Genomic DNA, 125,338 nt, shown 5'->3' with positions numbered 1-125,338 from the left:
CTGGTTCTCGTATGTACTCGTACTAAAGTTTACTCTCACACAGAAAAGCGGCTTGATGCAGTGAAAAGTGTACTTGCTGCCCTCGATGTGATCGCTTAAAAAATCCCACTTTTATTTCTGGAAAATGCTGAAGAAGAGTTACATACCCCAAGCGTATGTTTTTTTTTTAAACATTTCTGTACCGGTGCATGCGGAGCTAGTTTATGGAGGGGAATATTGGACAAAAATGTGATTGGATCGTACCGTGTTGCTTTGTATTCGGTGATGCTATGGATCTACCAGTACGGTACTATGTCGTACCCGGTAGGATGTTATATCGAAACAGCGATGGTATTATATCGTACCCAGTAATACAATTAATCCTTCGACATGCTATTATATCGTACCCGATGATGATATGTCGTACCCAGTGATGCTATATCGTACCCTTATGTCGTACGCGGTGATGCAATGTCGTACTCGGTGATGCAATGTCGTACCCGGTGATGCAATGTCGTACGCGGTGATGCAATGTCGTACGCGGTGATGCAATGTCGTACCCGGTGATGCAATGTCGCATCCAGTAGTGATGCCCCATCGTAGATGCCGGCAAACATTACGGGTTTATTTTGCTTAGAAAGATCACGTGATATTTTCGTAGGCGGCCATTTTTTTTTTTTTTTAATTTTGGCGAGAAGTCGGTAAAACAAGCAAATTTTGATTTATCACCAAAATATCATATGGAAGGTCAACATCAGTCACCCTTTCAGCTGCTTAGCGTAAACATCAGAGCAGTGTTGAGTGATGTTATAAATCAGTTAGAAAGTGCAGAGTACAGTGGAACCTCGATTTAACGAAGTCGCTGGGGACCGGCCAAATTGGTTCATTAAATCGAGGGTTCGTTATATCGAAAACCTCGACATAACGAACTTGAGGGGAAACCACCAAAATGTTCGTTATATCGAGGTCATAGTTAATGATTGATTTTCAAAACAGGTGACTACTGTCACGCAATTCAATGCAATTTTCGTCACCCAGAAGTGCTGCGTTTTGAGATGCAATTCATTAAGCATGGTGGCTTTCAGTAGCAAATATTATGTGTTATGTTCATGTTATGTTCAATTTAAATTATTTCTTTGTGAAGTTTAATGCTCGGTCCCACTAGCACTTGTGCTGATAAACAGTCTGCCGAGGGTAAATAAAAGTTATTTATTTATTATTTTTTATTTTTTATTATATTTACACTTTTGAGCAGACGCACAGCTTTTGTTTCCAAAAAAAAAAACGACACTTCTTGAGAGTGTTGATCTGTTCAGCGTTATCTTCTGTCGCGTGTTGACATTGTAATTCGTTATATATATCGAGGTAGATTTTACGTTTGGGCTTCCGGATTATGTTCGTTATATCGAAGAATTCGTTTACTTATATCAAAGTTCGTTATATCGAGGTTCTATTCCATTCATTTTACTGTAACTTTGGCCGGGACATAGAATATCGTTCGTTATATCGAGGACTTCGTTAAAAAGAGGTTCGTTAAATCGAGGTTCCACTGGTGAGCAACAACATCATCTGTTTGCAAGATACAAGATTGACTGGGTTTGTGCTCTGCTGTTGAGGGTAGGGGGAACTTTAGAAGACTCAGTTCTAAGGAATTTGCTTGAAGGCAACAGATTCATTACCGAATCAGTGCTCGATGTACGCACTCACTACAAAGCTACTGAGACATTACAGTACACACATTTCTCCTTGTGTCACCCACCATGAGTAAAAAGAGGTTTCATCGAAGGAGAGGCCCTCAGACTTCTCCGGACAAGCTCAACAAAACCAACATTTGAAGAAAAAATCAAATATTTCGAATCACGACTTATCGAGAGGGGCTATCCAAAAAATCTAGTGCAGAGAACTCTCTCAGAAGTGATTTTTGAGAATAGAAAATAGGCCCTTCAACTGAAAACCTCGCACAAACAAGAGAATCTTGCCTTTTGTCACGCAATACCACCCATCAGTTACTAACTTGAAACAAATACTAATGTAATGGAAAACTGGCATTTAATAGAACGACAACCATTGCTCAGAGAAATTTACAAGGAACCTCCTCTAATTTCATACAAAAGAGGCAGGTCTCTCAAGGATATACTAGTGAGAGCAAAACTCACTGAAAACTCTAAAAACGGCTAAAACACGCACGTGAGAGTCGCGCAGCCTGTCACTATTTATCAGATTTATAAAATATTGTTCATGCTCGCCGATGGTGGATCCAGTCACCGAGTTTTCTAGTTCCTGTAATGCATTCCTGGCATTTCGCAAAATTTCCATCGTTCTGGAGAGAACATTTTTCTCAGAAGGTTGCTCCGACATTTTTCAAAAGCTCTGACAAAGCTAGCTATGGAGGAGCAGACGACGCGAAGAGCAAGTCATATCACGTGATGTCAACTTCCCGCCTTTTCTCGTAAACAAAACCCCGCTGACAATGCTGTTCGCCGGCATCCGGACGTTTTACGATATGGCATCACCGGGTACGACATTGCATCACCGAGTACGACATTGCATCACCGCGTACGACATAAGGGTACGATATAGCATCACTGGGTACGACATATCATCATCGGGTACGATATAATAGCATGTCGAAGGATTAATTGTATTACTGGGTACGATATAATACCATCGCTGTTTCGATATAACATCCTACCGGGTACGACATAGTACCGTACTGGTAGATCCATAGCATCACCGAATACAAAGCAATGCGGTACGATCCAATCACATTTTTGTCCAATATTCCCCTCCATACTAGTTTTGCTTGTTGGATTCTCTTGTTGTTGGAGAAAGACAGCCACCTTATTATATATTATACAGTAATGAACAACAAACAGCACCAGACAAAACTGAGTTCCATTTGCAGTCGCAAATATTTAACCTCGTTGTACTGCACAAAACAAAACTTCCCGGCGAAAACTAAAGTACTGTTTAATAGTCTTTATTTGAATGCTCGCACTTCAGGATTTCATCCTTTAAAGCTAGAACCACCTTGTACAGCATTGTAATCGCGACCACCGAAAAGTACTGCTCTATTGCTTTTATTTGAATGAATGGTGACACTACAGGATCAAAGGTTAGCATCAACAAACGGTAGCACGGGGAACTACAAGTTATTAGCTTACGTTTAAATCAAGAGTTGATGACACTTGGTTTAAATCATTATAAGTCATAATACTTATTGGTTCAAGCTACCGAGGCCAATTCCGAGTTGCTTTGAACCTCATTATGAAAGCGATGCTTCGTGCATAGTAATTATTTTCAAATGAAAAGCTTTACGCTTAGCCTCGCTTTCGTAATGAGATTCAAAGCAACACGGAAATAACCTATCATGTTTTTGTTTCGGGAGCGACTATAACTGTAAGTCGGCATACACTACTACAGTGAAATACTAGCCTGCGAATACAGTCGCCCCTCATCTAACGCTGGCCCCTCTTTCCTCTACGCCATCCCCGTGGTGACGCAGATTGACCCCCCGACCCCCCTCCTCCTGGGATATTAGAGTTGTAATCAGACCGCCCTGGTGTTTTCTACTGAACAAAATTATTTTTAAAAATACTGACGTAATTTAAAAATTGTCCTTCGCGAAATACCCTTACAGTTAGATTTAATGACGTACTCAGTTTGGAAATTAAACAATACTAACAACAAGACACGGCTCTAGGGAGGAGCACTCGGCTGAGTCCGTGGGGGTATAACACACAAAAAAATATTAGATCCTAGAAAAATTCTTGAGAACAAAAAAATAGAGAGCAAGAATCATGAACAATTTGTTTCTGAGATAGGTTCTTACGACGTTTTTTCGAGTACGATGTGAAGAATACTGTATACAGCTATTTCAATTAACGTTGTCGGTTCAAAGCATAAAGCTAAAAGACAAGACCGAAAGTTTACGTGGGATTTTTATGAATAAATTCATCAAAATCAGTCATGCCTGGAGAAAACAATAGGTTGTAATTAGCAGTACAATGACCTGCACGTGCAGGGATGATTTTGATGAAATTATTCATAAAAAATAATCCCACAAAACATTGCGGTCTTGTCTTTTAGCTTTTTTAATCCGACAACGTTTATTAAAATAGCTGTATACGAAGATTGTATTTGTTATGACTGGAAATCACTATCAATGACTGATGGAAATCAACAGTGCAATGTAAATATCACGTGACCCAGGTCGCCGGAGGTCGCCTTTTCCCGCCAAAAGTTCAGCAGCGCTTTGTTTGGAGAGATCAACGTTGTTTGTCTGCTATTGTGTTTTTATTGCAAGCGTTTGAAAAGAATTTCACGCTGTTTGCGTTTCTAAACCCAAAAATGGTGAAAAATACTTTCTAGAAAACAAGGTAAGACGAGGTACGGGCATCTTTAACGTTGAAAACCTCGGATTTCGCAACGCCGAGACGCAAGAAGGTGAAAAGACAATCAGTCGATTCATGATCACAAGAGAAGATTTGTTGTAGTTTGTCGAAGGTGAGAAATGTTTGAACTTTTTTAGTTTATGTCAAATGAGGCAAAAGGGTTGTTTAATCCGCTGCAATGTTTTAAATGACTGTGTAATGTAAGCTGTTAAAACACGAGAATGGCCGCCATTCATGCCAACAGTAACATCGACTTGAGCAACGCAACTTGAAGTCTTAGTTTAAACTGACGTGTACATTTTTTTAGCCATTTGCAGGTTACATTAATTTTAGCATTTGAAAAGAATAAACTAAAGTGGTTCTTTCGCTGATATTGAATGCGGGTCAGCACCCGGCCCCCCTCGGGGCATTTTTCCTACTTTTATAAAATTTAACAGTGGCAAACACGTGTTGAAATGTCACTTGATTTGTTGCAGTGCACAATGCAACTTAACTTTCGCCAGAATTTATTCTACACCAATAAACTTACTGATCCTTGAAAACTTGGTTTGACAATTAGATTTGTTTTTTATTTTAATAAATTAATTTTTTTTATGTAATCAACACAGCGCTGTGAAAAGAAAGGAATTAATGATATAGCTGAGAGGTTTTGGAGTTGCAGTAGTCTCTGTAGTGGCTACTGGCTGGAGCACTTACGGATGGTTGGTTGTTTTGACACTAGTCTCTGCATTGTCTGAAGAAACTTATATTTCCGTATTTGTCACTCTCCACCCGGCCTTCAAATTCTGTAACACCACCACTTAGAGAAACATTAGAAAATTTGCAATTGACTAGCATCTTACTGATCCAGGGGAAGTTCCTAAAAATAATTACTTCCTTTAACAAGATGTTACGCTATATTTCAGGGTAAACTCCTTCCATTCACACCTTTATTGGTGTGAAATGCAAATTAAGACACATTCAGTTGTGGCATGTTGTTGACTCAAGTTCTCTAAACAACAAATGTGCCTCAAAAAAAAAAAAAAAAAAACACAACGTCAGAGCAATATAAAAAATTGCTTCTAATTTGGTTAACTGGGTTTATGACAAAAACTATGCCAATTTTATCAGTAAGGGTTGTAGAAAAAGACGTATGTTATTTGTCAGTTGTTTACGCTCTGATGGCTGAAGGTAAGAAATGGCCAGGCCAGGCCCTTTATACCAGAATTTCCTGTTTAAGGATTGAAAATGTGGGTCAATATTATTGCTGTCTGTGGAGGAACATTTTTACCCTGTGAGGTTTTCAGAATTCAGCTGGTATATAAAATACAAAAATTCATTTGTTTCATAATATTGTTATTGTTTATTCATACTATTATAAGGATTACAGTATGTTATATTGAAAAAGGTAAGTCCCACTTTGTGGACAACCATTTACTGCAACTGGTTTCCAGAAACAATAATTATAATTTCATGAATTGCTGTTGAAAACAGACTGTATTAATTGCTTCCATGGACCAAAGGACCTTGTCTTTCTAGCCAGTGATATAAGAACTTTGATCTCTCTTCCCTTGTATGTTTTAAAAATCTATCTCTACCAAATATTAACTGATTTTAATTTTTTCATTGTAAACCTTGTTTCCTTGTAAATGGTTACTCTTTTCCAAGTACATCGTAATGTTAGCTGTCTTTTTGCAATAATAATGTAAGTTATAATAATATTAATAATATACATACAAAAATGTGTGCAATCTGATTGATGGAGAGCATCTCAATTTATCCTGAATGTAGTGCAGAAAATGTGAAATTGAGTGCAGAAAGTTGAAATTAGTGCAACAAAGGTGAAATTGAAATGGTTGACAGGTATGCAAATTTGCAAATTGGCTGTCTTGAAACAAAATGGCAAACAGGTTTGAAGAGAGTAACAGCATTTTATTTTTTTTTTAATAATTAAAATTTTGTTAGCCTTTTAAAATTTTACCTGTGCTCATTTATTCCAAATTGCACTTGGAATCATGTGATCAGCTGTACTTATTATATCTTGCAAATTCTGTACCAAGGAAGCCTAATATTGTAAGTGCAGGACCTAATCTGAGTTTTTCATCTGGGCAAGAAAATATGTAAAAAATTAAAACTGATCTAAGATTTCTCTTTTTTACAAATATTGTTTTTGTGAACAAAAAGATAAGAATAATTTATTATTTTTTCAAAACAAAACAAACAATAACAACAACAACATCAAAAACTGACTATGTTGTTTGAATGCTGCATTCATTAAACAGGAGCCTGACTTTAACTTTGACCTCTAACGCCTTTAATGTGGTTTAGTGTACTGGAATGAATACATGTAGGTGATCTAAACTCTTACATCATTTTACGTGCTATTTTATGGGACTGGTTTGTTGGTCAAACTAACATGTGACTCTACATGTACATGTACAATGACAGGAGCTTATGACAATGACAGCCATGCAAAAGGTTGTTTATGCAAGCTGACTTATCATACCTCTCTTTCTTTTGCAACTGGAAGGTTTAAAGACAAAATTGTCTTTGGCCCTTGGAACTTTACATGGTTGCTGTGGAATGTACTCCCCCCCCCCCAAAAAAAAAAAAAAAAAAAAAAAAACCCAACCCCTTTGAATGGGATGTTTTGTTGTGGTACCCACACATTATTATTATCTTGGGTGGAGAGAGAATGTGTAGTTCAGCTTCCTGTCTAAGAAAACAACACAAGAGCCCACTTAAACAGAAGAAAAAAATTTCCCTTTGAATTTTTCGTTGTCAGGTTTGAGACCTATCAAATTGTGAAATTTCACTTCCAGTTGAGGTACAATACTGTGCAAGATGGGAGACTGGGGATAGCATAGCTATGTTGTCAATACAGGATCACTAGTTTCTTGATTTCTCTGTTCCTCAGTTCATGGAGATTTGATCAAGCAAATAAAACAAAACAAATTCTTTCATATGCACTTTAAATGAAAAGTTAATATTTTTATTTAACTTAATTTTATGGAATTATATCTTGTAGGAGGGAAAAGCACCAACTGCCAGGCTTGACAAGCATGGAGTTAATAAATCACGGTGATGTTACTGATAAGGACCTTGTGAATCAGTATGGGGGTGTAGCTTATGACCATGAGAGCTTGCCAAAGGTTGTGGCTGTACACACTTGGACAACTGAAACACCAAATTCAACTGTTAAACAAGGAGAGACTCCAAACCTTTCATCATTGGATCAGTCCCCTTCAAAGATATGTTACTCTATGAAGATTGGGATCAGAAGCAGTTTAAAAAGATATACACATTATAAAGATAACTCAGGTGTCAAAAGTGCAAAAGTGAGTAACTGATTGACATTGTTTTTGACATTTAGCTGGTAAACATTTTTAAAACCCTTAGGTCTGATAGAAAAAAGTATGTGTTCATGATGGGTTTGTCATTAACCGTAGTCACAATTTTCTTGGTTGCCTAAAAGGGTATTCAAAGGCTGAGCATAGTGAATCAGTTTTCATCTTTACCTTTTTTTTCTTTGAAATCGCTAATAGAGTGTTTTCAGGGCTTTTATATGAAAGGACTGTAAAAAGCATTGAGATTTGTTATGATGTAAAATGCCTCTTTTAAGAACCTATTTGTTATTATTATTATTATAATTATTATTATTATTATTATTATTGTTATTATTATTATTATTATTATTATTATTATTATTATTATTATTATTATTAATGTTTGCTAACATTTAGACATGGGCTTACCTATCTTTCAGCTCAAATGGTACTGTTACACTGTATGTTAGGACAAATCAAGAGGATAATTTTGAGGGATTCATATCAGATCTTATTTGATTTTCTTTGTTGCCAGTTTGCAAACAGGGTCACTCATTCATCTTTTGGTTTGGAAAAACCCAGTCAAAGTGATTTTCAGGAAAGCAACGCAGTAAAAGCAAGTTCTGTTGCTAATAGTTTGCTGAAAACTTTGTTGCAAGAAGACAGCAATAAACCAGCATCAGATGACAAGGAATGCCATACAGTGCATAATAACACTTTCTGTGGAAAGGAACTGGGAAATATGTCTCAGATAAGAAGTAATCTGTTCCTGATGAAGAACACTAACAACAAAGTTAATTATCACAAGACTTCAGAGGCTTTTGAAGACCGTTTGCCTGTTGACTGCAAACTGACATCCCCTTGTGGTTTTAATTTACCTGGTTATAACTTGTCAGAGGCCAACATGAGTGCAAATAGGAACTTGGAAATCTTTGACTGGTCTACCGTTGGTGTTGTGGCAGATGCAAACAACCATCGGGACTCCTCAGATACGAGTGACAGTACTCACAAGGTACCAACTTCAGATTCAAATTTTCTTAATTCACCTGAGCAGTGTAAAAGAGGTGACCTACAATCACCCAACACGCTGCATGTCAAGCCTCGGAAACGACCACGGAAGTCAACTCCTAGGAAGATTGATCCAGTGTGGCAAAATTCATGTTCTGGTTCCCACAGCACTGACAGTGAGGGAACGGCAAGTGCTGACGAGGTTCCTTCTGAATCACCCAGAAAGCTTGCAATATGCCATGAATCACCCAACGATTCTGTTCCAGTGAGTTCTTTCCGCTACAGATTTAGCCCAAGATCCGATGAAGAGTCTTCCGGTGGGACCAAAGTACTCTTTAAGAGGACTGCAGGTAATGTTTTATTTATTGCTCCATACTGATTGACAGCTTAAAGTATCAAGTTTATCATGTCAGAATAAGGGATGTGAAAAATACATGTAGGTTTTGTCATCAAAATGCATTACAAAAATTGGTAGTCTTGGACAAAAGCCAAATTCTAGACTCCACCCCCCCCCCTCCCCCTCAGAAACTACTATGTGACTGCATGGTTTGAAAGATCCGCTATCACTAAAAATTAAAATTGAACTTAAAAATTAAGTACGAAAATAGCGACGAAAATCTGAAAGAGGAGAGAACTTAATTTCAATTGGTTGGAAATTATGTGTACATGTACATTTAGCTTGCTTACGTAAGGATAATTTAAGCCATGACGCTTGAGTTTCTAGATCTCAGGGCCCAGTTTGATTCGAGTTTAATTACTAGTCAATAAAGACTCTTCCACTAAGCTCTTGTCCCTTTGTTTTGACGTTGACTTTTAAGAACATTTTAACGAGCGAGATGAAAACCTGGGTTAACTTTTGATCGTGGATTAACGTTAATTGGCTTTTGAACAACAGGCCCCAGGGCGCTGAAAAGTGCTAACAGTTTCTGGCAAAAACTTCGTTATTTATGAGTAATGTTTTAACGTAGTTGATAATATTGGTTTGTTTTGTTTTTCAATTAAGGCGTCTGGTCAGTATCCCCATTAGATTCATACTCAGTGGAAAACAATGAGCTCCAAGCAATGTGGGACTCGAACAAAGAACTTACACAGAGCCAGAATGCCTCAGATGCTATTCAACCGCTTTTTGGATCTGATTGCAGTTCACAAGGCAGGAACATTTGCGTTTTCACGGATCGACATATAGCACCTCTTGCGTCTTGTGATTCCTTACACCACCAAAATGTAGAACCCTGCTATTCCCCTGCGTTAGATCGAGAAGCACGCATCAAGGAGCTGCTCAGCAAACAGGAAAAGCTCTTGGGAGAAATGCGCCAAAAAAAGAGCGCCAACTAAAATTTTCTCTGATGCATACTCTGTTAGTTGTAGCTGAAGTGACAATAATAATTATTGCTGATTTTATTAGTGGTTACCAACGTCAAGTTCTGCAGAAGCCAAAGCGTCGATAACTAAATTTTCAACACAGCATTGAACAGTATGGATGAAACGAACTTGAGTCTTTTTCAGACTATTATCTCGAGGCCATGCAGCATTTTTAAAACGTTATTTTATTGGAGCCAAAGTATACAAGGAATGACTTAATTCCGGAGAGATGAACCAGTAGCCTTTTCTGAAACGTAACAGATCGCGTGACGTTGAGAGAAGCATGCAAGAACTCCGGCCAACAGTGATCCGTTGCGAGATACATCGGTAGCAGCACATGTTCTGCCAGAGATACCAAGGTATGCCTAGGTGGGGAGACATCCTAGGTGAGTTTCTGTAAAACGTTTCTTAATGCAAGTTGCTTTAACTGCACAGCAGAGATTGTAGAAAAGATTACGTACATGTATCTTCATTTTAACATAAATGTTTACGCAGATTTTTTTAACCACTAGTTTAGCAATGAGTCTTTTTCATCAGCCGGCTGAAATATGTTCGTATTCTGTTATTACTTTGACAACCCATGCGCCGTTAATACATCTTGAAGGACAAGTGACGTTTCGTTGCTGCGAGAAGAAACAGCCATGAAGCGCAAATAATATCGGGCGATTCAGCGTACTGATAACGAATATGTCAGTGCTCCCCTTGAAAAAATCTTTCTGACTTCTGCTTCGGGATTTTTTAAACGGCTGTATTTCGTAAGCCTGTATTGGCATTGTATATTATGTCGCTTTACAGTTGCTTCAATTAAGGGGCTACACTGACTTACATGTGAATCTAAGTTGCGTGCGTTTCAAAGTTTTTTCGAACTCTCTCAAGTTCTCTTTTAAAATGCCACTTCAAGATAGCATCAAGAGGATACGGCATGTTATACAGCAACAGCTGATAGCAAAGTTTCTGACGAAGACTGTTGGCTCAGGTAATCCTCACAGTGGGGTCATTGACAGATGTGAAGACAATCCAAGTTCAAGACTGTTCACAGTCCCCTATTTTTCCGTGGGATTTTCGAGACTCGTACGCTTCGATCAAACTCCCGCCATCTTGGTTTATAACGGCAAAGGCAACCTGCGGAGAGTGTCTAAACTACCGAGAGGAGTGGTTCTCGCTCCTCCTTCCCCACTCGACGTACTGACTAGGGCCCCCCTCGGTAGTTCAGACACTCTCCCCAGGTTGCGTTCGCCTTTACAAACCAAGATAGCGGGAGTTCGACCGAAGTGCACGAGTCTCGAAAATCCCACGGAAAACTAGGGGACTGTGAACAGTCTATCCAAGTTCATGTTCCTACCAAGTTCCACAGTTACATGTACGTTAAAAAACGCCTTTTCATTTACCGGCTAGCGTGGATGTGTCGCATTGGTTTTTAGGCTGCAAAATAGATTATTTCATTTTGACCTCATATGGCTGCTCCTGTACTGCGCGGTCAAGCTTACTGAACGATTTTTAAATTTAAAAATGTTAAATTTTAAGAGCCTTTCCTATCATATGTCATCAGTGGATTTATTAGGAGCTGTTTCACCAACGATGTATTCAGTTTTACTAATCTACCCAACAGTTGTAATTCACTGTGGTTTATGTTGAACAGAGCAAATAAACCGTGTTTTGTTTTGTTACTGAAGGAGTAGGACTCGACTATTATTATAAAAAAATCCCGGCTTCAGGGAGTATACAGATTCGTGATGGGATTTGGGTCACATGGGATGGATTCACTGAGGAAAGCCGAGGAGCTTTCCTAAAGAGATCTATTTTTTAAAGATATATTTTTTTTAATCTGAGTTGAAGGCAAAAGCAGTGTGCTAGTAAATAAGTCTTATTTATATGCCGTGGTTAACTGTATTATCACGTTTTCCAATGGCTTAACTGATGTCAGATTTCAATAAATAGGTTATTTTATTGTTTAAAATCTCTGACAATTTCCTAAAATAAGTAGTGTTTTAATTACCATGAAATGTATCGTTCCCTAGTTAAGCGTTTTGCTCTAAATTTTACATTTTGGATATTCGCTAAAGATTTAGTAGTTTTGTAAATAAGTGTGAATTGGGTCATGTTTGGCAAGGTAATGAAAGGAAGATGATAAAACCCCGTCAGTGTTTACAGCCCGTAAATATTCCCCCCTGATAAGACTGGCTTGATTTCATATATATTTAGCAGACTAAATTCCAGGAATCGTTAAACCCAAACTTATACTAAAAAGCTTACAACCACATGTACTTTTAGTTTAACTACGAAAACGTTCATTAATTTCCAAGCCATAAACTTTGGACAAAGAACTTTCGGATGATTTCTTGACACATTTCGGAGGGGTTTTTTTTTTTCGGTTTTTTAAACACTCTGAGAGGATACAACGTAAATAGTAAATACAGTCGAAGCTCTCGTAAGAGACCACCTCGGGAATTGGAAAAAGTGGTCGTAACTAGAGCTGGCTGCTTACGAGAATGCACTCTCGTGAGCTGAGCAAAAGCTGAAACAAAAGAAACTGGTCACTTACCAGAGCATTTTAGCATAAAACTTTCTACTTTGGTCTCAGGGTAACACTCTTGATCTAGCCACCGTAAATCATCTTGAATTTTAGATTCGAGATGTTTATCTACGAACATTATTAGGCAGTGCTATACTACAGTAAATGTGATCACAAAGTGTATACTTTTATTTAAAAAGTTGCCGTAATACATTTCAGAATCTTTGAGTGGTCGCTTACGAGAGCTTAAAAACAAAAGACCAATTGGTAATTCCCAAAAGTGCTCGCGGTCGCAGTCGCTTATGAAAGCGGTCGCCGGCTTACGAAAGCTTTTGGAGTTTAAGAGACAATTTAAACAGGGTTTCACAATGGTGGTCGTAACTAGAGCTGGTCGCTTACGAGAGTGGTCGCAAGGAGAGCTTCGACCGTAGTGTATCAAAAGTAAATGCTACTCCTCTTTTCGTTATTAATCCAACAAATTTCAAAACTCGCAGCACTAATACGATAATTAGATGTCTCAATTTGTTATGCAGGCGAACGGTGTCAAACTGTTGAGCATTTTCGTGAGCCCCACCACTAAAATTCTTAAAAATACCAGTTTTATTTACACATTTATCCGATAAAATTGTACATACTCTATTTACAGGGTCTGAAATTAACTTTTCAAGGGCGTTGCCCATTGGGCAACAACATTGTCTCTTTTCGACTCTTTTCATATCTAGACGTCCAAGATGAAATCTATTCTGTCACCCGAAAACAACAAATGTAATATGCCATCACTTCGTATATTATTGGCAAATGCTTATGGCCGGCTTGGAGGTAGTAAGATTATATGACACTTTGACCATGCACGGTCAGCCGGTTTGGAATTTTCGAAGCCGTGTTTCTCAAGCATGTGGCTCTGTTCGAGTTTTCTTTTTTCGATTTCTGTGACTGTTTTGATGCGTCTTTTCTTTTACACCATGTATTAGTGAAATAGGGAAATAAAGTAAAGCTGTTTTGTGCCTCGCTGAATCTTCCATTTGACAATTACAGGGAGTTGAAAACTAGAGTTTAGATGTTATTGCTCAGCAATAACATGAACATAAGATGGCTGAAAAAACGTTGGGAAAGCGATTATTATGAAACAAATGAACGGTTGTTTTTTAAATTGCGCCATTTCTCATGCAGACGTTTCGAGCTGAGATTACTTAACTTTTTGGGTCTTTTAACATCATATCTCGAAGAAGTTGGCCTTTTAAAATATGGTGGGTCAATGGGCAACAATCTGGCCGTCAGAGTAAAATTCTGATCGTTTCTGACGACTGGACGACCGTAAATTTCAGACCCTGCATAATGGAGGATGCCGGCTCGGACGGTAAAATGTGCCGACTATGTTTTTGTTTGGACGGAAAATTGTCAGACATTTTTTTCGTCCGAACTTTTTTTTTTTACGTACATAAATATTTCCTATGATTGGAATTAGTATAATGTATAGTATAATATATAATATTCGGCCTTATGCGCCTACTGGCGCGGGAAGATTTGATGAACTTAACTAGCTGAGTGGCTCCTAGGTCGATGTTAATTTAAAAGTAATGAAAGTATTTTACAGCTGGTTTGAGAAAGTGGTCTTCAGTAAAGGCGTTCCCAAGTTGGCTAAAAAACGCTTACGAGGACTCGCAGCAGTACCACATGCACTCGTGATTCCTCTACAGTTTATCTCAATCTAATCTATTTGTGTCCCTGTAATGTCCGTGTTTCCATATAGTGACAGAAACGCAGCTTTCGACCAGTAAGAGCGCGCGTTTTTACTTACGCGAAAAAACAACAACATGATATCGAACGCAAGGCTCCTGGTACACAGTTATTAGATAAAACGGAAAATGTTCTGTATCCCGTGCAAAGACCTTCCGTCGCGTTGTTCGGTAAAACATCACATGGTCAGCCTTCATTGACTCGCCCGGCACTCTGTTTACTTCTACGGTTCATCTCTAACCACTGCAAATGTCAAAAATATCCCTTTTCAAGTCAAAGCAACAGACTTACGTAATCAACAATTCACATCCTATCACTCGGTCTCACTACAAGGGTCGCAATTACTACTCATTCCTAGTAGAACCTGCACGGCTAACAAAATACAGTTTAGACAGTCATTGTCTATGGGGTAGAACGCTCCCCGCGAGGAGTTCACGGTTCCTCTATTTTAATCTTCCTCTTGATAAAGTCAACTTCACTCTCTATGGCATTCAGTTCCCTTAGTTGTGTGATGAGTTCCTTCTTGACCCAGAGGAGAGTCGCCTTTTTATGGGGGATCACTTCTCTTTGAATTCTCTCATCGACAACCTGAATTTTGTCGCGTAACTTCAAAAGGGCCTCGTCGTTTCGACTTTGGTGCGTTTCCTCAGCGCTAGTACTTAGTTCGTTTGTTGGCAGAAGATCGTTAAATGACCATATCTGTTTTGCAAGGGCTGGGGCTTGTGCACATCCCCATTTCGGAGTATTTTTATTTTGAGTATGATCTTGTTTCTCGCACGAGCCTTTCACCAAAGCTGATTCTGTTTTAGTCACTTGTGCGACTGGTTGATGAAGAGCTGGATGGGTGCAAGTTTGTATGGACTGAACTTGGAACCTTTCTGGCGAATTTTCGAAGTTTTGTTCTAACAATTGTTCATCTTCTTCGCCTGATGAGAAACCATTCAACAAATTATCACCCCGTATCTTTTCAGCTGAGTTCAGCTCTCTGTCTGCGTGCATATCGTTTGTACGGGTATTTTCCTCATTATCTTGCAGTAATGTTTGCACGGCCACGATTCTTGGAAGACAGCTGTGATCGAAAGAGTATGCGCCGTGGTCGCCATCTTCAATGTAATGTTCTTGATACACTGTATTTGCAGTAATGTTATTTTGAGAAGAACGTGATAGTAGGGGACTCTTGTTAACTTCGTTGAGTGTAATAAGGCGGGAGGTTCCCTCATTGCTTGTTTCCTGACTAGAAGGTGATGATGAATAAATAGATTGTCCTGAGTGGGTCACCCTGTCATCAATGTATTCATCGGTTATCTTTTCAATTCTGTTAGACGTGGCTTTCTGTTGAGCGGACACGTCCTTACGGTATAAAACATGATCCGTTATCTGTTCTTTTCGCACGGCCGTTCCAAAACCTTTTTGAACCAGCGGATGGGTTGGTTCGGGAGATCTTGGCTGATTCCTTCCCCTTTGTCTCCACTGTTTCTTGTAATCTTCATTGTTATTCCTCAGGGCTTGGTAACGTTGTGCCTGGACGCGAATTTCAAGTGCGTCATCAATGCTTGCTTTTTCAGACAAAGGCTGTCTTACTTCCGTCGTTGTGAGGCGAGGCAGCCTTGGAATTGCTTGACAAGGTGCTCTTCTGGAATGCTGAATAACTCTTTCATCAAGTGTACCATGGTGCGCTGAACGCCTCACTTCAAGGGGCGGAGGAAAGTGGATTGAACTCGAGTTTTGTTGGCTGGGTTGTTTTCTTGTGGGCTGGCTTTCTTGGCTATAGAGTGCCTTGTGATACACTGGATGACCCGCTAACCGTGACCGCTTTGAGTGAAGGTGGTCACAGTGGCAAATGAGTGTGTAATAGCTTAGAACGTTTCCTTGACAACCTCCATCATACGAACACACACATAGATGACCGTAATTGGATTGCCTAGTCCAGTACTCATTCACGACTTCAGTCGGTGGCAAGACTTGTTGGCCTGGACACGGCAAAGTATTTCCCGGCGGAATGCATGTGTGTGCGTAGTAGCGGTTGTAAACTGGAAGCAAGCGCAGGTCTTGTGATGTTCGTTTGATCAGTTGTGGTGCACATGGGTCGCTAAATGGCGATGATTTACAGGCCAGACCCACTGTAGAAGGTTGTGAAGGGAGGCACACCGTCCCACTGAGGGCTGAAGGCTTCAGATCTAAGTAATAGCAAAAGTATAAACCGGCGATGCGTTACTGAGAATGGATACGTCATAAAGTACATTTACCGTAAACCTTGCAGGGACACACTTTCCGGGTTTATTCAACAGATTAGCTTCTGAGGGCACATTGGGCCACCTTTGGAGATTTTACTGAGGGACGTTTTCACGAAACGGACCCAATTTATTTCAGTTTCTAATACAGAGCATGGGTTTTGTGGTCTAAAACTGACTGTAATAGTATTATACTATTTCTTATGATTTTGCGTGACTAATGCTGAAGGATTCTTTACAAGACTTTCTTCGTGTTAAGGTAGGCACGTAGAGGTGACTTGTCCCTGGGACAAGTTCCCTGCAGTATAAACATGCAGAATCTTGTCCCATGTACACCAAGGGACAAGCATGGTAATTCCGGGGGACTTGCCCCTTCAATTTAAACCCAATTCGAGCGGGGACAAGTGGCACTGCGAAAAGGTTTTTTTGAAGAAAATGGGTAGTTAACACGATTGGACACCATCGTGTGTGCCGATTTTTATTCAACTGAAAAGTTGGGGTTTAAAGTCGGCATACTCGAGGGGACAGGGCCACGGCACTCGTTGTAGAGACTAGCCGATTCGTGTGAACTGTCGATTTTCGTTAAAAAAAAAAGGAAAAAAAAAAATAGCCAGGGAGGTCTTGATTCCAAAAAATCAAAACCTAGTTTAATGGCCCTAGTTCCCACGAGTCTCCTGTAGCTCAGCGGTAGAGCATCCGAACTAGTAATCGGAAGGTCTCAGGTTCGACTCCTGATAGAAGCATTCCGAGTATGCCTGTGTCACCACTGAATAATACATCATTCTCAAAATCAAACTGGTTTGAATTAAAGGGACAAGTCTCCGGGACTTTCCCCTCAAGATTATTTTTGCTCCTTCCTGTGAACAGTCCGTGGGACTAGTACCTGCAAGGTACTCTTCCTCAGACCGTGCCAACGCCCGCATAGTGGAGAGTTTGATAAAAATTTATGGGAAAGGTCTTTTGAGATGGTGGTGGTTTCTGTGATATATAGAGGGATATATTTAGAGGCAAAGTTGGAAGATGAAACTCATTCTTTCACTTATGGCATAAAGGTTTTAACGGAGAAAAACTATTGGTAGACACATAAAGGGTGCATGAAGTGTGAGACCAGTAACATACCACGATTCTGCCGGGTATCTGTCGTAGGTGAAGAAATGTCGTTCAATGGCGACGACTCGCATGCTAGGCCTACTGTGGAGTATTTAGAAGAAAGGCGCATCGCTACTCGTGGTTTTTGTCCTGCAATTAAGAAAAACAAAGGAATAAAGAAAAGAATAAAACAACAACAACAAATAAATGGCTTGTCCCGCAAGTAGTTACAAAACTAATCGAAGCGGGACAAGACGAATACACGAACACGTGAGAAAAGTAACAGGAACTTACAAATACAGACATGCAAAAACTCTGCGTAGTAACAGATTTAAAGTATTTTTAAACTAGTTCACAGAATAAAAGTAATAATAGTAAATGGAACAATTATTTAGTTAGTCCTACATTTTTAATTATCATATAGGGATTTCAATGAAAGTCATCTTCTTTTTCCAGGACATCAAAAAGCAATTGGCGAAGTACCATTTTGAGTGTTTCCTTCGGCAGGTCTGTTATATGAAATGGTATCTCATTCCACAGCTTAACACCAAGTCGAGAAAAAGAAAGCTACTGTATTTCTAATCTAGAGCTTTTAACGTAAAACGTTCTGGAGGTGGATGAGCGTGTATAATATAAACGAATAAATACAAAGATCAAAGATAACACATTAAAGTTTTACACGGAGCAGTAGCTGGACGTCTTGTTGAGGCAAAAATCAAATTCGCAACAGCAATCATCGCTGGGAAACTCCGGCTACATCGTTGAGTGAGATGTGAGTGCTTGCCTTTGCTTTTTTTTTTACAAGAGAATCCGAATGTGCGTAAAATTTGACATGTTTACTTCAGAATTGATAAGTTAAACTACTGGAGCTATCTCTAGCAAGTGATTTTTCGTCGGATGTGTTCAAACTTGAGATGCGAACGTATTGATATATAGTGCACTGATAATCCCATGTTTGGGTAAAAAGCCAGTCCCGATTAGCTCAGAAGCTCGACAACTGGAAATACAATGTGACAAAACGTAGAACTTTTTGCCTATGAGTCGCTTAGAATACGGTTGAATGTTCACAGGGTCAATGAAACAGTCGAGTTTAATTTCAAAGTTTCTCACATCCAGATAAATAACCGTTAGGGTTTTGCAGAAAATGTTATTTTTCTATTCTGCTATTGCGTTTTATGCCTTGATAAGTTCACACGCAGCCACGTTCTTTTTGCACATTACATGGAACTCGCAAGGTGAAAATTCGACAACATTCAGCACGAATGTGAAAGCTACAGTCAAACCTCCGCTGACGGACACCTCCCGTAGGCGGGCGTCTCTCGAAAGCGGACACTTGGTCATGTTCTCAGCTACATACAAACACTACATTTTCAACCTCTCATAAGCAGACACCTCTCTTAAGCGGACACTTGGTCATGTTCTCAGCTACATACAAACACTACATTTTTAACCTCCTATAAGCGGACACCTCTCTTAAGCGGACACTTGGTCATGTTCTCAGCTACATACAAACACTACATTTTTAACCTCTCATAAGCGGACACCTCTCTTAAGCGGACACTTGGTCATGTTCTCAGCTACATACAAACACTACATTTTCAACCTCTCATAAGCGGACACCTCTCTTAAGCGGACACTTGGTCATGTTCTCAGCTACATACAAACACTACATTTTCAACATCTCATAAGCAGACACCTCTCTTAAGCGGACAGTTTTTCTGGTGCCAACGGTGTCCGCTTACGGGTGTATATACAGTATTTACTAATTTTTTTTCGCCGCCGTTACTTCTTCCTAACCAGCGATCAAACATGTTTTTTTCCCTTGTATTTTCAAATCCTTAATCTGTAGATTTCCTGTTGTTCTCGTAGTCAGTAGAGCCCTCATCATGTAAAAGCTGCTCAGTGCTCTTGTTAAATTAGCTCGAAACAGGACGCGCTCTTCAGCAACTTTATCGCATTCAATCACTGATTTTTCCCATAATTATGCCATTCCACAAAGGTGTCAACTCATTTCTTCTTTTACCCTCAGCGAATTTCAGTTGTGCTGGCTCCGAAAAGACTGAAAAGTAGCTTTTAGTATTGTTGCAAAATGTGCGCAAATTTTCTCATCCTTTAGCATTTAAGCGCCAAACTTCTTAATTGCGTACCAAACTTGTTAACTGGGCAAAATGAGTACGGACCCATTTGAAAAAAGATTTCGTGCAGTTTTGGGGTTCAAGTCAGTATAGACAACAGTGTTAGTGATTTTGAGGCGTTGTAGTCATGGTATTAGTAATTTTGAAAATGACTCATGAAAACGTTTAAGTGATAACCTTTTCCTCATAACCAGAACCTGTCTCCTGGTTTTGACATGCAAGTTCAATTTAGTGTGACAAGGTAGATCCTCCCAAACTATAATTTGAACAGATAGTTATGCCTATCACGTTTTGCGACTTTGCAACTGGAAATTCACCTGTAAGTTTTCTTCCATTACATCAAACCTAAGATCCCTGTAAGGTTACTTATAATACTTGTAGTAAGTGGACACTGGCTAACGTTTCTTGAAGGAGTTGATGTTGCGTGTCTAGAGAATAAAGATAAAAGGAACAGCTGTATTGGTCACGAAGGAAAATTGCTTTGAAATATTTGCTTACAATTAGCTACACAAAACGACATAAAATTGGGACTTTCTTGAAAAAAGTTTAGTTTACCTAATTTGTGTTTGAAAATACAATGGGTGGTTCGCAAGTGCATCCTTCAACAGAATGAAGTTTTGCTATCGTCACAGTCCGAAACATAGTTTACATAATTCCTGTTTAAAATGACAATGGTAGGCAGAAGTTCCTCGTCGTAAAAACAATGCAAGGGTGTTTCTATAACACGTTTCACTACTATACAGCCTATTTAAGCTCACAGCAAAGCATACCCTATAACGAGGCATAAGCGATGTCTTCGAGTCCGTCCCAACACTCAGATCACGAGAGTTACAGAATCCCTGTGAGTGCAGTGTACCAGGGAAACTATCGAGCATCACAATAACTTCAAGTCCAATCGCTCGTACTCATTCCCCCGCCGTTTTAGAGGACGCACATGAGTAGTCAATACAATAATAATACAATACAATACAATACAATACAATACAATACAATACAATAATATTATAATTATAACACAATAATAAGTCATACTGTATCTACGGTTAATCTTTCAAAGAGCCACACAAATAGCGCGTAGCAAATAGGGCGAAGTTAAACGTAGGAATGTCACGGGTTTCGGTCATATAATTATAACAGTGGAATTACTAATGCTCAGGTACTCCATGTCTCTTTCTTTTTATCGTAACGTCGGTGGGTCAGAAGACAGAACTCATTACCAACTAGCAAATAAATAGCAAGGTTTTGGGATCTAATTAAACCGCGTTACGCGTCCTTTTTGCATTCGCTTTTAAGGTGGAACACAGGTTTTTAGTGCGCGTTCTGTGGTGAAAACTGATGATGCGTGTCAGCGCGCGCTCAATAACTGAGAAAAACATAGCGCCGGCGAATAAAGTGATATTTTTCTTCCTAAAATCAAATGAATTTTAACAGAGAAAACCTCAAACAATTAGGATTATAACATAGCGCGCGTGCTTCCCTATCTAATTCCTATTGGCGTCATCATGGTACATTTCTCGACAAACGCACGGCCGTGCTCCCAAAAGATGACGTGCAAATCAGACAAACGCGGGTTTCCGTTGCTTACCTGTACCGTAACGTAAACATCGCGATGAAAGTTTAAAAGTCAAGGTAAATGAGATGTAGATACCATTAAAACGCGTGGTTACCGTCGCGGGAGACGATGTTATCGCCGATACTGTCAGCGTCTTAAAATGACGTCCATTGCCATTACCTTATAGTTTTCAATTTAAATCTTGTAATGTGAAATTGGACTTTGGTAGGTACGAAAGTCCAGTTCAACAATGACTGTCTTCAAATCGAAACATTCAAGAATTTTGAGAAATTTGTGACAAACTTCATCAAACATATCAGGGGCACCCAACGACAGTTTTCTCTCAGATCCTTTGAAACACTGCTTTAAGCTATCTGGAGAGCCTCTAGAGCTCGGTAGGTTCATTTCAGGTCACGCTGTAATATTTTTATCTGTTCAGTCATTGTAGGGGAACTTCAATCTTTTCGAAATTACTAGGGCATTTTTGTCCCTTTCCCGAAAAACTTAGGTCTTATTTCCTTTCCGAAAATCTTAGCTGACCTTTTTTCGGTACCCGAAACGACATTTTTATCAATTCAAAAACACTAGGCCTTAAAATTTCCATATCACGAAAGTTCGTGGTGAAAATTACCCTCAGAAAATTGTAGGGGATTAAGGGACTTCCGAGCAGATAATTTACCGAAACGATCCGTTGGGTGCCCCTGACATATGTTTGGACGAGTGTTTCTTTTTAATCAGTTCGTAGTCAATGTAAAGACTAATGTAAACGTACTAACTAATCGGATCGATTTGGCCCAATATGACAAAGACGGACAAATATCGGTCCGAGTTTCAAAAATCTGTGACAGTGTTACAAATTTTTTAATTCTGGCGGATTTTCATCCCGCGCTACAGCAGTAGAAAAAAAGATCGGCCGACAAATTGTAGCCGTGTAAATTGGTTCATCCGATTGAACCCTGGCCGATAAGTCGAGACGTGTAAATTGGCCTTGACACGACCGATAATCCTTTGGCTAAATTTGTTAGTCAGTGAATGTGGGCATCAAAACGAAGTTGCTGGCTGCTTATGCGGGGTTATTTCCTCCAACATCTAAATTGCCTATAACCTGAACTCGCTCAAAAGTCTTCATATCATGCTCTCGACAATATCACCATAAACAGTCAGTAGCTAGGGCTTTTAGAATTCCTGACTGATTTCAATTGCTGAATTCTCACGTTCATGTTTCTACTCTCCGAAAGACGAGTATCCTCCTAGTGACAGTAGAACGTGCACAGGATCACAACTAACCTGACAAATGATGCACTATGTGAGTTAAAACGTGACGCTTGGATATCGGTTGCTGTTCGCATATGAAGTACGTTCTTAGCAACTCATGGAACCATCGATGGAGACAATAAAGAGGTTGCATGACTGAATCCTCATTAGTAAAGTGGACTGAATAATTGAAATTCACTTGACCTGACAAACGTTTGGATATGGAATTGTACATGAAGAGAAATTTTTTTTGGGCTCTCTGATATGATAGCAATGTCTTGTACGCAATTAGTAATAATCATAATTCAATTTTCAGGATATGCGAGACAGTACCTTATCAGATGGTTTTTAGTCCCGGATTTGAGGGGGGGGGGGGGGTGATACTCCCCTATATAAGCCTTATCGGTATGTGCAGCGCTAAAGGGTATAGTTTTTGAGCCATTTTGGTCAGAAATATAGTAAAGATTTTAACCATTTTGGTTTGAAAGTCTGAAAAAGGGTATGGATTCTAGAGAGCCGGTCTGAACTGAAAATAGTTACCAATGTTAGGGTCCTGGTCTCAAAAAGGGTACCTGAAAATCACATATTTTAGTTTGACATAGGGTTAGGGTTTGGAGAACTGAGCCGCACACTCCTGCCAAAAATTCCGAGGAGTAATCCACACCCCTTCCCCCCCGGGAGGGGTCTTAGCTCCATCATATCTGTACTAATATCAACTTCTTCGTTTTTGAATGCTTCTTGAAAGGGAAAAAAATTCACGTTAGGGAATATGATCGGCTTTTTTTATCATTGTGCTTCTCATTCAAATGAGTCATAATGCTGCGGTTTAAGAAAGCACACAATTCTGTCGCTAGGCAATTGACAGTTTTTCTCAAAATAGAAAACCCGTAGTCATTCTATAGAAAAACCACATCCTCACAAATTGTTCCATGATCGAAACCACGTAACTTGACGACTTTTTCAGTAATATAAATGTTTGGTAACGTTAGCCAATCATTTACATGTTTTTTCTCATAAGAGAAACCAAATCATGATTGTAAAAATTCTATAATTGAAATCACGTTAGTTGAGTTAAGAATTTTTTCTTCAAAATGTCCTGCGTGCAGAAAAATGCTACAGCTTTCTAACAAGAAATGACAATGTTTTGGATGAAAAATGATCTGACTCCGATATTATTTGGTTACGAGCTACCGTAAGGGCTAGTTCACACGCGCACCGCAAGCGTAAGAACGAGCACAAGCTATGCTCGCAAACAAACAGAATCGCAGGAAAGTGGAAATTTTTCCATTTTTTTTTGCGTCGACGATTGTTATTGCGTCCATATTTGCGTTAGTTCGCTCGTCTTTGTTTACAGCCATAATAAGTTTAATGTCATCATATCTAAAAGGATGTAACTCTCTAAACGCATTTTATGTCCGCCATATCTCAGTTATCTACCTAATGAAAGACCACGTGTTAATATGTCTAAAATTTACAACTGTGCCTTTTTTTAAAATTTTATTGTCGTGATTCTCAAAAGACGAGGTAAAATTATTTCCTTACTCTGTAACAGTTTTTCTAACTCTGCCTGTCTTAAAAACTGGTTCTGTAGCTCAGTGCAATCATATATCATAACGTGTTTGGACGTAATACCAATATTCTGGTGCTAGCCTACAATCAAGTTAAGCGGTTGATCCTGTGCATAAAAGAGCGATAACATTTAACTCTGGCGACATCAATTACGAATTTTTTCCGGAAAATGTTCTGCATGTAAAGACAAGTGCACGACAATGATAAAATAGTCGAGAAATGGCATGCGTTCACGTAAGTTGTGTGATACAACTTGGTATTTTACGAATTGGGAGTTGATGTTCAGTTTTATTTCGCGAGCTTATAGGCATCTAAAAAACATGATTATTTAAATACAAACCACTTTTACAGTCAAGGTCACGCTCAACTGATAACACTAAGCAAAATGACAATCAAACTGTTGAAATAATGCCCTAAACGAAGACGTGTTAGGTAAAAATAAACAGCGATGCCACGCACCAAAATGTCCAACGAGAGTTTCAGTTATCATCCAAATTGAGTTTTTCTCATGAGTGGCGATGGAAACTACGAGGGAGAACTGAAACAGGATGAATGCGCACGCGCTTTAGCAAAACGGTCTTTTACTGCATAATTAACCGCTAAACCTATTTCCACTGTACAATTTACTAACTACGAATATCGTAGCGTATCTGACTCGTTTCAAAGAAAACTATGAGGGAGAACTGACGTTTGCAAACCGGTTTTTTATTGTACAAATACCGCCAAACCGGTTTTTACTGTACAGGTTCCTGTTTTTGAAAGCTCGATTAAATGAATCCTGGACGAACGTGAACTTTGATTCGAGTTTAATTACTAATCAATAAAGTTTATTCAAAAATATTTTTGTTCCTCCTTAGGCTTTTCTTTGTTAGCCTTAAAAACCATTTTAACGAGAAAGTCTTAAAGTACTAAACCCAGATAGCTTGAGCTAATTCAGGTATACGCAGGAACGTCTTATAGTCTGCGTAGGTGGCCAGGAGCCTGCAACGATGTAACTGCAGGAAGGGAGGCCGTCTTGAACGCCTGTAAAGTGCATGTGGTATTCATCACCATATCGCTAGGCATTAGGTTCCATCTCCTTATGGGTCTTGGGAAAAAGGACGTGCCATAGGCGTTAACGTTGGACGGGCGAGATGAAACTTCGGTAACTTTAATTGTGGATTAACGATTGTCGAACAACCGGCCGGGCCCAGAAAGCTGACTGTACGAATATCACGAGATTTATTCGTACTTGTTTCGCGAGTTATTCGAACAGTACTAAGTGGAGTTGGATAATAAAAGTATTGAGTGTTTTGGTGTGTGGTATCGCTGTATATTTTTACGAATTGTGCCCTGTTTTGACGAGCCCACAGTTTTACTCCTTTAAACACTGAATACTGGCAATCACAAAATCAGCTTCTGTTGTGACATTAAGTACGTGCTGATTGATCACTTCGTGCGTTGCACTCGGCTTCTCGGAGAGAAAATGTGGACACAAACCTTTTTTTACAAGTTTTTACTGACATGGTCTAAGATGGCATTGTCGTAACACGCATCCACTTAATCAAGGCTTCCCACCCCTCTCCCTCCCCCACAACTTCCCTCACTACACAGGCTATCAATATGATAGTCGCTATTGTAGGCGTAAAAGAAAACAAATTCCTTTGAAATCTGTATAAACGCCACTGTGATCAACGAAATAACTAAGTTGGAAATTTTAGGGTACAAATTTGAATGAAAGTAAATGGCCCCAACAGAAATCAATAATGGAATAAAAGTAGAGTTTACTCGTTAGAAGATGTGTTTAAATCGGGAGCTAAACTGTAGTTACCTTAGTGGTTCATTTGGTTGATTTTAGGTGAAATCCTGTTGCATGTCGCTCGTAACTGCAAGGAGGCAATTACAATCGCAGCCTGTCCGGAACGGAAAGGGTCCTTTCTTGATTCGTAAAGGTTCTGAACGTCGTGTGGCATTTGTTATTGCCGTACGTTTGCCGGGTGGCAGAAACGGCGTTTCCTCGACGCTAATTTTACTAATGGATTAATTGAAAGAAGATCGAAGAGCCATGGAGCGGAATATCCTTGCATATTTTAGGTCTAGCACCCAGTTCGGTTGTTTTAATTTCTTTGAAATCGTTTCTGAATTCTGCAGGATGATTGGCAAACGATGAGATGAAGCTCCTGTATATAACTTATGATGAAGAACCTGCTTAGTCAGTTTGGTTTATTGTCGCTTGTCGGTTTTAGAACTTTTCGTCTGCACATAATTAACAGATCATTCAGAGTCTTTTGTTTCTGCACACCTGCTTCCCCTGCCTTGTCCTTTTGTTTTAATAGAGCCATTGTTTGTTGTTTTTATATTCTGTTTGTTTCTGTTCAGCTGTTAAACCGGTAGTTTGGCTTTTTGGGTTGAATGCTCTTTTCCTCCAATTAAAAAAGTCATATCCTTCGTCTGTTCTGGAGTATTAAGTTCAAAATAAGACAACAATCAGCTTACAAAGCCACCTTCATTAAGTATTGCTGGATAGCTTCTATTCAAATTTAAGCAGCACTCGAAGACCGTCAACGGAACAGAGAAATAATAGCACGGCTCCGATAAAAGATTGGAGCGTCTCTGATCATTTTGACATCCAGTTAGTTACTTTTTGAGTAAAATTGAAACTTTCTGTATTAACCTCCTCTTATTTCTTTTTCGACGTAACGCTTACCCTTAACTAATTGGAATTGCAATTAGAAAGAAGTTTGTAGTTATTGCCAGGGGACTTGTTACCTGCCCCTTCAAACTGATTAAACGAGAATGCAAGGCCTAACACGATCACATGCTTGTATTTCTAGTGTTAAATCTGAGGGAAAGCACTTTCGCAATTTCGAACTGGTCCTTTATGGGTAAACTTTGAACCTCCTACTAAATGAACTTCGCTTTTTGACCTTTTTTTATCGTGTTCACTAATAAGAATCGCAAGTAGAAATAAGTATATTGGTGTTGCCAGGGAACTCGTTATTGACCCCCTTTTGTTGGTAAAGCGAGAATGCCAGACCCAAAATGATCGTATGCATTAGTTACCCTTGTGGAACCCCAAGAGAAAGAACGTTGTATCGTTATCTTCTTTCTTCCGTCTGGTGTCAGTAGGCTGTTCAGCCCCGTGGTGTCCCTGCGGCTCTCATCTCAGAGAGACCTGTCCGGCGAGGTTAAACCTACGGGAGCCAAGACTCCCACGTGCACCGATACAGCTCCAAGGCTCATCGAGACACACAAGCGGTAAGGTAACAACTCCAGGGATAAGGGACTCTGTTGTACTTATAAATTAATTAATGACAAGACTTGTGGAGCCCAATTCGGACTGTTGAACAAATTAAGGAAATTCTGTTTTTGTTAATTTTGAGTATGATTTCAAACCGACTGAATTGAATAACACGAAGGCCTGTTGCCATACAGTTAATGAAAAAGAAAAATTAGAGTTAATGAAATTACAGGAAGCTTGGAAGAAAAAAGCAGCAATGGCTAATTGCCTAAAACGTTTTGGTGAATAAAAAGACCATAGTGATTTTTTATCACTGGCAAAAAAGCTCATTCTCTTACTCAAGAGCAAAAGTAAAAGTCCTTTTTTTTTTTTTAAGAAGCTCTAAAAAAATTAAGTGCAACTTACCTATTACTGCTCAAACTGAATCCGTGGTACTTACAACCAATCAGATTCGAGAATTTATCTGGATTAAATACCCTGGAATAATTACCATGCATCCATTGACAGGGTGTCGTCGCGGCTTAAATTACAGGCTGATCGCTCAAGTTTTATTGACTTATGTAGGTTGACTACTGGCACAAGGTAACGAAAAGGTTCGTTCAAAATATGCGCACAAGTGCTTTTATTCATTTGCATGCAATACCCTTATCTGATACAGTTGAAACTCTTGACATTTCCCTCTAATTAGCAAATAGCACGCCTTTTGTCTTAGCTCAACTGTTTATCTTGTATTGCTTTTTAAATCCAATTCATTTGCCTTTTGTCTTCCTGCAGCTGTTTGTGCGAGTTTGCCGTATCAATGATCGTGCCCATTACATCCACGGGAAAAGTTGCTAATTCCTTCGAATTGTCTCGAATGGTGAGTCCAAAGCTTTTTTATTTATTTAGGTCATAGTATGGAGATTTCATCCAAAGAATTGAATTGGTTTAAGTTTAGATGAAACTAAACCAGATGCTACAGGTCTTGAAAATTGACTACATTTATACATACGCCAGCGTGTGTTAAAGCACGGTGGTGTTCCCGCACTGATTTGCGTGTCGAATTTTCCACTAACCTAAAGCATGGCGCTTTCAGTGCTCAACGTAATTTACCCGTTTTATTAGGCACAAGCCTAATTGGAAGGGCATGAACGGGTCTTGGGTTCCCATCAGAGGTGCCCACCCAATGAACCATCAAAGGCCAGAGCATAAACACTGGGCCGGACTACATTCGCTACTTTTTTTGAGCAGTTATGTGAGTTCTTCAATGTCCTCTACTAAATTAGTATGTGTTGGGGACATGGCCAACGACTTAACGTTACCGCCATCCTTCCGTCCGCCCGTCCGCCCGTCCGCCCGTCCGCCCGTCCGCCCGTCCGCCCGTCCTCATTTGTTGCATTTTGTCTTTTAAATGGGTACTAACGAAGCCTCGAGCAGTTCCTGAGAAAATGCTATAGGAAAGGTTAACTTAATCCCACAGCTGACGAGCATTTCACCCGGAAAGGGGCTTGGGGGTAGTAATAACACTTGCTGTCTGTTCGTGCTATTGGAAACACCAGTTTGTAAACACAGGTACTCTTTTGATAATGCGTTCGTTTTGTCGTGAATCATTCCTTTACGAATAAAAAAAAAAAGTGTGGGTGTACTTTGCTTTTATTAATGATGAAAGAAAAAGGCACATCCGAACAAGATATCAACCTCTTTCGGCCTACATAATAACTTAATGTGTGTCTACCTGGAATAATTTATTGCCTTTCTAGATAGTCCTGAGTTAGGTTCTCGTCATGTTTCTCAGTTTTCAGCTACAGTTTGTGGTCGAAGGTATCACACACCACTGCTAGTCTAAATTACTGTTTGACTATGTCAAACCTATTCAATGGTAAACATTTTTTCTTTGTTTTTCCTTTTAACCCCATTTCCATTCAGTTTCAATTAAACATCCTTCTCGTCTTTTGTTTCATTGGAGTTGTTTGTATATCTAATTGCGACCCCGTACCTCGAAAAATATCCACACTGGCTGACCGAATGACATATCGCCGAACAATGGTTTGTCTAATATTCTATGGACAAACGATGACACCATAGAAACAGGTACATTTCACGCTGGAATGCCAAATGTTATCCAAGCGGAACATCAAAGGCTGTCCAAAGTAGACTTATAGCGATCAGTATTTTAAATTATTTTCCACAGGAAGTGGTGTTATTGAAAAGATCTAGATTGAATCTAGAATCTGGAAGTTTCCAGGTAACAAAACAATAGCAAACGTTGAGATCTTTTACAGCACGAACTCACGCAGTTGAAGATCAATAGAGGGATTTAATGTGTCGTACGTATACATATTATTTAATTTCAATTTTAATATTTTTCATTATGTCAATCAAAAACGTCAGTCCGGTCAGGCTAATTATATAAGTTCACAAAAAAGTTTTATTCCATTTTGAGTTTTTCTCGCGGTTTCACTGTTTACAATAAAAGGAGAAAGTTAAACTTTAGGACCTCAGAATTCAATGCCAGCTGTACAATGGTTGCTTATATTTTAACAGTCAGCCGATGAAGAAATATTTTAACCTCATTTGTGAAAGTTTGGCTAATACAGGCTTATCATTCACCGCCAAAATGATATCTTTGTTCTGTCAACTGTCGAATCCAAACCGTCATTAGGGCCGTCTAATTGGTCAGGGTGGCGTGTACTGTTTATGAGATGATATATAGACAGCCAACGAGGCGGTACGTTGTATATAACCATCCCACATCCAACAAGTGCGAGTGGAATAATTGTATTATTAGGAAAAAAAAAAAACAAACAAAAAAAACAAAACAAAAAAGAAACAACATGCACACTTACAAAAACGACCAGAAGACGATTCAATGACCGCTATTTCTCGGGTATGCTATAATTGCTGCTATCCCGTGGCAGCTGAACCAATCAAAACTCTGAAAATGCATTGTAAATGATAGTAAATAAATATCGAGCAAGCGGAGAAGCTTGGGAATTTTCCAGTGTCTGACCACGGTCATGGTAACTGAAGAAAACCATCGTGTGAAGAACACAAACCTCGGCTGCGCTCGCGAAATTATTTCACTTGTGTCACAAAGGTTCAGTCCATAGAAAGGAGTTTCGTGTGCTCTAATCAGCGAAAGGAGAAATGAGAAGTGGAATTAAAAGCCTTACCGTTCCTCATAAAGGCAAGTATTCGTTTGAATTTTGTTGTTAAGCCGCATAGTTAAGCATGGCCATTCTTTGAGAAAGTGGGTTGTTGGTCATTGTGACCATTTGAAAAATAAAACAGACGGAGTCAGAAAGCTAACAGGCATTAGTGTACATATTGCCTTGATAATCATGCCTGAAGCCCGCAGATTAGAGTCATTAATTCAGCGATGTTGACTTTAGGGTATAATTTCAGTACAAGTTTGAACTGAATTGGTGAGCAACATGAAAGATTAAGTGAACAGCCTCATTGGGCTTTTACTACTCATGCGGCATACTCTTCGTATTGTTTTGTTCTGGTTGTACTCGGTTTTATGTCGTCTAGTTATTGCTTTCAAACAGTTAAACGGACCCGTGTTCAACATATTCCTATTTACATATTGTATCGTCCCGGTGCTAAGTAAGTGAGTAAGATCCTTTATTTAAACACGATGAGAATAAAAACATTACATGCTTGAGGGGTCGTGTGTAACTATTACCTTTGTATTACCTGTAGCTAACTTACGTTTCGTCCGGAATGTCAAGAAAAAAACGTCAAAACGAGCAATCGCCCAAAAATTCTGCCTTCGAAGTTTAAAATCCGAAAATACTGTAAGTCCGAAATTTTTCGCAGTTACAGTATGTTGTACAAGGCCACACACTAAGAAAAATAGACATCTCGCCCCCCCCCCCCCCCCCCTCCCCCTGTGAGATGAGAACTCAGAACCAGTCCTCTGCGGGCGTCGACGAAATTCAAGCGACGACACTAAATTAAAGATGCCAGTGGCCCCTTGCTCGAAACTCACGTTAACGTAGCTCGCTTATGTCCCAAATTAACATTCCTGGAGTTTCTTCATTGAGTCACCTAACTTAGGTCTTTTGTCAGTTTATACCGTTAACGCAACGTGGAATCGTTGTAGTTTGTCTGCTTGTTATTGCATTGTCCATCGTTAGATTTTTGGTGGACTTTTTTTTATCTCAAATTAAACCATCCGAGTGGTTTTGCGTTGTTTTTCTGTGATATTAGTTTCAGTCGATTTTAGTTCACAATTACCTCATTTAACCGATAGTGCATCGATAGTGCATCCACATGCATTTTTTTAAATTTATTTTGGTTTTATCCAGTTCCGGCTTTCCAGAATTAATCAATATTTGATGAAGCGTGTTGATCTAGGAACTAAAGCTCCGCACTTTCAAAATGAACGACATTCGTTAATTCGATAGAGTCCTGGTCTTCCGGCTTCTCGTTGTTTCTTTGGAAATTTATAGAAAACTTCGCTTCAGTGGGGTGTAAAAATGTATCAACAGCAGCGTTTGTTAACAATAAACCGTTAGGGAAACCTGCAAAACTGCGGAGGGTTATTCTGAGAAAGATAAGGAGGAAGAAACTCATAGCTAACTAGAGGTTGGGCTCTTGAATCTTCGACGCAATATAGATATCCCTTTACTATATAGTGACTGTGTTTTTCTCGTAATTATATTTTTGGTGGTAAGTTTGTCAAAATTATTCGAAAATTGTGAATATACAGCCTTTACCTTGGCAAGATGCTGATATGACATCAAGAGGAACATTTCTAGTGAACGGAATAAGCCCTTTAAATTACTTTCAGCGATATTTGAATAACACAAAGACAGAGACAAATTAAAAAAAAAAAAGATTGGTCTAAGTTTTTCAACTTGCCAACCTTCCCCATCCTGACCAAGCCGTAAGATTCAGTGCACTAGTACAGGAACCTTTCAAGAACATTTGACTATTGCTTATGGGTTTCAATTGATGTGTAAGTGTGGTTTGATTTTTCAAAGTGCTAGAAATAGCTGCATATTTAGTCCGTTTTAGACGAGTAATATGAGCATTCGTAAATATAACTCCTATCCAAAATTTAGGAGTGCGTACTTAAAGGTCTTGTGCAGATATCGATTAGCAAAAGTAAGCCAACCAGTCATCAGAATGTGTCTTATAATTTGCCGTGTTCCATAAATAACACTTATAAAAATTGTAGAGACACAGTTCGCCATTTTCCATAAAAACCACGTGGGTATTCACTCTTCCCTGTTGAAGTATGATCTTATTCTATATAAAGTCTGTTTAATAATCCAATTTCGGCAGAGAGTTAAAAATTTGCTTTTCCAGTCTAAAGCACTGATAATCAACGCTGTCTTTAAATAGAAAAAAGCATTTTAACACTTTCAGTACTTTGACAATTTGATGATTAAATTTTGCTTGGCAATAATGGAAAAAGTAATATTTCTTGTTAAGGCATCAAATTAAGGCCAAGTCTTCGAGGCGGAAATCATTCGAGTCCACTAACTTTTCGGTGTTTTTCTGTCATTATTCTATGATGATGTTACTAATAAATAGTTAGGGGTAACATTTTACGTAGATGATTACAACGAAACACACAAGTGTGGACAAAACCGCAATGAAAATTTTGATTACCTTATTACATGAATTGTTCGCGACACTTTCATTTTGAAAAACTGCCTGCAGGCACTTAAAATCCAAACAAAGAAGGCTTCAAAAATAAAGATTTATTTTTGAATTTTGAATATTTCAAGCCCTCTTTCTTCATCTTTATTTTCAATTATTTCCTGCAACAGTTCCTTTCTAAAGTTCTCTTTAATGTGAATAAGTAAATCACCATACTTTGTTATTCAATAAACAGTCATTTTATCGTGCTAGAGTTATGGGTTCGTTCCATTTATTTGCTATTCTGCTGTTCTACTGATTTAAAGCAGTTCTTTGAATGGTCCGGGATCAGTTGAGCCAATATTCACGTTTAAAACAACGGCGGTTTTACGAAGTGCGTATTAAGCCAAGAAACTATTCCCCATTTTTAAACAGAATCGATCGCGAAATTCAGTCCTCAGATCGCACTTCTTACAAAAGCTTTGAACAAATTGGCAACTTTTTCTAATGTCGAGAAATACGCCCACTCGAAAATCGCAAAAATAACGTCGCGAAATATCCATGCAATAAGATACCTAAAGAAGACTTAGAGACATTGTACGTAATCATCATTTGGATATAACATGGCGTTTAAGTCCCGGTTCAGAAACCGTACATCTCATGCGCTGAACCGAGTGGTATGGCATTCGTTTTAAATATATTAGTGCGGCGACGGAATCAATTTAGATACGCAAAATCTCAAGGAACGGTAGAGCTTGACCGGTCCAGTCAAACATGAAATCTGAGCGCACAAAAAAGATTCGACGAATTAGTTTCGACAGAAAGTACGCCGTTTGAATCAGTCGTCGCTCGAATGTCGCACTAGAGTCGAACTTGACTGAACCAGCTTGCCGTATCACAGTCAAAAGGGAGTTTAAGAAAACACGACGCCAACGAAAACGTCGGTTGAAAATATAAGTTCGCGTTACTTGTACTACTTCGCGATTTTTCCAATTCGTTCAACGTGGCCGAACTATCCAGTAACAAAACAGGTGGGAACGGCGTTCAAGTTGACACATGCTCACGTTCTCCACAAAACCTTGAATTTGGTCATTTCACGCTTTTGTTTGGCCTCGTACGGTGAAGAAATGTACCTAAATTTAACGCACGTAGGGGGCCCTTGTTTTCTCTCATTAACTCTCATTGTTTTGTGTCTTTCTCGTTGCCATCGTCGTAGTAGCTTCTTAGACTCCCTGAACTTTGGTATAGTACGGCCATGAGATATACAGCGTCCGATATATCAGCCTCCGGTAACAGAGATGTCAACGTGCAATTATCAACCTGTGATCAAGCGCTAACTTGAAGTTCAGATCCAAAAGCAAAGTTTTTTTTTCTTCTGTGTAAAATTTTCGCATTCATTTCAGTAATTCAACACTTTTCGTTACCAAATTGGTCATTAAAGAGTTTAATTTTCTTGATATAAAAGGGTCTAGTCTTCTAGCACAAGGCCTAATCGAAGGTGATTAAAAGGATATTAGGGTCGTTTATACGTTTTTAAGACTTACCTTTGACGCCTTCAGCATAAGATCAGACGTTCGAAATCAATGTGATGTCAGTGCGCACGCTACGTCGCTTTCCTATCCATAAAATAATCTATTAGACGTGACTTTTTAATAGCAAAGACCTCCCTGACGTCAATGAAGCCTATTGGCTGTTGAAACAATGGTGTCTTCGGCACCGTGCACACTAATCCGGACACATTTGAAAACGCGTCTTTAATTCCGGTTTGTCCTTGTGTCCACACTAAAACGGCATTTTCGGCCACCGAAAACGGATCTCAAAGCGGATAAATTTGAAAACGCATGCCAGGTGTTTAAGTGTGGACGGCGAAAGTGGGGCTTTTTGAAAACGCAGACGTCGCAACGGTAACGAACGCATGCTCCACCGTGTTTTTAGCGTTGCCGGGCTGATGAGCGTTTTAGTGTGGACGGAAAACATTTATCCGGATTAGTATGGACGGGGCCTTTAAATTTAGACTGGAACACCCAGCGAGAATGTTTAAGAAAAGTACTTTAATTTCCAAGATCATTTTCGGGAGTTTAAAAGGGATATTTGTGTACGTTAAATCAGTTTGATCTGTTCGGTTCTTAGCAGAATTTTCAGGTTTCTATTCAACGTATTTACGAGCAAATGGCTTCACGAAACCTCATACTAGCTTGCCATATTTCGCTCCCTTAACGACATGTTCCGTCTCTTCGAAAGCCCGTAAGTTTCCCGTGTAACTTAAGTCTTAGGGACAAACATCAAAGAAAATGGCAGTTTTTCCTCACATCTGTTTCCGAATTTTTGAGACGAGTTTTAATTTAAGCGTTCCGAACAGATATTCGCCGAGCTGGTCGACCGTCGTGTGCCCCTGTTTATATTTTCTTCCGGTGGTTTGGTTTGCACATTTGAATAACATTGAATGTTTGTTAAAAGATACCTTCTCTGGGTGTTCCCTGTTATGATTCCGATTATGAACTTAATATAAATATAAATTGCTGTTTCTATTTGATATGCCGACATCACACTCAGCATGTACTATACGAGTACAATATGCGATATGCGTATGCGTAGCACGTATTGTTTTGAACAAGTTTAACAATAAAGAAAAACAATAACTGCACCGCACGTGCAAAAACGACGAATGTACGTGTACATATACCCTAAAACAGAACGCGTCTCTCTCTCGTTCTTCATATTAACAATTGATTTTTTTCATCGTGATCAGAAATTTGTCGGTTTTAGTCGGCGGTCTAGTTTTGTCGGGTCGTTCTATCCCGATATAGTTCATAGGCCAGTCGTAGTTCGATGTTCCGCGTACAAGAACAAAAGAATGTAGGATATTGATTGAGAAGTGATGTTGATTAATTGAACTCGATTCCTAATGGCTAATCTTCGTGAGTGCTTCCATGGCATTTGAAGTGACCTCTTCAAAGAATTTGTGACCACAGGCCAGTATTGCATCATCTATAAAGGACGCTTATCCCACCATAAGTAGATCACATGCTACCGTAAGCACCGTAGAATACACATAACAACATTCACCGCGTATTACCATAAATCAAAGTGCCAACCTTCACTCTTTTTACTGATCGTTGTTGTCAGTCATGGCATCCTAGATGAATACTACACCTACGCATGTTCAGTAAGTATATTCTTTATTTCTCAGTGAGCTTTTTCTAAACATATTTACAAGCAACGAATACATGATAACAGCTAAGTCGCGTGTATTGACAACCCAGCACCGACTACAATGTCTACTGGCTTACGTGTTGTCTTTGTAGTGATAATATTAATAACAATAACAATTGCAACAAAGTGCTAATATTCGCCAACACCCCCTAATTATGGCATTTACTCTCAACTAAACTTTATTTAACTTCCCTAAACAAAATATTTTGAGAGTATTTTAAGGGTAGAATCGGATGGATTTATAAATAGCCCAATGTTTCCCTTGGCATAATTGAAAGATGAAAAGAGACGAAAGGATCAGCGGGGGGGGGGGGGGGGGGAGGGGGAGGGGGTGAAGTACGAGCATTTGAACATTTCATTTGAAGTTTCTGGTTAGTTAGAGATTTTGCGGTGATCGGGTTTGTTTTTCAGTATTTTGCAGAAGGAAACTTACCAGCCTTTCTAATTAGTACTTCCAATCGAGTGTAAATGGGTGGGAAAAGATCAGTTGATTGTTCACAATTATGGATCCTTGATTATCGCTGCGGTAACATTGTCTCAGAGATGCTGATACCATCATCACGTTTACACTACTGACCAATGCAGCATGTTTAATCCGTTGGCGAAACTAGATGATAGGCGTGATACAAGCTATTACAAACTTAAATTGCCATTTGACAAATGAAGTACCGCGAAAATTTGCATGTCTGACTTGAGCCTTGCCGGAGTAGAATTTTCCCATTGTTCGACCGCCAAGCTAGTTTTAATTTATAAAACTTGAAAACATTTCTGCTTGACCTTTTAAAATTAGCTTTCTCTCTGCATCAACTTTTCATTTAATCATTCACGCGAAGCTTTGATCTTTATTGAGCTTAAGTCTTGTTTCCATAATTATGATCGCTAACAATTACTAGAAAGAAAAGTATTCAGTGAAATTGTCGTTATGGCGATCGTTTGGAAACATGACACGCAGCGCGTTGTCGAATACACCGTGTGATCGCTTAAATTTTGTCGGAGGGTAACGCGGACAGCGATCGTCAGAAGGCCATCTCGGTTGGCGATCATCCGTTTATTCTACTGACTTAATAATTGCGGGTGCTTATATCGTGCAGTGATAATTTTTTTTGAAGCGCTAATAACCAGACGTGATAATATCGTGAGCATGTTTCGGTATGGTTTCAGTTCGCTAATTTTACTTACTGATATGAGAGTACAGTTTTTGGATCATGAAGGTCAAGTGAAAGCTAGTTTTTATTTAGCTAAGAAAAAAAAAGGAATTTCCAGGCGCGTGAAGGCAGGCCCATGACATATCGTAGCTTTTTATAGTTACAGAAAGCTTTTTTGTGTTGCGAAATGGATGCAAAACTAAGGCACTAAATCCATTCAAACCTCGCTCCCAGGGCTCTCTCAAAGGAGTGTTCTCTTTCTTCGAGAGAACCCTTCGCGATGATGGGCGATACAGTAAGTCAGTAAATCTAACCCTCAGTCAACTGTACTTTATCTTACACAGCGCTAGTGTTTGATCATAGTAAGCTATTTTAAAAAAAAACTCGAGAAAAAAAAAACGATATTGGTCCCTTAATGGGCAGTATCATGGGAGATCGATGGGAGATATCATGATTTTTGGCCAAAATTCACTAAATGAAAACTTTGAACACTGTGTTAATTAATTTCTCGATCGCTAATTTAAAGAAATATTAATAGTGATTCCAAGACGAAAGGTTGAACCAAAATATAGTACAACCAGCGATTTTTATTGCGAAATTTGAAAACTTCCGCCAGACGTTTTCAAATTTGAACCCCTCTCTATCTTGGTCATCTGCCGGCGAAAATATCCGTGGATAGTTTTGCATTCTGATAGTCTTTAAATGGACTTTTGTCATTATATCTTGGCTGCTATCGACCGAATAGCGTCTTTCCGATTTTCGATGTGTTACTAAAAATAGCGTGATACTGTCCTTTTAAAATTTTAATGGTTCAGATAGTTTGTTAGTGCATTTCCATTCACCCTTCGTTTCTATAAATAGTAACCGCGGATTGCCCTCGACAACTGCGTGTGCGAATTACCCGTGCTATTGACCAAGTGTGAGGTCAATATTGATATTGACCAAGTCCTGTTTTTGCGTTCGTCTCAGTACATCAAAAAGAAAAAACAAAAAAAACAAAAAAAAAACCAGCCTAATATCCAGCCAAAGCTTGTATGGTAAAGGATTTAGTGTATGGCTTTACTGTTTGTAATGGTAATAGGACTGATTACAAGCTGCTTGTAATCGGATAGGTCAAATTGGACAGTTTTGGAGCTGCAACAGCCAAATTAAGCACTAAACCAGGGCTGTAAGAACCAGTCAGATTAGAGTGTTTTGTTATTGACACAATTAAAGAGGCACTGTCACGGTGATTTTGCTGTATTTTGATCAAAACTGTACATATATGACAACGAAACTGTTTTGTAACATGAAATTGCTCTTACAACACAGGGAAGAAAATATTAAGGTTTTTCTTCTACGAAGAACAACCATAATAAATTTTTAGCGACTTCTCTAAAATACACAGGAAGAGCTTGAAAAAATTGGCCAATTTTTTCAAGTTGCAAACCATTTCCATCCTAGCCATCCGTAGCCAAACATAGTTAATACCAGTTTCTGTGTACTAGTAGGGTTATTGTTAACAAAACTAAACCATTGTCTTAACGATTCCATTGAAACAAATACGTTTTTTGGCTATTCAAAGTGACACTAAAAAAAAACTGACACTGCCCCTTCAAGGATAAAAATACTAACAAAAGAGAGATGAAACTGTTCTACACAGACAGAAAATCGTTATAAGTGTAAAAGTTATTTTCAGTGGAGTTTGATGAGCTTGTAACCATGGAAAACTAACATCCTAAATTAACTTAGGACGCAAACAATTCGTAAGTAACCTAATCACAAGCCAGCAAACTTGCCATCGCGCGGTGGCGTAAATAATGAACATTGTACAAAGTTATTAATAACTAGCTAGCCTCAAATCTGGAATGCTTGCATGAAACAGTGTACTTTGAACACAATACAAGTCTAAGTCGAAAAATAGACCAGGAAATTTTTAATGCCGGGCGAGTCGACTATGACAAGGTGTTGGTGTTTACAACAAGCAAGGCTGTATTACTCAAACTAAAACGTGAAGTTGCTTCAGTGAGCTTCAGAAAAACTTTTTACTGAACTCCACTGTCCAGTTAACTCATCACAATCGGCCGGGATTTACAACGATCAAAGCGGGCGAACTAATTAATTTATTACTCAATTTGACCCACAAATTAACAGGTACAAGGCTAGAAAGCTCAACAACATTAAGCTTTGATACAAAATCTGAAAATTACGAGTGAACTCACCGATTTGGCGCGGCATTCAGTGTCAGTAGTAAAAACAAGACTTTGCACAAAGGGGCACAACGATGAGTTCAAGTCCGTTTCCTTTTATTTAGGTATGTATCAAAGGTCTTTGGAACATTTTTGCTGGTTTTCCTCCGAAAACAGCTAAATTCGATTTATTTATTTATTTCTTTATTAAGTATTTTAATAAGCGGTTTGCACTAAAGGTGACCTTAATGTATACCTTTGTCTGGAAAATGTCAGAAACTTCGAATACTGTGTTCTTAGAGCAAACTTTGGTTGTCAATTCTCTTATTTCGCGCTTCGTAACCTGTTTTGTTTTCGTTATTTCTTTCTTCTGTTTAAAATACCATAACACATTCCTCTTACTCTCATCTGTAAGCTTTAGAAAGCTTAGCTGTTCCGGCATTGTGCGATGTAATATATGCGAATGCCACTCATACACGGTTAATAGCTCTTGCCACAAGGTTACTAATTTTAGCAACAAATTATTCGCGAACTTTCACTGAAGATTGGAGACAACTAATTTAAACGAATTAATTTCTTTTCTTTATTGTTTCCGAAGCTTCAAGATTGATTACTTTTTAGAACATGAAGCGCTAAATTTGTTAGATAATCGTGGTTGTCATGATCACCAGCACGGTTTAACATATGTCACCTCAGACAGCGTTCCCCTTTGATATATATTTTTTCAACTGTTTTTACTATACAGTCGGCATGAAGAACTGTTTACACGGCTAACAAATGTGTTATTCCTAATCTCATGAAAGAGATTATTAAGGGCATTTTGATTATTGAACGTTTCGGTAATTCCCAGGTATTCTAATTGGTTGGCTGCTTGTTGGCTCCCGGTTACTGATATTGTAATGGTAATATTCAAGTAAAACGAATACTGATGCCACGTTTGTTTAAGAACGATGAAGAGTGTAAACTTGTTAAACCTCAGAGCAACAACTGCTTTTCACAAAGAATGTTCGGTTTAAGGAGAAGAGAAATCACCGGGGCATTGTGATTGATTAACAAGTGGCGTAAACAGTAGGTGGTTGACTTAAATTGTTATTAATAATTTGTTTTTGTATAGACGTTGCATTGTAATGATAATTTTGGAACAAAACTTATATTTAGCAATATTCAGCTATGCTGAATACTTTAAGACACCTAATAACTTGTTATATGCGGAAAGGAAACGCATGTTGTTTGAAGGAAAGTTTTAAAGGAGCAATGCGTACCTGGTAAGTGAGTTCATAAAACTGCCGGTAAATGTCTATTAGAACAAGCAATTACTATGAAAGCTTTCTCTGAATTAACACAAACTGAAGCCTGGCGGCAAATGAGCAAAGATTCTTATCAATCGCAGATTGCATTAGGATAAGACGTTTGTTTATTACTTTTTAACAGATCCAAGACTGTATTATATATCATCAGGGATTCGATTAACTTCAATTTGTCTTCCCGCCTTGTTACTCGGACGTGCATGAAACAGTGCACGAAGTTATATGTTTTAATAGCGCAAGTAGTAGAAAATATAAAAAACGCACGGGCGTCAAAAAGTCGGCCCTCATAGTAGTTAGAAGTTAACATGTGACTTGCGTTGGTGTTCCAAAAAAAAAAAAAAAAAAACCCACATCAACTATGACTTAAATGCATGAAAATTTAAGATCCTCAGCTTGTCTAATATGGGTCAGATTAGTCCCTCAGTTCACTTTTATAGCGTGGATCGATCGCCGAAACGATGTAAAGTGAGCGAACGAAGCAAGTCAAGTGTAAACTGCCCCCGGGCGCGAAAACTAGAATTGAGGCGAGTGATAGTGTCACCAACAATTTTCGTTCCTGCAGTGTGAAATATATAATGAGAAATAATAAGGCACACTCGTTTTATTCTTTGTAGTCGTGCATTGCTTTTGTTTGTTTGTTTGTTTTGGCCGGGCACCTTGCTGGTTTTCTTTCCCTAAGAACTTAAAAAATCTGGAACACGCCTTGAGAATTTACCAACCGACCACCTCCATCGTCCAATTGCAAGCGAAACAACTACAACGAGAAAGGAGGGGGGATTGGAAATCTAGCAAGATTAATCCAAAGTGTGGTTGCGCTTTAAATTCGTCTTGTTTTCATTCCTCTATTGAACACTTTTAATTTGAACCAAAGAGCTCCTACACCAACGAAACGATTTAGAACCTGCTTCAGTGCAGCATAAAAAAAAAAAAAAAAAAACAGCTATCACTACGTCAGACAGCATAACGAACCGCGCCATTCATTTGATTAGGGATCAAAAGTACAGAAATCACATTTTATGATGCAAGGGGCGGACTCTATGTATAAAGCGTAGTCAACGCTTGGCAATGCTCCGTTTGCTTTAGTAGTGACACGTCTGTATCTACTCTCTTCTAATTAATTATATTGCAAAGTTTGACGATTAGTTCCGCAATATAAACTGTCAGTGCCGTAGGGCGTTCAGTGACAAACAGCTTTGTTCCTCGATCTCTTTCTGACTTTTTATGACGTATAAAATTAGCGTCCAAAGGAACGCTAATTGTATATCAGAAGAAAGCCAGTAAGGTTAAATCTGTATGCCTTTCACCCGCCAAACACTGGCGATTTATAAAGAATGTATTGTAAAGAATGCTTGCACAAGTTCTGAACAGGACAAGTGTACAAGGAATCGTCATATGGTAAGCGAGATATATGCTAAACGTGTGCAGCAATTATAACATTGCTATGGAAATCATATTGAGTCTATACAAGGCAGCATAAAGGTTTAGCAACTGAGTCAGGGCTTAAAGAATTTTCGCCTGTGCATCCTGGCCATTATAATCGTGACATTTTCCGCCTAGAGCCGGCGATTAATTTAGTTTAGCTTGTGCACGGTTGTCTTAGTAGGAATATTAAGGGCGAACTGAAGAAGACTGAAGAACTTTAAGGTGGTCAACCCTCCTCTCCTTTCATTCTCCGAGTTTCTTTTCTGTTCAAAGCTTGGTTGCTAGTGTTTAATTTGATCGTACGACTTCAGACAATCCGATAAATGATGCTATTAAGCGTAGCAGTCCGGTTGGCGCTTTTCAGGAAGTTTAACTTAAAACTTCCGTTGGTAAATATCTTCGAGATCAAGTCAAAGAACTGCGACAGTCAGTTGATCTCCCAAATGAAAAGCTTGAAGCGAGTTAACGAAAAGTTAAATAAAGCACTGAGGTTAGTTTTAATATTTAGAGTCCGTGGATGAAATCTTCAGTTGATGTGTTTTAAATTAGTCAAATTAAAACTTACTTTCTTTTAGTTCTCTTTATTATGCTGTACAAGGTTTTCCCAACTTTTGAGTCCGTGGAAAAAAGTATGATCTGTGATTTGAAAGATTATGGACGGACGTACAGTATTGTCATAGAACTGCTTGATTCTCGATAACGTGCAAAAAGGAAATGCGACTCCGTTATAAACACTTAGTGGTTAGAGTATCTCTTGTAACAGATAGTAAAACAGTGCCAAAGTTCAACATACCAGTACAGCCAATATCACTCATAGAAGTTTCCGGCTTCAAATCAAATCTAAATAAATTTGCCATTAAACTGGTACCGTTTGAAGCGCTTTTTTCGCGTTAATTGTTTACGCTATAAAGAGAAAACATTTACAATATAATACTATAACCATGTATTACTCTAGCCAAATAAGCATGTTCAGGTTTTTAGCTGGCCGCTACGCCCAGTATCAAGGGGCACTACACTTTTAATATTCGCTAATGATTTATTTTTACCGGGTAACTGCGCTGTTCTACGGTCGTGTAATTTCACGTGAGTAAATAAAATCAGAAGCCGTGTGAAATACTTGTGTCAAATGAAAAGTCGAACCGTGCTTAACTTTGGGTTTTGCGTATACATTTCCGAGTCCGTCATTTTAACACCCAAATTCACTTAGTGCTGTTCGAATAACGCGCACTAAACGAGTACGAATACGCCGCTGCGATATTCTTACAGTTAGTCAGTTATTTGTGCAGTAGAAAACCGGTTTGGGTGGTTATTTGAACAACAAGAAACTTGTTTTCTAAAGCACGCGCTCACCTTTAGTTTTTAGTCGTGCTTTTCTTTGCCACTTAACAGAAAAGCTTAATCTGGATAATAAATCTGATAAATCTGTTATTAGATTTTGTTGGCGTGTAGACCGCTATATATTTGTACAAGTTGAGCTGTATTATGACGAGCCGCAGGGCGAGTAAAAATGCAAACAACGAGGAAAAATATACAACGATAGTACACATCAGAACATCTAACTTTTAAAAAACGTAAGTAATACACGGTGAAAGTGAACCAAAAACTGAAAGGTAAGCGATACGAATATTGTGGCTGCTAGCTTGTGTATTTGTAAGTTAGCGCGCAAATTTCAAGTATCGATCGTGTTAAAACTCACTTCCGTATCCAATTTGCACAGTCCATGCAGTTCCTTTTTCTGCGTTTCTTTTCCCGGACAGGAAAGAAATAGGAGACTTTGGCACGCTCTTGAAGTCTATGGGACTAAAACAAAATTAACGTGATGGCCTTGTCGTGTGAGCTCATTCCTCAGTAACCCGTTCGTAGTTTTGTGTTGCCCCCAAAGGTATGATTGTCACAATCGGCTGAGATATGAAAGTGCCCACATCTATAGTACTTAACATAAACACTGTATGAAATTATCGGTATACGGTCCCTTACTCAGCTCGCACACAGTCAGTGCACAGGAAAATATAAGGATGTGACATGATGTATAAGGTCCGTATAATGATCAGTAAGCGTCAGGGTGTGCCAAGAAAATATACGGATCTTATACAGTTGTACCAGGATTCCGTATACATGAGTGATAAGGAATCAAACGTATGCTGGTCATTATACAGTCCTTATACACCGGTGTCCTTGAATTGTATACGTACTCTTATGTTATATTAATTTCATGCAGTTAAATCTGAAGTAGAACTGGAGGCTTTGCTCAAAGAAACTTGATGAGTTTGCGGTGCGCCCCCAAACGGACAGCCGATGCTGAGAGGACTGGGTTCAAGATATTTCTGGTTTTTTCTTTATTTTCAACATGATGCACAAAATTTTTCTTCAAATTGCATTTCCCTCGCCTTGGCATAGTAAGACGCCAAAGCCGCAGATAATTGTAGTCTAATGATGTATCAAGGAAGACGGACACATTTCGACTATTCGAAAATGATGAACTTCCGCACGCGTTGGTTTGATTTGAAATTGAGAACCATACCAATCAGTGATTAACGTTCTTACTAGCGACTTATAAGAGCTAAAGAATGCTTAGGCCCGGTTCGAACTTCGTACTATCGCCGTATCGAACTCAACTGAAGTAAGCTCGACAGTTGATTCAAAAGTCATACTTAATATCATCGTGCAAGACCAAAATTACTCTGTTATTGTGCTAATGAATACATTTTCATAATGTATGCAATAGATTCGGCTCGCTGAGTCATTTAGCACGACGTTAACGCTATTTACTTGGTACGGCAGTTGATTCAGATCACGTGCTTGCGTCGAACGTAAAGTTGTGCTAATTCGGATCGCTTGAAACATAACAGGTTCACAATCCCAACTGGCAGGAGGCAAACCAGCGGGCCATAAACAAGCGTGTCCAAGGACGGGGCTTGAATCCGGGACCTCCAAATTTCAAGTCCAGCGCCCTAAACCGCTGGACCACTCCGGTTTCTTATAATTGTGCTTATCCCGGTTTGAACGTGCGACGCAACGACGCAAGTACAAGCACAAGAAAAGGGAACCACATCTTTGTTATTTTAAAGCTCTATACCAAATGTCTGTCAAATACATTGTGATGTAGAATGCTGTAAAAAGAAACTAGCCTTCCATCAAAAGGTCTTCATCAAAAAATTGATCATAACATTCGCTCCCGAAAAATCTCCTGCATGAAAATTCACTTAGAATTGTAGCCCGCGAGGGATACATTTGAATTTGGTTAAGGTCGCGTAATCAATAGCTAGCCAATAACCGTCAGAATTACACATGGGTAAATCACAGCTGTGTAACAATAAGTAATAATTATACTTCAGTAGAAAGCACAAATTATCATGAAAATGTTATCATGCGAGGTTTGTACCTCTCCCAACCTTTCAAGAGTAGTACCACAATTTATGAAAACAAAAACGAAAAGTTTTTAATTTCTTTTGAAATATAAGCTATCAAAATAATTTCTAGTTATGGTAAACGGATTTCAAACAACCAGAGAGCGCACACTATCCTGTGTATTTTAGGCACGAAGGTTTCTAAACGGTTTTAGTGGCCTCAAGTTAATACTGATAGATTTAAAGAAAAGCTTTTTTTAATAGATTAGTCTTTAGGTATAATTTAGTGATTAAGTAAACTTTATTTTTGCCACACTACTTGTGTTTTATTGTTCATTTCCTCTATCATAAACTTGTAAATTTGATATGTAATTTATCAAATGTTAATAAAGAGAGTATTTCTTTATTTATTTTATTTAAAAATAAAAATCTCTTTATTTATTTAGCATGAACCCAATTAATTGATCGTGTCTTGCGCGCGGTTCTGATTTCCTACTAAAACTCCCGCGATAACATTTGATAGTTTCGTTTTTTTCCGCCTAGTTGTAAGAAATAACCACTTGTTTGTCCGTGAATAGTGTCAGATATTTACTTCCACTTCGGTGATTGATTGGTTATATTTTTACAGGTGATTTCTTCAACATGAATGCCCCAATGCTCATGTGGAATCAATGCCAAAACCATCATTGCCAACCTCCGCCTGTTTTACAGACAAACACCAGTGGACAAGGCCCAACAATCTGGAGACAACAATCTTTCTCGGAAGGTACGATGAGTCGAATTTTGTACGACCCTCATGCAGTCATTTAAAATCTAAGAGGGGAATATGGGTGACCTTGTATTACAAAGAAAGAGATTTAAAAACCATTAAATGTTAATTAAAACTAGAAGTAATCGAAGATTAGTTAGGTCCGCTCGATTCTCTGAATGACTACTGACATAGCCATGACATAGGTCTGACTACGAGATTTCATTAAATATCGGCAAAGTTTCAATTATATTTAGTGGTGTTCAAACGCACCAAAACAGATTCATTGTGAGATGGAGTGTTCCACACAATGGTTGAATTGATCATCAACAAAGAGAAACAAAAGGCACTTTCTCTCATGATGTGTTCCTACTTTTAACTATATTTAGTACATACATTTTTTTTATAAGAACATTTTTTTATAACAACGTTGAGGCCCAAAATTAGACGTTCTTATAAAAAAAAAGAAAAGAAAAAAAGTGTGCCACACAAGTGAATAGTGCTTTACTCGAGCTCTGTTTTTAGCAAAGTACTATTCACCTCCGAGCCAGCCGAGCAGCCCAAAGAGAAACAAAATGGCTTCCCGTTTCGCTTTCGCTTCGGTTAAGTAATTTTTGGTCCTCTAGTTATTCAGTTTGTGTGTTATATACTAAAACAATTATTCACCTCAGTGTCGGTGAAAGTGGTGGATATTTACCGAGCCGCGAACACCACTATTCACCTCCACCTCGGTAAATAATTGTTAACCATTACTAAGATGTCGATAACCGCTCTTGTTAATGGCCTGTAAATTATATTGCTGCTTTGTGATAGTGCTTATGTTAACACGTTGAAAAAATGAGAAACGAAGTTACTCGCTGCTCAATTTATTGTCTTATACGCGAAAGCATATTGGCGCCTTGATAACCGTTTGTTTATTAGTGACAATGGATTTGTTAATCAAATTTTAATTTTCAACTCCTCGCTTTTTTGTTTATAAATAGGCTAAGATTCGTGGAACCTCGCACTACTAACCTCATTGACGCGGTGTTGAATTGCTTTAAATGTCGGAGAGAAAATACTGTTTAATGCTGAAAACCGTCAAATTTTAGCATTCAAACATTTTTTTCTTTATTTTAACAGTCCCCAAATATCAATGACAGTAAACATACTTTGGAAATTGATTCCGACTTCTTACCCCCACGACCACGGAATCCTCGCACCCCATAGTATATTGACCTACATTTTTATTGCGTGATATTCTGATTTGGACGTTAGCGCGGTGGTGTGAATGTGTCGGTCGTTTGTCGGATGATCACTGGGCTGGATGTGAGACATATGTCTTCATCGAAACAAGTTGTTTCGGGAATCCTGCCGAATGGTGTGGACTAGCCACTCGTCTGCAAGCGGGGGAGCGGGGAGGGGGGAGAGTTTAGCATTAAGCCTGACTATGATCGTGAACGATTGTGGACGGTCCCAAAATCAGCTGCCGCTGTCGCAGTCGCACAGGAAAGAGACATGCTGTATTTCTTATGATCGTTCACCAGAAATTGTTTGCATTTTAAGCGATCGGTTACGATCGTATCATGATAGGAAAACGTACGATCGCAACTAATGCCATAAGAGTTCACATTTGGCGAATTCCGCTGTCGAAGAAGTAGAGGTCACTTTCTTTTACGATCATATGAAAACTGGTTTTTTGAGATTGAACGAGTTAACAATTTCTGCCAATCTGCGCTCGTCTGTGCTCGATTACTCCTTGTTGCTTCCTGTTACGGAAACTGGGGTTAGACGGTGTGTAGATTAGCTGTGACTCGCTTGGTGGGGAGCGACGTTTATTTTGATATTGCACGGGGGTCTTGGTTTGTTCTGTTTAAGACGCGTTCAATATTCTTCAAAAGATATTCTATAAGCCCTATGGTTTCTCCTAAGACTTCCTCACCACTTTCTCTGTAATCTTTTTTTTTCGTTCGTATTTAACTTTGGTTTTGAAACGTGTGAAGTGAAATAAAAAAAAAATAAAATAAAAACCTAGCAAGTTACCCTATAACTGAAACACCCAAAATAAAACAGGACAAAACAAAAAGAAAACAAAAGCACAACAAAGACAAATTAAATAACAATAAATCAGTTACGCTGTTGCTCTCTCAGTAGTTTTCCCTCAAGGGTTTCATCGGCGGACTCTAAGATTAATGCCTCCTAATGTTGCAAAGAAAATAACCACCTTTAATTCTTTAAAATCCAAGAGTGGCAAAATTCTGGCAACTCATAAAAAAAAGGAAAAATACAAAACATAGAGTAATTAACATCGTGAAAAACAAACAGCCTTTACTTTAAGTCATGGGTCGGTGGATATGATTTGAATAGGCGCACATAAGATTTTCACCTACATACTGAGAAAGTTAGAACCATCTTTTTACAGCATAGTATACAACGCCGCGGGAAAATACTGCTCAGGTGTTTTTTTTTTTTTTAGTGCATGCTCGCCTTACCGTTTCAAAAGATAAAAATCATTCCATACAGCATAAATTAATAATCATTACGACAGATAAGTTCTGACTCTACATTTGAGTGGCAACCGTTCACGATTTCATGTACAGCCTCAATATTTAGACCACAGTTTATTGTACCCAAGGAAAATTCGAGGCTTAAACCTCAGAAATTAATTTTAAAAAGTGAGCGAACGTGGGTAGATTGGCAGCTGATAAAATTTTATTATAATGAACATTTTATGGAGCTTTGGCCAGCTGCGGTTTTTGACGGCTACCTATCCATTACTAATGAGCCAAAAACGTGACTAATTTATGTTTCTGTGGGTGGTTCAGCGTTGGAAATGGGAAAAAACTTTTGTGATGTGTAACCATGGACTTAAAAAGTAAAACAACGTATTACGAATATAGGGACTCGAACACTATTCAATTAACAGGTGTTAACGGAGAATATTTTAAGGTCAGTTTAACGTTCGTAATGCAGTATTATAGATATCCACCTGTTATGCAATAATATTGATATTTCCATCTGTTATGTTAAATGCGGCCTTTTTTCCTAGTATGTTTATAGACATTGGGGTTTTTTTTTTAATATAGATGTATCATTGATAATAAAATGGTGCAATGCTCACTTCTCTTTTTGCTGTATGTAGTGTTGAACAATTTTGAAATAATTTACATAAAAAATTACTTTGGAAGCCGCAATTACCGTTTTGTTAACCTTCATTTCACCCCGCGCCTAAAAAAGAAAAAAATGGAAACGCATGGAACATGAAGCGATGATTTGACAAGTTGAATTAATTTTCAAAGCAGTTCTTCTGAAGTTAAGTCAATACAAAGACGGAGCACTGTAATGATAGAGATATTTTGGTGACTGCTTTTATCTTGGTGTTTTTGGGAAGAGGCCGAGACTTTGCTTTTTAGGTCAAATCGGAAATCAAAGCTGAATGGCGGAAATTTTCTAGCCGAGGAAGTACAAAAGGTTCTACCGATAAAAGCAAACCTTCTCTGGTTCGCTGGCTCCAAATGTTTTTCGGGTGCGGTGTTTTAGACGTAGACCCAAGTTATGCTTCGATTTCAGTGATAGGTCCAATGTAATTAGCCTTGATAAAAGAGTCAAAAGACATTGTAAATTTTCGAATTCTCTGTAAACACATTGTAATTCACTTTTAGGTGCGACTATGTGATCATGATATTTAATAAACCATCATTTATTTATTTAAAAAAAATTATATCCCCCAAGACTAGGAAAATTGGCCACTAATCCGCTCAATAATTAAAGCAAAAACACTTTACTTTGAGGGATGACTACTTGAAAGTCGAACAGTATGCACTGAGGTTCGATTGTGTGGCTCGTAAATAAATGTTGCATTTCGGTCACTCGATACGATTCAAGTTTAACTTGGTGATAACAGTCAAATCTGCAGTTTCTTCTACCTTAGGCTATGCGCCTTTCAAAGTTAAGTGTGTTACGAGTTGTTTATGTAGTTATTTAAAATGATTTCCTTTGATTTCCGTCTGTCAATGTTTTTAGGGCTCAAATTACATTCGACGCGACTCAAACGCGACGTAAAAGTATCAGCGACATCCAACGAGAACGTTTAAGCGAATTACTTAAAACGCAGGCGCCTGGACTTTGTTCTCAGATGGTTTTGTGTCCTTTTAAAGGCATATTTTGTAAGTTAATACAGTTGATTGTTTGGATGCTGCTTTAGCTTAAAATTTAAGTTGCTGAGCTGTTCATTCTAGCTGACCGTTTTTCACATTTTTGACGACATTTTTGCCCCTTCGAAAACAAAGGGAAATAATTTTATTGTTACGAAATTTGGAGCTGATATTTTACCGTAGAAAACTTTAGATTTTCTTTACAAGGATCAAGGCCTTCTGGACAGATATCGCGGCACCGAAGTGAACCGTTGTGAATCCCTGAAGTTTGGTCTTAACTCGCCTGGGATTGCATGACATTATTAGCAGTCTCCATGGCTCCAGTTATAAACACCGAGATTTCGAGACTCGCATAAATTTGCCAGTCCGTGTCATTTCATGTGGTGGTTCAGTCGCACTTCTTTGACATTTGTTCACAAGAAATAAATAGAGAACTAGGGAACATTCTTGAACATTCTAGATTTATGAGAAAGAAGGTAATCCATCAACTCTTTACTTATGTAAAGGAAAACTTTACATGTATGTAGGGTATTTATCTACCTGCCGGATAATACGATCATTATTGACCTGTCAAAAGGAATCTTCCTAGGTGTATCGTCCTTGCCGCCAATTCTTGATTGCTTAGCACGTTTACAAGGTATACGGATAGGAAATCACCATAGGCCTATGAGAATGGTAACAGCTGCGACTCAGTAATTGGAGCTATAATTATTTGTTCAGCTGTGATTTGGTTCAAGTTCAAATTTACAGCGGCACGAACAAAAACTTCGAGATAATGGAACATAAATACATTTTTTGAGGTTGTTACGGACCGTTGGAGGTTTATTGAGCTAGCGACAACATGATGCAAGAAAGAAACAGTAATGGACTAAGAGCATCGCTAAACCAGAGTTCAGTAGGATTCACATCCCCTTGGATACCCGGTAAATAGTTTTTTTAGCGTTGTTTTGTATATCATATTTTTAACAGTCGCAAATAGTCGTTCGCTTTCACAGCATAGAATTACACTCACAGTCAACCACGCAGTTATAAATTCACACCCTATTTTCGACTTTCTATCTGACAAGGAAATTCGGAAAAACTCAAGCGATTCTGGAACAGAATCACAGTGCGAATTAAAAGAAAAAGAAAAAAACGCTGAACACCAATTTATTCTTTTGCATATCAATTTTCATAGCTATCCATCGAAGAAGACCACAAACTTGGGAATGAAGTCGTTCGCGTAAAGTCTTTACCACATATTTTTTCAGATTTGGGAGACACCGAATTCGTTTCATTTCGCCTGAGGCTAAGACTGCAACGCTAGCCAAGTCTAAAAACTTTTCACATGGCGACTGTGCTTTGTATTAGATAATTGTTGGGAGGTTGTACAACGGTAGAACCTCTAACTGTGTCATGTTGCGTGGGAGTTCGCCAAATCACTGTGACTAATAGCAAAGTGATGTTGAAGTTGTAAGTTGTAAGTTGTGTTTAGCAGTGCTTCATTTGAGGGCGTCACGTGTTAAAGTGATCCCTTTATTTCACTCCTAACAGTGTTTCAATAGTCAAATATTCACTGTTGAAAACCTCGAAAAACAAACCACGCTATAGAGAAGGACTGGTCAACATTTTACTTCAATGATTACAATTTTTGATTTCGTTCACGGACTACAAAGGTAAAAACACCGTGTATAACTTTAAACAATACCAAAGAAAATTACCGCTCAATAACTTTTGTTTTACTCCTCACAGCTTAGGATTTCATTTACTGACGCAAAAATATCAACTAACAAATGCAGGAGAAGTAATGGGTTAAACATAAACTTAAAACGTTCAAACTTAATGTTGCTAGAAATTAACTTTAGATGCTCTTATTTCAAAAAGCTACTTCAAGAGAAAAGTGGTTTGTCAAGGGGAATATTATTTTAAAGCAGGCTATTCTTAGAGTAAAAAGAAACGTACGTCATCCCATTATTTTGATGAATTTAAATGTCTTGTTTGCATGATAATTGATTTTTCAAGTGGAAATTGCTTTTACATCACGGAAAGCTAAATCGGAAATTCTGTTCACGTTATGTTTTTTATTCAAGACCTGTAAAGAATGGTTTGTTTAACAATCGTCAGTAGTAATAAGTGTGAGTCATGGACAAACTCAGTCTCTATGGAGAGTCCAAAGTGATTGGGCTTTGATAAAAAAAAATAAAAAATACAAAACAAAAATAAGATTTAAGCTAATTATACTATCCAACTAATTTTTTTTAATCATTAACAATATAACGACCTAATTTGTTAAAATTAGGACACATAGCAATGATTCAAACCACAAGATCCCAGCACAAGGGACCTTACTGTCTGTTTTGGTTTCTTTTTTTACACAATTTTATCATAAACCAAATTATTTTCATATTATTTTCTGGGCCTGAACGCGTGGAAATCAAGTTGCGTGGTAGTGACTCAGGAAGTAATGTGATGCAAAACGGAACGTAGATGTAAACGTTTTGTCTCTCTGCTGTTCAGCCTTTTCGGGTGTTTTTTTCGAAAGGTCTGAGCCTTATTTAAAAAACAAATTGACCATAATTACATGGTGTTGTGCAGCCAAATGATTTTCTTGAACAGAAATAATGTGTCAACCTTCTTTGTGTATCAAGATAAACAAAAATGTGAGGCTTAATAGGTTTTTCTTCTTATTTGTTTAGATTGTGGGTGGAATAATTCCCTTTGCCCCGGCACCAGAATTTATACCACAACTTTCTGTGATAGTCGTCACTAAAACAGGACACGATTTCAGGTTGAGGGGACACACACGGTTCATAATGCGCACACTAGACGCTTGTGAAGTGTTAAATTGTAGCAATCGTAGCAATTTCAGCGACAACAGCAACAATATCGTGATATAGTGATTGTATCGATCGCAAGAATATCGTAGAAACTGAGCTTTAGGAGTTTAGTAGGATGTGTGCTCATGTAGGCCATTTTGACGTTGTTCCCCGCGGAGTCAGTTTGATAAGCACCGGATACACTCAAGATAGGTTTGTGCTTGCTCATCCAAACCTTAAATATTCAAAATCAAATTCAACGTTAAATTCCGAAAATGAGCTCTTTCGTGTTTAATATCTGCATCTTTTTTATCTTTTCCGATTTTCCAACGCCTGTCGAGTTTGCACAAAAAGAGGAGCATTTGGAAACCATTGACATTTCAGGCTTCTGCAGCAATGTAGCTTCCCATTTGTGGAAGCATTATTTAATAAACACGCTCTAGCTACTTTGTTAAGCATAAATTCCTCGAACAGATAATTATCCGTTCCAAAATTTAACATCACATTACTGTAATTCACAGGTGGAAAGCAGCCTGTTCCAGGAATGTATTGTTCACCGTATGCAGCCGCACCTACTGTGGGGCAAGCCACATACAATTCATCGCCACATGAAAATGTCAAATCGGCGTTCAGCATTCCTCCTGCGCATTCATCTACGTCGTATTTACCGTCTGTGTATCCAAATACGGGAATACCTGGCACCCCTCATCATCCAAATGTCCACGGTACTTTACAAAACCGTAACTGGCCTGTCCTACGCCCAACGTATATGCCGATGGAAGCAAAAGACACTGTTCATTTTCAGCAGAGGTTTCATTACAATTTTTCGACTTGCCCCATGACCTTTTATGATAGCTGTACCCAAATCTGCCATTCTGTTGATCATTACCCTTACCCAAAGAGGCCACGAATCGACGGAGGCAAATTAAAGACGATGACAAAGAATTCTCGAGAGAAGGCAGCGTCAAAGGTCTCACAGAAAAAACGAACAGCACGACGCAAACCATTGGCTTCACCACCTCCGCTTATTCGAAAATGCGAGGTAAACAGTGGAAACGACGATAAAAAGCACAAAACACCTCATTTGGAAGACCCGGCTGAAACGAAATTTTGCACAACGGATAAAAGTCTTAAGAAATATTCCGACACGACTAGAGAGATTTCTAAGTCGGACGAAGGGCTGACGAACGTTTTCGTAGCCGAATCTTCCATCAGACGTGAAGAATTTCCGATGAGTGGCTTTCAAAGTGAACCAAGTGCTGAGGTTGGTACTTATAGGAAAGTAAAGGGTCGGCAGAAGAAGAACACTCCCAGTGAGTATGCTAAGCGTGACACTTCACCTCTGAATAATAATCAGAATGACGAATCAACCTCAAGTGACGGCGGGCATAAAGGTTGTGAAGATGACTATACTTGGTTTCAACAACCCAACAAGCCGGATGTTGAGATGGAATGCAGTACCAGATCAACTCACCACTGGACGCCTTTGGAAGAAACCAGATATCGCATGGCCATGAACGAAGACTCGCATCAAAAGCGTCGATTGTCATTCTCTGCAAAACTACAACACGACAGTGCAATGGTACGGAATGATAATTGTTGTGATGGTGATGTATCTCAAGGCGGTCCAAATTCGCCTCAAGGCAAGAAACGCCAGACTATGACCCTGACTCGGCAACAAACTCTTAACACCTCACCAAAAGATTGCAGAGAAAAAGGTGGCGTTTCCTCGGACAACAAGACAGCAATCAATGATGACAATGCGAAGTACCCAGCAATGTCATCCTTGGAACAAGGAGAATGGCACACTGAATTATTCGAACGCCAGCCGCACAGGCAGCTTAAGCATTCTTCATCTATGCCGAATGATGTGATTCACCCTCAGTTACTGTACTATCCTCCATCAAAAACAAACGCTCACAGGGGTAGGTCAAAATCATGCGACGATACTCGAAATCTCACTTTAAAGTCACATGCTTCAACTGATAAGTTTCACAAGCCAGAAGGTTCCTCCTACAAAACTCAACTGATGCAAAGTGAAAAGCCTCGTGAACAAGGCTTCAAGAACAAATTCGCAGAGTATAATGCTGTTCCGAATTGCAGCCCCACAAAGAGGCGGTATCAGCAGAGTGATTTTGTAGTTTGTGATGGAGATCAAACCAGCAACAACGTCCAAACGAATGGAAATGAAATGTCCTCTGTTTCCTCTTATGGCGTCAGTAGTAAAAGCGCTACACAAGCGGATGTAAGGGCATCTTACCAATCCATGCCAAATGATAGCACGAAGTCAAACTTAAACAGATTACCTTATGAACGTCATGTAAGGGAACAAACCATTGAAATGGATCAAACACGAACCACCATGACCTTTGCAAGACCAACCTCCTTACAAAAGTCAAATGTGAGCAGTGGAAGTAAACGCGGTAGTGGTATGCCTTCCAACCGACAAAATCAGCTCTTGTCAAGACAGCAGTCATGTGATAGAATTCATACGCCTAGGTATTCAGATCCAAGTCAAAATACTACATCGAGTTTTAATAATGACTTATCTCGTGAGCAATGTAGGAAATCGTCACCGGTAGCCAACCCCGACAATCCAAACATCAAGACGCTACGTCAGGATCAAAATGGAAAGAGTTCCCTGACGGCGCGCAAAGATTCCTTTAACAGCAGTGGTGTTATCAGTCTAAATGAATTCGAGTATGATGCTGTTCCGAATTGCAGCCCCACAAAGAGGCGGTATCAGCAGAGTGATTTTGTAGTTTGTGATGGAGATCAAACCAGCCACAACGTCCAAAAAAATGGAGATGGAATGTCCACTGTTTCCTCTCATGGCGTCAGTAGTAAAAGCGCTACACAAGTGGATGTAAGGGCATCTTTCCAATCCATGCCAAATGATAGCACGAAGTCAAACTTAAACAAATTACCTTGTGAACGGCATGTAAGTGAACAAACCATTGAAATGGATCAAACACGAACCACCATGACCTTTGCAAGACCAACCTCCCTACAAAGGTCAAATCTGAGCAGTGGAAGTGGAAAACACGGTAGTGGTATGCCTTCCAACCGACAAAATCAGCTCTTGTTAAGACAGCAGTCATGTGATAGAATTCATACGCCTAGGTATTCAGATCCAAGTCAAAATGCTACATCGAGTTTTAATAATGACGTATCTCGTGAGCAATGTAGGAAATCGTCGCCGGTAGCCAACCCCGTCAATCCAAAAGTCAAGATGCTGCGTCAGGATCAAAATGGAAAGAGTTCCCTGACGGCGCGCGAGGATTCCGTTAACAGCAGTGGTGTTATCAGTCTAAATGAACTCCAGAAACGCAGAGTTAAGTTATCTGAGGACCAAAACAGGTCCAACGATCGCCCCAGGTTTGATTTCAACGATGAAAAGGACGTCTCTCTTGATCCCATTGATGTCGTAAGGGTTAAATTTCAAGAGGAGCTGAAAAGGCCATCTACCCACTATCACTCCAAGTTAACTGACACCGAAAGGTTTGAAGGTCATCAAATCCCAATAGACCTACCATGCGACGAACACCACAGACAGCAAAAGAGGCGATTTTCAACTAGTGAAACGACCGTAGTCCAATGTCCACATAACCAAGAACCAATGGGCGAACTAATGAGGTACCAAGGACAGGAGGATCACTCCTCTAATCGCAAATTGCCCACACCCAATTGTGAAAATAACACGTCGCCTATTCATACCATAGAACCACGCGTTACCTCTGGAGACTGCGACCAAGCGATAGACACATTGCAAGTTCAGCAAATTTGTTCTGACTCACGTAATCTACCACCCCTTCCCTCTGGAAGTGATTGGGACAATATAGACTCTGGATGCGGTGGTTATGCCATCGATCACAATGCTCTGCCCAGAATTGTGGCTGTACATTCCATTGTGACAGAAGATGAGGCCCTGAAGGAAAGTAACCTCTTCTCGGCCACTGATAAGAAGTACTGGAGTGACCTGCTGCAAAAGCTGACTGTGAACGTTAATGAAGATAGTAATTTTCAGCCAGGCAAACCACGCAAGATCGTTAAAGCAAGCCATACAAACAACCTTGTTAATCGGTCGCAAGTGGATACGGTTAAAGATGTTCAAGATGTCACGTATCGTGCAGAGAAGGATTATAGTTCACAGCAGGAAAGTTTAAACGCAGCCAACTTATATAGCAATGTTAAAAAATGGACGCTATTGAAGTATCTTTCTTCGCCGTCAAAAGAATTAACTATCGAAGTAAAGGGCCCAATGGAGTGTGTCGAGGTTGACGAAGCTGAGAGGAAACAGCAGTCACCGCGGAGAAAACTTACTGTGTCAGAACTGAGCAAAAAAATTTTATATACTCGCGAAAGGATAAAGAAAGAGGCAATCCCTTGGAAAAAGAAACTTCTCTTCAGTCTGGAAGCTACATTCATTAGACGACTAAGGAAAACAGAAAAGGAAACTGGAGAAAAGGCTGACATTGTCATTGACGAAGATAAGGAAAAGGAAGAATCAAAAGAAGAGAATGCAGAGAAAGTCAAGTGTAACAAACCAGGACGAAAGAAGAAGATCGTGAGAAAGGGCGTCAAATCGCGAGCAGCCATAATGACAAAAGAATGCGCTTAATCGGACTTGTGTTCACACAAGAACTGAATACGTTTCGTTCAGCGTTAGTGCTTCTGTTGATATAAGAAACGAATATGTCAGATCGGATGTTTTCCCTTTCTGACCAAAGCCTTTGTAGATAACTGGTTTGGTTTCAGTGTTGCGCCATTTCAGGATTGTACATAAACAGGAACCTGATTGAACAGTGAAATGGTGGTGTTCTTCAGTATTCGACATATTGATCGCGGTTGCTTAACAAAGAAAAAAAACTCTGCAAGTCCACTTCAATTAATGGCTTGTTCTGTGCTTGTTCAAGCTTTATTTACCATTTTGTTATGGAGAACCTGGGCTGTCTGTTTTATGGTCATTGATTATAAATGACACAAACGTAGATAGCAGGTGCGCATGGCAAAGATTTATTTAAGCGAAAAAAAAATTAAGGGGCTAGGTGCACTTTAAGGCAATGTTTATAGTTACGTGATTCATGAAGAGAAAACAAAGGAAATCACTACCGTGAAAGAGGTTTCGAAATGTGATCTTTATTGTCATAAAATCTGGTGAACTTTTGCTGGAAATTCTTCATGAATTGTTATTGTTTTAGAAGTTTAAAAAATTGTTTAAGAAGCTAAAAAATTCGGCTGCGCCTCGTTCTTTCAACCCCCTTCTCGCTGTTTGGAAATTAGTTGAAACCTTCTACCTTATATTAACTAGAACTGGCAAAGTTTCCAGACAAACAGTGGTGTTGCGTTGGTGGGGAAGTGAAAACGAATGCTTGGTTTTATCAACTGAGCTGATAAGCTAATTTGGCCACAGTAATGAAATAGAGAATCTAGCGTTTCTGGCGTTAATCTTTCTGCAGCGCGTATCGCCCTGACGAAGTGCTGTCGCTCAAAGTGTAAGCTTTTGTATCTGGTTGCGGTGGCCCATTAACTTCATCAACTTAGTTCCTTTTTGTCATTTTTTGGAAAATGCTAGCAAAAAAGAATTCATATTAATTTTTAACTGTACGTAAACATATTTACCCCACGATAATATGAACACCGAATATGTTTCTCACATTTACAAGTCGTTCATTCACTAAATGCTTTCGTGACTCGTACGACCTTCTGAGAAGGTGGTGAAACAAAATCAGACAGTCATTGTCAAAATACTGATAGCTGAAAGTAAACAAAAGAAAATACTTTTTTTAATTTTTATAACTAGATAATAAGAATAACAAGGTTGCCACTGTCAGGGAAAAGTCGCGGTAAAAACGTACTTTTTCAAGGCCTGTGAAAAGTTGGGGAATTTTGTATCAACTCAGATAATTCTGCATTTAGGTCAGAGTTTCCTTGTTGATAAAGGTACATATAATGTCGTTTCACAAAATATTTATGAAGGAATAGACCCTTCTCCAAAATGGCGGGAACAGATTTGAGTGCGTTAAAATTAAACTCAATGAAAAAGTGATACCAGCACTGGAAAGAGCACCTTTACTTTAGTAACCTTCTAAAGTTTCAGCATATTAGGTGTTATATCAGCTTAGGAAATGTAAGATGAAATTTGAACTTATTTGAATTTTCGTCCGCCATTTTGGAGAGGGGTCTATTGATTTCTGCGGCTTCATCGGCAGCTTTACTGCCAAAGGATGTGTCTTGAATTTTGTCAGTGAAAAGTCAGGAATTCTTTTTTATCCTGATGAATGGCAACCCAGAATATAGCTTTGTTAGTTAAAAGTGTAACTGATGATTCTGAATAAAAAGGACTGGTTTAATAATATGTAATTTTTGATTCTAAGTTTTTGATCACTTATTCGATAGGTAAAGGGGCTACTTGCCATTTGCACCCCTTTCTTTCAACGTGAAGGTATAAATCTGCGTGTGCCCATCCCAAAAGCAAGCTAAACTTAGGGCCTGTTTACAAGGAAGGTGGGTAACCCTAGTGCTAGGGTTACCCTAGCTAGAGTATTAAAGATAGCCCGGGTTTACAAGCAAAATTTCATAGGTTAGGCTTAACCTGTCACTCGAATCAACTATACTAAAGAGCGCAGGAAAATTGAAGTCAAAATGGCGGACAAGAAGAAATGTTTGTCGGCACCTGTCGGCAGTTGATTCTCCTGTCTGTCCTTATAGACAGTTCACCAGAAACATTTTCGGTTTCTGTGAGTGAAGGAAGGTAAATTGTGAGAAAAATTGCAAGAAAAATGGCCCATTTTATAGCTATGCGCCTAGCGAGGCTGCGGTTGACTTTGTATGACGTCATCGTATCATTTCGCGGACCTCAAAGGATAAACTGTACAAATTTTATCGTCATGGCCTCAAAGCTTTTCAAGTTATCGACGTAGGGTTCGCCAAGAGCACCCCTCACCCTCAAAAATGAAGTCAGGGCTCCACATGAAATTGCCTTCAAAAACTGTTTTTATGCTTACTTCAGAATCGATAACTTAAACAACTGGGCTTTACCACTGCAAGTGTTTATTTTCCCCGCGATATCAGGGGCTTTAAGAAACCACTACGCAATCTTGTAATCATGTCAACTGTGTTCCCGCACTAGGACACAGATGTGGCCATTAACTGCATTTTTTGAACAATCAGTGCATGATGTCAGACAGTATGTCAGGGCGTATAGAGGAGCAGATGTCGTGAGCGACCACAACTTAATGATTGCCAAGATACTGTTAAAGCTTAGCAGAACAGACAAAAAGGGTGCACGCAGTTAGGAGGTATGACACCAGCAAGCTGAATATGCCTGAATCAAGGGAAACATTTCGGGTAGAGTTAAAGGGGAAGTCTCATGGGGTTTTTGACCTGTTTGGTTAAAAATGCATGGTGAAATAAGACCTTCACATAGCTACAAAACAATTTTAGAACAACAAAAGGAAAGAGATCAACTCAATTCTTGAAAAGAACAACTCGTGATCTGTTCTCGCGCATTTTGAAAACAAAAATGCGAGAACCTGAGAAACGTTAGCCTAACATTTTTTAAGTTTCAAACCATTCCAACCTACTCTGTCTCTAGCCAGAGGCACTAAACGACAGTTTAATTGCACTGGGGTGATAATTTATAACAAAACTAGACAACTATTTTATGTTTCTGTTGACGGACAAACATTTTTGGGTTTTGAAATGACATCAAATTCGCGTGGTACTCGAGCAGGTTCAGCTGCCTAGCAAAGACGAAGGAAGCGTAGTACACGAAAATGAGATAGAGAAAAAATGGAAGCGGATCAAAGATGCCGTGAAACAGTCAAGGGTGTGCTAGACTACAGAACAAAGAAAAGTAAGAAATGGATCAGCTCTGACAGCTTGAAAGCAATTGAAGCTGACAGGAGACAGCTCAAACGGTAAGTAGTATTAGTGGTGCAGGGTCGGAGAAACTTAGAACAAGGATGCAAGAGGATTACAGGAAAAAAGATCTAGTAGTCAACAGAAGCCAGAGAAAGGACAAAAGAAAATGGGCTTATGGTAGAGCTCAAGAAACGGAAAATGCTGCGAAGCTCGGACACATGAAGGGGGTCTATGCTGCCACAAGGAGGTTATGTTGTGAGTCACCAAAGAGAATTGTTATGGTGAGAAAGATGGACGGAATTGTCTTGGTAAAAAAAGAGGAAATGCGACAAAGGTGGAAAGTACACTAGTGCACAAGTGCAAGTGGCTGGAATACTCTGCTAAACGACGATGATAGAGGAAATAACTTCAGGCCCCATCTCACTAAGAGTCAGATCAGGAGATTAGGAGTGCTATCATTAGGCGTAAGCATGGTGAAAGGTAATGCACCTGGAGTACACAAAGTAACAACAGAGCTCCTCAAAGCTAACGTATCAACAACAGTTAATATACTTCATAAGCTTTTCTGTACAAGATGGTAAAGTGAGACTGTTCCTGCGGCCTGGAGTAAAAGTCTGATTATCGGGCTGGCATAGAAAGAGGATTTCACCAAGTGCGGGAACTGGAGGGGGATTTTCCTGTTGTCTGTTGTTGCAAAAGTGAAGGGCAGGGTGTTGATCAGGAGAAAGTCAGATGGTGTTGACGTAAGGTTAAGGAAGGACATGCAGGTTTTCGGAAAGGAGCACGATAAAGCAGATCTTTGTACTTAGGAACATTGTGGAACAAGATCTTGAATGGTTTTCCAGGCTTGTTTATATGTATCGTTGACCTCGACAGTGTTCACAGGGAAACCCTATGGAAGATCGTGGAGAGCTATGGGATCCCAAGAAGATCAAGGCATATATGGTGGTAACCAATGCCCTGTGTAACAAGTTTTCTGCAGTTTGCACTACAATGTGAGTATCAAGTTGCAGAAAAATTGCTTTGTGAAGCAGCGTACGCGCCTTTAAAAGTTGTTTCTTTTCTGCCCCGCTTTACTCGATATCTTTATTCGACGTTAAAACCACCTGAAATGTGTGTTTACCAAGGCTTTTCTCTTATGCAAATATTGTATTTATTGGTTCAAAAAGCTTTTAGCCGAAAAGTTAGTTTTCTTTGTCTTGCTGCCCATCTGTATATACCATTGGGATTTTTTAATAACCTTCGCTATCAGGAAACTGTACCGGGCGGAGTGACCGTTAATTAAAACATGCATAAATGTATAAAGACAAGGTATAACATACTATGTATACTATGTGATATGTATGTACGTCTGACCAATTTCCTGTTTTAGTGATTTTAAGATTGAAAAGTAAACACGTCAAGGCCTTTTGGACTGTCTGAAAGAGCGATGAAAATTATATATGTGCTTGGTGATGGTTGATTCTTGGACTAATAATGCCGTCTGAAAGCATTCTCGATAAAACAAGCCTTTCTTGTGTATTTTAGCAGTTTGTCCTTATAAACTGAGGGTATATGTAATGTTTCATCACTGACATTTTCAAATATAAAGACATCTCAACCGTATTAACACACCGACCAACCTTTTTATGCATTTTGTTCATCTCTCATCTAAGTGTCACCAAGACTGATATGTCAAAGCAAATACAATATGAACCTTAGAGGCAGTTTATTTGTAAAACCACGATTTTTAATTGTCACGTTGGAAAAAAATATACATCGCATTAAGTTTCATTTGAAGTTATAAGGTTTGGCTCTTGAAGGATAAATCTCAAAATACTTTGGAGAATTAGATCCTTTTCTCTAGAGAAGCATCTTGAACACTTCTAAGTGTTTTTAATATGTGGTCTTTTACGCAAATTTAACGGTTCAAGATTTCAGCCGGAATTCGGGGACAATTTAATACGTGTAATAGACTTATTTACTTTCATCGGACGGACCAAAACATACGCTCATTGCAGATCTTGTACAAAACAACCAAAGAAGTGAACTCTTTGACACCAGCTTTCCAATGGATCAGTTCCGTTCTTTTGAACTAGACAAAGATTCAAATCCCACAAACGGAACTCTTCAGCCAGAAACGTCCTCGGAAAAGGTAACGATTCTGTGGTTTTGGATTACCTCTGGGGTGATAGAACTTCTGATCCTTTTAGCTAACGGACTCCTTGCGTTTGTCATCATCAAATCACCCAGCCTCCATCACTCGGCCAACTGGTTTATCCTGTCGCTTGCGGTGTCTAACGTCTTGTCAGGAGTTTATGTTATCCCGTCTTGCATGATTTGCAACCTTTGGCTATCCTGTGACGACAACGTTCGCTTAATTCTCTCGGATCTCGTCATATACGCCTCCATCTCTAACGTTTGTGTGATGAGCCTTGATCGCTTGGCTGCAGTAGAATTTCCAATGAAATATCACCTCATGGTCGTCCCAAGAGTTAAACTATGGATTATTTTAGCCTGGGTAGTTCCAGCTATCATTTCAGCAGTCCCTTTCTGCTGGATGTTTGCCGAAGCTAGCTCCGCCATAGTGGAAATAAACAAAGTATTTCGCGCCGTACAACTTGTTGTCTTTGAGCTCGTTCCTTGCGCAATAATGGTACTTGTTCATGGTCGTATTTTTTTCATACGCCGAAGGCACTCCAGACAAATTCAACTCCAAAGGACTCATCTCAACCTGATGACACAGGCTTCAAACGACAGCGGCCATCGCTCAAACTTAAGAGCGGAGAAATCCTTGGGAGTTATTGGCACCTTGGTATTTTTCTTTGTGTTTTGCTGGGTTTTCTCCATAGTGCTGACTTCTTGCAAGCATTTCAAAATGTGCTCAGTTTCCCAAGAAGCTCTGCTCGCTACGTCTTTACTGACTTTTGTAAATCCCGCTGTTAACCCAGTTATATGTTTATTTTTGAAGAAGGATATCCGAAATAAGCTACTGAAGTTGTTTTGATGACTTTTGGCATCATCTATAGAATAATTTCTTCTGGACTGGTTCTATTTTTGACTCTGTGGATTTAAATTTTTCAATGTGACCATTCATATGAAAGTTGAAAGATAATTAGCATTGCTTCCTGATGGTCCTGTTTATTACATGCTGATTCTAACTTGAATGAATGAATGAATGAACGAACGAACGAACGAACGAGCGAGCGAACGAACGAACGAACGAACGAACGAACGAACGAACGAATGAATGAATAAATGAATGAATGAATAAATGAAATATGTAGCAGAGGGTAAGCCCTCAGCTAATAGGGGACACCTAACTAAGCGTAACTGAGAATCTAAAACTGTACAATGTATAAAAATGATAAAAGATTAAAAAAAATATACATATAAACAAGTCTATTCAAAGTACATCAAAATAGTGACAAAAGATCGAGGACAAATATTTTTTCGGCGAAAATAGTATTGTAAACAAGAAGTCTAGGAATTGCATAGATAGCAGCCAGTGCAACCATCTTTTAAGAGGCTTTATGAATCACAATTTCGTATTTGCGATTTAAAGGTATTAAGATTGCTTTCAAGTCTCTTCTTACTGGATAAGTTACCCCACTTGAGATTCTGAACCAGGTGATATCCTCAAGTGGAACCATTCACATGAAAGCAATCGAGTAGACTCTTCTAACTTTTGAGTCTGTGAGTGAAATCGCAAAGTTTCAGCTGACGTTAAATTTGGAATTTACATTAAAGTGATCAGTGAAAATGGCCATTTACTGAGGTCGGGTGTCATCCGGGAGAACTTTTTCCCTTGGTTCACTTGTAAATAAAAGTATAATTACAGCAATAATACTGTTAGACTTTCTCAAAGTCCGTTTTTCGTGGGAGTCGAGTCCCTTGTCGGTCAATCTTTCGGCGCATAAGAAGACGACTTGAGTCAAGTCTATGATATTGTAAACCTAATAAAATCGACGCTAAATTGAAACTGGTGATGACAACGTTTTTTTAAAAACTGCATCCGGTGTGTGATGTATGAACAAATGTTAAGACCAAAAGACCATTGTCAGTGTTTTTTTTTTCTTTTCAGTTAAGACGCAACTGGCCTAGTTTCACTACCATTCAAGTAACTTAGCCATCTTTTATCTGTGAAGTCACTGTATCTTTCCAACACAGGAACAAATAGTGTATGTTCGTTTGTTTTTCCGATTGTACGTACCTTTGATTTATTAAATTTAATTTAGTTTGATCGTAATAAATCATGTTAATATCATGATACCCATGTCTCTGAACTTCCTGCTATGGGACTAAGTCAGGATGACTGTTGCGCAGTATTCGGCGCTGTACACATAAATGTAAATAATACATGTGGAAATAAAAAAATAAAAAATAAAAAAACAAAGAAATCTATGAAGTCACTGTTTTGAATATGAGTACTATTATTTTATTTGATTAGCAAAAAAATTAACTTTGAATTATGTCGAGTCTCGGGAAGGCATAATTTTACATGCTGTAGCTTCTTGCTTTACCCCCGAGGCTCCCGAATAAGCCTATTCACGTTGCGAAATTGACCGCAGTATAGAATTGCGGAAACATGTTATGAATTACATAAACTTTCGACCTTTACGCAAATTTACAGACGAATTAAATTAATAATGCGATAAAGTTGAAATTGTTGAAAATAGTCGATAAAAGTGGAATAACGATAATAGCGATTGAATTCCTTTCTAAGTTTTACCTTATATATTTTTAACAAATAGTAATAAGGACATGTAAAATAAACGTGACCTTTATTTGCTTCGAAAAAAACTGAGATTCTTTTAATTTATTATATTTTAAACAGGGATACTCAACGCGAACATTAAAGCAAAATACTTGTGAAAATTAATACTGTTTGATTTGTTCGAATGCTTTAGCTGAAAGTTTAAATTGCAGAAATCTAAGGGAACGACATATCATTTCCCGAATTTACCAGCTGTTGTTTGTTTTACGAAAATACTACCTGAGCTTTTTTCCCCTTTTTACCGACATATTTGCCCCTTCGAAAACGAAAGGAATTAGTTTTCCAGCTAGTGTTACGAAATTTGAAGCTGAAAATTTTCCGAAGAAAACTTTAGAACACTTTCTTTACAACTAATTCCGAAATAAACCATTCGGTGGCCCTGTCTAAACTGATGCTACCGTGAATATGCCTAGTACTCTACTGCACCATTTTTCTTCTCAGACGCACGGGCTCTGGGAACGAGCGCACGTGTCAAATGCGCGCGCATGTTTCTATTGTGTTGTGTGCTCGTGCGTCATACGTTTCAGATGTTAACGGTAAATTTGTAACGGATCGCGAAATGAAAAGAGCTTGTTTGTTTATTCCGTTAAAATCAAGCGAAGTGGATATAATACATTGAAGAAGGAGAATTCCAGTGAAGGTGAGTTTATTTTATCACAAAACTATTTTTTTTCAACAGATCATTGGTGGTAAAACTTGAACAGTATTTGGGGTAATGTCGAACGGCTGTAAAATGTCTCTTCGTGGAATTAACTGTTACATACCAAAAAGTTACAAAATGATTGGTGTTTTTTTTATTTCAGTGTTATATTTGTTATCACCGGTGTAGACAAAAAACCTTGGATTTTCGCGCTTATAAAAGAAAATTCATGAGGACTTTTTCTTTAGCTAGTCTTGTCGAAAGGTAATTTTTTATCAACCCTTTTGAAGGTGGCCCACACTTTTAGTGGTGGAAAATGGTTCTTTTGAAAAATTCATATATTGCGCGAGGATTAGTCGCCTCCGTTCGTTCGCTAGTTTAATTTTCATCCGCCATGCCAGTTTCCACATGATAGAATGTATATTTCATAATTTTATGTCATAACATCTTGACAGTTTCACATGAATTTTTCTCATGCAATTTTTCAGCAAAGCAAATTAAAAACTATACTTTTCCTTTCATTTTGGTTCTATTTCTCATCAGATTAATTCAATAATTATTTTCTATACTGTTTCATTTTCGCTCTTTTTAGAGCGCGTTTTCAAATTTTCGTGGGTTTCCTTTGGATTACAAAATTTTAATTATAAAACGCAAACAGTTTGTACTTAGACTGACGTAAATGCACAAGCCATTATCTTTCCTTCCTACAAACTTATGATATATCAGCGGCTATTATTCAACGCTTCTGATGTGTAAAACGTTTTCTGATCTACCTTTCTGTGATCGTGAAGAAGCTTTCCACTGATAATTTAACCTTTCAAGCTGTTTTTAGAAAGAAATGAAACTATATGAATAGAGGTTGTCTGGGTAAGCCGTCTGCCTTACAATTGCAACTCAGACAGTTATTAATTTATTCACTCAAAGTTAAGTTCTCGAGACAGCGGTCGCTTTGCATTTTAAATGAAATATACTGAAAGTCAAAATGGCTGTGGTCTCGTTAAAACGTTCCGAAATTGCTCTTTACATCAAATTATGTTATTGTCTCGATGATGTGGAGTGTTGTTCTCGGAAGGGTTCAAACATTAGAATTTCATGAAAACTCCATTGCAGGCTAATGTATTAAATGAATCGCAGCTTATTTTGCTAATACATGAACAAGAAGCTTGTGTTGCTCGCTTAGTAGATGGAGACTGCTCGAAACTTTACTTGATATTCTTAAACCGAAATGAAATTTGTCACAACTAATCTCCATTTTGTAATTTAAGTGGAAAATGTCGTCATTCAATGCCCAAATAGTATCAAAATTCATACTTTACAGTTTGGTACTTTATTCATTGGTTTCCTCGCATCTAATACCGTACGGCTACGCGGAGACGTTGACTTTCTCGCTCGGCCAATGTGGAAGCGCGCTAACACAGTCAGACTTTCGATCACACCACACACTTGTGCACAAACTTGATCTCTACCGTTTTGTTGTTTTGTTGTTAAAAACATTTGTTTCACACATTCTTCGCACCACTTACTATTAAAAAAAAAAAAAAAACAAAATGCTTTGGGAATCAACGACGCTTTGGTTAGCTCTATTGCGCCCTATGATTGGTTGGCAATTCTTCAGCCACTGAGAACCAATGACTTGCTCGCTGGCGTTTTCCCACGCTTTTCGCCGCTTATATGTATTTGCTTCGTGTTCTAGGCCCAGTTGTTCAAAGCCTGATTAAACTAATCCTGGATTAACGTGAACTTTAATTCGAGTTTAATTACTAATCAATAATGATTCTTTCAAAAGAGTTTTGGCCCTCAGTTTTGTCTTAGACGAGCAGGATAAAACCCTCGATTAATTTTTAATCGTAGATTTGCGTTTATCGGCTTTCGAACAACCCGGCCCTGATTGGTCCATTGTGTTGTTTGCGTCTGTTGTGATTGGCGAGAGGAATTACTTTGGTTGTGGTTGATGTTGAAAACCGCTCTTGTAATATCCCTACCCCAAGTCATTTTATGCGGAGTATAAATGCTTTTTTAAAGTGTTTGTTTGAATTATGCAGACACTTTTGGCGCGCACGAAAGGTATAACACCTTTGATGGACGTTGAAGGACTGTCAAAGGTGATGCAAATGTGCTACTGTGGAACAAAGACGTACCCGTGTCAAAAGTCGCTAGGGGCGTTTGTATCACGCACCTTTCAGTCATGCCTTTGATAAGAAACAAAGGTGATCAAAACCAAATTTTCGTGCAATGTTTCTATATACAGTCAGCCCCATTCACACCAACAAAACATGTTTAATTAAACCAGGTTTAACAAAATGAAAATTGGTAACAGAAAGCTGAACCATTGGTTTTGACATAGGATTCAAGTAAACTTTAACTTATGCTTTCATTTGTGTAGTCGACAAAAATCCGAAAGCAGCTTTTATGAAGGAAACAATTTTAAACTGTGTTTAACTAATCAGCTTTAAACGTGTTTAAGCCTTGGTGTGAATGGGGCATAAGTCAGAAAGGAGTAAACTCTAGAGAAGAAACTACAATTATGGGAAAAATATTATTGTGTCGCGACGAAAAATTTAAACTAGTGCGATGTGAGGATTCCCTAGGGTATCTATCATTGTTGTTCGGTCTCTTGTCTGATTATTCGTGTCACATAAAAACGTTCATGCTTTTCTGATTTCTATAAAGAGAGGATTTTCTTTTTCTAGGGATTTTGGCTATAGATGGCGTCAGCATCTTCTTTGGCGGATGAAACACTGAAGGAGATACCCACTGTTTTTAATATCTCAACTGGCGCAAACCAGCTAACCTTGCCATTAAGCGGCTCTCAACGTGCAACCAGAGGTAGGTGGTATAAGACTGAACCTGAGAGTACGTCTTTGTTGCACTAAATTTTTACGATATGCATGTGCTACTGACCTAAATTAAACCTACCGCCAACTTTTGCCGTTAGTCTTTCCTTAGGTATGACGTAGAAAGGTCGCATGCGAAAAAGTTGTATTGTCTAAGTCGACCATTAGAGAACTTTGGTTAGTCCGACTTATCTCAAAAAGACTACATGGTTTTCTAATTTCTACCAAGACTTCCCAAGCCACGAACGGAATTGGGAAGACATACTACATACTTTAGAGCTTTGAACGATTGGGCCTTCCTGCCTAACGAATTAAAAAGACCTATGCCTAACGCGATTTTTAAAAGGAATCTCAATAAATTTTTATGTGACTTGTTTTAGGTTAGTTTATATATATATTTATAGTAGATCCTAATTTTTATTGTTACCTATTTTTATATCTTATCTTAGGGGATATTTTGTTACTTGCTTCTCTTTTTTTATTTCAGAGGACCCCCTGAAAACCAGTTTATCATCATCATCATCATCATCATCATCATCATCATCATCATCATCATCATCATCATCATCATCACCAGAGCCCAGTTGTTCAAAGACCGATTAAGCTAATCCTGGGTTAACGTGAACTTTGATTCGAGTATATTTACTTATCCATAAGGATTCGTCCAAAAGATTTTTGTCCCTAAGTTTTACCTTAGATTTTTATATGCCATTAGCTTAAAAGGAGCCTTTAAAATCATTTTTAATGAGCGAGACGAAAACCTCGGTTAACTTTTAATCGTTGATTAGCGTTAATCGGCTTTCGAACAACCCAGCCCAGGTCATTGATATTATTTTACATCTCTCTCCTCAGTGTTTCCTATCATCCCAAGTGCCCTTGGGGAACCTAGCCTTCAACCCACTACGTTGGTGTTTCCTTCAGGAGTAGCGTTCGATTACAAAAATTATCCAAAACTTGTCTCTGTTTGCTGGCCAGTGACTTTTGATCAGAGGGGCAACGCCGTGTTAGCAAATAATGTACCTAGCAATGGACTATCGCAGGGAATTGGCAACGGAACGAATTCCGCTACTAACCAAGAACTCCAAGATATTGACTCCGTTTTCAGATGGGATCACCCTCCGAAAGAAGATAAAGACCTTGTAACTGGTACACCAAAGATTAAAGCGCCCATATGTGCTAGTGGCCAGACGGAGACATTGGCGAAAAGCGCTAACGGCTGCGTGGCAAATTCAACTGTGCTGCAACAGATGCCATCCTTGGTTCAGCCATGCGCATGCCCCATTCACGAACCTAGCATGTTTAAACGACCCAAACTACAGGAAACTGAAGTCGGTGGTCGTGTTTTGCTTAACTACGATAGTAAAAATGGACATTTAGATGAAAATATTAATGCGACTTCTTTAAGAATTCTGGATCAGAATACGAATCTGAGGGCACAACCAATTCATGGGTCACTTGGCTTGCTTCATGACCAGGGGAATGAAAAACACTCGGCGTCGGGTCAAGTTCTGAACAACGGAAGTATTAAAAATACTTACAGAGAACAGGCAACAATTCGTCAAATTGTGGGAAAAGTACCAACAAGAATCAATACTTTTTATGTTTCATTCTGTATGCCTGAGGAAACAAAGCAGACGACTCAGTTGGAAGGAGGCGACATCTCCTGTTTTGTCAACCAACAGAAGGAAAATTTAGTCGCTAGCTCCAGTAATGTTCCTAACAACCAACCCAGTGGACAATGCTCTGAGGGTGAAAACACTCATGGTACATCTGATAACATTACAGCAGGACCACCAAGAAAAAATATTTTATCAAGCTCAACTGGTGTTGAACTGGAACAACAAGATAACCCGGTGAGATTTTATGTTTACTACGAGTTAATTGCCCGATAATTTTCTTTAAATTAAAATAATTCTTGTTTTTGAACTACCCTGTTCATGTACCTACGCGATGAAATATTTTTACGCCTTCTTGAGGGTGGCGGTCAATTGATGTGTTTAAGGATGATGCTTCCTAATACAGAGGTATTTTTGCACAGTTTATTATTATGTGCGACTGAAAAGTAGTTCTTAACAAGGGCTATTGGAATCCAAGAAGAAGATTGGGGATAGCCACGAATTTTTCTAAGATAATTAGGCTTCAATTTGGAAAAAACATTCCATGCATTGTAATGTAGTTTAAGTCGTTTCAGAATAATTGTTACTTCAGTAATTATCTCTGAAAAATGCATGGCTATCCCCAATTTTCTTTTTGGATTTCAACTGGATCGTTGCTAAGATCTTCCCTTCCTGCAGAGTCTAAACCGTGCGCGCGCGTGCACAAAAAAAATACTTTGAATAGGTAGGCACCATCCTTAAGAAATCAGAGCTTCTAGGACCATCCCGAGATGCGCAGAACGTATGCTCAGTATGCAGTAGTAAAAGGAGGTACCCAAAGGGGCACTCTCATAGGGATATTTCTGTTCTTTGGTCAAAGCTGCAACACGTTTTAAACAGCGTGCCTTAACTGACACTTTAAATTGCTCTTACGGCATAGAGAAGAAAAGTAATTTTTCAGAGAAAGAATAGGCCCTAAATCAAATTTCTTAAGTTCACATGTGTTTGAACATAAAAGAGTTTGAAGACTTTAACCGAGGAGATCGATTCCACCTCTCTTTTTGCAAGTTTTAAAGTAACGAGAAAAACTGACTGAAAACGAAACTGTGAATCCCTGAAACTTAGAAGAGAAAGCGCCGAGTGAATTGCAGCAAACATGTGGTTTATTGTGTATTCATGTATCTAGGGAGGTGAAGGTACAGGAAAAATGTGTTACCAGCCGCCAAGTTCCAAGAAGACAAGAGACGATGCTCCAATTGTTATCGAAGATGATCCGGCTGAAACGGCTATCCAAAACAACAACGTGGAAAGCTCTGAGGAATCACCCTTGTTTATTTCTGCTCCGAAACAGGGTGCCAGCCAGAGCACTAGCTGTCTGCCCACCACAATTGCATATCAATCTACCAGTACTGTTCTTCAGTCCACAACAAGCACAGGAAATGCTCCTGCAAAAGTAGAAGCCGGAAGTAAGCAAAACGATGTCAGGGACTTAATTGCCAGGATACGGTACATAAAAAGTAGACTGCATCGGGCGGAGGATGAGCAAAGAAAGAAACAAATGCTGAAAGCCATTCTTGGTTTGCAGAAGCGAGTTAAGGCTCTCACCAAAGGAATGCGAAACGAGAAAACGGACACAGCTAAGAAACAGGAAATAACTACAGACAGATCTGATGAGAGAGGAAAAGCAACTTCCGGTGAAGAATTAAGGGAAGTGATTCATCGCGCAGCCTCCGAGTCACAAGCATTGGATATCACTGATGCTGAGTCACAAGCTGGTCATGTGACCCAAAATGAAACTGGGCTTGGAAACAAAGAGGGCGGGGGCGCAAAACGTAAGTTGAAGAAAATTGTGTTACCTCTTGCATTATTGGAGCCCAAACTGTCCAGTATAAATTTGTAAGTTTATGGCTGGGTTGGAGTGACCCCGGGAAAAGAAAACCTAGGTATTTTTTCATTCCTTATGTAAATTCAAAAATATATTGTATCTTTCACTCGTTCATCCTAAAATTTATTCCTTCTGCAGGTGACGTTCTAACTTCAACTGAGATTCCAAAGGAAGGCAAAGAAACAAATAGTCAAGGTCGGGAACATTGTGATGAACTTATCACTCCGTGTCAAGCCACCCCACCCCCTCACAAAGACACAGGACACATTGAAATGAAAGAAACAAAATCTATAGAAGTTTCTAATGATAACGATGATGACACTAGCATGGCAAACAACAACAACAACAACAAGCGACATGAACGTGCAAGTTTGTCTCTGCTAAATTCGGAAGGTATTCTGAAAGACCCCATTGTAAGTTTACCAGCAGGAATTGGACTGGACTCTCCACCTGGGACTTGCAGAAAGAGATCGTTCTCGTCGTCCAACGTTGGCGAAAAGGAGTTTCAAAGAAATCAAAGCCCCACGTCTACGAAAATGAAACGATTGTCGTTATCAGATAAGGAAGTTATGCACAAGATCAAAACGATTTCTTCTGGTGCACTAGATATCACGCACGTCGCTCGAAGTGTCACGCAAGTTACAGCAGCAGAAAGTTTGGTGCTAAATGAAAAGCACACCGTTAATGACTTAAACGTATTGCCTGAGAAAATATCTTTCTTGCCAGTAAAGGATGAAATGGAAAAGAGTGGCTCCAATTCTTTTAGTTTTCAAGACGTCAGCCATAACACTCAGGGTGTCACGCAAGACGAACCTATAAGAAGTGTGGCACCAAATCATAAAAACGAGGTTAAGAATTGCGTGACACTCGAGGAAAATGTGACAGGAAAGGAATTATCCGATTTGCGCGCTAAGTATGAAATGGACAAGATTGGCACAAACGAATTGAACAAACAAGACAATGCCGTGGAACTAGAGAAGACAAATGCAACAAAAAAATGTGACCTTTCAATGAATGGTTATGAAAGTAACATTAGCGTGTCAGATTATGGCAGTGTAGAGGCAACTCAAGAGCCGGCTTTAGTACAAAATAAAGGCGATAAAGAAGGGAACAGCTTGGGGCATGATGAGATAAATTATGTGTCACGACCTAGTAGTACAGTCACAACTCAAGTTATTAATGAAGGGAATATCGAGAACAATGAACCACCCAAACCGTCTTTGGTCGATGGGTTGGAAGATGGAGTTGGTGGAGTCGAACACAGCAAGATCCTCCAGGATGACGAGAGAGGTAAGCATTAGATTCAGTAAGCGCCTCAGCGGAAACATTCCGGCTTTTGAATGTTGTAACCAATCCATTTATTAACTTGGGAGGGGAAACGAATGCTTGGTTATATCAACAGCTGACGTTTCGAGCGTTAGCCCTTCGTCAGAGCGAACCATTCGTGACGAAGGGATATGGAAATAACCCCTAACAGGTCAGTGTGGATTATTAAGTGCTAATCAATTTACTCGTGTTTTTAAAACTTACAGGTTGCAGTGCAGAGGATAGGTTGAATAAGATTTATAACGCAGCCAGTTCTAACTTCAATGAAAACAACGTTGGTGATGATGTTGAAATGGAAGAAAACCTACCTGTATCCTCACAAGTTTCCTCAGTGCACGAAACCTTCACGCGGGAAATGCGAGATCTCGAAAACCATAGATTCAATGACTTTCCCTTGGAAGATAACGAGAACGATCAAGAACTTTTCAGGCTTTCTCTAGAAACAATTCAGAACGAGCAAAGTGCGGAAAACTTTATAAGTCCTCCTTTACACAACCCAAGCGGAACGCAAGAAGACGTGGATTTAATGCAAAGTTTGCAGATTCGTCAAGCCAGGATTCTAAATCTGGCCGAAAAGAGAGATAGACTCTTTGATATGGTAATGAATCGATTGTAACTTGGTTATAATTTTCTTTTTAGTTTTGTCATTTACTAGACTTTATTTTTTCCACCATGATTCGTTTAATTCTTTTAGCAGACGTTTTCTTTTTAAATCAGCACCGGATTTTCAGGAGGATTTCTAATAGTATGCACTTATCTCACTGTGGACAGCATCATTGCTTGTAATTATTTCACATAAAAACTTTTTAATAAAGCAAAATTAATTAATTAAAGTTGTTTAATTATATTATCGCACCAAAACACTAACTTGCAATGGTTCAATTTCCCAGTTGTGCTTAATGACCTGGCCTTTGAGTTGAAGCGAGGCTGGAGTTGACGTTGTTTTGATACAAACCTCAGTGCTATTCAAATGTAAATGAAAACTACTCAGCATAAGAACGAAACGGTTTTCGAATGAAAATCAGCGAGGTTTGTATCAAAACAGAGTCTAATCTCGTACCCAGATCTCCCACGGTCAGGCGGAAGGGACATCCCCGAACCGACTGAGATCTGGGTACGAGATTAAACAGAGTCAACTCCAGCCTCGCTTCCACTCAAAGACCAGGCCACTAAGCACCATACTGGAACTAATGGGTTATTGTTCGCACTTATCCGCTCTTTGTAAGATTCAATCGTTCTGAAAAATTAGCCATACCAAACTTTCGTAGGGAAAGTTTTTAGAGCCATTGATCAGTATACTAATTCAGTCATTTGGAAAACTCTTTCAATCTAATTATACCATATGTTATCCATAAAGTTTCCAGTTCCATTTGAAAACAAAAACGTAAGTCTATTTGATTGTTAAAATAATCCATAGGCTACGCTAATGCCTGTCGAGGGTGACTTATTGTTTCAACGCTGATTAAACGTCGCTTTTCTGCATAAAAAGTCATTATTTGTTTGAGCTTTTCGTGGCGATATATCCAGAAGGTAAGCGAAATCTCGGATAAGAAACTTTATTATATAGCTGAGCCGGTCTACGAGAAGCATTCTCATTGGCTCCCTTAGCAGTCCGAATTTTTCTATACGGACCGCTAAGATGGACCGTTTGCAATAGATCGTACGTTTGAAAGGAGTCTGTAAAGTGTTTCAATTTTGACAAAAACAAGGCAAAAATGTTTTTAATTAAATTTATGAAGTAGAAACAGTTCAAACCGTCAAGTAGGAGTTTTAGGGGTCGTTTCACTTCCATGCAATTTTATCTTGCACTGCTTGAAAATAAACAAATTTCGCGCGGACTAGAAAGCAACAAGGGGAAAGTCTATATAATAAAAAAACCTTATAGGCCATTCCCCAATTACTGTGAACCTCATTATGAAAGCAAGGCTAAGTGCAAAACTTTTCATGTGAAAATTAGTTTTGTTTGCATATGAATGAAAACTTATTTTCATTATAAAAACTTTGCACTTAGCCTTGCTTTTACAATGAGGTTCAGGGCAACTCGAAAATGGCCTATTGAACTAGAGCTTGTTCGGTCCGCATTGGAAAAATATTGGTCTCGTTCTTTTATTTGCAAGTTTATGGACCTCGCCTTCGGTTCGGTTCGTAACTTGCAAAACAAAAGACCTCAAACGGTCTTAATTGAGCCGTCGAAGTCACCTTATCGGTAGAGCTAATGTATGTCGATGTAACATATGCCGAGAACTGCACTATGATGTCCATTTTTCTTTGAAACGAGACTGATTGTTTTATCGCGCGTATTTGGATTCAGTGCTTGGATTTTTAGGACCCTTCTGTAAACCACTTTTGTGATGCTGGAATCCTCATTAAAGATTACCCTCAATTATTATTATTATTATTATTATTATTATTATTATTATTATTATTATTATTTTTGATTTTCATTAGCCTAAGACACACAATACAATATTTACAGTACTACGCACTACTTATAGTACTTACAAAGTTACAATACTTACAATATCTTACAATATCTCGCTTTACTTATAATATTTACAGTGCTTACAACATTACACATACATTTAATAGAGGAAAAGAAGCCAAAAGATAGATCATTATATAATGAATAAATAAATAAATAAATAAATAAATAAATAATAAATAGCTAATATACTAAATGAAAGAAAAGAAAACGTTGAGGGAAGTTAAACAACTAAATATGAGGTTTGTAGCAAATCTTTATTATGGAAGAAAATTGTTTGAGATTCTCACTTTTCCATTGTAATTTTAGGTTCGTCAAAAACTACAAAAAGCTAGGGTGTGATTCACACACAAAAATTTTAAGATGACAACTTTTGGACAATAATACAAAATAATGATCGAAACTTTTTCTTTTCGAGCAAAAGCACAGTCGGGACATTTTACGGTCCACACATTTCAGACATTGTACTAAACCAGAGACTGTGAACTAAGTAATTCTGAATTAGGCCCCGTCGGGCGATAGTGTTTATACACTCTTCCGGCTTTGTGTTGTTCCTTTTTTGCCCAAAGTATGTCGTGCAGTTCGTTGCTTTCAAACTGAACCGTTCAGTTGGAACTGTGTTCAATAAATCAACAACTTTTCATGGAGGCTCGCCTCTTGTCTAGAAAACGGATTAGGAAAGAAAGGAAGTTCCGAGACTCGTGCAACTTAATGCAATGGTCTAACCGTTTGGGACTGGTGCTAGCAGTTGTAGTATTGATGTCGGTCAGCGGTTTTCTTTGAAATTGAAAAGTTTGCCGCCATTTTTTACTTTAATGTGTGATATTTAACCGTCGAATTCTTCGAGGCAAGCCTTCGTTTTGGTTGTTTGCAACGTATGAAATGATATCCTGTCGAACATGGGAGTGCGAGAAGTTCGAATTATCTAAAGAATTTCGAATTAAGAATTCAAGCGGTAGAATTCAAGAATTCAAGTGTAGTTAAATCCAAATGTAGTACAACATCCATCGACTATCTTAAATGTCAGAGTTTGGAAGATCGCCGCAACGCTCATATTTTTGGTTTAGTGAAGAGGTGTTTAAATAACAATGTACCACACGGTTCTTAAAGAATTACTTTAAGTTCAAAGGAAGTTATTTCAAGAGAAACAACAAGAAGCAATTTTTATATACTTACCTGCAGTAAAAACTGAGACCGCCAAGAAAAGTTTTAATTATAATGGGTCAGTTGTGTATAATAATTATATTAGTAAATAAGAATTCCTTTTTTTATTATACTATATTTATTAATTTATAGTTACTTAGTTGTCCTATTATTTATTTTGTATTTTTTAAATTAGTTTTAATGTAGGGCTCCTATTGATAACAAATATACTTTTTGTATTCTGACGGGATTACCCTAGTTAAATAAAGGTTTACTACTACTATTTTGTCCTTCGTTCTGGGCCCAGTTGCTCGAAGCATGGTTAGCGCTAACCCGGGTTAAATGCCATGACAACCTATTGGTTTTAATACCTCTTAACCAATGGTTAGCGCTAACCATGCTTCGAGCAACTCAGCCCAGGTTGATAAATCGAAAGATTTGAGTCGAACAACGCGCCAGCGCGGCGAAGAGCTTCCCAAACATCGTTTAAGCCGAAGTCAGGAAGACTAAGGAATGCTTGAAGACATTCAAGCAGACTTTTTGATTCCTTTAGTCTTGTTTGCTGAAGGTTTTTGAACGTTTGTTAGCCTACATAAATGTAAACCATAATATGGGAAGCAGAGCAGCCTCCACAAACTATGAGTGTAATGTGACTGACGTATTTTGAGAAAATATACAAGGCCGCGGGATTGTATGGCAATGCCAAAGGGTTCATGTTAATGGTGAAATTTTGCGTGGAATATTAGTATTTAAGTTCACAGTAAACGTAAACATACCTTAGTTTTTGTTTTTTTGTGGTTCCTGTGACCAACTTTGGTCGTCGACTGTACATAATAATAGGAAAATAAGCGAGGAAAACTAGATTTCAGACTACCCAGCCAGTGCCAAGGCCAATTTTCACCCAGAAAATCTCATCACCCAGCTTCCAAACCACACACCAGGTAAGCTGAGTGTTGAAGGTTTCTCCTTGTACCATTCAATTGGACATTCATCCAGAAATTGAAGCACAAGCCACCAAGTAATACCAAGAAATCCAACAATTAAATCAAACACAACACAACATCATTGGAAAAAAAAATGTCGTTCCCACACCGGGAATCGAACCCGGGCCACGGCGGTGAGAGCGCCGGATCCTAACCACTAGACCATATGGGATTGGACACATCTTCCATTGAAATGCAACGTCATAGCCATAGCTGCATGTTAAAACACCCCATAAGGCAAAACCCAAGAAAAACAGTGACAACCACATACAAACAAAGTCACAATTTTTTAACCTCCGACCTCTCCGAAGTAAACAATTCTCACGAAACTCCATTATCAATCTCGTTCTCAAGGTGAAGAGGAGAGACCCTGGGAACGAGATTGTTCCATTATCGTTTTTATACCCTTAACATACACTTAAACTTAAAAGGAAAAAGGAAAGTCTTTTAACTTGGAATTAATTAACACCTAGCATCAAATCGAGAATTCATGGAGCTGAATGCACATTTCAAGAAATAACAAGAAGCTCTGCAGGCTTTAATGCTGCGCTTCAATGTGTTTGCGTCATTAATAAAGACTCGGTTACATACAAACTGCACATGCCGAAAATGATCTTAAAACAGTGTTAGAAGTCTTTGATGACGATTACTGGCTTAAGGAGAGGGGGCAACTTAACTATTTCTTCCTCTAAAAGAAATTGGGAGGGTAGGGGGTTAAGTTGAGAGGCGGGCTTAATAGAGTAGTAGAGGGGTAATAGGGGATGTTGTGTGTACCAAAGACTTTTGACACCGATTGTAGGCTTCGCTGTTGCCAGTCTTCAGTAAAATTGTCTGAAACGAGTAGATTTAAAAACATGTTTTAATGAATATTGCCAATTTAGTAAAAAGAATTATAAATCACAATTTTCCACGAATTCATATTTAGACTGTCTTGATAACAGGATATTTTCCTTATGCTATAAACTAACTGTGCGAGCGCACTCGACCTAGTAGTAGTATATATATATAAACTAAGTGATCGACCGTTTCACATAAATAATACAGTCTCTTGTAACGACTTTATATATTGAAACGAATATATCAGAAACTAATTTGCTTTCTAAACTACTTATTACAACTACTTGTTATTCTGACGTTTCCTCTCCTTAATTCCGCCTTACATTTCTTTTTCTTATACTTTCAACAATACACCGTACGAAAAAAATCGACGGCTGTAAATCAGTTGTACTACAATACCCTGCCAACCTGACACAGCCAATAGGCACGTAGAAAGCCCGGGGCATCTTTTTTTCTTCTTTTTTTTTTTGTTGCGAAATTCGCCTCTGTACTAACAACAGTGTGTAAGCTAGATTTTTATGAACGTTTTTAGGGTTTTCGTAGCCTAAGAATTATGGGTAAGTGTACGAGTCGCCATCTTTTTTGTACGGTAGATTTTTTTCTCAAATTAATGCATGACTGGCTCGCCTAGGTAAGCAACTGCTATCCGTGGACCAGGAAACGATTTGAAGTTAATAAAGTTCATTAACTGGTTTATCAATCACCAAATTATCATACAATCACTGATTATTTTAACGCCTTCATTGGCTCACGATCACAAAGGATTGCAATTAAATAATAAATTGGAAACGTCCGTGCATTTTTTTTAAGTGTAAGCAAAGCTAACCACTTATAACAAGTGGCTATTATATAAATTAATATGGGTGAGATAAGCCAATCGGAATTCTTGACCTTACAGTTGAAAGCCCTTCTTGGAAGAAAACTGAATGGCTACATGGAGGGAGGGGGACTGATATAGAATTTGGTCGGACCAGATTTTTACTCTTCCGCTACTGGAGACATAGCAGCTCTCCAACACCAGGGGGACGTCCACAGTGCCATCCCTGAAGCCATTTTCTTTTCCTTTCCCATGCCCCTCCTTTCAAATTCCACCAGCCCCCTTCCTCCGCCACATAAAGGTCGATCCGATTAAACGAAAGTTCGAGTTACCGAATTAATATCGGTTAGGTGACGAAACTGGCGGATAATTTTGCAATTTTTCTCACTTCTGCAAGTTACTGACCATGAGAGCTAAGACTAAAGCCACAAGTTTAACTAGAGGTTGTTAAAAACTTGTTTAAGGTTTTAGTTCGTGATGGATTGATGATATAGCAGTAGCCAGTTTCGATGGAAGCACGTCGACAACTTTTGGCAGAGAATCATAGTCTAAAGCGTAACCATCGCTAGCAGAACTTGTCCCACCATCCTTTCGCAACTTTCGCGGGATTGGTTTCGCAGCCTTGAAAAGCTCATCAACTCGTTCGAGGGATTTGCTTGCATGGTTCGGCGTCCGTTCTCCAACTTGCAAGACTCGTGTCGTTGCTGTAGTGTAAGTTATGCCGTCAGCTTTGCCCTTTCCCATTGGCTGAGCTTCTCCTATAGTTTTACTTCCGGATTTGAAGCCGCTCATAGGAAGAGCACCACCAAGATATCTTTTCCAGTTGTCATTTAGATCGATGGTGTCGATTTGTGTCTGAGCTTTGTGGATACCATGATCAGTAGTTTGTCTTTGGTGTTTGCTCTGCGGAGAATTGTTAAGTTCTGGTTCGGTTGTGGATTTTCGTTTAACCGGGAGAGAAGCAGTTGATTCTATTTTTGAATGTTGGTCGCCAGCATTTGTTGAATCACAGAGGACAGGAGATCTGCTTTTCTTGCTCTTTTCCTCACAAATAGTTGACGACAGATGAGCAGGTGGCATTTCGTCAAAGCTCTTGTCTCCACAAAGGTACAGCTCACTAATTCTTCTTAAACTTTCAGATGTGGACTTCGGATAGGCACCATAACCTGCAGTTGAATTATTCTTGAGAGATCTGTTGGTTTTGTCATTTCCCATTTGTCTATCAGGCGGAACGATCCATGCGGAAGAAGAAGGTGTTTTAACGAATTCTATATTCTTGAACCTGTATCCACTGGCGCTTCTTTTAGAAACCAAATTCCTTGAATGACAAACAGGGGAGTTGGAGGTCATTTTTCCTTTAGCTACAGCGGATGGTAACGTTTCGGGAACGAAGGTCGCTGGACCACATCCTACTTGACCGCAAAAGCATCCACCAAAGCCATTGTTACGAACCGCAGTGAAACCAGGCTTAGGCCTACCATGAGATGGTATACCTGTGGTGTTCCTGACAGAGACCGGAGGCCTAGGTTTACAGTGTTGGTACATCACGGTGGCTGTGGTTTCTCTCGGGATGGCACAGGTTGGACATGCGCACGAGGTTGGCATATGGCTTAAATGGCTGCTCCAGTATAAGTATTCTTCTCTGGTCAAGTAGGGTCGGAGGAAAAATCCTTCTGAAGCACTTTTCACTCTCATTGCAGACGAAGGAGATGGCACTGGATTAAAAACAAAATTAACAAATATTTTTCAACTGCTTGAGAAAGGTGCTCAAAAGCTTGACAAGAAATGAAAGAGATCAACTAAGTATGCAAAAGAGACCCTACGCAAACACGACGCCAACGCCAGTCTAGTCTAGAACTACGTATAAATTCAAGTTATTTGCACTTTGTGAGAACGGTAAACGTGAGATTCGCGTTTAAGTTTTTTTTGAAAAAGTTAGTACAAAATTAGAATAGTGCAAACTAATTCTGGCGTTTGATGCTAATGCAGAACTACTCAATTTTAGTGAGAAACTGAAAACAGCAAGCGGCAAGTGTAGGATAAAGATGGTCACGTGGTTATTTCTGACGTTTGGGCGTTTGTCTAGAACGTAATTCTAGATCCCTCTATTTTTCTACAATGTGAACGAATTTTAGTAGCAACGGCGTTCAAGTTCTGAGAGAGAAAGGAAATTTTATAGTCATGTGCCCATGTTCTCCTTGGTCATTTGACGTTGTTCTTTTGCAGATCACGGCAAACAATTGAAATGTACTAAGATTTTAACGCACTTTCATAGCCCCTTTTTTTATCACTAAACCTTTCGTATTTTGTTTTTGTCGTGCTCGCGCAAGGTCCCTAATCGACATTATACCCACAGCGGCCAGACGTAATTGTGCACTTTGAAAACTGACATTAATTATTTAGTGTAATAACCTTACCAATATAAAAAAGCTTAAAAAAAAAAAAGGTTTTAGTTTACAAAATCGAGAAAATAGTTTAGAAAAGATTTTCCCAGTAGGCTTATTAGCTTTTCTATACTGCTGGCTGTTAGTTCGCGCACTGAGGACATAACACCGTACTGAATTAGAATTTGACTCCACGGGAATAGAGTTTAACCATAATAATTTATTTTAATTGATTGTCATTATAAGAAATAATGCTACAATTTATTTAATTATTGTACATTTATTTACCCCGAAACAAACAAAAAATAGCAAAGTTAACACATTTATTATAAAATTATGACGTACTGACATGATCACGTGACTAAAACATGAAACGTTAACTCGTGATGACCACAGACTTCTAATAGGCAGCCTTCATGATTTATTGGTGTGTGTCTGCGTGCGTGTTGGGGGAGGGGGGGGGGGGGGTGAGTTGGAGGAGGAGGAGGGTAGAGGGTGGAGGGAGTGCCTCCTCAAATCAAGCCTAACAAGTTTTTTTAGAGACTCCATCACCCAAAAAAAAAAACTAACAAAACAAAAGACAAAAAACAGACTTTTCCACAACAACGACAACAACAAACAAAGAGCAAAAACGACCTTCGGTACTAAATATCACGTAGCACATAAATATCTATTCTGATGGAAAGGGTAAGGACAGTACGTGTAGTGGAAGCATGCGCAATGAGGGCACAAATGAGAGAGAAGGTTACGGCCTGCCAAGATTTCCACAATCTGCACCGTAAGCGGAAGATGATACACGTGTTTTTTATACTAATTTATTCAGGCGATGAATGTTTCTTGACACCGTCTCCTATTCAAGTCCGTCTTTGGCTTTGAAAAATATTTTCGATAGCCCCTTCCCTTAGTTGTTAACGGAAATATGGCCAGCCCCCCCTCTAAATCCCTATAGCCCCCCACCCTCACCCCAAACGATAAGTTTTGAACACTAGCTTATTGGCCATACATGATGTAATTTGTTTGTAAGACGATTGCTTTTGCTGCTCACTGATGCATCACATTGACTTTATAATTTGCAAAGTTTTGCGCAAAGACTTTTGTGAAAAGAGTCAGCTGTTGTTAGTTTTAAAAGGCTATTAAATGACTCTGGCTGATGTGCTTTTAAATAATACATTGTCAACGGCTGTATGGTAAGTTGAGATGACAGCCATCAGAGCGTAATGTATATTTAGTCATTCAATTGTCTGTTTTGACAGTATTTGTCAGAAATAAAAGACCTACCTTCAGCGCTCCTAATAAGTTTGGCTCACAGGTGTAAGCAAACTGCGTTCAGTGCGGTAAGGATGTTGAATGGTGTCGCCGGGAAAGCCGCACTTTTACGCTAAAGTACTCGGTTAGTGGTTAGTTGTAAGCTAAAATTTCCCGCCATTTGTGGGATACCTAATTATCATTACGGTAACGCCTTAAAACTGCTGAATTAGCAAGGTTTATGGGCCTTTATTTTAGCGGGGTTGTAGGTAACCAGGAGCCCTTATCGGCTCCTGAGGTAACTATATAGTTCATGTTTAATTCTGAACTAAGTGAAACAGAATCGAAATTGTTTGGTCGCAAGTTTTGAAAATATGAATGAAATCTTAAAGAGTGATAATTCAAATGAGAGCTACTGTAGGCATCAGTGCCTTCCCCTGCCGTTGTACCGAACGCTTCTCAATGGTAGTACAAGGTTAAGCTTATTATGATGAGTGAGCGTTTCCGTTAAGCCTGAGTCAGTAAAAAGAGCAAAACAAACACTCTATGCTACTCACAATAACGACTTCCTATTTGCCCGGCGAGCACGTGCTCCATGTTTCCATTAGGAAAAGAAAGGCTGCAACAAGCAGGCTTCTGTGGAGTGGCACAAAACCGTGGAGAGCACGCGCTACAGTTGCAACGAGGCTGGAAAGATGGAGTCATTCTGTTATGAACGTGACACGGCATCATCTTGTAGTATCTGGTGAGAGCAAGTTGAACTTAAGTTCCAATGTTTATAAACAGCTTGAAGCAAGAGTATTCATTACGGGGTGATACTATCGTAAATAACACTCTCACCGATTGAAGCACATTCGACAACAACAGCGATTAAAGCGTTCATATTCGGACGTTACCTGCAGAATTTGTAAAACTTACCGTTGTTCCTGCGGAAGGACGTGTCAAATAAAACTTGTTTTGCAACCAGTTCGTATTTACCCAGGCAGGGCAATGACGCAAACATTGGCCTTCTGAGAAGCAGAAAAATAAACAAATGCAATATTTCTGACAGGGTTAAGTATGCGTGGCAGGTGATGAGGTCATTCATCTTTTAAAAATAATTTTATATAAAAAAATTAACTTCTCCAAGCTTGTATTTGTTGGTTCTTTTAACTATTGGTGAGGAAAAAAGCTCTGTCTTGTCTTAAGCTTCAGGATGGATACTCACAAAACGCTGGGTGTACGATATATCAAAGGAGCTTATCCGGAGCGATAATAACCTTCAATTAAACCTTGATGTGTTTCAAGTTCCGCGTATGCATGCATGAGAAACGAGATGTCACATTTATACAACCTTCTCGCATCGAAAAACTCGTTATAGTCTGATAACTTAGTCTTTTTCGCTTGCTTAATTAAAGCAAATGCTGAATACAAGAAATAGTGGCTGGGATAACACTTTTAGCATCCATTGACCCTAAAAAACTTAAAAGAGTTGACTTTCCTTGGACAGTTAAAGTTAATTATTCAACACAGGAAGTCGATTACCATGCTTCACTAAGTTTGTAGGAAACTGTTAACTAGGCGGGAAGGGGGGGGGGGGGGGGGGGGGAGGAAGAAGGAGAGACCCATAATTTTGTGAGTGGAAATGAACAAATAAAACTCTTTTATCTGATTGGTCAAAGTAGCAACGGTATCATTTTCAAGTCTAAAATATCGTCTCAGGTTTTACCTCATAATGCTAACTAGTTTCGACGATTTGTGTTGCTTCTCAACTGTAAATCCAATGTAATTTGTGCCCGGCCGCCTCTGAAAATTGCAACTGGAGGGCTGAATGTAAAATATCGGACCCTTTCCTCTACATACATTAATTAAACCTATTTCTTGAAAGCCATAAAATTAGGTTTTATTTAAAAAAGAAAAATGACATAGGTCTTTTGACACGTTGTCAGGAAAAGTGACGTAATTGTAAACGCACGCAAGCGCAAACGTTTGCTTCGGAGGACAAACAAAACTCAAACAGCGAAAACACAAGATAAATGTTTGATAATTTTGCAAGTGAGTGACTGTTACTAGGAGAGCATTAAAGTTCCCTGGATAATTCTGAAAGATGATTGACGAGCATTTCAGTAAATGTACTAGCAAGTCAACGAACCGTAAAATATTCCGTTTCAACGACAACTCGGTTGAAACCTGAATTTTAATTGTCGTAGTTCACGTTTGAGTACCTCGAAAGAATAAAGAATACAAAGTTCGAATTAAACTTGCTCCGGGGCACACTCAAGATAAGACGGTTGTTAATTTGACGGTAAGTGTTTGTTTCGCGTTTCAGCACGTACTTCAGTTTTGCACCGGAAATTTAAACCGGCTACTTTTTAAAACCTGTTTAGAGAAAGACTAAAGAACTAAACTGCTATGAGGTGCTTGCGACTGATTAAAATGAAATATTGATCTCTCTCTGGACCATCGCTGTTTTAAACTGATGTTTCGATAGTTTTTCTTTTGTGAAAAGTAAATTTCATTGAATTTGGAGACTTTTTGCAATCTTAGAATGTTCTGTGTTCCTTTAAGCAGGTAAAAAGTCAAATAAAACTTAAAGTAATGCAGACGCATGATGCAAGTTAAAAGATATCCGCCTCGAAAAAGTCAAGAAGAAAAACGTCGAGGAATAGTCGCTTTTGTTTTTTTCGGAAGCACTAAAATTGCATGATCAAGAGGACAGTTGTTTTTCCTGAAGGAGAAACATTTCTCTAATACAGAAATTCCAATTTACTCGACTACGCACACATCTATCCTCGATTGTCGATTAAGAAGCCTCCTCAATAAGCGCCGCCACCTTGGTAAACAAATATTATAAACATATCAACTCCCTTACCAATGAAAAGCAGTAAAAATAAACGTATGAGCTAACGGAGAAAGTTGTATTTAAAACTCCTACGGCTCAGACAATAACTGATCCAAACGCCAAGCCAGAGTATTAATGGTGAAAAGTCAAAAATATACGAAATTTGAAATAAGCGCCCCGTGCGGTTATTCAAGGAAATGCAGTGAATTTTCCGGTTTTGCATTCGGGCTAAAGATGTAAGGAATTTTATTATAGCGGAATGTATATAATATTCCTAATTGAGAGGGGAAAAGAATGACGTGTTTCCAAACTGATGACTTAAATTTTTTTTTTCAACTTTTCACGAATGATGAGTAGAATACTGTGAATTTCCAGACTATGAATATATTAAACTATAAATATTTTGTTGTGGCAGGCATTACTCCATAACGAATTTACCAGCTCTGTCAGTGAGACACATCTACTCCACGAGAAGTAAATTGAAGTAAAAAAAGTTTGTCTCAAAGAGGAACATATAACTTGTTCACTAATATTTTGCGAGTAATATATCTCGAGAAATAGACGCAACCATATCAAGTTCCGTGAAAGCCTTCGAATTTTTCCAAAACAGCCTTACTTTAGCGATTTTAAGGCCCAAGACACGAGAGCAAGTTAGAAGGACACGCGAATAAGTTACAAGTTATAACCATGATATTTTACAAGCCAAATGTTGAATATGACTTATACATATGTGATAGACCGGTGAAGTAAACGTGGCTTAAATGCAAATCGTGTGAATAACACTCCACGTAAAATTACATACGCCTTGAACGCGTAAAATAACATTTACTTCCAACAATGTTACACGGCTTGAATCGATCGAATAAACACAAGACAAGTACTCACCGTATTGTTGTTTAGTCTCATTCTCAGGAATAAAAAGTTGAAATCATCTCATCACTTTATTCCGTTGCTTCGCTGCAGGTGTAATGAGCTATAATTAGACTCCGCTTCCGGTGTTTTGTTACTTCCTTGTTGACAAGGAAATGATTGACAACCGCTTCGGGCAATATTTGTGCAAGGCGCCCGACTAGAATCGAATTTTGAAGACAGGAACTTCAATTATTTGATAAAACATTTGTCTAGTATATATTGATGTTTAGTCAATACTAGTAGCGTCCATCTCCACCGGGCAATTTTTTTTCCATATTAGCCCACCCCAGCTGGGCATTGGACGGTCACCACATAGCACTGTCGCTTCCAGGGGGGGCTAGCAGCGAGGCCTGGAACCGACTATTGATGATCGCCCCAGTTAAGAAATTTGACCGAGCGAGACTAAGTACCGATTTTTTGATAAACAAAAATGGCGGCGATTTTATGTGAAGGCGCGTCTGTGCGGATTCGCAAATAATTTGGCTATTCGACGTCCAAACATCACAGGAAAGTTTCGGTCTCTCTTTTACCTGAAGTTTGGTCATCAAGAGGGATCACGGATGCAAATTCTGCAGCGAAAAACGAAAATACTGTAACCAACGACTAGCTGACCCACATAGTTCACAGGGCTAGACCAGTGAGACTTCTTCCATTCCACTTTATCGTTACCTTCCCTATAGATTTTTTCATTTAAGTACACTGTAGAATCTCTCCCTTTACAGCAACTACCCACTGGGAGTCAACAAACTGTGGATGCTCTGATGATCTAATTCTCTGTTTTGCTTAAGTTAAAATGTTACTGTCATACTCTCAACAACAGATTTTTCGTCTCTAATCTCTTCTAAATGGTGAGCAGTTGAGAGGTGATGTTAGCAGCATTTTGCTCTTCAACTTTGCCGAGTGAGCCACAAATATTGACTTTTGAATTCATTATGTATGCTGGTAATAAATCTCATCATTTTAAAGAGATGAAGTTATCTTTCATTAGTTTAGATTTTGTCTGTCATACCTCTGGGGTGAGAACTGGAACATAAAAGAGGCAGGGCGCAGCAATACTCCAGCCAGTCATTACACTGTGCAAGTGTGTGAAAACGTGCAGTAATTGCATAATTTACAATATGCTAATTACACTTGACTATGTTACACAATATGTACCAATTAAACAGTATTGCAGTATGTTACAGTTCTGATGTATATTGTCATGTTTTGATGACATAATTATACTGCAGAGTAATGTGGTCAGCTGGGTTAATCCTCGAGTTGCTAGAAACACTTCAGTTATCAAGGGGTGATAATTTACTTTTAGATTGTCTTCTTTGAAATGGCTGTTCAATACATAGAGAAACCATGGTTGATTTACCATCCCGGAATCTATTTGGTACTGTATCTCCCTTGCAGTTGGTTGTTAGGGTGTATTCCCAGTAGCCCCATTTTGGCATCCACCAATGGGGGAAAACCACCATACCGATACAGGTGTTCATGGACATCTGTATTGTAAAGGGCGACAGGTAATACAATAATATTTACATGTACCTTCCAAGGTTTCTGCACATGCATGTGGTTTCTGCAAGATCTCAGTGTACCAGTACATTGTTCACCCGGTGCTACTGAACTCAACTTCCCAATTTTTTGCACGAGAGAATAAGGACCTGAATGTCTTTTCACGTAAGTTAATCTCCCCATACAGACAAGAGACAAACACCCTTGCAACCACTCATACAAACCTGGTAGCTCTATTCACAATAATGTTGAGCAATCTTCTTCTGAGATCTTTATCAGCTATCCTTTCCAGTTGCAAAATTTTCTTATCCAAAAATTTCTTAAGGACTCAAGCCGTTTTCCTTGTGTATGCATTTAAACAATTTGTGCATTAAAATTAAACTTACAGGAATAACTGTCGTCACGCAACATTTAAACAGAGGGAGAATTCCGTAAAATAAACATGCTGTTTCATTCGTAACGACGCTTTCAACAGTTGATACGCATAAAATGTGGCACAAATACTTTTAATACGCTTACATTAAAGTTCCAAGCCGATCTTGAGAATAAGCTTACATTCTGGGCTTTCGCGATGACAGTCGTGAAACACTGCGTGGCTTCTAGTTTCTTCAACTGAACAACAATCGAAATTGAACTCTACTATTTTGTCGACGTACAATATCTTCCTGAGACGACGAAAACCATAATCGTTCGCTACACTACAAATCATATTCTTCACCACATACACTCGCTGAAAACATGTCGCTCGCAATTTCATTGCTGACGACTCTACTAACCTAAAACAAAGCTGGCACCTCATTCCAGCGGTCTTGATTAATCGCAGTGTTCAAACTTCGTACTACCGCAAAATAACATGCTAACAGTAAAGTAACAATGACTTAATACGAATGCGTTTTCCTCCGTCGAGTCGCCACAGACAAAATAGCATGAATCCTTCGCATTTCGCGCATGCTCGTTACGGTTTTCGATTGATTGACAGATTTCTTTACTGGGGCGATCATCACTTTCCGAAAAGCGGCAAGATCAAAGGCAGCTGCCAGCCCCCCCTGGTCGCTTCGTTACAATGAGAAGTTCATCAGCAAAGACAATAATTTTTTTTAGTTAGCATTTTGATCACCTGCGTCAAAATAGGAGACATGCAGATAACTGATGAGGAGGTCTGATTCACAGAACAAACGGTCACTGCAGCAATACAGCACTGAGAAACAACTGAGGCTTGAATTAGTTTTCTTGAATAACTTTCATAAGCATGAAGGTAAACCAAGAAATGAAGAAACTAACTTCCATTTTAATTGTAGCGTGATGCATTTGAACATCTTGTTTTCTCCCCGCTGTGAAACATTTGCCATTTTTTTTAAATACTAACGCCCGCGTAGTGGGTTCACATCCTCTAGCTCGAGCAGCGGTTATCTCTCAAGCAAACTCTTTCTCAAAAAGAAACTGGCTTTTTCTTGAATGTAGGCTCAGTCTCCAGGGTCCTCGCGAAATTCAAAGTGGCGGGCGCTGAAGACTCTTGGCATACGCAACAAATTACTCCACGAATCGTGCAGTATTTTGTGACGTGACACGTGGGTTTTGTATAAAAAAAGTTATTTTCAGATTCATAGTTTTAGGATTGTTCGGCCAAGATTTAGCCAGGATGTTACACTGAATCCTCCAGTACAACATTCTTCGAAATGGTTTGTTTGGCTGATCGCGAAAGAAAGGAAGAAATCTACTGTAGAAAGCCGGAAAAACAAAAATAACCCAAACCGGCAACTTCATCTGTGTGTAAAGCGGACGTAATACTCGCACACTATGAAACCACGATGGGCACAGAATTATACAAAATATTTGATAAATTTCGCAAATAGTAAATGACGCTACTGCCTTTCTTTAGGACATAGACAACCACCTCCCGAAAGCGAGTGTATTATTCCGTTAGACACCAGCGTAAGCGTGTCCCACAGAACCACGCGTTGCCTCTGAACACCAAGATCAATGGTTTCGTGGCTGTTGTTATCTCTACTCTCTTGGGGCGTGGTTCCTGTACAGGAAGAAAATTCAACTGCTCAAACGATTAGACGCTTCCACCAGAACTGAATGTCTGGCATCAAATAGAAGGACTGCATAGATCACTAACAGCAATGTCCTGGAACCAATCGATGCCGCTTTAATTGCTATTCCGTCAGCTGAACTGGGCTGGGCATGTCCCTTGTGAATGGAGAACACACGAAAGCCAAGAAAATTAAATTGTCAAAGTATTTAAAGGGGAAGTCTTATGGGGTTTTTTAGCTGTTTGGTTAAAAATAGTGAAATAAGACCTTCACAAAGCTACAAAACAATTTTAGAACAACGAGAGGAAAGAGATCAACTCAAAGCTATAAAAGAACAACTCGTGTTCTGTTCTAGCGCATTTTGAAAACAAAAATACGAGAACTTGAAAAACGTTAGCCTAACATTTTTTAAGTTTCAATCTATTCCAACCTACTCTGTCTCTAGCCAGAGGCACTAATCAACAGTTTTATTGCACTAGGGAGATAATTTGTCACAAAACTAGGCAATTACTTTTATGTTTCTGTTGACAGACAACATTTTTGGGTTTTGAAAGACACCAAACTAGCTTGATACTTCCCGTTAAGGGGGGAATACATCTAAATTTGAATGAAATTTGAAGAGGTTTTAAGAAGGAATAGAGGAAAGAAAATGATTTTTGGAACACTAACAGACAGTTGATACCCACGCAAGAGCACCCCAGGTTGCTAGTGGACTAACTTGGTATCCGTCTATTAATTTTTAACTACAAATTCTAATTTTAAAACTTCACTAAATCTTCAATATTTCTTATTTCTCTTAATTTACCAATCCTTCTAGAAAAACTATCTCTTCCCAAATATACCAAAAAATCACCCCAAAATTCACAGTGTTTCTTTATTTGCTTTTATTATTTTTCGTTCAGTTTTGGTGCTCTCTTTTCAAAGGAGATATCTTTGGACGTACTAGTTATCCTCTAAGTGTCACTGCTTAACATAAACACACCAAGTTAACCGAACAACATATTCAAAATTGAATCCCTTTCTTTTTGTCTGTTGTTTGTTTTTTCTTTTCTTTTTTTTTTTGGTTTCAGTTCGCGTGCAGCTGGTGTCGTAATAAACTTGACTGACCGTTAGCATTACGTAAACATTGCGTATTTGTTGTGTGATTCTAATAAGCTGCGGTTAATGTTTCAAGTAAGGAGATAGAGATTCCATTATGACATGAATAAGATTTTCCAACACTGTTCAAACCATTGCTTTCTGATCGTTGCTGTTCAGTTGACATGTTCAGTTTCAAGCTATTCTTTATTACTTATAAAATCTGCCATTGCCTTACCGAAGTTTCCGTAGTGTAGTGGTTATCACGTCCGCCTATCACGCGGATGGTCGCCAGTTCAAGCCTGGCCGGAAACAATTATTATTGTTTTTTTGATTGGGTGCCACAACACCAAGGAAATACAGTTATTTTTTTCCAAGCTTTAAATTGCTGTTTATGAGAACAAAATTCCAATTAGGATGTAACGCAAGTGTGATAAATTGGTGGCGATCTAAAGCAATTAGGATGAACAAAACTTTTATGTTATCAAGTGGAAAGCATGGGTGAAAAAACAAACAAACAAACAAACAAACAAACAAACAAGACAAAAAACTGGCTTGAATCATTATTCTTTCCTGATGCAAAGTAGCTGCAATCAATAAAAAAGGAGACAACTTTGCTAATGAAAAAAAAAAAAACTGCAAAATTGTTTTTCAAAAAGAAAAGTAAATGAATAAAATAACTAGCGAAACACACCACGCTGTCTTTTGAAGGAAGAAAGGCTTACCCTTTACAAAATATAACTTCCTTTGTGACAGCTGAAAAAAAAAAGAGATGTTTCCGGCCAGACTTGAACTGGCGACCTTCCGCGTGTTAGGAGGACGTGATCACCACTACACTACGGAAACCTCCATGGATTTTAAGACACAAGTCAAAAAATTCTTTCGTGTGATACCTAAACAAGAAATTCCTCTGAAACCGTACAGCCAGCAATTATGCCCGTAAAGTAGGGTATTTTTTAACCCAGCTGTCAAACTCAATTTCTCCCCCTGAAGGCCAATACAGGTAATGTTCTCTTGCAACTTGTCGCGCAGCAAATGTGACCTTACAAGTTGCGATTGTTTCTTTCTCCTTACTACCATTTCCGCGGCGCGTAACAGATTTTCATATTTGCGACGTATAAACTGTGTCTTCTTTCTGCAAAATTTGCCACGTTTCTTCTGTTACGCGACAAGTTGCAATACACTCTGTTTTTTTTTATAAGAACGTCTTATTTTGGAGCTGAGGCTGAAAGTTCTTGTATTTTTTTGCGATTTGAGGCTGAAAGCGTTCTTAAGATGTTCTTAAATTACATGGTATACACTACATGTATTTCAGTAAATCAATGCGGACGTGCTGAGATATGGTATCAAGAACTGCTGATTATGACAAACCGAGATATGTGTCTCCATTGTTAATGTTATACAAAACATGCCCTTTTAAAATACTTAAAAGTATTTTGGCTAATTTACATTTGTTACCTTGATTTTATATATACAGATTAGTAAAATAAAAACGTTCTTAACCGAGTCTCAGCCTGAGGAATGTTCTTAATACGTTCTTAAAATTTTGGTTAATCTCAGCCTCAACGTTCTTATAAAAAAGGTTCTTATAAAAACACAGCGTGTATAAAGTTGCCCACCGTACTTAACCTTATGCCTTTAATCTAACTGTCCTCAATAAGTAACAATAGGGCTTAGTTCAGTTTTTTTTTTGTGATGAATGGTATTAAATCGTTGGTTATGTATCGCTTTCTGAGAGCCATTGTCAGGATGTAGGGCACAGAACATAGGAAAATTTGGAGCAAAGCTATCGCTACTTTATTCCTATGGAAAATATTTTTTCTTCCGCTCATCTTTTTTTTTTGTAACGTGTGTGGTGAAAAAATAAAAATAAATAATAAATAAAAAGTGTGACAGAAAGGATATACGCATACGCAGAGTTACAGTTGGTAATATATGCCTTCATCAGCTAACTGTAAGAAAAATTGTCATTCTACGCGTCGTGTGGTACCGCATACAATGAAAAGTACAAAATATTGGTTGCTGCTATCGTTTCTTGTTAAAGTCCTCCCTCCCCTGCACAACTTTTTTTATACTTAGAAACGAAACAAACAAGTAATAGATTAACACTCTTTTATTATTTTTGCGCAAATTGTTTTCAAGAAATCATGGCCTTCTTGAAATTCTGAACTAACTAAAAATGACTACGGTGGGGTCTTCCAGATTAAACCACGAGCATTGAAGTCTAAATTTAAGCAGCGATGTTTTTTTCCATTTTTTTGTATGGTTTTGTGACGCACCGCTATATCACATCGCATCGATTAAACTGATTAACCCCATCAGATTGCTTCTAGAGTAGCCGTTTTCGTTCTTTTATTTTACACCTTTTTTGCCCTTCATTATCAGGAAATAAATTCTATTACCGCGAAAATATTGGTCAACGAAATTAATGTATAATCAGTTTAGCTAGGAAATGATACATTTCAATTTGTGGCAGAGTCATTAAGGAGTGCATCGAAAAGAAGATTATTTAAGGCCAATTAAAATAGCGTTTTATGAAAACAACATTCTTTCGTGCGAATGAAAATTCATTAACCTAGGGTTAACGTTACATTTCGCGAATAAAATTTCAATTACAAAACATTTTTAGTTACGTGGTTTCTGACTAATTTCCCGCTGAATTTATATCGATGCTTAAATTTGAAAAAGATGCTGTACATGTGCACACTGGTTTTGCAGCAGTAATGGAGCGCAGAGTTCGTCGAAACCGTATCCCAGATGAGCATCGTGAAGGGATAGTTGGGGCTTTTGAAGATCCCCGCGAGAACAGGAGAAACGTGAACACGATAACTGCCAGAAATTGTGCAGCGTGGTTTAGGTTTATGCAGACTTACATACCATGATGTTTGCACGGGGAGTTGATTGAAGGATAGAGCTAAAACTTGCTTGATTGTTACGCTGACTGTATCTCTGTTGTAATGATCTTTCCACGTTAAAGAACATGAAAAATTATTTGCCTTATTGATGACGCCGAAAATTTAAACGTTTGTCTATTTTCATTCAATGATTACACATTTACTTTAATGATTTAATTTTTAACACTAATGAGTCCGCCTCGAATAGCTCAAAAGCTATTGCAACCTGCGGATCCTCAAAATTTTCAATTAATGTAATTTGTGTTAGTGAATAAAGTCGTTGTTTGTTGTTGTTAAGTTGTTGTTTGTTGCTTATGGTTACATTATCGTTAGAATTCGACCACTGATTAGTGCGTTATCTAATAATGAAAGGAGCGCTATTCGGTCTGCACTCATAGAAGTGATTAACCTGAAATCACAATGAGTAAGGTAAGTTTACGTTTATCGGGAGCTGACGGAGCCTTTCATGCATCCCCCCACAGTTTGTGTGAGTACCCTGTGATGTAACAATCAGATGAGTTTTTTATATTTCTAAGTAGACTTTTAATACATCTAGCACTTATGAACTCACTAACAGCATCACGCTGTCACATTAAGGCATATCGAGATACGTCCAACCAACCCCCCAAGTGAGTGTACTAACGGAGAAAGACTGTTAATCTCCAGCAAATTTTCTTTGGTGCTGGTTGCTTTTTATAATTGCTTTGATAGACTGAGCTAGAGCGACATACATAAACAAAGTTTCCAACCTCCCCGGCTGGGAATCGAACCCCGGTCTCCCGCTTGACTGGCAGGGGATACTCACCACTACTGACTACCGAGAATGTCAGCTGTTGGCTTGAACCATACCACCTAAAACTAAAGTTTACACACAAATTCAGGGAAATGACGACACTATATTAGCCGGTAGACAAGAGACTTTTTCAAAAAAACTTCGAATGTTCTAAAATAACAAATTGAAACTTTTGCGTCTCAAGTATAAGCAAAAACGCGATGTTGCCGCGTCACAGATAAAACTGCCAAAAGAAATGGAATTAGTTCTATATTTTTTATGGAAAGTCTTGAGCATTTCCAACAAATTACTGTCAACATGTCGCAATTTAATATATGTAACTGAAAAGGTAACGTGTAACTAAAATTGTATTGCGAGGAGCACCTATAGAGTGTGTGCACGACGGCCATGTTGGAGGACCGAAACAATACAGTGATTTTCCTTTGGGAAATATATTCTATTTTTATGCAAATATCGTCTATTGTTTTAGTCCTCCAACATGGCCGCCGTGCACACACTCTATTAAAAAAAAAAATAAAATAATAATAATTGGATTCCACGGTGGGGAATAGAATGCCGGTGTTCCTTGTAACAGGCAGGGATACTTAAAGGCTCCCGAGGAACTCGTATAGAGGACACGGGTTAAACTTTGGGGGTTCCTACTGATATTTTTGTCATTGAAATAATATGGCAAAAGTTATCAAGCGTATTTGTAGGAAGGAAGGAGGAAGTGTCCGTTTAAACGGAATCGTTCGGACTTGAAAAATAGATTTCGCTCATTTCGTGTGCGGTTGAGAGACTTATCACAAAACATGTACTTATCCCAAACCTACAATCCACTTGATCATGCCTTGAAGACTGATTGTATTTCTAAAACAAGTCCCCTTCGCGAAACAAAGAATGGGGCCTGCGCCTTCCTGACATGAGCCAGCTCTACTCCAATATTAGTCAGCGGTTGTCTTCTAGAAGTGAACATGGCGGTTGGTTCTTTACCAAAATTATCAGTTGATGTAAACCGTTTTGTGGTGGAAAAACATCCACGCCGGACTAACTTGGAAAAGAAAACATCGCAGAAATATCTTAACCTGATTAGTACGCTTACTCGAGCAATTATCGATCGAAATTCAATCTCCAAATAGGACCGTCCGATAGAAATGGATGCAAGGTAAATTATTTTCTTACCTTTTATTCGCTTTCAATTAGACTGGGATGCATTTAAATTGTTTTTTCCTTTATTTCTGATGGTTTTAGATCCGTTTACGAGATTGGTTGCTGCAACGCTTCATGTTGACGAGTCTCTCAAAATAGAGGCAGAACTTCGAAATTAGGCAAGTTCACGTAGCTATAAAAATTCCATTAAGGACGAGCCGCGAGGTTTCTTTCTTTAGTGACAATTTCTATGTTGCCTTTGTTACAGCTGCCTTGGTTTGGTTCGCAATTGAGTATTAGATAACGTACCCTGCGAGCAAAGGCCTTTCGATCTTCCTAGATAAGTCGGGAAGAGATAAGGCCTCTGCTCGCAGGATATAGATATTGCGGTACAAGAGAGACAGCAGGAGAGGATGGCCTCATCCTCTCTTGCGGGGTAATCTGTCAGTAGCTTAGTCTATATATTGTAAGATTTTAAGTTACTAGCTTAAAATGTCACAGTAGTGTGTACTGTGATAATATCATATTATGTTATAATGTCAGATACTCCCTCAATGTATATAGTCTTCAGTGTTCAACGTTCAGTGTGCTTGTTTTATCAATAAACTTCAAAGGAGCCGATACTTGTACGTTTTTTTCATTTTCTCATTATTTTCTTGTTTGCCAATTTTCCGTCGAACCATCACTACCGTCAACCATAATCTTCAACTGTCAATCCATGCGTTCGAAGTATTAAATGCTCCTCAATAAATTAATGGGTTTGGCGATCATTTATCTGGTGTCAATAAGGTTCCACTGAAAAATTTCTCACATTTCTCATTGATGAATCTCTGCTCAAAACTAATCGTTCTGACCCCACAGGGTGGGGATTAGGCGATTAAGAAGAACAGGTTATCATAAGCAACTTCCGTAGTGACGTCAAGTAGCGTAACGCAAGGTCAACAAAACAACATCACGCTATTTTTCTGACTAAAACTATTCAAGTAGCTCAAATCGCACCGGGATAAAAGGTTTAAAAAATCTGCCGGGGATTTTATTGCTGTGCATATTATTGAGTAGTCTGAAATGTCAGCCGTCTCCTCCTCCTTACCCAAAGGGGGCCCCCCTGTGGGTTGGGGGAAGGAGACGGCTGACATTTCAGACTATTATCGAGGTGTCCGTAATAGCAAGGTATCCACAAGGCGAGAGCTGACTTTATATAATGCAATTAGATCAAATTTCACAGAACACATCCATTCAGACCCATTCAGGTTGGAGGGAAAAACTTTTTCCAACACTCGACACAAAACCACCATGACTGGCGATTGCCAAAATCTCAAAACCATTTCGTTAAAACTCTTTATGAAAAGGGTCTTTAAAACGTTCAGATGTCTGAATATGATGAACTTGGAAATGTTTTAAAACCAGGGGGCTTGTTAACACAAAAGAGTTTAAGCTATAAAATTCTGGGCTACAAAGAAGGTTGATTAGCGACGGCGCTTTGGTTTAGTGGTCAGCGCATTGGCTATTCAATCGGACTTAAAAATGAAAAATCCCATGGTCAGTGCGAGTTGAGACTAGGCAGGTCTCTGTATTATCATGAGTTTTTTAGATTAAGAACCCAGGAAGACCAAAGTTCATTGGTCAATCAGTATTGAACACGAAAATAGCTTGAAATTAGCGGAGAGTGAATTTTCCAACTTTTCCTTCTTCCATAACTTAGACCAAGGAAGATTAAGTAACAAAAGATTTACTAATTTTGGTTTGTTAGCGATGAACGAGCGAGGAAAAAAAGTGGGCAATAAAAAAACGATTACATAGCTGCGTTTCATTAATGGGATCTGTTAGCAGTGATAATCGCAGAGAAAAAAACGTGAAATTTATATTGAAACTACTTCCTTTAAAATATATTTGTTGTAAGCTAACAGATGTGTTACAGATTTCTAATTAAAAAACAACAAAACAAAACAATTAGTGCGTGTTCATTCGTGTTTAAGCAAAACCCTTTTGGATCGGATCGGACTTTAGAATGAAATAGATCGACGGGTCGATGCAAGTCCCGCCTAGCCTGTCATGTTATTTTAGATTACGAAGGTGTACAAAAGGGAAGATACATTTAGTGAAAAGACAATAGCTTGAAATTAGTGGAGAATGATTTTTAGAAGTTTTCTTTTCGTAATTGCTTGTTTGTTTCCTTTACCACGGACACATACACTGCACCATCAAGAGCAACATCTTGAGCGAGGGATCTGAAGGGGCCTGACTGACGGAACCCAAGCAAGTGGTTATTCATATCTGGTCGTGGATATAACTAAACTGAAAAATTATTCCCATGTTTGCAGCCGCTACATTTTATGATTTTACAGAAACTGAAACTTTGTCAAGGAAATGAAGAAATGACCGAGTGAACTGTGTTATTAAAAAAAAAAAAATTTAGCGTGATATGTTGATATGATAACGAAAGCTTTGCTATTGAATATGAATATATAATTTACGAAAAGTTCAAGGAATTATGATTCTATTCAGTTCTTCCTCGACCAAAACACAAACGCGAGTTATTTATCTTGGAAACCAAGAAGAAACTTTTCTAAAATTAAAGACAGGCAAATCATGTCAAATAAAAGCTAAAAGTATATTGACTTGTATAAAACATGTTGTATAAAAGCATGAGATTCCTCAACAAATTAGTTATTCCTATTACAACTCTCTTAAGGACGGTGCCTACTATTGTTACTGCGCATACGTTCTGCGCATCTCGAGATACTCGGGTTTCCTATGGGTGGTGCCTACTAATACAGGGATAATTTTGCGCGGTTTAAAACTATACGGAGAAAGCAGAACTTAGCAAGTGCTTTTGGTATCTCAAAAGAAAATTAGGGGTAACCATGCATTTTTCAGAGTTAATTAAGCTTCAATTTAGGAAAAAATCCCATACATTGCTTTATATTTTGGCGCTTTTTAGAGATATTATTGCTTAATTATCTCTGAAGAATGCGTGGTTACCCCCAATTTTCTTTTTGGATTCCAATAGCCCTTGCTAAGATCTGTTTTTCCCGCATAGTCACGAGTCGCACAAAAATACTTCGGTATTAGTAAGCACCGTCCTTAAGCAAGGCTGGGAAAACCCGGATGAGGTTTCCAAATATAAACCTGTTTCTTGGCAAAACAGAAAAAAACAAAACAAACAAATAAATATATAAATAAGTAAATCAATAAAATTCGAAAATTAAAAAGGAAAAGAAAATCAGTGCCAAATGTTATCTGGCAGTCTAACTAAATTTCCAATACAGTGATTTGATTAGCTACTTCAGCGATGCTGGAAATATAAACCCATGCTCGCTTAAACAAGTTTTTTGCCTCTTCAAGTGATGCAAAGGCAAACTGCTTTCTGTGGTCACCGCTGTGTGAAAATATATGATATTGCGTGCTGCCCAAAATATATGGAAGAAAGGAGCGCGATCAATGTTCGGTTTCATTGCATTGTTCCTGCTGTGAGCAAAAGCTAGATGAATGTCTGGCATGGATATTGGTTTCTCTAGCGAAAACTGGGTTAACTAATTAAAATCAGAGGACAACGATAATAAAAGAAGAAAATGAGCACTACTACAGCGAGTGGTCACCATATCGAGAGTCTCTTAAAAATAATGGAGAAATGTGCATCACTAAAGTGAAAAGAGCCTAAACTTTGATGTAAGAGAAGGGGAATATTTGTCCATGCATTCCAGAAAATAATTTTTGACGCACGTGTAAACTCTCTCTAACGCGGTGATGAAAACCCCTTCTCAGTGAAACGTGCTGTGGCATATCGCCATTATATCAGTTTCCAAATAGCATAGAAATAAAGAAGTCGCTGTTGTTTAAGACAGGACAATTTGGTTCGAAATTGAAACAAACAAACAAACAAAAATTTCTTTCTAAATTTTTTCAGTGCCGCCAGAAGATGATTATGTCGAAGTCTCCAGTCTTACTAAGACTTTAGGTTAGCTTCTCTTCGTAATTTTAATGTATTTGCTTTGCTTTATGTTAGTTTATCCTATTCACTGCCATAGTAGTGTCTTCACTGTTATTTAGTCCATCTATATATAGATAAACTTTGCACTTCTAATATAATTAGTTATATTTCTAATTTTCACTGAATAAAATGTTGTTGTTGTTGTTGTTGAAAATTGAAATCTGGCGACGTAATAATATCCAAAGGGACGTCCGTTCAAAAGCCATACAAGTACTGGAATATGGAATTTTGGAAATAAAATTTAAATATTTTAATGTTAAATGTTATTTCCGTTGTTTTGATCACTGATCAACCTCTATAAGCTCAGTTCCACCTGCAATTTTAGCCAGCTTTTTCTTTAGCTGAATCTCTAATCTGTAGAGATATTTCTTTTTCCAGTCAATCTTTTCTTGTGCTATTCTCTCTCGAGTGGTTCTAATTTTCTTCACCAGTTCCTCTCTCTGTTGTACAGTTTTCAACACAGCTTCTCTTTCGTATTGCTCAGCCATTTCCAAGAGAACTTTTCCTCTTCCATCATATTTGGTTTTGTCTGGTCCAGCGTATCTTTCAGTGGATGTTTTTATTATTGTCAAATCATTCTCACCACTTGTTTGTACATTTGTGGTGCCCGTTGATGGAACGACACAGTTGCCACCCCGCTCATCACAGCGACCCGTTTCTTTCGCCAGGGTAAGAACCGTATTGGATCGGGAATCTTGTTGTAAGGTATGAGTTGGAGTCAATACCCCAATTCCATCATCTGTTGCAGCTTTTATAGCACTTTCTGGCCGCTTGGGATCAGTGCTGCTCTGTGGGTTGAGTAGGAGCTTATCTTCTTGTTTCTCTTCAACAGAAACTATCGTTTTGCGCTGAAAATTGTGTTCTGGAGATAAATGAACCGTTTCAATATCTTTTCCTGTTTCGGTGTTGATGGTCTTCTTTGCTGACATTTCATTTACAAAACTGTCCTGGCCGCCAATAAGCGTGACATTGTTGACAAGCATGTTGGATGGAGAATCTCGTTGAAGTATTGGCATTATTATTTCAACAACATCATCGTCATCATCACATGGCTTAGCAGTCTGCGGCGTGCCTGTTTGGGATAATACAGCGTCATTGCCACACTGCTGGCTGGAAATGACCAAGTCTTTCTCGGGTTTTTCAGAGTAGACCATCGAGTTGGGTTGAAGAGCCGGTTCATCAGCTGAGTCTATTATTATTTCTACAACTTCGTCTGTTGTGGTGTTGTTTGTTGGCGCTCCGTTGATGCAGCTCCGCTGAAGACTAGTAGGCGCTACACATCCTTTTCGGGACGGATTGCTCACTCTACTGACGTCTTTCAAGGTGTTGTTAGCAACACATCCTTTATCAAACATGGGCGTTTGCCTTGTCGGGCTCTTGTTAATGTGCGACCGCTGAGAATCACTAACTGACAAAGTTCCTCTTTGGTCGGATTGCCTCACAATATTGGGTACATCGCTGGAGGGTCTTGCTGCGAACAAATCACGTGATAAAGGCCTTTGAACAGCAGTTAGGTTCATACGTCTTTTCGGCCCATATTCCTGCGACCAAAAAATGCCATCAGGAGCTGAGGATACTGGAAATGAGATAGTGACATTTTCTGACTGATTGGAATGCAGGCCTGGATTCGTGATCCCTTTCTTTGAAATCCTCTGACCAGGAAGACCTTGCCTGCGATCTTCGTCTATGACTGAGTCAGTCGCATCAACATAAATGGAACACTTCGGGTCGATCACGAGTGCAGTCGCGGTTCGCTTTGGTACGACATTTTCTCCACCAGTTGATCGGTTGATAACACCAGACAACACTTGGGAAATAAAAGGTGCTGTACTTACGATGTTAGAGTTTTTCACAGCCCGAGAGCTTTCGGTAGCCGCTTTCCTTGACGAGGTCGCTGTCACAGCGGTTTGGAGGGCAACGCCTGAGGCAGTAGTACCGACCAAAAGTTCTTTTATTTGTGGAGAATCGCTGTTTGAACAAAACCTTCGCTGCCATGAATCAATGACTTGCAGTATTTGCTTTGTGGCATCAACTCCGTCATTTTCATCATCATCTTCTAGCAATTCAGTTTCCTCTAGGTTATTGTTGTGCAGCGGCGCGTTGTAGCGAGGTTGCGAGTCTAGCGAACCAATGTTTTGCCCCGCCATTTCATTTACGGAATGTCGCTGACCAGAATTACGGGTCTCTAGATTTCTTTCTGACCGTGAATCACTGTTTCTCCACCCATGGCTGTCGTTCGTATTCTGGCATTGTGGATGTGGCACCATATGAACATGTGTACTAGTTTGCGGTACCGTTCTAACTGACTCCTTAGGAATCGCCCCATTGAAATTCTGCCTGGTATTTGAGTCATCAGATCTTCTGTTGGCCGAAACATTATTTGCTGCAGGTGGGGAGGGTTCCTCGCTTGAAGCTAATTGGTTTGCGATATAATTCAATACCATATGTCTATACTGAATTCTTCTTTCATCCTCATGTGTTGGGTAACCACCATTTCGTTCATCGTGGCCGTTACTTTTTTCTACTGTGGTGTTGTAATGCGACTGTTCATTGCGAGTATCCATTTCATCATTCCTTTGATATGCAGCCATAACATTTTGATACAAAACGGGCTGCTGGCTGCTCGAACCGTTTGCCGTTTTGCGAGCAGGGAGTGTGTTCATGTGCAGAGCGGTAACCGCTGAAGTTTGAAGTGTGTCGTTAGCAATCAGGTGGTGCCTCGGGTTTCTAATCGTTTGTGTTTGAGGATCAAGATACTGCTCACCAACACGTACCTTTTGTTTTAAAACAGCCGATCTTTGCAATTCCACATGTTCCGCGAGTTTTTCCGTTCTGGTGTTATTCAACTGGTTTGAGAGTTGCTGTCTCCCAAAGATTAGGGCATCCGAAAGTTGTTGTCTCGCTATGATAAAGGCATCACTTGGCATCCGAATGCCACTGTTTACGGCTTCATGTTTAGAGTAGATCTTATTATCATTCAGCAATCTCCTTTTTCCGTTACATTGCAGTAATCCGGGAATTTTACCTGGAACTTGACGCGGATTGGAATTTGAAGACAAAGTCTCTCTAGCCTTTCTTGTTCCCGCTTTAAGCGTCTGTACAAAACGTCTCTGCATTGGGTTAATAGTCACGGGAGCCTTTGTAGAGGAGTGCAAGGCCATCCTTTGATGAAAGCGATGTTCTGGCTGTTGTGAAAGGCTCGATAAAGCATTTGTGGTTTCGCTCTCCATGTCCGAAAACAGCCGACTGCAAGCAGTTCCTGTGTCGTTACTTTTTGACGTCATGTTCGCCTTTTGTGGAAGTTTGGCTAAAATCGATGATTTTCCATTACTATCGGTGTGAATCAAGAACGATTCGCCTTTGTGATCATAACGCCGCACAGAAAAAACCTTATCGTTCACCACGAGAAACATGTCGTTTTGACCATCTTTTTGTTTGAAAGTAAATAATAGGTCGTATTGTTTTTGCGTTTGTGAAGAAGTCGTAGAATTAACCAAGACTGGATTTGTGTATGATGCTGCATTGGTATTCGTGTCAACTTTGTGTATAGTTACGGGGTGGTAAATTTGCTTGCCCTGATCAAGTTCTTCCAGTGGCGCTGGTGATGTACTCGTTTGTGAGGAATGAGATTTATTTCGTGCTGAAGTTAATGTTGAACATCGTGATGAAATCGATTGCACACCAACAACTTTAGGATAGAAGGTGTGATCAAATGCAAAACCATTTGTTGTTCCTGTGTCTAGACTCTGTATTTTTCTGAGCATTGGCTCCTTTGGTTCAATGTGAATTTGAGCCGGCCCTGAAAGAACTGATACTTCCCCTCTGCGACTATGCGAAGGAGAAGGCAAAGGTTGATCTTGAGTGTTTCCATTCCTAGGTGCCACTTCATTAACACCCGTTTCTATATCATCTAGCACCATTATTATATCATCTTGAACCGATTCAGTTATCGCCGCACTTTCAAAGCTTGATTTCCCCTGCAATGAGAGAATCCCTTCACAACGATTGTTTTTTAACGACTCAACGACTTCACTAACAATGTTCTGCAGGCTGGTTTCACTTTGGATAAAAAGGTGTTCGTCATTCCTACAACAGGAAGGGTCGTTGCGCCCTTGTTTGATACGTTTTGAATTGGACGTGGTTCCCTCGCCGTTTGACAACCAGGAAGAGGTACGTTTGATAGGAATCGTGGGTAACGTGGGCATGTCTCCTTCGTACTTAACAACGTTCTTTAGAAACAAAGGAGATGCCTTTAATTCATTTTGTGGTGTATCCATTTTGAAGGCATCGATCTCTTAAAGAAGAGAAAGCGTGGAACTCAGAGGGGAAGACATCACACAAACGACAAAAGGCTGTTCCAACGAGGACCAAGCGGACTGATCACTTAAGGGAGCCATCTACGCTGTTAATAAAAATAATCAAACAAAGTTAGGATAATTCAGTAGAATTTAACTTGAAATTCAGTCTCACACCTTTAACTTCTCGTTGTGTTTGTTTGTTTGTTTGTTTGCTTACAAATGCTTAGGGGTGGAAAAATAGATAGATTGCTAGATAGCCATTTGACTAGCCACTGCAAAGGATGTACCCATTACAATTGCTCAAATCACGCTTTCTAATACATGACTTAAAACTTTTAAAGTTCACACAAGGTCTCTCCTTGGCGGTTAACTTGCTCCACAGCTTGGACGCTAGGACACTAGGTTAGCTCAGAAATTCACTGTTATAGAGTTACATGCCTTAGATGGTTTGGTTTATTGGAATGTAGCTGTAGTTTTGCTCTTAAGTTACGTCTTCTTGTTAGCTGATGCTAACCTTCTAAGTTGGCAGTATTTTCTATTCTGTAATCCATGTTTTCTATACGATATTTATGTTTCTGTAACAAGACGCTTTTGGGGCTATCCAAACAGTTCTTAGTCTTCGAAATGCGCGGGCGATACGCGAAGGTAAATAATACAACTTAGGCGTTGTTGAATGGAGAAACAGCGGGGAAGAGCTTCGGAGAGCACTAAACGGCTTGCTACTTGGCACTTGGTAGTACGGATGCTAAAGTACAGGGTCGTTGAAACTCGTCCATGGGGACTACGCAGAAATATATTTTCAACAAAACTGGAACTCTTCAACTTGTTTAAATTTCGGTTTTTCACGAACAGATCACCTCCCGTCACTCTCACCTCGTTCGGTAATTCAAAGTTGTACAACGCACAAACCTTTTTATGCTCAGAGAATATTAATTAAGCTCGGTAAGCCTTTGAACTATAATTAGTTTTATAGCAGAGGAAATAAAGGAATTAGTCGCTATTAAAAATCTAGCCTTAGAAAGGATCTTGAAACTGGAAATAGGACAGCTGATAACACTACGAGTTGGTTATAGGATATTGCGCTGGAATTGTGCAAATATTACTGCTTCCTTAATGGAAACCATGTTTACCGAAAGTCGATTAGCACGGGGAAAATCTAAGAACTTGTTTTTAAACAGCTTTCGTTCATAACTCAATAACGATCGGAACTTGCGTTCTACGCTAACGAGTTGTACTCGATCTAATATTCTAAAACTTTACGAGTACGGCTGAATAAATATTCATTTCGACGAGTAATTCACTTGTAAAGATTATCAATTTCCTAAAACACTAAACTGAAAGTACCTTTCCTTTCGATTTCTAAAAGTTTGAGTTCATTTGTACAGAAATAGTCCTTGTGACGTTTCAATCCAGCGATGAAGTGAGAAAGGGAGATAACTAAAGCTTATCAGTTTTCAAGTCTACAACTATTTAAGAATTGGTTCATGCTTAGCATGCGTATATCGAGTTATGGATGCACGCGGGAAGTTTGGAGAGCACGAGAGAAGCGTAAGAGTTGCTCGAGGCGTAACCGAGAGTAACTCTAGCTTAGCATGCTTAGCATGCGTATATCGAGTTATGGATGCACGCAAGAAGTTTGGAGAGCACGAGAGAACCGTAAGAGTTGCTCGAGGCGTATTGCTCGAGGCGTAGCCGAGAGCAACTCTAGCTTCTTGAACCAATCCTTAAGTATATGACAGAATTTATTATTTGCTTTATCAAATGTTCATGTTGTTCTCATATAAAAATCGTAAACAAAAAATCCTTATCAATTTTTCTTCTTCGCGTTTGAGGCTTATAAAAGTGTTAAATTTCACTTTCGGTTGGGTACAATACCGCGCAAGACGAGAGGCTGGGGATAGTAGTGATGAACGCTAGTCTCTCGTTTTCTCTACTCCGCAGTTGTTTTAGTTTTCAGAAGAAGAAAACTGTGTGGATCGAAAATATGAATGGGATTGTTGAACTGACGCCAAATGAAACAACTGGCCCACACGGCTGGAGCTCGGACCGGTTTCTGTAACACTGATGAAGCAGCTAGGAGAATTGCTACTCCCCACCTGTTGAGATGCTAGTCCACCCTGACAGGGTTATACCGAGAGTATGCCGCCGGTACCCATTTATACACCTGGGTGAAGAGACACAATATGGATCGAAGTATCTTGCCCAGGAAACAACACAGCAGTGAAGAGACGAAATATTCGAGAGTCGAAATATTGGCCCACATTAAATCTGCTATGCTATCTTTGTTCTTTGTTCTTAGTGCTTGCAACTGTAATTCTGGTTCTTCAATACGAGATTTATCTAAGCCACAAATATGGATCGCCCGAAATATTACAGCTACTGTAAATCTATGCACAGTAAAATTATACTGACACCTATAATACAGAGTGACCTCAGCTGTTATGTAACTGCCAAAGAATTGAGCCAATTTATGAGTCACAAGTGATTCGCGTGAAGCGGTACGTACTTCAAGCTAACTGGATTCACGCACAGTTTAATAAGCCCAACGATCGCATACACAGCACTTAAGACACTTTATTTTGAGAGGTAACCTATATTCATACTCATAACCTGGCTAGATTATTTTTTCTTTCGTTTTCTTTTAAAACAAACAAACAAACCAAAAAAAAAAAAACAAATAAATAAATAAAAAAACACGATAATTTATACAAGCCAGTTTTTTGATCTACAATCATTCCACATAATACATAAAAAACAGATGTATTATGCGTAGATGAAAAATGGTAAAGAAACCTGGCTTGTTTTCGAAGCGAATGGCCTTTGCCAATACCTTTAGCTTTACCTATATCTATATTTAAAACTTGGCTTACGTTTTCGAAGCCAATGGCCTTTGCTTGTTGGCCTAAATATATTGCATAATAATAGCGATTCGGCATATCGATGAGAATCGACAGGAATTGACAAATTTAAGGAGTGACCGAGCATATGTCTATCACGAGAAGACCTGGTTGACACGAATGGAATTACATAGTAAAAGCTTTGTGTCAACTTGCATCGAAGCGGTCTGTCAACATTCATAGGATCAGTCGGCAAGGTTTAATGCGGAAGATTTCGGCGACGTCTAGCAAGTGCATAGTACATAGTACATTTTTGACGTTTCATCTTAATAAACAAATGGAAAAACAAACGAAAATGAAAGAATTGACTTTCGCACACCGTGCGAACCGGAACACACGAGCCACGACGATCATGGAGCGACGGATCCTGGCCTATGCGTATAGAGCACGTGTCATATCGGCTACTCGTGTTATGTATTATTTCAGCCGGCTTTCGTTACAACCGTAGTAAATCTAACAATAGCATCAGCGACATCTGACAAGTCACTTACCGTGTCTCTAGCTCTTCGCCGAGTGTTTCTTGATTAATTGCAGTTCCTTTGTCGTTTTTTGCTCTCGATGTTTTTTCCATGACACGGCCTCAGCGAACCGCAGTATCAAAGTCAATGGAAAATATTGCACGCAAATGGTCCTGCTGTAATTCTTTCCGATTATTAATTACTGTGATTTCAATTTATCCTTTGCGTGGTGAATTGAAAGAAGCGAAGTAGCAAAAGAATCCAGTTTACAAGAAAGTTACCCGGTTTCAATCGGCGAGAATGTTTTCAGGTCCTCTAAGAAAAGTGACCTGGTCTTTCAAACCTTTGCTCTCACTGAAACAGACGGTGAGTGAGGGAGAGTGAATTTATAATGTTATATTGGCGGTCAATAACACATGTGACAACTATTGTTTAATTTTGAAAAGTCTGTCCAAACAAATGCGACTAGAAGACAAAGGTTCATCAAAATAATCCAGCTGCTTATTGACTTTTAACGCCCTTGACATGTGTTGTTCACGTGATATCCCTTTGGTGTATAAAGGACTTTGCCCAGAGTGATCGTTTGATTCAAGCGACATGCACTGCAGACACTTAAGTTGCCTAGGTTTTATGGTTCTTTATAGCAAACCTTGACCCGATCTTACCGGCATACATAAATTGGGCAACAAGAAGCTGCGGATACAAATGGATTTTTGCTGGGAAACATTGGTCAGTCAAATATAACGGCAAGAATCATGATCTTAGACCTTGAATTAACAGATTTTTTAACACCCGACGATTTATTTTTAAAATTACTTTTATTATGTACCAAATTTGCATACACAAATATAAAGACAAAATGAATTGGCGGCGAAAATTACCATTGCTGGTGATCACTGCCAGTCTCCGGTCAATTTTTTAGCCGAGAAACCCAGCAGACTTCATCAATACCAAAAAATACCATTTTTATATAAGAGAAAATCAACACAAGCGAGCTTAAAGTCCTTTATTGGAAAGGCCGTGTTACACTGTAAAAATTCGGTGATGCGTGTAAAATTAAGAGGAAGGGGAGCAGGGATGGCGGAGTGGTGAGTGCACTCGCCTCCCACCAATTCCGCCGGGCCAGGGTTCGATTGCCCGGCGGTCTCGCGTCATATGTGAGTTGAGTCTGTTGTTAGTTCTCGTCCACGCTCCGATGGGTTTTCTCCGGGTACTCCGGTTTTGATCGGTTTTCTCCCTCCACAAAAACAAACATTTTCAAATTCTAATTCGACCTGGAAAATGTCGATAGAATCCACTGAAATTCCCATTTATTTTATTTTATTTTATTTTATTAAAGGGTTAAGCGTTTCAAGGGCGTCGTTAGAATGCTGACACAGTTCGGTGCGCGTAGCCAAAACCTAATTTTAGCGATGGGTACTAGCATGCTAGACAAAGGCCGAAAAAATAGTAGTGCTTGTTTGCTTGAGTCAATTGGTTTTTTCAGTAACCTTTTACCTTTCGAATATAGCATTACTTGTATTTGGGACTTTGAAACCGTTAATCTGCTAAACCTCGCCGGAATAACTCCGTGACCAATTTATGTCTGTAGGAAAACAATTTCTTCTCGATCCAGCTGTCGATCTGTCATACTGAATCACCATGAATGGCGATCTGTAAAATCCTTCTTTTCTTCTTTGCGAGTTTAAAATCTGTTTCGAAGCTTTTATTTTTAGAAAACTTTTGCATGGAAAGGTCTTTTCGGCTAAACCAAAATTTTTTGAGTATTTTAAGCTTTGATCTTTAACCGCGGTGGCCACGTGCACGTCACGCCGAAATTACAGTCAGTGAAGGCGCTGCGGCGTAACCACTGAGGGTAGCGTTGAACGTCCGATCGGACTTTAGACTGGAACATCGAAGGGCTCAAGTGTACGTGACTGCTAGCTAACAAGATTGACAAGATTAGGATGAATGAATCTTAGAAGTTTTCCTTGGCATTCGTTATTGCGGTCTAAAATGCTCAGTATTGAGTGACAGACCTACCCGGTAAATAAATAAATAAATAAATAAATAAATAAATAAATAAATAAATAAATAAATAAATAAATAAATAAATAAATAAATAAATTTCGTAAGCCGAGAAAGGTTAAAAACGAAACGTTTTCCGAAAAACTTTTCTTTTCTACAACCGGAGCGAGTGAAAACAATTGCAGCAAGTCATCGCAACGATGTCTTAAATTACAGTACATTGTTTAGCACCAATGAATAGCAGGAAAACCTACACCCGCAAATCTAAAGTCATTCCTTATAAATAAAGTTAATTGTTGTTAGTTAACAGTGTTTGCTACAGTTCTCAATTTTTATTTTTTTTTATTTGCAATGGTCAAATATTTGAATTTATTTGGAATTGTCAAATATTTGGTTTACTGTTACCTACCTCATGCTAGATTAACACGCTGAAGTGTGTGTTCGTGTTTCAGCGCAAAACTGGACTCCAAGTTTTGTCTTTGTTCGGCAACTGGGTACGTATTCGGCGAAAAGACTCACTGATAAATTTTCAAAGGCAACTTTTTTTTCCTTCTTTTCCATTAGGTCTAGGCATAATAATTAAACCGCACGCAAAGTCGGTGTCTCAGTTGTAATGACTCAGATGGTGTACGGCGGTCAGACTTCGAACTTTCGATCAAACTTTAGCGACTGGAACTTCGCACGCGCAGGTTGGTTGCGAGTCGGGACAAGGAATAGTCTCTGGATTGTGACGATTGATTTAATAGATTGCAAAGATTGCGTAAATAAGTGCGAGGGAGTTTTTCTATTTAAGTAACGTTTTTATTTATTTATTTATTTATTTATTTATTTAATTGAGTGTGTTCGTATTTATTATAAACGCCACACTTCAAGTTCTCTTTTCCTACTAAGTGATGTATCTCGGTGAAAAAATGTTGGGGGTGATAAAGTTTTATTCATTTGGCAAAGACAAATTTCCTTTTTTTTTTGTTTGTTTCTAGGACTCTAGGGCATCACACAGAAAGTAAGCGATTCTGTATCGCGTTGAACTTTCGATCGGACATCAGTCAAACTGGAACATCGGATGTTGGGTGTAAGTCGAGACTTGGCTTTTCACTATATACTGTCATGTTATATATTTTAGATCGGGGGCCACCCACGAAAAAGATGAAGGCGTCTAAAAGCATTTTCTGTTTAAACTGACCGAACACCTAAGTTGAAGTGCGTAAAATTTAAACATATTTTAATACCCGTTTTTATAGTTTCAAAGTTACTGAAGTTGTCAAGGAAATATAAGAAATGAGTTTAAACTGATAAAGTGTGACAAGATGATGATATAATCTTTGTTAATTGAACATCATCAAATTGAATAATTGAACATCATCAAAAGCGTGCAAGAGGTTGACCCATGACTGAGAATTGGCCGAACTTTGAACAGTCAGCTGATAACTAGAAAACGCTATTGAGATGTCGAAACTTTGCCCGAGTAGCTTAGTGTAACTAACATAACTTGTCTGTGTAGTCAGTGCCTGGAGAAAATAAAGTCTCTCACAAGTCAGTGTTTCTAGAAGTCGTCATGATAAGCAGTGTTCTAGTGTTTTATAACATTTCTAATTGTAAGTAATCGTTTAGTTGTTTAAAGTCTTAAATATAAACTTTTAGTTTAAAGAGGGCCACTAGGTTATCAGTTTCCTTACTGTCATATGCTACCCTCTTAAAATAACTGTCCATTGTATTGTATTGTATTGTATTGTATTGTAATGTATTGTTCGTAAATTCTCGAAGGAGACTGGAAACACTGACTCGAAATTTCTTCGAAAACCTTCAGATGATACTCGACGTTGTTAGGCTCTGATGAGATTGACATCAGTGCTACGATATACAACCCCAAAACACGAAAGAAGTAGACGTTTATAATCGATATCAGGCATATTTAAGTAATTGATAGCTGAGTCATTTATGTAAGATTATCAAAAGGGACAAAGAAATCCGTATCAACTGACATAAAAAGAACCCCAACAGAGTATGCTGTGAAAGCATGAGACTCCTCAACAAATTTGTTAATTCAATTAGAACTCTCTTTGGCAAGATTGGGGAAACCCCCGCATCTCAATTACATCATTTCTAAATCCGGTTGAGTTTCCTTTACACATATTTGTTTCTCAGTGGTTCTTGAATACAGACTCACACACACAAAAGTACTGTAAAAACCCTGAAAATGGCTACTTGCGTAAGCTTTTAAACACAAAACGGGAAAAGAAAATAATTCCCAATTTTTCAGGCAGCCGATTTGAAAGTTTAAGGTCCAGCTTTTGAATGATGTCGAAAATATAAGCCCCTACTCGATTAAACAAGTTCATTCCTCTCCTGATTATGTAAAGAATCAAACTGCTCGCCGGATATGGGTTTCTATGATAAACTACACATACATGTATGCGGTCTAACATTAACCACCGTATGGCATCGAAAAGCTTTGCGGTGTATTTCAGCAGATTGTGTATCATACGGCGAAGAATGGTGTAACACCTGAGCCAGCCGTTCCTGTCACTGCCGAAGGTCAACTGAATGAACATCTTTCAATATGTGCGTTTGCACTGACGTTTCGGTAAATTTGATTTGCATATATGCCTTAAGAAAGTTGTCGCTTTTGATAGAAAGGATCGGAATCTTCATCTGATAATTTGCGAAGTTAATTACCGGTTAGTATTGAATTACCTGGATCAGAACGCATAATAATAATAATAATAATAATAATAATAATAATAATAATAATAATAATAATAATAATAATAATAATAATAATAATAATAATAAAGGTGCGGTTACACTAGCCATTTTTCCCTTGGGTCCCTTGGGTAATTAATTAGCTGTTGCCCACGGGGAAGCAACTTTTTGTGTGTAACCGATTTTCCCAGAGTGAAATTGCCTTCGGGAAATTTCCATGGATACGTCAAAAAGAACAAAAGAATTTCCCATTACATTTCCCGAGGTACCGTTCTATGGGTTAGTAAGAACCCAAAGCGGCTCAACCAATCACGAGAAAGTGAAATGTACCAAACACTAAAAATCACGTGTTGTTTACGTGCTGAGTTCATCGTAAGGTCAAATCGTACCCGCCACTGTATTTCAAGCTCGACAACAATCAAAACATGGCTCACTCTTTCCACCAGTGGTCCAGAACCCTATCGTTCAGGGGTCGCTGAAGCCAGTTTTGTAGTCGCGCGGTAAATCCCAAGTTCGTCCATGATGGCGAACAACGAGTCTGCGTGTTCTTAAATATAAAACGAAAAACTGGAAGCTCTGGAAAAAGTGTATTTGTTGTCGGCGTCGACGTTCTCTTCTTGAAATAAATTCATGCTGAATTACTAAACCTATTTGAGGTGGAGGTTGTAATAAAAGCGGCAGAATTACCGAAAACATTTCATGATTCGTGTCATTCATGTTTACGTTTATCAGTGTTTCTCATCAAATAGGGTAAAGGTTTACCGTTCCCATTCGGCAATTTATCAGCGTCTAACCGCAAGCATGAAATCGATCAAAGCCCAGACTGAACCCAACCCAAGACGTTAGACGTTCTTATAAAAAAAAAAAAAAAACAGGGTGTACGTCGGACACTAAGACTGGTTGTACACGAGGACATTTTCCTGGGAAGGTCTACATTTGAATTAGAAAAGTTTAATTTTGTGTGTAAGACAGAATTTGTCAATTTTCTCTTCGACAAGTCTTGTTGTTAGAAGACTGATGATCCAGTTTTTGAAGACGTTCACCAAAAGGTTGGCAAACCTTTACACGCGAACAAGTCAAAATTACAAACCAGAACTTGTCAAGCATAAAACTTCCTCGGCGAATAACACTATTCCAAAATTATGATTTTGACTGGGCTTTGGGTGTTTAGATGTTCTGGGCTTTAGATGTAACCTCAGGTTTACACAGGTCGCATTTCCTTTCCTTTATTTTTCCCTTAGCTTTATGGTATCTTCGAATTTGCATCTAAAGGCCCGTTGAAACGGTTTCAACATTTGGTTCAACATGCGTTCAACACCTTGGTGAACCAAATTTGGGGACGTTTAAACCGGTCTTTCAACATTGAAAGCGTAAAAAATGTTGAAAGCGTGTTGACTCAAATTTAAATCGGTTTAAACTTTCATTCAACATTGATTTCATACAACATTTCCTTTTTTCTCGAAAATGTTGAATGGCGTTGAAGCCGTTTGAACACTCCGTTCTTCAACCTTTGTCCAACATCCGTTCAACTTTTGTTGAACGAATGTTGGGCAAATGTTGAAACCGTTTAAACGGGCCTTTCAAAAAAAAAAAGCGCTGGGGAATTCGACTTGGAGAGAGCACATTTGAATTGTAGATTAATGCTAAATTATTCGTCTTTTTCTCTCACCTATTACCACAAGGAACTTTACAGCAGGACGAGCGACGGTGAAGCCTAAATATGTTGTTATAGTTGTTTCCTAGACAAAATATTCACCAAGTTTATGCCATGGAATGGTCCGTCTATAACAACATGGAAGGACATTATGGAATTACAGCAGACTTGTATTTTGTACACACCTTGAGCAAGCTTGACTGTACTTGGACCGAAGGATGCAAACATGGCGTGGTTGGAAATTCGACGTGGAAAAAGTCAGCATTTGTTACACCGAAGGTATCAACATTACTCTCTACTTTGTTGTCTTGTTTTCTTCTAGTAGTACTCGATTTACAATAAATTTCCAATAGCTATTTTTACTGAAGGTCATTGAACATTTCATCTAGAACTGATTCAAAAGTTAGAACAATCATGTACAGCAAAAGAAGCAGCACCACAGTAACGTTATGCTCGGCAGCCTTCAGGATTGTATACACAAGACCAATAGGTAGAACCGCTTTGTATAGGTAATCACACGAGGCCAAGTACTATTAAGGATTAATTGCACGAGAGTTTTCAAAATTTTCCAAAACTTCGCGACTCGATAACGAACGGTTGCTATGCAACGGATTAACCAATCATTAACAGGTAATCATGCCCTCTCTTGATTATTAAAAATGCCCTCGATTAAGAAAAAATGCCCTCTCTCTCAACCAATCAGCGCTCAGTAATTTTGCCCTTTATTGATAAGAAGAGCATAACAAACAGGGGCCAGTTGTTCAAAGGCCGGATAACTTTATCCTGTGGGTAAGTCACTATCCAACAGTTTCAATCTGTGCAAAGATTTCAGTATTTTCTCTTGTACAAGCGAATATGCACACTCTAACCAGAGTTAAGTTTGGGAGTGTACGACAACGTTTAACGTGAGGTATATTGTATACCCTGTATAGTGCTTTATCCAGCGGATAAAGTTATCCGGCCTTTGACTAACTGGGGCCAGTACCATAGATACATAGAAAAGAACTTTTACTTACATTTTTGGATTTCATATACAGAACCACCTTGTAAAGCAGTAATGTACAGCACCACAGGAAAGTAAGTACTGTTTCTTCAAAGCCTATACATTTAAACTTGGGTCACGCTTTAGGAATTCAGCCACGGGCATGAAAGCTATACCCACCTTATTCAGGATAATTAAGTGACTTTCGAGAAACGGGCCCCAGGAAAATTAATGACGTATAATAATAAACAAACACCAGAGCAACGTACCTCTCAGTAGCTTTCATTTGAATGGTTGCATGTTAAAATTCCACCCACAGACTTCAAAGTTAGAACCACCTTGTACAGCATAATAAACAGCACCAAAGGAAAGTACTGCTCAGTAGCTTTCATTTAAACGTTCACACTTTAGAATTTCATGCTCAGAAACAAAAGTGAACCACGTTGTACAGCATAAGAAACAGCACCACAGGAAAGTTCTGCTCAGTAGCTTTCATTTGATTGGTCACACATTAAAATTTTATACACAGACCGAAAAGTTCGAATCACCTTGTACTGAGAAATAAACTTAACCTCTTTAGGACCTTGTACAGAATAATTTAAACAGTACCGCACTGCGAAGTGCTTCTCAGCTTTGGTGGTCGGTCAGGCTTTAGGATTCTATCCACAGACTCGAAAGCAGGACCATCTTGTATCGCACAATCATCAGAACCAAAGAAACGTACTGCTCAGTAGCTTTCATTTGAATGATCATATATAGGGATTTTCATACACAGAACTAAGCATCACCATAGAAGGTTTCATTTAAATGGTGCACTTTAGGATTTTATCCACAGACTCAAAAGTTAGAACCATCTTGTACAGCATAATAAACAGCACCAACGGAAAGTATTTTTCAGAAGCTTTCATTTGATTGGCCACACTTTAGGATGATTTTATCTACAGACTCAAAGGTTAGAACCACCTCCCAATAAACAACAAAACATCAAAGTACAGCTCATCAGCACTACAATTCTGACTTAGAAGAACAGTCTCAATATTCTTTCAAATGCTGAGATAACTAGAATTCACAAAAGTCGTATTATATTTTAAGACAGCAGTGGATTTTACAGAGCAGAAGTTAGGCTACATGCAAGTTTCCAAGTAACCTGCTTTGAGCGAATAACAAGCAAGCGCACGTGTTTTCAAAGTCAGCTAAAAAGGTACTGACCACAGTAAGCCAGTAATATTTTCAAAGCAGCGCTTACCTGCTACGTTTGTGCAAACTTCTTTCCTTCGTAAATTCCTTCCAAATTTACCATTTTCCGCTTTTAATTTCAAGACGACAGTTCAACCAAGGTTTCGAAAGGTTGACTGGCCCTATTTTTAAGGAACATAAACTCTTAAAATTTCATGATATCCATTCGTTTTAATTAGGTATTTTTTTGTTTTCATTCAAGAACTCTACACTTCCTTCCAAATTCAATAACTTTTTTTTTACTGAATAGTCAAATCCATAATTATAATACTAGGAATGCTCAGTCCTTCCGCTTGCCACTGCAAGGTCCAAAATTTAATGAAATAGCTAGTTCTCCGTCCTCCGCTTCTTTTAAAAGAAAGCTTAAAGAATTTCTTCTCTCCAGGTATTAACTTCTGTAAGGCTGTAATTCTTAACTAACTTACTTAATATGTGTGTGTGCGCGGTCAAAGTTAATTACCATAAATCCATATTGTAATTCTAATATAAGAGTAGTTATTTTAAGTGAGGAAGCCTGACTTGTTATAAGCCTCGTGGTTTCTTTCACGTTTTCTCGCCATTTATTCTCTTTCATCAATTTTCTTGATTTTTTTTCCATCTGTAAATGTTGTGTATATGGCAAAATAAATATTGTATTGTATTGTATAAATTTGCGAGGCTTGCAAAATTAGTTATGAATATGAATTAGTAACTGAAACCAATCACTGCTAATCACGCCAAATATTTCACGCGCCTTTGCTTAGTTGCACATCAAAGAGAAAGTTATTGTATATCCTGGATAAATTTCCATGTAAAATGAGCTTAGATTATTTTATCGAAAAGATTGCCGTCATTTGCAAATTAAAAACAGCAAATAACGAATCAGTTAAGGAAGGGTCACAAAAGTTGCAGGGAGATGTTTTTTAAAACGCATCTGTACTCGTGTATGCTTCCCCTAGAAGGAAGAAAAATAATTATACTTTTTCAAGACCATTTGCGAAGACCAAACCATCGATGACAAGGAAAAGACAAGGTTCCAATGCAATACAATCATTTCACAGTCTTGCTACACAAGCGTATACAGAGGAGACCCACGTGTAAACCAGTGCGACGCAAGCATAAACACCCTGACTTTACACGCACAACGAAAACAAGGCATAAGCATAAAAAGATGGAGCGATTCCTATTTTGTATCTCCCGGGGGGATGGGGATAGATCCAGGACCGAGAAGCGATGCTCTCACAACATGAAAAGTGGTACACTCACAACACGGCCAGCGGAGTTTTAAAAACAAGAAAGTATTGAACGAAACCGACAACAAAGCCTGTATAGATAATTTATGCAGTAGCTATGAGGAAATCTTCCCGAAATTTCTGTACACACGGAACAAACTGAGTACATAAAAATTATATAAAGCGAAATCAAATTGCAAAATGTAATAAATCCGTGAATTAGGCAGGAGAAGACAGGAAGAACTAAGGGGCTGTTTACATGGAGGGAGGAAGATCCTAGCACAATGAAGATCCTAGAAGGCGAAGAAACATTCGTTTGGTTTACATGCAGAAATTTCAGTCGGAGTGTTTACTAAGTGGAGAAGGAAAAGAAGAAAAATTGTCGGCCTTTAGCAGCTGAACGCTCGGCTGCCGCCATAATTTTGTCCTTTGTTGTTCCTGTACTAGGATCTTCCTATCTCTCAGCTAGGAAGATCCTATCTCTAGGAAGTTCCTAGCACTAGGGCCAAGTACAACGTTTTGCATGTAAACTGAATACAGAAAACATATGGCGCTAGGATGATCCGCCTTCTAGGATCTTCCTAGTGCTAGGATCTTCTTCCCTCCATGTAAACAGCCCCTTAATTTCCCCTTCGGCCGCAACTATTTTTCATGATATTCCGACATTCCGGCCGACATTCCGTTGAATTTTACAACCACTGCACACTCCCAACACATGTATCCGCTAAGAAAACCATCCATAATTGCTTTGCAAGCTTTGAGGGCATCCGGCTTCGATTTCATTTTAGAGAATGTATGCGAAGTTTGTGACCGTGTATTTGAATCAACAAATCCGATTTTGCATGGGCCGTAACTGCCTCTTGAACAACTTCTCGGCTTCTTGTTGTTTGGAAGGCAATCATCTTCATTTCAGCGCAATTCCACAAGCAAGATGAAAGTCCTTGTCGATTCCTGTTTTATTACGACTTTTGTGCGCACCGCCACAAAAGCCGAAACACTGACTGGTCTGACTGGACTGCGAGTGCGAATCTTTTTTGTACTTGACTGCGCCATGTCAATAACCCGCTAAAATTGAACAACAACGGGATAGATTAGCGGGTTGCATAAATTAGCCGTCTCCGATTTTTTACGGCGAGCACGTGACCAGCCGATACCAGGCTCTTTTCCCGCCCCTTCCAATTTACAAGGGAAAATCCCTGAAAATGAAGTTCATTGATTGATAGATTTCATCAAACACAAGTTATCAGAAATACCAAGCGTAAAGAATATTTAGGAGAAACCATAGGGTTTATAGAATAAGGCTTACTCATTATATATAGTGCTGTTACATAAATGGATTCTAGAAGTAATAGAAACGGTGAGAAGATTGATATAATTACAAATGGATAAAATAACATACAGTTAAAATAATCACAAACAAATACACGGAAGACGATCGATACACAGCTGTAAAAAATACGTGTATCGCCAAGGTGGCCACGGCCCTACCAAGAACGCCACGTAAAAGTTCTATGAACCGGGATCGTTCCATGCAGCAAGGACTAAAATACGGTCCACTGAGTACGTAAACTTTCTAGCCTGTGTACATCCTGGGGGGAGGGGGCGGCTGTACACAGGCTAATAAATTTCATGACTCTATTACTAGTATGTTTGTTTAGTATGTGCCGCTGTGCAATTGATAATTTCGCCAGACTTAAAATCTTTCATTCTTTCTTTATTTTTTTAACTTCTGAACCAAATTCCTCTGTTTTAGAGAAGAGCTCCATACTATTTAAAGTATCTTGGAATTCTAGGAGAGAAGCATGGTTTTAGAAAGTGATGAGTGAAAACTACTAAACACTTTTCAAAAGTGGCTTTCCCGTGCGCGTAATGCATCAAATGGATGCAAGAAATTTAGCTTCTCTTGACATCAAACTTAGGGCTCTTTTTTTAGTAATACCGATTATCTCATTAGAGACCTTTAGATTCTAGTACGAGTACGAGTACGACTACGAGTTTCTCCAATAAACAAAGAGTGCACGCGCGTGAACCAGTGTCATTTTGGCGGGAAAACGAGATAGCTGTCGTCATTTTACTACGAGTTTTTGTAAGAATCTCGTGGTGGCGAAAACGAGTCGTCGAAACGTAGGGGATCTCGTCTTTTTGGAAACACGAAAAGGCTTAACTATCATCATTCAAACCAACTGCGTCAAGTTCGTCGTTCGTAAAGAGTGAAATGAAACTTTCTGTGATATATCAGTTCTTAGTACTTCGCTAAAAACTCGAAGTCAAATCTCGTAGTCGTACTCGTACTCGTACTAGAATCTAAAGGTCTCTATTATCTCTTTGGCTACTACTTCTTCTAGTAATACCCATTTTCTTGTCTTTATCTTACTTAACCCGTTTTGCGTTGACCATGATATCCAGCTTTCACTCGCAGTAGAAAAGATGGAAACAAACAAACATAATAAAATCAGGATTCTTTCGTATTTTGGGGTATACGCAATTGTAATTATAACTAATTTCAGACGAATTGTTCTCTACTTATTTGGCGCGCTTGGATTATAGAACTGCATGAGCCCATATGATGACATTACATTATGAATTAATGATAAGCAGGGGCATATATTTCCGACATCGCTAAGATTAGTGGAAGTAATATTCAAACCTTAACAATCAGGGCCGTACCTAGGATTTTTTGTCTGTGGGGGCAAACTCCGCACACCCCTCACAGGGGTCTACCGTATGCAGACAGGGTTTCTAATTGGACATTAATTTTGTTTTCACTCGTACGCAGAAAGTTGCCTCTACGACGTTTAGAGAAAAAAAAAACACCGATGCTTTTTGTTTTAAATTTTCATGACTTTTTATGGAGTTAACGTCTTGTTTAGCTTGAAGCAAATATTGTCTCTCTTTTTAAAACACAGTCGATGCACTGCTGTAAACAAAGGGAGAAAATCACTGAGCTTACACAATTCAAACGCACTATATCAGTGGAGCGAAGCATTTGCAAAAACACAGTCGTTATTTAAATACAATTCAAGCCTTTTCAGTGTTACTGTGACACGTTGCATAGCTCTATAACACGCTACAACGATTATATAGAGAACCAAAAAACCAAATAGCCGCGCCAAGAAACCGGCAACTCCTTGTGACAAACACTAATAGCCGGGCCCGGCATTGCAACAATTACAGAATGAAGCTCATTGCATGATACAAGCAATGATTAATTTCTGTCCTAATATTGCCAAATCTCAACAAGAAAGGCAGTTAAAACTATCAAGCACTTAAAAGAGCCAAGCCAAACCCAGCTGAAATGCCCTATGTGGCATAAAAACACCGTCGTTGAACATACGGAATAAGAGGTCATATTCAAAACAAAGAGAATTCAAAAGAGGAAACTCAAAAATCATTAGGCGCAAATGATCTGTCGGATGATGAACATATGATGGTTAAATTCAAACCCGCTACAAATACTTGTGAGCAGCGCAGGCTTTTAAAACCAATTTATCTCTGAAAAAATTAAAAAACTTGTGTAAGCTAGATTTAAAAGGGCTTAAACACGCGCCAGAAAGTGGCGTAGGCTTGTCAGTCTTTATTTACACACCAAATTCTAAACCATAGGCAGCCCAAACTGACAAAATCATTATTTTCATAAGAAAACCGGTACTGGATTTTGCCTCAAAAGATTTTCCAAAATAACTATTTGGAATTCACATTGAAGGGATATTTTTTCAGTCAATTAGTCGATTTTCTTGTGATCAGTGTGATGTTAAAAACAAATTGAGTTTTCCTGGCGGGGGCAGCTGCCCCCTCTGCCCCCGCGCTATGTACGGCCCTGACAATTTTCAATGAATAACAGTTGGAATTATTTTCTTCTCCTTCACCAATCTTCGAGCTTCATTTTACGATTACGCAGGAAAACAAAAGTTTTTTTTTTTGCGCCTTTTCTTCTGCTTTGAAACCAAGGAATTACATATCTATTTTGCCAAAATTGATCTTTGTTTCGGAACGATGAAATTGAGATAAAGGGATTTACCCAGCCTTGCTAAAGAGAGTCCCTATTAGTCTTGTCTTAAAGTTTTTACATCATAGTTAGAGTTCTTTTAGCTTGTGACACGATTTTATTGTCCTTTTTGAAAAGTTACGTTTTGATTTCTGGGGTAAAAAGTTTATGTTTATGTTCCCATTGAGGAAAAAATACAGAACCACAATTTCTCGAGCTTTTGCTAAAATTACCTATTTCTATTCAACTGAGCAAAGATGTGGCACGTAAAATTTAACTAATTTGAACTCGTTTCTTAATTTTAGTTTTAGTTCCTTTCAAACTGTAAAATGTAACAGTTGTAATCATGATAAATATGCCCAGATATGAACAACCACTTGCTTACGCTTGGTTGGTATTCCCCTCGATCCCTTTCACCCAAAATGTGATTGATTGATTGATTGATTGATTGATTGATTGATCGATCGATTGATTGATTTGTTGATTGATTGCCAAGAACAAGTTACAGCAAAGCAAGATGGTGGAATAGACGTGTGCCAGTAAGAAGCCAATAAACATTTCGAAAATTGGTTTGGTTTTTCATCTTCCTCGCTGTAAGGGATTACGAAAGAAAAACTGTTGTAAATCTCATTCACAGTTAATTTTAAGCTAGCTTATTATTTGCTACTGATTTAAAATTGAACCCTTGTCAGCCCTTAGGTCTTTCCCTAATTAAGCTGCACCTTTGTAATGAAAAACAACATGACAGCCAGCAGTGATCCGCCTCGACTCTCCGTTCGTGAGATATTCCAGTTTAAAGTCCGATTGAAATTACATGAACATGTTTACCACGAGTTTGATGCCTGGAACACGTAGAACAGAGTTGCCAATAAATATTTACCATAAGAATTTTTAACACTGATAAAAGAAAGTTTTGCTAAAAACTTGAAGTCAAATCTCGTATTCGTACTAGCCGGTCTAAAGGTCTCTAATCCTTGATGAAGCAAGTGATGTCCGCTCGAATTTTCCAGAGAGCTCACATGCGGACATTACATGGACAATTAAGGACAAACAAAAGGAACTTGTTTCATCGAGCAGTGGCATATAATTCCGCCATCGCTAAGACTGGTGAAAGTCACGTTCAAACTAATCACTGTCGTACGAATTTCGATAGAATGACAGATAAAAAATTCGAATTATCTTATTCTCCTTCAACAACCTTCGAGCTTTTTTTTACGATTCCGCAATGAAACATTATTTTCAGTTTTGAGCTTTTTCTAGTATTTTGAGACCAAGAAAACATATCTCTTTTACGAAAATTGGTCTGTGTCCGGAAACGATTAAATTGAGATAAAGGGATTTTTCCAGCCTTGCTAAAGAGAGTTCTTATTTGAATAATCTTTTTTTTAGGAGTCTTGAGTTTTTGCACCATAATTGGAGTTCTTTTAGCTGCTGTAACGATTTTCTTGTCCTTTTAGAAAAGTAACATTTTGATTTCTGGGATAAAAAAGGTCATGTTTATGTTCGCATTGACGAAAAAAATACAAAACCACAATTCCTTTTATATTCAATAGCAAAGATGTGGCACGTAATGATATTTAACACATTCACTTTTTTAAATTTCAGTTTTAGTTTCTTTCAAACTATAAAATGTAACAGTTGTAAACACAGGAATAAAATATATCCAGGTACGAAGAACCACTTGCTTAGGTTTGCTCGGTATTCCCCTAGATCTCTTTCACCCAAAATGTTGCTCTTCGTTGATTTATTTGTTGATTGATTGCCAAGAACAAGTTACAACAAAGCAAGTTGGTGCAATAGATTGTGTACCAGAAACAAGCCGATAACATTAATATTTCGGAAAATGGTTTGTCTTTTAACCTTCCTCAGGCAAAGGAATTACGAAAGGAAAACTGTTCTAAAACCTATATTTGCTACCGTGGATTTAAAATTGAACCTCGCGCGCTGGTCAGCCCTTAGACCTTTCCCTGAGCTGCACAATTGTAATGTCAAACAACATGACAGCCAAGCTCGACTCTCCGCTCGTGCATGTTCTAGTCTAATGTCCGATTGAAAGTTCAACTCGTTGACCGCTACACCACAGCGCTTTCACCAATCTTCTGAGCAGCCCAATTTTGATGCCTTAAACTCGTAGAAAAGAAGGAAAATGAAAATGTCTACAAAACAAAAGTTTTTCCTAGCATAGTATGAAGTGTCAACCGTTCCCTCCCCCTAACCCAACTGTGGGTTAGGGGGAGGAGACGGCTGCCATTTCAGACTATCCAAAGCATTTTTCACTGATAAAAGAGAGTTTTGGAAGTCACATCTTGTGCTTATAAACATCATCGCGAACTTTGGTTTTGCATGCAACTGTAGAACTCAAAATTCTCTCTTACTAGAATCCAAATAAAAAATGTTGTCAATTGAAAGCCGTGATAAGTAACAAAAAGATTGAACCAAAAGAACATAATAAAATCAGGCTTCTTTCGTATTTTGGGGTATACACAATTGTAATTATAGCTAATTTCAGACGAATTGTTCTCTACTTATTTTAATAGCGCCATTGGATTATAGAACTGAGCTCATATGAGGACATTACGTGATGAATTAATGATAAGCAGAAACTTGTTTAAGCGAGCAGGAGCATATATTTCCGACATCGCTAAGATTAGTGGAAGTAATATTCAAACCTTAACAATTTTCAGTAGAATGACAGATGAAAGTTGGAATTATTTTCTTCTCCTTCACCAATCTTCGAGCTTCATTTTGCGACCACGCAGGGAA

At 38.7% G+C, this 125,338-nt stretch overlaps 7 protein-coding genes, 1 long non-coding RNA gene and 3 other non-coding genes across 27 annotated transcripts; 6 read left to right on the top strand and 5 right to left on the bottom strand.

Annotated features, from left to right (window-relative positions):
- Positions 1–4,221: 4,221 nt before the first annotated feature.
- On the top strand, positions 4,222–11,720 carry LOC146469330 (uncharacterized). Its single transcript, XM_085123261.1, has 4 exons — positions 4,222–4,485; positions 7,381–7,690; positions 8,214–9,036; positions 9,690–11,720. The coding sequence occupies exons 2-4, from the start codon at positions 7,415–7,417 to the stop codon at positions 10,019–10,021; spliced, it is 1,431 nt and encodes a 476-aa protein (XP_084979387.1). The 5' UTR covers positions 4,222–4,485; positions 7,381–7,414; the 3' UTR covers positions 10,022–11,720.
- Positions 11,721–11,990: 270 nt separating this feature from the next.
- On the bottom strand, positions 11,991–22,678 carry LOC146469329 (uncharacterized). The gene is made up of 3 exons (XM_085123357.1): positions 22,592–22,678; positions 17,648–17,767; positions 11,991–16,474 (listed from the first exon to the last, which is right to left on the bottom strand). Exons 2-3 carry the CDS (start codon positions 17,745–17,747, stop codon positions 14,730–14,732), a joined length of 1,845 nt encoding a protein of 614 aa, XP_084979483.1. The 5' UTR covers positions 17,748–17,767; positions 22,592–22,678; the 3' UTR covers positions 11,991–14,729.
- A 4,327-nt stretch (positions 22,679–27,005) lies between these two features.
- On the top strand, positions 27,006–59,560 carry LOC146469328 (uncharacterized). Of its 9 annotated transcripts, none has more exons than XM_085123351.1 (4): positions 27,006–27,364; positions 28,122–28,206; positions 46,152–46,289; positions 53,721–59,560. In XM_085123351.1, the coding sequence occupies exons 3-4, from the start codon at positions 46,166–46,168 to the stop codon at positions 57,818–57,820; spliced, it is 4,224 nt and encodes a 1,407-aa protein (XP_084979477.1). In that variant the 5' UTR covers positions 27,006–27,364; positions 28,122–28,206; positions 46,152–46,165; the 3' UTR covers positions 57,821–59,560. The 9 variants fall into 9 exon arrangements, with proteins under 9 accessions (XP_084979477.1, XP_084979476.1, XP_084979473.1 ...); XM_085123352.1 differs by lacking the exons at positions 27,006–27,364; positions 28,122–28,206 and adding exons at positions 40,500–40,515; positions 40,664–40,712; XM_085123350.1 differs by lacking the exon at positions 27,006–27,364 and having other exon boundaries at positions 27,954–28,206.
- A 3,275-nt stretch (positions 59,561–62,835) lies between these two features.
- On the top strand, positions 62,836–64,055 carry LOC146469327 (beta-2 adrenergic receptor-like). The gene has a single exon (XM_085123358.1). The coding sequence runs from the start codon at positions 63,116–63,118 to the stop codon at positions 64,049–64,051; it is 936 nt and encodes a 311-aa protein (XP_084979484.1). The 5' UTR covers positions 62,836–63,115; the 3' UTR covers positions 64,052–64,055.
- A 2,275-nt stretch (positions 64,056–66,330) lies between these two features.
- Positions 66,331–74,924, top strand: LOC146469326 (uncharacterized). 2 transcript variants are annotated; one of them, XM_085123365.1, is made up of 7 exons: positions 66,344–66,461; positions 66,625–66,725; positions 69,152–69,287; positions 70,148–71,148; positions 72,077–72,722; positions 72,914–74,065; positions 74,308–74,924. In XM_085123365.1, exons 3-7 carry the CDS (start codon positions 69,167–69,169, stop codon positions 74,715–74,717), a joined length of 3,330 nt encoding a protein of 1,109 aa, XP_084979491.1. In that variant the 5' UTR covers positions 66,344–66,461; positions 66,625–66,725; positions 69,152–69,166; the 3' UTR covers positions 74,718–74,924. The 2 variants fall into 2 exon arrangements, with proteins under 2 accessions (XP_084979490.1, XP_084979491.1); XM_085123364.1 differs by lacking the exon at positions 66,625–66,725 and having other exon boundaries at positions 66,331–66,461.
- Positions 74,925–78,809: 3,885 nt separating this feature from the next.
- Trnae-cuc (transfer RNA glutamic acid (anticodon CUC)) lies at positions 78,810–78,881 on the bottom strand. The gene has a single exon. It is a non-coding gene; the product is annotated as a tRNA-Glu (tRNA).
- A 669-nt stretch (positions 78,882–79,550) lies between these two features.
- On the bottom strand, positions 79,551–87,793 carry LOC146469324 (uncharacterized). Of its 6 annotated transcripts, none has more exons than XM_085123342.1 (4): positions 87,699–87,775; positions 84,889–85,002; positions 84,550–84,734; positions 79,551–82,078 (listed from the first exon to the last, which is right to left on the bottom strand). In XM_085123342.1, exons 2-4 carry the CDS (start codon positions 84,993–84,995, stop codon positions 80,823–80,825), a joined length of 1,548 nt encoding a protein of 515 aa, XP_084979468.1. In that variant the 5' UTR covers positions 84,996–85,002; positions 87,699–87,775; the 3' UTR covers positions 79,551–80,822. The 6 variants fall into 6 exon arrangements, with proteins under 6 accessions (XP_084979468.1, XP_084979470.1, XP_084979472.1 ...); XM_085123344.1 differs by having other exon boundaries at positions 84,911–85,002; positions 87,699–87,746; XM_085123346.1 differs by lacking the exon at positions 84,889–85,002 and having other exon boundaries at positions 87,699–87,793.
- A 4,787-nt stretch (positions 87,794–92,580) lies between these two features.
- On the top strand, positions 92,581–92,653 carry Trnad-auc (transfer RNA aspartic acid (anticodon AUC)). The gene has a single exon. It is a non-coding gene; the product is annotated as a tRNA-Asp (tRNA).
- A 458-nt stretch (positions 92,654–93,111) lies between these two features.
- On the bottom strand, positions 93,112–93,184 carry Trnav-aac (transfer RNA valine (anticodon AAC)). The gene has a single exon. It is a non-coding gene; the product is annotated as a tRNA-Val (tRNA).
- Positions 93,185–99,745: 6,561 nt separating this feature from the next.
- On the bottom strand, positions 99,746–111,396 carry LOC146469321 (uncharacterized). 3 transcript variants are annotated; one of them, XM_085123339.1, is made up of 2 exons: positions 111,214–111,396; positions 99,746–105,546 (listed from the first exon to the last, which is right to left on the bottom strand). In XM_085123339.1, exon 2 carries the CDS (start codon positions 105,419–105,421, stop codon positions 101,426–101,428), a length of 3,996 nt encoding a protein of 1,331 aa, XP_084979465.1. In that variant the 5' UTR covers positions 105,422–105,546; positions 111,214–111,396; the 3' UTR covers positions 99,746–101,425. The 3 variants fall into 3 exon arrangements, with proteins under 3 accessions (XP_084979465.1, XP_084979463.1, XP_084979466.1); XM_085123337.1 differs by lacking the exon at positions 111,214–111,396 and adding an exon at positions 108,831–109,140; XM_085123340.1 differs by lacking the exon at positions 111,214–111,396 and adding an exon at positions 108,831–109,140 and having other exon boundaries at positions 99,746–105,541.
- A 387-nt stretch (positions 111,397–111,783) lies between these two features.
- Positions 111,784–115,651, top strand: LOC146469320 (uncharacterized). The gene is made up of 3 exons (XR_014867214.1): positions 111,784–111,876; positions 115,190–115,440; positions 115,551–115,651. It is a non-coding gene; the product is annotated as an uncharacterized LOC146469320 (long non-coding RNA).
- Positions 115,652–125,338: the final 9,687 nt, after the last annotated feature.

This window comes from Pavona decussata, unplaced genomic scaffold, assembly GCF_977016875.1.
Source record: "Pavona decussata unplaced genomic scaffold, jaPavDecu1.1 SCAFFOLD_124, whole genome shotgun sequence".
Taxonomy (NCBI): domain Eukaryota; kingdom Metazoa; phylum Cnidaria; class Anthozoa; order Scleractinia; family Agariciidae; genus Pavona; species Pavona decussata.
This window is presented reverse-complemented; position numbering and strand designations above follow the sequence as displayed.

Coding starts and splice junctions, on each gene's coding strand:
- LOC146469330 (XM_085123261.1), top strand. CDS start 7,415: ATGGAGTTAATAAATCACGGTGATGTTACTGATAAGGACCTTGTGAAT. Junction 7,691..8,213: donor CAGGTGTCAAAAGTGCAAAA/GTGAGTAACTGA, acceptor CTTTGTTGCCAG/TTTGCAAACAGGGTCACTCA. Junction 9,037..9,689: donor ACTCTTTAAGAGGACTGCAG/GTAATGTTTTAT, acceptor TTTTCAATTAAG/GCGTCTGGTCAGTATCCCCA.
- LOC146469329 (XM_085123357.1), bottom strand. CDS start 17,747: ATGCGCCTTTCTTCTAAATACTCCACAGTAGGCCTAGCATGCGAGTCG. Junction 16,475..17,647: donor AGATACCCGGCAGAATCGTG/GTATGTTACTGG, acceptor GCTATTACTTAG/ATCTGAAGCCTTCAGCCCTC.
- LOC146469328 (XM_085123347.1), top strand. Junction 46,290..53,720: donor ACAACAATCTTTCTCGGAAG/GTACGATGAGTC, acceptor TGTAATTCACAG/GTGGAAAGCAGCCTGTTCCA.
- LOC146469327 (XM_085123358.1), top strand. CDS start 63,116: ATGGATCAGTTCCGTTCTTTTGAACTAGACAAAGATTCAAATCCCACA.
- LOC146469326 (XM_085123364.1), top strand. CDS start 69,167: ATGGCGTCAGCATCTTCTTTGGCGGATGAAACACTGAAGGAGATACCC. Junction 71,149..72,076: donor TGGAACAACAAGATAACCCG/GTGAGATTTTAT, acceptor TCATGTATCTAG/GGAGGTGAAGGTACAGGAAA. Junction 74,066..74,307: donor CCTCCAGGATGACGAGAGAG/GTAAGCATTAGA, acceptor TAAAACTTACAG/GTTGCAGTGCAGAGGATAGG.
- LOC146469324 (XM_085123341.1), bottom strand. CDS start 85,079: ATGAATGACCTCATCACCTGCCACGCATACTTAACCCTGTCAGAAATA. Junction 84,735..84,888: donor AAGTTTTACAAATTCTGCAG/GTAACGTCCGAA, acceptor TGCTCTCACCAG/ATACTACAAGATGATGCCGT. Junction 82,079..84,549: donor GCAAATAGGAAGTCGTTATT/GTGAGTAGCATA, acceptor TTTTTAATCCAG/TGCCATCTCCTTCGTCTGCA.
- LOC146469321 (XM_085123339.1), bottom strand. CDS start 105,421: ATGGATACACCACAAAATGAATTAAAGGCATCTCCTTTGTTTCTAAAG.